This window comes from Drosophila novamexicana, unplaced genomic scaffold (assembly GCF_003285875.2).
Source record: "Drosophila novamexicana strain 15010-1031.04,08,12 unplaced genomic scaffold, DnovRS2.1 tig00000817-arrow-arrow-pilon, whole genome shotgun sequence".
NCBI classification, from domain to species: Eukaryota; Metazoa; Arthropoda; class Insecta; order Diptera; family Drosophilidae; genus Drosophila; species Drosophila novamexicana.
The window spans coordinates 2,338,062-2,482,240 of record NW_020824827.1 but is presented as its reverse complement, the minus strand read 5'-3'; the positions used below and the strand labels follow the sequence as shown (position 1 = coordinate 2,482,240).

General features: G+C 40.4%; 2 protein-coding genes and 1 long non-coding RNA gene across 4 annotated transcripts in view; 2 read left to right on the top strand and 1 right to left on the bottom strand.

Annotated features, from left to right (window-relative positions):
- Positions 1-1,378, bottom strand: part of LOC115764022 (probable cytochrome P450 6d5) — a 1,816-nt gene extending 438 nt beyond the window's left edge. The window contains 5 exon segments of the mRNA XM_030706854.1: positions 1-74; positions 133-563; positions 627-699; positions 702-772; positions 849-1,378. The exon segment at positions 1-74 is cut by the window's left edge and continues 175 nt beyond it. Of these exon segments, the coding sequence (XP_030562714.1) occupies positions 1-74; positions 133-563; positions 627-699; positions 702-772; positions 849-1,378 (1,179 nt within the window).
- A 66,557-nt stretch (positions 1,379-67,935) lies between these two features.
- Positions 67,936-69,029, top strand: LOC115764040. 2 transcript variants are annotated; one of them, XR_004017995.1, is made up of 2 exons: positions 67,936-68,092; positions 68,142-69,029. It is a non-coding gene; the product is annotated as an uncharacterized LOC115764040 (long non-coding RNA). The 2 variants fall into 2 exon arrangements; XR_004017996.1 differs by having other exon boundaries at positions 67,947-68,092; positions 68,163-69,029.
- Positions 69,030-72,648: 3,619 nt separating this feature from the next.
- Positions 72,649-143,805, top strand: LOC115764018 (protein lap4). Its single transcript, XM_030706847.1, has 28 exons — positions 72,649-72,827; positions 73,921-74,462; positions 85,570-85,687; positions 95,805-96,387; positions 96,453-96,871; positions 100,722-100,936; positions 101,518-101,793; positions 101,863-101,942; positions 102,006-102,283; positions 109,881-110,452; positions 110,526-110,732; positions 110,807-110,993; positions 111,086-111,444; positions 112,445-112,729; positions 115,502-115,612; positions 116,282-116,461; positions 117,573-117,731; positions 117,843-118,056; positions 118,124-118,212; positions 118,270-118,551; positions 118,637-118,921; positions 123,462-125,357; positions 128,521-128,653; positions 129,569-129,887; positions 137,198-137,656; positions 138,160-138,295; positions 141,153-142,965; positions 143,396-143,805. Exons 2-27 carry the CDS (start codon positions 74,301-74,303, stop codon positions 142,788-142,790), a joined length of 9,642 nt encoding a protein of 3,213 aa, XP_030562707.1. The 5' UTR covers positions 72,649-72,827; positions 73,921-74,300; the 3' UTR covers positions 142,791-142,965; positions 143,396-143,805.
- Positions 143,806-144,179: the final 374 nt, after the last annotated feature.

Here is a 144,179-nt window from a genome sequence, read left to right as displayed (position 1 = left end):
GCTATTCGGCAAAGGATAGTCTTGGTGGCACATGCGATTGAGTATCGGTAGCGCGGGATATTTGCGAGCAGTCTCTGCAAAGCGAACAATATTATCACAATATATCGGGCAAATCTTCGTGTTTAAGCCTACCCATAATGCACAATTCCAAATACTTCATGTCCTGTATAGCATCATAGTTGAGCACTCCGTTGTGTTTGGCCAGCGTCTGATTGATGTCGTCCAACAACTTGGCCAATACGTCCGGATTCTGCGCCAGCTCGTACAGAGTAAATGCGGCCGTCGATGCAGTTGTTTCATATCCAGCCACAAAGAACAAGAAAAGCTGGGCAGCAACGTTATCCTTGGATAGGGCCTTAAACGTATCCCCGGTTGCCTTTGCCGACCAAATGCTGTCGTCCTTGCTGACCTCTCCAGTGTTACGCAGCTGCAGTAGAAGTTGCATCAGGTCACGGCGTTCCGCGTTGCTCTGCTCCCTCATTGAAATGGTATGATGCACCAGATCTCGCATGTCTTCCACGCCATCCGGTTTCCAGCCCAGACGATTGAAGATTTTCTCCAAGCTAGCAGAAGATGGAAACCATATCTATTGTTGCACATGGAAATTAATTCAGCATTAGCCATACCCGGGATATAAAAAGGATGTAGTTCCACGCAGAATGTTTTTGGGGGTGTTCTGATTAACCGCTTTACTTATGCGACGTTGTCGGGTTGTGAAAAGCTGTCCACATCCAGGCCAAATATGGTCGAGGCAATAATGTCAATCGCAAAGCTAAAAGCACAATCGAAGAAGGGCACAAACTTGTCTAGACATGAAATCTCCTACTAGAACTGGACAGCAGACTTACCATGACATCAAATTCTTCATATCGATTTCCACAGTTCCAGACTGTTGTATTTTTACATTTAAATGGGCCAACATCTTGTCCGCAACATCCTCTGCAGTACCAAACATTCCCTTCAGTTTGCCAGATGTAAACGAGGGCGTCAGCTTGGTGCGCATTGTCTTCCAGCTCTTGCCCTCCATTGAGAAGAGACTTGCCGACAGGGGATCGTGTTTCTCGTCCACGTAAACACCGCGATCGTGGAAACTGGCAAAGTCCTTGACCATTATATCTTGGACCAACTGTGCATCGCGCACCAACAGCGCCGGCCTCAGCGTCAGATATATACCCAAAAATGGCTTTGTTGTCGACAGGTACATGTCATAGATGGCCAAGCCGAAGGAGCGCTTATTTCTGCGCACCGAGTCCAAAGCGCCAAAGGGTATGGTTCCAGCGGCTGAAGGGAAGCCCTTCCGCTGCCAAAAGCTGAAGGTCCATTTCAGATAGATATACAGGAGTGCGACCGCCCCCAGCAGAAATAATATTACAATCATTGCGACGTACGAGTGTACGACACGCGACTTCAAATGAAACTAACTGATGAAATATTTAGGCGTCTTTATAGTCGTGTGCGAAATGCTACCATCTTATCGCAATCGAGCCCCGAACGATTGCCGAACCCGCGCTGCCCCCTATTCTCATCGGAGGTGCTTCGTTGCCTTAATCGCCGCCGCTTGTGCCTCTTATCAGTACCTTAAGCATGCCCACATTTGTGAGGTATATTGTTGAGAATGTGTTGGTGCATAGCCACACCGTTTGCAGGGCGGTGTGGTAGGGCAAATGAATTTTTTTAAATTTCACAGTGACAAGGCACAAATGTGCATTTACTTGCTATGAACAATGACAAATGGAAACACAATAATTTCACAATGGGGAGTAAACGCCGATAAATAAATTTATTATTCTCTTAACTGCATTTAGCTTACAGTAAAAGTGCATAGCTGTTGGATTACTTCATATATATTACAAATATGATTCATTCTGTCTTAATTCTTTAAGTTATTTCAAATTTATATACCCTTTTTTTTAAATAAACAGGGTATACAACTGTTTGCTAGTAATCTAGACATTATAGAAAATACCTATTTGCCAGTAAAATTGTCAACATGAGTTTTAATAAAATTGTCATGGTAAGGTAGCGTATTTTTCTTCCTTTTTTGATAAGATGTTTCTCTACTGACACTTTTTCTCTAATAGGATTATGTGATTGTGATAATAAGCTTGTACTCATTGTGACTTTTCGCAACGCTAGTGGCTCCGATTGTGAACTATTAAATTTTATACTTTGTAATGCTAGCAATTCATATATGTACACAAGCAGTATCCCCACCTCAGACAAAATCGGTCGAGCAGGTTTGTGCTCACTATCAACAAATGACTTTGCAATTTGTGCAGGGGTTTGATGTTTTTGTTTAACCTAGGTCAGGAAAATGTTGAATTAGTCTTGTTCATGACCAAACACAATGTGTTGTGTTATAATTATTAAACTAGTTTCTTTATCAATATAACTATATTTACAGTCCCATCTTATCTTTGCTTACGTACCTAGCTGTAAGTGTTGCTGTTGCATTTATTAATATAAGGTAGTCCCATTTTAGTACCCTGGACCACTATGTTGTTTAGTAAGTGAACCCATTCATAATGGTTAAAGAGGGTGTAATTTATTTGTGGAAATGTCTATGACAGGCGAAAGAAAGCAACTCCCACCCCGTAAAGTATATAAAGCCGACCTAGCCATCCGTCCGTCCGTCCGTCATGGTCCGTCCGTATGCATGAACGCTTCGATCTCTGAACCTATAAGAGCTAGAAATAAATCATTGATTGTTGGTATTCCTTGTGCCCGCACAGTACGCGTTTATTTCCAATAGTCGATATCTTGCTCCGTTTCCAAGCAATCGATAAGAATCGATATCAAAATCCTGGTTTTCTGAGCAAATCTCTGATTTGATTAACTAGAATCATCAAACTAAATATGTTGCTTCAAGAACAGTACAACAAGTGTATGCATATACTAGAATCCCCGACCCAGCGAAGAAGGTTATGGGTATACACTAGCCTCCCGACTAGGCCACTCTTACATGTTATTCCAGTTTATTTTAGATACTTATATATAGACCAATTGTTAAATATTCCCAATTTAAGCCGCAATTTCGTGTGGCTTTACTAAAATTCGTTCATCATTCAATTGAATAAAAGCTATATATATGCTCGTATCCAATGAATGAATGTTGTTATCGTATTTACAGTTTAAAGATGGCGCAATTAAGCGCGGAAATACATATATTATGCGTGAAAATCAATTTTATTTCAGTATGAGAGAAAAACAATGCACACAACAGCTCGCTCGAAAAGCCTATGCAGGCGAATTTAAATTTAAATTTAAATGCAGAACGCCTCGTTGATATTTAATATCAATAACGTAATTTATTGACGTCAATGAAGTGGTGAGGTGGTGAGGCGGGCGGTAGAGCCAGCCGATATGGAGATGGCGCTAGTGTAGGAAAGTAGGTAACAGGTTCAAGTCCCATACATCAATTTGTGTGCTCAGTCATGGCTGGTTCGAAATGCAAATGCTTTTGCAATAAGCTTTCAATGTATGCATGTGTGTCTCTGTGTGTGTGTGTGTGCCAGCCAATAAATCAAAATATGAAACTCTAAAAGCATTTTTAGGTATTAGTCACAAGCTGCGCGAGCTAAACACATTTTGACGCCATGAAAACCTTTTGAAGCTGTCTTTGTACCGCACCCAGCTTCCATTCGCCCACCCCCGATCCCCGATCCCCCAGCTGCTAGCAGCCAGCGACAAATGCGCTTAGTGCTTAGCAGACCAAGAGAAAATGCCGCTGGCAGGCGAGCGGCGCTGAACCCGCGTCTCATTATAAATTTGCCAGTTTTGCACGTTTCCGCTGTACGCGCCAAAAAATGTCACAAAGTTTCAAATGGCTGCACACACACACACACACACTTACAGACTCACATTGATACAGTCACATACACACACATAGTCCTTCTACCCGTTGCTTGTAGTGCTGGGTTTGCTTGTGGCTGCCTTTGCAGCCGTCTCTGTTTCTCCTTGGGCTAAATGTCAGCTTTTGTCTTGGCTTGCACGCCAAAAAGTATGCTGAAACAATGTCAAGCATAATTTGCATACAGTTTTAGCTGTGCCCCGCGCACCGCGCACCGTGCCCCATGACTCATGCACCAAGCCTGCCCACCGCCTCGTACTACCTCCTGCCTGTTGTTGGCTGTTGCCTTTGCCGGTGGTCATTATGTTTGGCTGCCGTGGCAGGCACGCACAGACACTCGCTCACGCTCACAATGCTCTTTTGACACTAATTTAATTTACGTCACTTCATCTCTTTTAGACCAGACCAGACCAGTCAGTACAGCTGACCAAACAGCCAGCCAGCCTGGTTGCTCCAGATGTCATGGAATTGTGCTAAGCTTGTGCCTCTGTGCTAAACGAAATCAACTAACTGCCTCATGTCAACAACGGCAAACAAAATACGATTTCAATTTGAAATGCAGCCTCTGAACAGTCAATAGATTTGTCTCCCATAGCTCCTAATTGCTATAGCAGCTGTGCAGGTAACATACATTACCCATAATGCAGCACTTCTTTTCGAATTTGATGAGGTTCATCAAATGTGGATCGATTGATATTAGCATTTACCTACTGAGAGGTGCTGCTATTTTAGAAAATTGCCATATTTAATGAATTGATAAAAGAGATAGAAGTGAAAGAAAGTTTCTATCAATCTCGGAATTAATACGATTTAAAAATACCTAAATTGACTTTAAGTCAATATTCGTTCCGAACCCAGCTTTGATTTGAGAATGTTATACGCCCTTAATTATGTTTGATACTTCTAGCTACCTTAATTACATGTTATTGACTATTATTAAAGCTTTTAATAAATAGATTTTTAGTGAAATTGGCAAAGTTCCTCATGGGAAAAGTTTAAAAGTCTGAAACGTCAGTTTCGCCTTGCTGTGTAAAACTTATTTGGCGGTATACGGTCATGCAATGTGTAACACATTCAAGGACATATCCTCGACTCTATAAAGTGTATATAATATGTATCATTATCAACAGCCAACAGTGCAAGCAGATCTTCCAGTTTTAAGGATGTCCTCCTGAAACTTTGCATTGGTCGAAGCGGGCCGGATCGGGCCACTATATCAAGTAGCTGCCATGGGAACGATTGGTCGACCTTGTATGAAAAACTGTTTGACCAAATTCGGCATTTGAAACTTAGACTATGCTCCTTATTACCCGCCCATGTCGATCATCGAATAAAGAAGCAAGTCTTTCAGTCAGAACAAATAGTTTTGCACATAGAGATCTTCTGATTTTCAAGATACCTTCACCAAAATTTAGTGGCTTAAAAATGGAGAGCACATGGGCAGAATTCATTAAGTTAAACAATATTCTCGCCGCCCACTTCGATTTAACTCAAACGGCGGCAGGAAAGCCACATTGCTGGGGGGCTCACAACTTTGTTGCAATAACCCATAACCCAGTTTTTATGAATTCAGCCGTGAGTTCATAGTTTTAATTGCCTTATATATGTAAAACATATAAAAATCAAAGCTGCATATGTAACTTTGTAGCCATTTGTCACACAAAGTGCAGCACTTAACAGCTGGCTCATAAATTAAACGCTGGCGTTGAACATTTCTACGGAAAATTACACCTTCACATTTACAAATTAACACACCCGCTTTCCCGGCTAATTGTAATTAATAATGCAGTCCGGCAGGCGGCACACCTGACTGTGCCACGCCCACCTCATACACACACACACACACACTCACACATACCCGCATCAAACACTTACCTATACACTGCAATTAATTAACGTGACATATACAACTTGAAACATACAACGATGATGACCACTTCCGCTCATTAACCAGTTGAAAAATTAACATGCGGCTATAAATTATACATATGACAATAAAATCACAGAGAGTGTGCGGCTAGGCAAATATAATATGATAGAATAGCATGTGCCCCGGTCCATTTGAAATGGGTTAAGAGGGTAGTGCAATATTTAAATACCTCAATGCGTATGCATATTATTGATCAGGATAACAAGCAGAGTCGATTTTGCCATGTCCATATGACAGTTTGTTAGTAGTTCCTTGCAACTAGAAAGCCTAGAGACAGTAATTTGGAGCATATATTCTTCTATAACATACGCAAAATAAGTTTATCATTCCTATAAAATCGATAAGACTCGATTTTGAGACAACATGTTTAAAAAGAAAAACGGATACAGAAATCAGTTGAGTTACGTTCATCGGGAACGTAGAAAATCAAGCAAATCTATATCTATATCAAAGCTAGAGCTGGTTAATAGCCCACAGGAAGCAAGCCTGAATAGGTCATACATCTCAATAGATTTTTAGCTTTTTTTTTTTACTTGTTTCTCTAGAGCAGTGAAAATTAGTTTCATACGGATCTGAGGACACCTTCGAATGAACATTGAACCCCCATTTGCAACCTAGTGGATGGGATTTGAGTCTTAAATGAATTTTCACAACTATCTATCGATGATTTTCTAAAGTTATATGATGGAGAAATGTACTACTGTTAAAAAAATCAGTTTTGATTTGAGCCGTGTGCGTTAATCACCGAGCAATCAGTCAGTCAATAAATCAGGACGAGCAGTTTTGTATATATGAATACATATGTGATTGATGGTCGTAACAGGGCCGGAATCAACTTTTGAACTGTGCATTGTTTTGGGTGGCAGCATTTTAGATGGTCCCATGTTTATATTTGCATAAGCACTGCACTTCTCCATAAACCAAACTCGTTGTCATCAAAAATTTTTCATTTAATTTGCAGCTCAACTCAATTTGAAAAATCTTTAGCCAAATTGTTCGGCCAATGGCCGCCGGGAATATAAAGGAAAATGCTGTGGAAAAAACAAAAGCAAAACTAAGCCACACACATGCATGCACACGCACATATGCTCAAGCTAGAAAAGGCAAAAGAAAAAGTAATAACAAATGAAAAGAGACGGCAACTGCAGGCAGAGAAAAGCAAACAAGGCGAGAGCTGAAGGACTGAAGCACCAAGATCTGTTTGCATTATTGATGGCCTGGATTATCTTGAGCTGCGTCGGTGCTATTGACGAGTGCGTTGACAACTATATGTAGAGAGTATGTGGGAGTCTGTGTGTGAGTGTGCCTGAGTGTATTTGTGTGTGTGTGTGTGGTGGTGCAGCTAAAGCTTAACCAATGCTGCTGCAGCTGCTTCAAGCATATTTGCAATTTAATTAATTTAGAAGTGTTTGTTTTATCAAGTGTTGATTGTCTCACTTGTTTGTGGCACTTACGAGCGTGCCATTTCAAAGGCGTTACTCGAGCATCAAGACAATGCCTGGACCAAAATCGATAAGCCGCACGAATGGTCAAGCTGCTCCAGCAGGACGACCTGCAATCCAAAAGTCCCCTACCCCTCACTGCACTCCAGTGCAGCGCCACTTCCAATCACAATCCCAGGCGACTCGACTAGCGTCTGGCGGCGCCGAGCAATGCTTTTTATCTTAATCTGCTGCAAATAGACATTAAATGCTATTTCTTTAGATTTATTCAGACAACAACAACAGCAGCAGCAACAAAATGGCGAGGACCAACAGCAACAGCCAGCAACATAACGACAGATTGGCACGAGCGGGCAGCCAAGTGGCAATTTGTGGCTTTGCACGGCAAACCGACATCATCAGCATTGGATAAAACAAAGGCCAAACGAACAGCTAGCCAGACGGCCAGACAACCAGCTAGCCAGTCAGCCAGCCGGCCAGCCAGTCAGTAAAATGGAAACTGAAGGAGAGACCGAGTGGGAGGAAGTTGTCGGCATTTGTCCCACGGGCATTGCATGTTTGAAGCAAATTTATTACAAGCAACAGCCCGCAGTCGCAGTTGTCTAGGCCATCAGCACTTGGCTCCGAGGAGCTCGGTTTGGATCCGCTCTCTTGGCCTGGTACGTGTCGCTTTGTATTGAGTGCGAATCTGTTATGTGCTGGAGGGGGCAGGTGGGTGTTGCGCTGTCGCTGAGCTGACCCTAGGCCAACTATCGACAAGCATCTTGGACTTCGGCTGTTGACTGTGCTGTCTCTGCTGACTACTTTGCCACTTATAAATTCCAGCAGTACATGGCCCAAACACTTGTTACATCAATTAGACGGCCACAGAGTGGCAAAATCTGTGTGTATCTGCCTGTGTGTGTGTGCGAGTGTGTGTGTGTGACTGTGTTCCTTGGTCAGAATGCGAAAAGAGATTGTTGGTTTTGCCATCAAGGTGTCCAACTGAGCTGAGTTGCAATGTCAAACGCGCTTAGATGGGCGTGACAATGCCATGTGGCTTTAATTATTAGTGGTAAGGCCAAGCGTCAAAGGTTAGTTGGTTTACGGATGCCAAAGTTGGGACGGGCGATGGCACGAGATATGGGTCAAAAAGTTTATGCAAAAGCTGTGGGGATACCATCACAGCAACAACAGGGTGGAGTGGCCGGGCACTCTAGTTGATTACACGTCAATGCTCCCCAAGGGAATTGTAGCGCATCATTGGACGCATTAGGCAATCCAACTGCTTATCATTAATTATATTTTATCAATTATTAACTGTGAATTTATTACTGTGCTAGCATTTCTGTTGCCAGTTCATAAAACTTTTTATTTACTTGTGTACATTTCATATTTGTGTTTAAATTTTACACTATTAGTTTAAAAAGTGGCACGGTCACTCTGGCAGCAGATCTCACTTATGTTAGGCTTATGTTAAGCTTTATGTTAAGTGTTATGTTAACCCGTATATTAACCTTGAAAGACTAAACTCGAACAAATACTGAATGTACTGTATCACTTAATTGCTTAATTCAAATGTTTCTCTAAGTATAATAAAAAAATTTAATGTTTAATAAGACATATAAGCACATAAAGTTAAATTTATTTATAGTAGAAATGTTAAATGCACTCTGTGAACGTAAGTATTCAATTTAAAGCTTAATAAAATTCTCTTTTGTGTGCATTTAATTATTAGTATTTGTTGTATGGCAAATTAAAGTTTTCTAAACAATAATATATAATATCGGATATATTTCCAGAGTTATGCTTATACAGCTAGAATTTCAACACACTTTTATATGAATATGAGTAAAGTCCGAATTATTCCATAATAACAACCGTCTATTCGTAGCTGCAACCTAATTTTGAATTCTCCAATTACAATAAAAACTAGTTGCACTCGCAAAATAATTGGATACGAGCAATTTCATTTATATGGCGCATACATATAGAGACATCAATGCACATACTTAGCCACTGCCATGATGCCAAATTGGCTGTGGCTTAATTAAATCATACTCGAGTTGAAGTACGGTAGCCGAAAAGCCAATGCTGTCTGCCAGGCAACATATGTACTATATATACATATACACAGATATATAGATATGGACAGACACACAGCCTGGCACATGTGTAAGGGCCAAATTGCATTCTGTAAGCGCATCAGAAAATCTGTGCATAATTAAAATTATTTTAGCCAAATTATTTTGTATTTCAATTTGCGCGCCTGCGAGAGTGCGGGTAATTGTGGGCCATAATTTTCTAATTTGAGTGATGCTGCAGTTTTGGCCACTCAATGGTCATTTGACTGCAATGTCATAAATTATTATTGACATATTTGGGGTCTACAGCAAATGGTGAGCGTGAGGCGATGTGACAGTTTTGCAGTTCGCTTTTATTCATTTATGTTCAATAATTATTTTAGTCTGGCAAATTTGTAAAAATGAACATGCAAAATAAGTATAATTGCAATCAAGCGAAGACAATAAAAAATGAATGCTCCAAATAATTGAAATCAATTCAAATGTTGACAAACAAATAAAGCGCGTTAAATCGAAATTTAAAATTCAAACTCTTAAACATTCAAATACACTGCCATGCTTAAATTACAGCATAAGCAAATGTTTTTAATTAATACTGTTCTCTGTTTACCATATTTGTGAGTGTGGCATGCATATTATTTATGCACACGCATATTGATTTGCAACAGCTTCGCTCTGGGCAAAGTTCAGTGGCAATTGCCAATCAAAGCAAATAGATTCAGTTGAAAATTAACTAATTTCTAATTTATTTTTACCGGTCCAGTTAAACCGTTTACGACAATTACCAAAAACCAAATTCCTAAATAACGTTTGTCCAATCAGCCGTCTAAATTATGCTTAACCCATGTAATTTGTACGCTTTTTAAACACAGCTACTAAGCCCCCATGCGTGATTTATTTGAATTTTGTTAAAACTTTTGCTTCTATAAACGAATAATTTGTTTTGTTAAGCATACGACAAAAACCATTTCTCACCTAAAAATAAAGGTTTCATTAACTCTTATATATGAATATACCGTAAATACTTTGGCATGGAATTCAAACGTTGAGGAAGTGTTTCACACTTTTCGGAAAATCGAATCATCCTTGATATTAAAGGAGTCAACATATATATTATTTCATTTATTTGAAAGCCCCAATCTACTAAAAATTAATGCTGCAGCCTAATCGTTTGCTGGCCGTGTCTTAAATTTATTACTTGACAGATTGACAGCTTGACAGATTTTATCGCCGCGAATGTTGAAGTCCATCCAGGTGTTTGCCATGCCTGAAATTAAATTTGTTCATTTATATATGTTGAGCTTAGCACATTGTATAGTTGGTGAATTTGTATTAAAAACAAAAATCTCGCTTCTTTAATACCTTAGTTAAAAGAGCAGTCAATTAAATTAACAGTGTACTAATTTGTTATTGCGATTGGAAGCTGCTTGCATTCATCTACCACAGCTCCATTCACATCACTCGCTAATCCTTTCAATTAGCGGGCCAAAGTCGCACGGATCAATTTGCCATGCCACAAATTCAATTTCGCTGCCATTGAGTCTCGTTTGAAGTTAAACCAAACTGAAAATTGAGTACTGTGACCCACAACGAATTGCTGGCTCTGTCCACGCTCTGCTCTGCTCTGCTCTGCACCGATTGCTGGCTGTCCAGTTTCAGCTCAAGCTCCAGCTCTCAGCGCTCCGGATCGGGGTTTTGCTGGCGCAATGCTCGCTGATTGTCAGGAGCGACAGCTTGCAGCAAATGAATATTTAAGTCCAATGTATGCAAATGCGTTGCACGCTCCGCTATAAACAAAATCAAAATATTTTCGTTGACACAGCGTGGAACAATACCAAAAAGTCAAAACGAACAGCGCAAAATAAATACTCTAGCAGCTATGCGATAAATTGTAAATCTTTTACAAAATTAGTTAATAAAAATATTTAAAAACCTTTTTTATATGCAAAAAATAATAAAAATTGGAACCCGTTTATGAAAAAAAATTATTTAGAGCTTAGAGCTAAGCGGGTTTTTTAGTTGTACAAAAAAATATATATATATTTGTTGCATAGTGTAATATGATAAAATACACAACACATATATATGGAATAAAATGCATAGAATTTTCCAACCACTTTACGAGAATATTCAAATACATTCTACAAGACTATTACATGTTGCGAACGCTTGAAAAATACTTAAAAAAAGCAACAAATTAACAAATTGCGCGGCACAAGAAAGTGTAATAAATAAGCGCAACTGCCAAAAACTGCACAAATAGCTGTCATTAGGCGGAACAAAAAGCGGACTGGGTCTGATAGAGAGCAGGTGCGGCATAATTGCCAAACATTTCGCCCGTTAACCTAAGAAAATTGCCAAGCACACAAAAACAAGCGCACACACACATGAGAGGCGCCACGCGGAGCCCGCAGAGGAGCCTCCTGGAGCAACGAGTGGCAATAAGAACAACAAGCTTAGCAGCTTAAAATAATTTATTATGCTTAAAGTAAGTAAATGGCTATGGCAGGTCAGCAATCGAGCACCCGCCCCCCCTACCAATTGTAACATCTGGGCGCTCGGTCATATGTGCGACTGGGCCCAGGCATTGCTGGCACTAGTGACACGCACGGAAGTCAAGTAATGTTAATGTCTGGTCAACTGGAAAAACAAAGTAAATTAATTGTAGGTTCAAAGAACGCCAAGCAGCCGAGGCATGTCCGAGCAAGGCCAGGTCGCCCCATCATCAGAGCGCCAAGCTAAGCCTGACCAGGCTGGCGGCCATTCCTGATTATCGAGTGCGACGCGGTCACTGAAGACTTCCTGCTTGTCTTGAATGCCTGCCCGCTTGGCTGCCCGCCTGCTGGACTGTCTGCTTTCCTTGCCAGGCAGCATTTCTGTGTTAGTGTGCGTGCGTGTGTGTCTTGGTATTGAGTTTTTTAGCAGAGTGCAGCCAAGCGAAACCAATTTCCTATACACTGTAACCAGGCCAGGCCATCCCTTTTAAGTCTGCTGTGTGTGTGTGTGCGTGTGCATGTGTGCGCGTTTCCTGTTGCAGCTGCCTCGTTGGGTTGACAAAGCGCGTGTTGATGCGCGCGTCAAACTTGCACTGGCTGCCGGAAGTACTGCCAACAATGGACGCTCGCTCAGCTTCGCAGTGCATAACAAACGCGCGGCTTACTGACACGTAATATATCAATGCGCTTCGCTGGATCACCGGTGGACGTTTGGCTAGCTGAAATATGTGTTCATCTCTGGCGACAGCTTTCCTATGCAAATAGTAGTCGGGGCCAAGCTTAGGGCAAAACTTGTAAGCATTGGGCTATAATATTTGTTTACTTAGGTCATATGCCGTTAACTACGCTTAAGTATTTACAATATGCACACACACACGCATGCATATTTACAAACTTAATTCGCATAAGCGTGTGTCAATAGCCTTGCTTAAATTTATTTTACAGGGTCAAAGTCACATTTCAATTCAGTTGGTAATCTCTTCATTTTATATATTCAGCCAATGGTATTTTCCTACTCGAATATATTTAAAAAATATATTGTACAAGTTTTTTAATGCATTATATTTCCTCAGCTTTAATTTCAACTAAATATGATACGCTACATTTTCCAGATAAGATATGCAAAGCATGATTAAATATTATATATACTTACGTTTTTAACAAATTTTAAATTAAAAAGTTTTTAATTTATTTTTTAATTGCACGCTTAATACAGATTTGAATGATTTTTGTAGTTTATTTATACAAGTTAGTTAAAAATGTAAAACTATTATTTATTTCTAATTTTTTAGAAATAATAATGTTTTTGTTATCGCTTTAGGTCCACTGTAGGAGCTGTGATATTTCGACTTTGGACTTCAACTGCGATTCAATTTTCCAGTGTTTGCAAATGCCTGCGAGGCAGGGCAGCAGCTCGTGACATGTTGCTGTGTGTGTGTGTGTGTGTGGGTGTGGGGAACCCCCGCAAGATGCAAAAAATAAAATCATTTGTTGACAATTTGTTTAGCTGCTGTTGCCACTACAATATTTTTTCTCTCTGCTGGTAGCAGGACACCCGCTGCCGCTGCCGCTGCCGCCTTGCAAGTTGTTTTCACAAATTATTTGGTATGCAAAACACTTTCGGCAAATATTGATTTTGGAAATTTGTACAACAAAAAAAGTACGACAAAACGACAGTGTCTACGCGACATTGTAGCAGCATTTGGCGACGACGGCGACAGGCTAAAGAGACCAAAAGGCACTAAACTTCGTAGCATACTTTTTGGGGCGCACAGTCGCTGTAACGCGCAGCCTGCTCCAACAGCATCAAGAGTCTCGCGCACTGACGTCATAAAGGCTGCTTTCTTACTGCATTGGTATGCACGGACCTCAACTGCAATGTCTTTGCCGTCATGCCGCGCCACACCGCGCGGCACGTGATATGTGCCACATGCCAACGCAGAGACTGTAGGTTCGATGCTTGAGGTCGGCTGTGCACCACTTTAAATTAGCTTTAAAAGTGCCCCAACAACTGTATCATATTTTGTTCGGGATCGAGTAGAGCTTTCCATGGCTGCACTGGTGCAATTTGGGCTAGCATTTAATTAGCTCGCTGCGAGGCTCCGCAAGTGCAACAACCCAAAAATTTGCGCACATAAACGCAGCAGGCAGGCGGCTGAATGAATGCCATGAATGCGACGGACGTCTGTTTGAATGGGTCGCCGCCGCCTCAGTCTCGTTCGCTATTCGCGTTTGCGCCAGCACAGCCAAAACAGCACACATAGTGCCTATAGACAGCATGGTAGCCGCCTGTAAATGCAAAGTTTTTCGATTTAAGTTCATAATTAAAGTGCAAGCAAAGGCACACTAGCAGAGCGGGCGCAAAGTTAAATTGGGTTTAAATTTACCATGTACTCGCATTAATTTGCTAAGCCAGGCGGCGAAGGTCACATGCCTCTATGCTCCCCTTTAACCGGAAGCCCGAAGGCCAGATTTCTTAGTCACGCACACTCCCACACACACGCACACACACGCATGCCTCGCGCCAGCTGCAATTCGGTCGGTGCGTGTTTAAGGCAATAATTTGGGCAATTTCTGGCAGACTAACGAATTCACACAGCCGCAACTAACCTGGCAAGTCGAGTCGAGTGTCCTGGACGACATTTATTGAATAACTTGGCCGCGTTTTCAGCATTTGAGTTGTGCTAATGCGCGCCCAAAGTTGGGCACCAAGCTGTCAACGAATTGCGCTGCATTTCAAAAATACCAGCTAGCAGTTGCGCGAAAAGTTTGCTCAGTTTTTCGAGTTATCGGATTGTTTGCGACTGGCTTAAATTGTACTTGGGCCGGACTAAAGATGGCTACGCTGATGACGATGCGACGACAGCGAGCATGACACAAGTTAAACATTTTCGCGGCTGGCAGTTTATGAATGCTGAAAGCCTTTGCGACTTGCACTGCTTTTTCAAGCTATACCCTGTAAAAATCTTCAAAAAAGTATTTGCCTGGAGGTCAAATAACAATTAATGCATAAAATGAGTTTGTCCTGACTATCTGAACGCACAGCCTAAGCCGCAAGAGCTACCAAGGTGACATTTTTACTCAAGCTTCCTTCTGGGTCTAGCACTAAAAAATTCGACTTCCAAGTGTACGAAAAGGATGCTCAAAAGTTAGCACAGCATGAAAACCACCAAAAACAATGCAGTCCTGTATATTTATATATAAATACAAACGAGGTCATGCACCCATATAGCTTATGTGTCTAAGCGTCGGCCTAACAAGCGAGAGGTCGTCGGTTCAAGTCCAGTTGTCAATAAGGGTATTTGTATATCTAATTTGTTATTATTTTGAAAAGGGTTATAACTAAAAAGTAACACAGAAATGAAAATAAAAGTTTACAATAATAATACAATTTTTCTTTTGATTTGATCTTTTTGTCAACTGAACAGATATTATACTATGTAATTCTGTAATGGGTAATTTATTTCTTGGCCAGCGTTTCATTAGTATGTTAATTTGAGCACTATAAGGGCAATGGGGCCGTCGAACAACTGATGTGACAAACCGTGGTAAGCTCCCAATGGACATGACAGTATTGATGCTTGTTCGTTATACTTATATTGATAATGAATAGCATCGATGAGTATGATGAACGCGTGTTGGTGTTGGTTATTGGTTGTATATTTTAGAAGTTGGTGCGAATTACACAAACACTAACCTGCATATTCAACATTATTAATTTGACCATGGCGTCGGCGGCACATTGCTTTAATGTATGTAGGTAATTGGGTCGTTCATAATGTTTTATTATTACTTTGTTAAATGACAACATTGATAACTGGGTCGTTCATAATGTTTTATTATTACTTTGTTAAATGACAACATTGATAACCATGTGCGGAAGGGGAGAGGTGAGGAAGCTGGGAAACTGTTATAAGATACATGATTTGCATAAGTTTGCCTTCTATTTGAACAAGTTATTCTCAGAGATCTATAAGTCGTGTTTTTAAAATAAGTTAATAAAAAAAAAATGTATTTTCTTTTCGGTAAGGCCTAATGCCACTGACAAAGAATTTGGTTGGGTACTTGCTAGTCTGGCAGGCTTTTATAGAAAATGTTGCTATCTTTTTTTTTATATTTGGGCTAACGCGTTCTTCCTTTTGCCAATTAGGAAAAGTTTTTCGCGACTCAAATGAAAATGGATGCAGAATAAACGCAAGAAATTTGCATTAGTTCTACAGAGTGTGGCAAGGGGCCAGCCGCAGCACAAGCATAATTGCCAGACGTCTAAAAAAGTTTACATTCAAGTAAAATAGAAGTTCATTATTTAAGTCAAGGCAAGTGCTTTTTTATTAAACTAGTTAAATACATTATTTGATATAGAAGCAAATTTTTTGATCAACCAGGATCTTCTGATATAGTAAAATGTTATTCTTAAGTCCCGAACCCAAGGAAAATGGGTGAGAAGGGTAAATTGGTTTTATGAAATTCTAGCCAGCCGAAGGTATCTCTGAGCCAATGATGTGTATAAATTCTGTTGATGTTGAGTCGTCCTATAGCTAAAGACTTGAAATTCAGATAGTAGCTCTTCCAGCGAAGATCATGTTAGTTTCAAATCATCTTTAACTTTTGCCGTATCCTTGAAATCGGTACTTTAAGCAAATTGGGAGTATATATATTCGTGAGTAGCTGCATAAACATTCTGAAATTTATATTGGGCAATAATTTAAGGTTTGAAGCTCTTTAAACGTGGTGCAGAATACATTGATTGAGGGGGACAGGACATTTTAGAGACGAGGCACGCACGAAAGAGGATTTTCAAGGCACTTCCTAATCTTTCGAGTAGAGCTCTTTCAGATGTTTCTCTTTATTTTTATAAAAACTTTTATTCTCTGTTTATTGCAGTGCAAATCACAAGCTGAAAAAAATATTTGCTTTTAATTATGATTATTACGCAAAAGCCGCAGCAAACGCTTAACTGCTTTTAAATTTGATTGTTTTTGCCACAGGCCCTTGAATTCTACTTTAATTGGCTTACAAATGCGTGGTTGAGTCGAGATTTGCACAATGATTAATGGCCCGCCTGCTGGCAGTAACATTCTTGAGGTTTTTACCATGGCATTTGCCTAGTTCATTCCAGCATCAATTGGCATAGCTTTGTAAAAGGCAAAGGCCGCCAGAGCTGCATAAAATGTTATTGTGCATTAAAGTCAAATCAAAGTGCATTGCAGCAGGCAAACATTTGTCGCATTACTCGCCAGCTGTTTGCTTTGAGGCAAGCAGCAGCAACAGCAGCAGCAAGAGCAACAGTAGCCGAGCAGTCAGTAAAACAAAGTGAAATGTTTTATTTATGGGCGTTTCAGGGGCGTGGCTTTGAGTGTCATATGCGTTGTAGTAGCATGACAAACAATGAGGCAGTCACTTGCCTTCGTCAGAGTTCTCCTTGTCGTTGCCGTTCCTGTTGTTGTCGTTGTCTTTATACTTTGCCAACTGCTGGGCAAATGAAGAGCTTTAACAAATTCAAGGCGCTGCCTTTGCCGTAGATTGTCATGACATGAAAGATTTGCGCTCAAGTCAAACACACTAACAAAGTCGACAATGACAATGTGTCAGGGGGCAGGGGGATATATGCAAACATTTAAAAGAGAGTCAGAGAGTCTTGCACAACACACACACACACGCACAGATCTAAACTTTCTAATGTTATTTAAAGCACTTTAAGTGCCATATTTCCTGATGCCGCTGCGCTGCCTGCTTTATTTATTATGTGGTGCTGCTGTGCTTACTTTTGGCACTCCAGCAGGAAGAATCAAGTAGTTTTTTATGTTTTCCGGCTGAACTGCAATGCCAACAGCCAGCGGCGGCAGCTCATTGCTGCACTTGTGCAACGAAGATTCTGGCAGTAAGGCCAGCCTGCCCGACAGCAGCCTCACTGACAGCAGTCGGGCTGCTTTTATTCAAAAGTTTAGTGAGCCATTGAGCGCGCCAACGTCGACGTCGTCAGTCAAGATGCGCTGCGCTGCGCTGCGCTGCCTTGCTGCTGTGCGAGTATCTCGCCAATGTTTGTTTTATGTTGCAAAACTTTGCCAGCGACCAGAAGCTGCCGCAACGGATACAACAACAGCAACAACAACAACAACAGCAATGGCAATGGCAATGGCAACACCAACGAATAGCGAGCGGTGACAACGGCAACTTGAACTCTGTGTGTTGCCGGGTACCGCAATTTAATAGATTTTCTATGTAAGCCTCTCAAGGCTGTGCTTCTCCAGATTTGACACCGGCGACCACACACAGACACAAAAGAACACACCCACAGACATGCATATGAGTGTGTGTGTGTGTGCTTATACATGCCTACAGTTATTTTGCACATCACAAGGACACAACACAACTCGACGTTGTGTGAACACCTCAACAACTTAAAATGTAAATAACTTTTCAAGTGGTTTCACAAAGTTTTTGGCCCCGAAGTTTCCCCCCCTTTCCTTTCCCCCCGCTCCCCTTTCCAGTGGCTGCCTTGGTGTCAGTGTTTCTGTCTGTGTGAAGTGCTCTGGCACTCAAGTGTTTCGTTTCAATTTTCGCACGAGTTTTGTGGCCATCCCAATACAAATACATGCCAAATTTTGCAAATTAATTTTGTTTTGATGGACTTTCAAGCGTTAGTCAAATCAAAAACTAACAAAAAAAAAAGTAGAAAAAAACTACGCAAAATAAGAAAAAAATGGGAATCAACAAACGCACACACTGCAGATGCGTGATGTGGGAGCCATTTAAAACACAAAATTCGGTCGCTCGTTATCAATTAAAATACACGCAGCGCTTAGCATGTGCATTTCGGGGCAAAAAACAAAAATAGAAAAAGGGCAGATAAACACGAATAGTGTTTGTGAAAAATTCAATTTATATGCAACCACACAACAAGCACACAAACGAGTTGTTATTAGTACATATATATGCAAGGCGCAAACATATGCAGATTGATGTACAATGGCGAAATGGCGAGGCAGGGAAACAAAAACAATGTGTCGGGCATTTTCACGCACTGCTTCACAGCAATCAACGCTTCATTTCAACTAAATGGCATACAGTTCAGCGTTCAGCAGGTGAAAATGCCATGGATACTTGTTAAGTCTCTGCGACCGTTGCAATTGTCACCTGTGACCAACGCCAAGAGTCGGTTATCAACAAAATATGCGAATATCACAGTTACACGTCATCTGACACTGACAGCTCGCTTGAACTTGATATATTAACAATGCTTTCAAAAACAAAACAAAATGTATATCCAAACTGTGGTTGAAAAGTAGACAACAAATATTCTATATGTTCTTTATTATGATATAGACAATAGACCAATATTTCGCATAGAATCTGTTGTACTTAAAATATGTGGAATATTTGTTGTCTACTTTTTAAGCACAGTTTTGATAATCATAATTGATTTGTTAATATATATATATATACCAATGTTTTTTGCCAATCCACTTTATTAAATAAATTACTTATTTGAAGACTTAATTCATTACATGCTTAACATTTTAGGAACTAAAATATTAAAAACCATTCCATTAAAAGGGGTTAATTAACTTGTCATAGACATTCGGTTCTGTACGTTTTGTTTAGCTTTGCTCAGACAGGCATATCAATTTTAGGCATAGTTAAAAATGTGTTTCAGATTTCAGATTTGTTAAGCCTCACTTCCTTTCAATTACAAGACAATGCTCCGATTAGTTGTTGCGCCTTTTTATTAGAGCTGGCTTTCCGAATACTTGTTCTCGAGAGTTCCCGATTCGTGACTTTCGTACTTATTCAGAGAATTGTGTTGAACATAATTTTATGTCTAACATTTTTGGAGGCTTTAATGCCATGATTTGTAATATGGATAGAAAGAATGGAAAATGTGCTAAAGCGGAAAGTAAGCGCCGCTTAAATCCACTTAAATAAATTGATGCTATACACTCACTACTGGAAAAGTTTTGGCCCAGCGTCCCATTCATTACACTTACGAGTAGAATGCCGCGTGGCAGGAAAACGAAACCAAGCCAAGGGAAAAGCTGCAAAGCCGCCGCCTCAGGCGTCGACGTCGACGCCTACGTCGACGTCGTCTTCGTCTTCGTTGCCATCGTAGCAAACGCGCCACTTGCGTAAATTGGCAGCATTGTAGTTGAGGGATTAGTGAGGCATTAAACGCAGTTTTTGCACATTACACGCGTGTAAAGCGCAAATCCAGAGTTCGCCAAAGGCGATGCCACACAGCGGGTGTGCCTGAGCCTGAGCCTGGGTCTGTGCCTGGATCTGTGCCCATGTGACCTCCAGCCAACGCCCACATACGTCCTCATAGAACCCGGCTCTTGTTGTCTTGCCAGTTTCTAGTTGCCACTTGGGCCGTGCTTTAACTCTAAAAGGATTTAAACGTGGTGTGAAAATTTGCCGGCTGCTGTTTGTTGTGGTTCACTAGAAGCACAACGTTGTGTTTTACTTTAGAGATGCTTTTCGCAAATTGGGAGAAACTTAAAATAATGTCTGTGAAAAACGTTGTACCCTCTAGCAATTGCACGTAAACCAAATTTATCACAAGCCCCAAAAAGAATGACTTTTGTGCCTAAAAGTATGATTTAAAACGCGCGTTCTGTTCATTTTAATGGAAGCTCATCAGCAGAGAACAAAACGTGCTGGCTAAAACGCTTTGTCTTTTGCCTGCACAGAAAAATAATGTAGAAGGGGAATTAGTTGGGGTAAGCTTGCCAACAAATGGATTATCTAGTCAGCTATAGAGGAGGAGGAATTAGTCGGAATGTTTACCTTTAGATGCTCTAAAGCATATTTTCTTTATTTTTTCATGAAGCTCTCCGATCTCCTTTCCCTACATCTGCCAAATTTATTATTCTTGTGTCTTTCTCTTACTTAATTACACTTCTTAACCGAACGGTCGTTTCTCTTCAAATTCCAGCTAAAGACATTTTACTTATTTCACCTAGTTTTTATTATAATATATTTTAAAATAATATATGTTGGAGGATACTAACACTTGAAAGGTCTTACATATGTATACCTGAACCTTATGTGCTTGCACATTTTTGTATAATAATATATTATTTACTTTCGTCTGTATTCAAAGTAAATAAATACAATAATAACCCACCCAATAATTTCGTAATGGTTTAATAATTAAATATTATGAACTTAAACAGATTTACCAAGTCTGGCCAAAGTTAGTTAAAACGTGCTGCCTTTAAATATTGGCTTATTAGTTGGGGCCACTGGCAACATTATAATGTCGCTGGTTTAGTCAAATTATAATAAATCTGAAAGCATTTTAACAGCAATGGCTTAGACGGCTTAGGCGCAAATCAACAAGCATTCGTGTTGTTGCAAAGCCCAAAAATATTTTAATAAAATTACACGGATTTACACGGTGCGTGAGCCGGCGACAAACCTAATGCGGCCAACAATTTGTAACGCTTCGTCATCATAAACAACAAAAGCTGCCGCATTTTGTGGCATGGCCAACAATTTTGCATATGTACTGTACAATACGTTTAAAGTTTAGAGCCAGCAGCGGCTGTGGCAGGCAGATCGGCTTGGATACATGTGTAAATTCCCGAAATGAACAGTCATATGCCAGCGAAATACATCACACAACACACCAGCATGATTACTGCGACACGGGCCTTATTTTTGCGTCTCGTCTGCTTCCAGTTACTCGCTCGTTACATGTAGCTGGTTACCTGGCCGACTGGCTGACTGACTAACTGACAGACTACTGGAGTGGCTGGGTGCGTGGCATTTGGATGAGGGCTGCTGATATTGTTTGCTCGCCGCCGTTGCACAACAAGCGGGTGGCAGACACCTGACAGGCGGACAGACAGACAAACAGATAGACAGACGGACACATGAGCAGCGTGCAACATTTTTAAGCAGGCTATTGATATGAAATATATCAGAGAACGCCCGCCAGAATGAGTGTGCGCAAATATGTGCAGGGTTTTGTGGTGTGGCGCAATTTGGCGGCGCTCCGAGTGTCATAAATAATGCAAAGTGACTTTCGCGAGAATGAATCTCATAATTGCAGCCGAGGTTTCAAGTTGAATGGCAATATTACCGCACGATTCGATTACACATCGAAATATGCGCAAGCATTCCGAAATCGAACTGGGCCGAAATATATCATTTCAGACTTTTATTGTATAAAATCTACTTACACTATTTTTAATGGTCTTCTTTCTATGAAAATATATATAGGATATATCTATATATTAGCTATACTATCTATATATTGGTTCAAACAAAATTGCATTATCATTTTGTCTTGAATAAACAAACCTCGGACCTCGGGCCAGCTAAACCAACAATGTCTTAATGACAAACTACATACTCGCTTGTCACAAAGCCATTCTATATTTTAGCCCATGTGGTTCAGTGCATAAATATAGACATTTGATCAATATGAATTCATTGTTTGCCCAAAAAAGTTGGATTAATGGAAGCTGCCGTAAAACCACTAGCAAACTGTATTGAACTTAAATTAAAACATTATAATGAATAAAATGCGGTTTAACATGAACATTATTTACTTACCATTGACAGCAAATATAAAATAAAATATAAAAGCCGTGATTGTTTGCAAATCAGCCAAATGAACAAATTTTATTTTGCACATGAGCCAATTGAAAATAAAAAGTATTCCGCTAATGCAGCCAAAAACCGCAGCACACCCGCACCCGCACCACCACCCGCACTCAGATGCATTCATAAATAATTCATAACAGTTTTATTTGCATGCAAAATGAGTTAGAACAAAAAGCCAAATACGTAGTGAAGTGAGAGACGCCAAACAAAATGAATGCAGTCCCTGCACTTTTTATGGCATACTATTTTTTTGTTTGGGGAGAGTTTATACGAGCAAGGTAGCCCGTAACTATTCTCTATGCCAAGTCTGTAGCCCAGGCAACCTCGCTGGCCGGCCACACATTCGGTTTTATTGTTAGTGTTAGCCGTAGCCAGGACGTTGCCGCTGTTGCTGCGGTTGCGCGGACCCAAGCGGTGCCGCAGCCGGAGCCACACCTTGGCCGCAGCGACTGCAAAGCCGCAGACAAACGCGTAGGTGTGGCCAGATATCCCAGCTTCCTGCCCGGCCACGTGCCCTGCTGATGCTGATGCTAATGATGAGGCCACACTGTTACCGAGACAGCACCCGTGGGCCAGCGACTGGCAGCAGCTTCAGCTCCATGTTGACTCGGCAGTTTTATTTTTTGTTTTAGCTCGCAGTGCACAGGCTTAGTTAGCTACCTTGCCTTGCCTTGCCTTGCCTTGCCCGTGTGTCTTTATTATGAGCCCCGTGGCTGGCAGTCGTGTTCGTGTACTGTGGGCATTTGCGGCGCATAAGGCATAAACTTTCAAGTGGCCAACAGCGCACTGGGCCACTCGCCAGTGCTCGGTGCTGACATGCTGAAGGACAACTTTTAATTGAGATAAAATGGAAGAACCCTCCCTGCTGTCATGCTGCCAGCTTGGCAGCTAGTCAGCTCACCGGCTCAAAATCAGCATCAGAGTAACTTCTAATTTAGTGGCCGTGAGAGTCCAGTTCAGCCAACATGTAAATCAGCGCTCGCTTTTAGCACCTTTTGCATCGTTCCTGCTTCGGTGGGCAGCGGCATTTCTCGCTTGTTTGCAGGGCAAACTTTGTGTTATTCATGTTGTTGTTATTGTTGTTATTGTTGTTTTTGTTGTTACTGCTGGCTACTAGCTCTTGTAGTTGTAATTTGTGTTTGTGGCCATAAAGTTTGCCCGAAGCCTGGCCTCACAACAAAAACATTCAATTTTTTTTTGCTGTTTCCTTTCGACTTTTTTATATTTTGTTGTTGCTGGAAATATTTACATTTTAGTTATTTGTCACGCTTTTGTTGCCACATTTAGCAAACTTTGGCCAAGCGCTGCACACGTTTAAGCATTTTGACATGGTATCCCATGGCAGCAGCAAAGCAGCACACTTCATTAATACACACTCACGCATACAAGCAAATTCATGAGCTCCACTTACACACACCGAACATGGTAAGCGTTATAGACCAGTATGGTCGTGTAAGCCGCAAACTCGTGCAGAGCTGCTCATGCGTTTCGTGGTCAAGTGCTCCAGAGTCTAGCACCACATATACCAATCGCACACTTACAAGCACGCATACAGACACGCTTAAGAGGCAACGGCTAAGCACATTGTAATCGCAAATCCTGTTATAATTAACCAAATGAATCCACAATCCTCCAAGCAGGGTAGCTGGCACTTACAAGAACGCCCACGTGTAGGAGGCGAGCTCTATGTGCAAAATCTTTAAAGTCAATTTCAGAATACTTTATTCTCATTTAGAGAAATTTGAAAAATTTGATTGTTCAGCCAAGCAAAGCAAACAAAGGTTTATTTATGCCAAGAATTCTCATGAAATTTATTATAAATAGAGCAAATTCTGCTAACTGCCCAAATAATTCGCCTTCGCCAAGAATTTCATTTTGCTTAAAAACTTTTAGTTGCCTACTTTTCAGCGCCTGCTCAAAAGTCATCCGGCCAGCAAAAGTTGCTGCAGAAAATTTATTACAAAAAATATATTCAAAAAAAATGTATGTAAGGCCCATGCAAGTGCAGTGCAGCAGCCACTACTCATTTATTATCGCATTAAAATTGCTATACTACCCCGACCGACACCCGCATCATCGTACTCGAGCAGGCGTTGCGGAAATAACAAATTTCTTACTCGGAAATTAATATTTCCATTTTATAGAAAAACTTTCTGTTAAGTGTTGCAGCTACTATGTGTGTGTTCGAGGGCGTAAGTGCTTGTCCAAGGTTCATTCTCAGTGCTCGTTGTTTTTGCATGTAATAATAATTTAATCAAATTTAAATCTTGCTTCTTTGTTACAAGCACCAGGGATAAAAATGCTGCAGAAAGATATTTGATATAAATAACAATGACAAAAGGAAAGCTCTGAATAACGAAACTTTCAAGGAATGCTTAGATAAATTAAAAATTCCCAAAAAATAAACTAACATGAACTTATTTAAAACCAAGACTTCTGAAAATAGTGTTTATTGAAAGCAAATACTTTCCCATCAATTGAAGGCAGTATAATTATGAACTAAAAAATAAAAACAAAGCATCGCCTTAGTTCGCTTTGGTTGTGCGTATTGTGCAGATTGTCCACTATTTACGTGAGAACACGGAACGCAACGAGCTCAGGTAAATGGTATTGCACTTCTGTTAAAATGCTTGTCCTTTTCCATGTCTGTCCCGGGCTGGACAGCGCTTGAAATCAAAGTTCGAGAAGGTCAAATTTGTACCGGCATCAAGTTTCCACAATATATAGTCGACTCGACTGCTAGGCCAGCCAGCCCAGCTGAATTGGTTGGGCACGGCAAAAAAGCGCAACCAAAAGCCGGAAGCTGCAACGCAAAATTAAAATACACACACAAACATGCACATGCACATGCACACGCACACATATGCTGGCCTTTACGTGTTCACAGTTCGGTTAGGTCCGTTTGAAATGTGCAAAAGTGACCAAGGAGAAGAGTGGGGGCCGCAGGCACAGTTTGCGTCATAGATTGCACGGAAATTGCTTCCGTGGCACGTGTTTCATTTAACAGCAAAAATCGAGAAGCTGTTTGTGACGCATTGTTGGGCCATTTGATACACAAAAGCCGAACCAAAAAGGGCGCTACTGTAATCATTTTTACAAAGTCGGCAAAAGGATATCAAGCCCTCGTCCACGCCCACGCTCACAGCCGCAACGACAACTGCGACTACAACTACAACTATTTGATATGGCATGTAAGAGTTTTAAGCCGCTTGCTCATAATTTAGACGCTTTTATGGCACACGCACGCACAACCAAGCAGCCGAAAATGACAACGAAGTGAAGCAGAAGGCAATTATTTTTATTTACTGCCCAGACGCACACTATGGCGCCAGCATTATTATTGTTGTTGTCGCCGCCAATGTTGCCGCCACATAAGCCGCATCATTGTCAGTTGCTCCGCCTCGTCAAAGCACCAGCCGCTGCCCCGCTTCCGCTCCGATTGTCGATCCCTTCTCGTGCCATGCATAAGCAAATTACAGTCGAGAGTTAATTTTTCACTTGCTTAACGAGCGGAAGTTACCATTTTGCACTGATTTGAAAATATGTCGCTGTTTGTGGCATTAGCGTCGCCGCTGGCAATGCCAGAGGCTTCGCACTCAGCGCGCCCATTTTGCCGAGCAAGGCCCCCCGCCAAGGCTTTATATCCATTTGTTAATACGCGCATTCATATGTGTATTTGTGTGTGTTTTCCCATTTCAGCAGTGATTGTTTGTCTGCGGCAAATGAATGAATGAGTGAATTGCTCGTCGCTTCTCTATGGCAAATATGCCAATTTTGTGCGAATCCCCTTCAGATTTTCCATTCTCCTATTCCACGAATTCCCCTAGACTCGCGCTCTATAAAAATCTCAGTACCATTCATTGACATGTGCCGTCTATTGTGAGCAGCTCCTGCCACATGTATACATGCTGGATAGATATGTGTATGTGTGTGTGTGTGTGTGTGTGTGTGTGTGTGTGTGTGTGTGTGTGTGTGTGTGTGTGTTCGTGCGTGTGAGTTTATGCATGTGTGTTTTTGTGGAGTGCTCACTGTTCTGCGATATGCTCATCAAAATAATCAACTAAAGTTGGTATTTTTTTATTTTAAAAAATAAAAACAATTCACAACTGCACAATTTATGTGACTATAAAAATGAAGTGTCGACCCAAAAAACATGTTTTTTATATAAATAAGTACTACACTATGTACTACAAATGTGTCGGGTATATTAACAGATCCATGTTTTTGGTTACAGTAAGTGAAACTAAGATTAGACTGGGGTATCTTTGGGTAGAATTTTATACCTCAGACCTTTCAGAATACATTTCAGTTATAGTTAGAGGCCTAGATTATATATCAGAAATAGGCAACTCTCCTTCTTTGTTTCCTATAAAGTACTTGAGCTGTATAACCATTAAGAGCTAGGGACTTTGTTAGCTTATCTCAAATCTATTATATACTTTAGCACAGAAGATTCCATTATATCCGGACTATAGCCGGACCGAAGCTACTCTAGAATGCATTACCAATATTGTCGGACTAATGAAAGATAAACAGAAATACATGTCTGAGTGAAGAAAGGTACAATTAACGTACTTCATCTCACAAAGCACGGGTCGGTAGGTTGAAGAGCATTAGAAAGTCGAAAATATATCGCGTATTTTTGTTGTCTTTTCGCAATTGTTTGCGTACTTTATGTGTGTTACATAATTTCCCTGATATTAGCAAGCAAAAACTACAACTAAAATATTTTAGCTTTCATTAAATATCACTTCATGCCTAGCTGATGTTCTTATTGTCCTTCTCAGTATTGAATCTAGTTTATTAATTATTACAGTCAACAAACTTTGGTGATCGATTTCATAATTAAATGGCAGCAAGACATTATTCAATTAGAGAGCTTTTTTCATCTATTTCGGGAAGAGGTTGAAATACGCCTTCTTGCTTCCTAAGTATTTTTTGCCTTTAATTAAAATGTGCGATAGGAACGAGATTAAGAAAGCGGCTTCCTATTTCCCATGTGCTCGGTTTGATGCTCAAAGCTGCAACCTATAATACAAATTAATTAAAATAAAGCAAAACTTAATAATAATACAAAAAAAAAAAAAAATAATACAAATGAGAGCAAAAAAGAACTAAAACTTCAAGCCACTCGGCATGCCTATATAACAGACAGAAGGAAGCATCGGCAAGCCTATAAAGTATATATATTCTTGAGACAGATTTTTTTTACTCGAAAATAATAAGAGGGAAATGCACAATGGGTCAGAATATTACACTCTTAATTTCCCAACGCTACTCACAAAATTGAATAGAGCTCATTTTGTATAATAATTTTGCGCAAATGTATTTAACAGGCAGATGCATCTGAGATATATCTATCTATCTATCTATCTACTGGCAAGCCATCCGGCTGCAAGTGCAAAATGCAAGAACTTTTGTATACAAGTGGACACATACACACAAATATAATTGCAATTGCGATTCCTAACGCGTCGTTCGAGCTGTATTTGGTGATGTTAGAAAAAGGTTCAGGCAATCCCGAACGGAGCACTTACATGTTTTATTTTTAAATTTATTTAACAACGAATTTTTGAATTGTAATATAAGCTAATTTCAATAATAAACAAACCAATAAGCCCTAACAAGATGCCCATTTAGAGCTTTCTATTGTTTTTAAGAACATCCTAATTTAGGTCTATTGTTTACCATATTTAACAAACTATTGCTGTTGAGTTTCTAATTAAATTAATTTATGAGCTGAATAAAGTCAACTAGGCAAATTCACGTTATGTCTTTTGAACTTGACTGCAACAATCCATTGTTGTTGCGAATTATGACATTGTACGGTATTTAGAGCTGGCGGCCTATCATGAATAAATTAATTTTCTGCATTTCGAACATAAATGTAACAATCAATTGTTGCTTCATATCTGACATGGGAATGGTCAAGCGCTCAACTAATCTGCCAGTAAAACTATTGGTATTCCGCATATTGCATATTACAGCTGTACATATTCACAACATCACAGGGACAAACGTATGTAGGAGTCGGAGTTGGTTGCACTGCCGTAACAATAGCCGGGAGCAGAAGCAGCAACAGCAACATGCCCATGTGTGGATGATTGTCTATCGCCGGAGCGGCACGAAGGCTTGAAACTGACTCAACTCGGCATGGGGCATGAACCAGGACTGATTTATGTGCTCTACGTGTACAGCTGTGATCGAATTTCCAATCATGTTTACGAGTACACTCACACACACTTGTATGATTATCTCGCATAGAAAGAGGACGAGACAGAGTCTATATAGCGACGATAGACAGGCCGCCAACGTCGTCGATTCGTTGGCCAGCAAACGTCGGTGTTGTCCATTTCTGTTGCTGGCTGTGATAAAAGCGACAACAACAAAAACAACATCAACAGCAACAGGAACGGAAACACTAACAACAATACCATCAACAATACAAATGAACACGAATTGCACTGAACAGGTGCGCACATGACTTCATTTTCTGGGTTACATTTCCCTGTGTTGTTTATTGTGTGGATAGCCATTCTTTCCTCCCCCCACCAGCCTCTCAGCCGCCCACAGACGTGGCATATGCTTTCTGTTGCTACTATTTATGTTTTCTTTAGCAAATTGTGCGTACTATGCATTTGCACACTCACACAATCCACATCGAAAATGGAAAATCATCATGGCAACGTTGTTTTCCCTTTTTGTCAAGCTCATTTACAGCATTTTTCATATCCTGTATTCGCTGCAGTCTTCTTAAAGGGTATCATTAGAGACTTGTCATGACTGTTATCGCATGGTACTTGTTGATCTCTAGATATAAGGTATAGGTAGATCCACAATCGACATTTTCTAGATTTAATAAGAATTAAACATAATTATTTCTTACAAATTTTTCATATGTCCCCCTTTTTTACCTTAAGTATCATTACACGGAGCATATGACACTCCTCCATCTAAATTTACGCTCTTAATAAGACTTAATATTTAAAAATAAGTAAGTTATTTTTAATACTTAGTAAAGGGTATTTGCTAGTCCTTTTCCTGGTCAAGATATTTTGTTTGAGTTTTTTAGACGAAAAGCGCCTTTGCCTTTTTTTTTGTTTTCGGCTGACCGGAAAATTGAAAATTAACCAAGTTCTCAAAGGGAACAGCCACCCAGCAGAGACTTTCGACGTACAGTTGCTGGGGTGACCGCAAGCTCTGTTTTCCTCCATGGCGCACATTCAGTTTTTAGCCCCATTTTTGATGGCGCCAGCTCCCCGTGGACTTCTCAATGTCACTTGCAATTTCCAGCCCCTGTTGTAGTTCACAGCACTCACATTTTGTTTGTTTCTCTAAAGCTTGGATCTGTAAATATTGCAGGCGCATTGAAAATAACCAAAACCGAAACCTATTTATTTCCTGAGTTCTTTCGTTCTTCTTCGAGTTGAGGGCATTCGAGGTTATTTGTAATATAATAAACCTTCAGAAAGAGTATACAATATTTGGTAATGTTCCATCTTAGCATCCTACCACACTCTCGTTTGTTGTTATTTCCCCTATTTGTTGGCTTTGAAAAAAATGCGTAATGCTTTCATGGCAGTTAATCTTGGTGGGTCCAAACGAAGCGTTAAATGCCGCTAGCATTCCCTAAAGGTGCAAAAGTGTTGAGTGCTGCGAAAATTATGTTAATTATTAAATGTGTGCGGCTTCTATGTTTGGTAAATTTAAAGTTATATTGTGTGTGGCATTTTAATTAGCATGCGGAATAAATTTATATTTGGTAAATCACGGACCAGCTGCCAGCCAACAGCGAACAGAAGCTTAAACTTCAAAAGCGAACAGCGCTCGAGGGATAGAAAATCTATGGCAATGTGTTTTCCATTTTACCCCCTGCTGTTTTGTCTACAATTCTATTTCAACCTTTTTGTTCTGTCGGGCAAATCCTTTGACGCCAGCAAAGCACAAAAAAGCTTCAGCTCTTCTTCTATGTACAAAATGAAATTAGTGTCAAAATGTTTTTGCGCTGCCTGTGACTGAGTTTTCATGCTGTTTTACACCGGCACCACGCCCCAAAGCGTTTAGCGCGCCTCAGACACGAAAAAGAAAGCGAATGAACGAATGGGCGATAAAATGTGCACAAATGTTGACTACAAAAACATAAAAAAAAAAAAACTTGAGAGACAAAAAACAATAGACAGAAGACTGAAAAACTAGATGCAGCACGTCGAAGATTAAATATCCTTGTAGACATTTAGCATTGAACTGATGTTATACAACAAACAATTGTTGGGATAATATGTTAGAAGAATAGTCAAGCTTGAAATTTCTGGGCTTGGCTAAGATATATTGAGGGAAAGAGACTTTTGAATACAAATCCCAGACTCTTACTATAGAGCTACATCGACTTGGCTGTGAAGCTGGCCAAAAATCTATACACTTTATAGGCCGAGAGAAGCCTCCTTCTATGCGTTACACATTTAGTGGCAACATTTTTATACCATCTGGAAGAGTATCAAAATCGGGGACTTTCAGTCAACATTATTTTGAGTTAAAGCCAGAATAGGACCTGACACTCGCAGGAGAGGAAGACAGAGATGGAGAGAGATAGAGACGCCGGGTAGTTATTGAAAGTGAAATGCAATTTTTTTCACGCCTTAAATGCTTGTCCTCAATCTCCATGTCTATCTAGGAGTATGGGGGCTTCCAACATTTTTTGTAACCTCTTTTCCCTCCATATCTGCTCAGCAGGTATTCAGTAAAAGCCGACAAAGAGCTGCTTTAACTACTGCTAACAAGTGGAGAGCGTGTCCTCAGCTGGCCAGCGGAACCAAATGATTAACTCATCTGCCTAATTAAAGTTCATGCAATTGAACGAAAAATTACCACAACACAGCACAACACAACACAATTGCGCCTGCACTCGACGCTGGCCAAAGGTTCATTTGCATTATGCAAATGTTGCCAGCAAGACATCCGTTTTGTACGGCATATATAAACACGACATGTTAACCGCTATATAAATATGCTGTAGCTTTTCAACGTTTTTCAATGTGCCATTGCACACAGCACACGGCAATCTGTAAAGTGTGTGGCAACGGGGCGTATACGTATTAAGCACAAATTGCATAACAACGCTTTAAATCCACTTTGATGCATGCATAAAGCAATGTGTGTATGCGAGCACATAACTATGCCATGAAGAAAGTCAGTGCTGTCAGAAGAAAATTAAATGATATAAGACATAAAATAACAGCTTAAGATTGTTCTATAAGACCACTTTAAGCTCACGGAAACAGCGAGCACGTGACTTGCACTTTTTGCTAATTCGTTTGTTTTCTGATATAGTCAATATACTATACGACATAGGGAATTATGGAATTTAAGAAAAATTGGCTACAAAATTATGAGCTATATTAATTTTTTGTTGTGCATACCAGAACTTCATTTTCTAATAGATCAATGTTAAGCAGATATATGAGAAGTAGCTTCATATATATATGTGCAATGAGATAAAGATATATGATCATTTGTGAGACCGCAGCTGAGCTCTAATGGTTGGGCTGACCGACGTTACCAGAGCTCATTTAATTGATTGCACACATTATGAAAAAGTTATATGTAAATAATACTCCCTACGAGTATTTCCGCAGCAAAAAAGTATCGCATTTTTAGCCAGCAAAAACAATATATTTATTTGTAGCAACTTTTTTAAGAAGGCTTTTAATTTGATGCTATAAAAAAAAGTATTTACCTTGATGTTGCATATGGCTTTTTGTAATCTGTTAAATAAATGGAAAGGCATTTTTATTTTCAATTTTATAGTGTATCAACATTATTTTCTCAGACGGCTTATACATTTGCTCTTTAATTTTATTCTTTATTCTTTCCAACACAGTTCCACTTTTTCTGTGAAAAATATGCGAATCACGTTGGTATTTGTTCTGGCGCAAAACAAATAAAATAAACAACCAAAACGACAGCCATGTTTTATTTTTGCTGTACGCAAATATTTTTACAGCCTATTGATTTTTTGTGTCGCGTCGTTCCGAAAGCAATTGAAGCGCTTTTTTTCTTTGATAGATTCGTCCAAAAGAAATCGACGTCTTCAAGAACTAGAGACGCATGCAACTGGTTGCAAGTACATTCGCGCACAAAAGTATGCTATAGCTGTGGCACCAGCTGCGATAGAGGCTGTGGTACACTCTAATATGTGTACATTGTGAGTTTTATGTGTGCCGGTGTGAGGGTGTGTGTGTGTGTGTGTGTGGAATGTCTACTTTATTTGATGTTATGTTGCTTGATTTTTATTTCGGCGCTTTCTTCATTTGTTACGTAATATCAATAACTCACGCGCAGCTGACACATGTAATAATTCAATCGTGCGGACAACCATTAAACAAGATTGATGATCTCTTTAAAGCGTGCACAGAGCGAAGCAGATCCGACCCAGAGCTTCGTAGGGCTGCAGACCCATTGACGCCAATGGGCGAACGACAGGCGCCTGCCCTTTAAAGTTGTGCGCCGTGTGAAAAATGAATTTTGTGGAACAATTAAAAGGCCACAGGCAAACAAAGATTCAACAAAGATTCAGATACAAGTGTGCTTGTTTATTTATAGGCCACACATACTCGCACCCACACACACTCATACACTTCTGAGCGATAAGCATTTGTATGATTGATGAACTGCCAACGGCTAGCTGGCTGAATGTCTGTCATTCATTCATTCATTGTTCAAATATTTTGATATACAGCCGCAGCCGCAGCCGCAGCGGCAGCAGCAGCCGCAATTTTCTTAGTATGTTCACATTTTATGGCAACCGCAGATTAGTTGAGATTGCCCCCGCCTCCATTGAGCCAGCCAGCAGCCAGCACCCAGCCAAAGTAAGACAGGCTACAAATTCCGCAGCTGTTAAAAAGCTAACAACGTCACCTTTGGCTGTGTATTGTGCCGCATAAATATTTACGGCTGACATTCCAGTCGGGGCAACAGGCGTCGTCAGACAACAGTCAACAGACAACAGACAACTGACAACAGGCGGCAAGCGGGAAGCGGTAAGCGGCAGACAAAACGTCAAAGTGGCAACTGTTTGAGGAGCTAAATTGAAATATCCTCGGTCTTGGCATTGTTGCGGCAGGCCTTGCCGCTGGAAATTCATTATGAAAGGTGTAACAATGCCATGGCTAAGTAGCTAATAAAAGCTCGAATCCCCAGACCGTCAACTGGCTGTCAAAGACAAGAGCCCAGCCCATTGGTCGGACGCCTGGACCGCAAGGCCAGGCACGGCATGGCAAAGGATGCGAGACACGGTCGGCGGGGCACAGGGGTTGCCGCGTGGCTGACTTGTTTACTGTCATCATAATTATAAAAAGGGTTTTAACAGCCTTCGCACAAAAGTAGCAAACAGCATAAAGGGCAGGTGGATTGTCGCTAGGGATTTAAGGCGTTTGGGTTTTTATTGTCGCTCTGATACCGTCGCACCCATCGGGGTTATCATCATTACGACCTTGGGTCGACAAAAGGATTAAATGCGGATTATCTTAATATGTTGACAAGATTCTGATTAAAATTGTTTGTGTGATCCCTTTTTGTCTGCTGTCTAAAAATACAAACTCAAACTCAACAAAACTAACAAGTATAATAAAAAAAACATATTTATTGTTATTCAATAAATATATAAAATATTTTATATTATATGGAAATATCTTATACCAATTTTTTCTTAGTTGATATGATTTCTTTTAGCAGCCTTTGTGGTCCTTATGCTTAAAGCTGACTTAAATTTCGGACAACTTTAAAGGCGAGCAGCCCTCGAGCTTTTCTATGAGGCATGCCAAAAAATTAAGCCAAACATAAATATTGTTTACTGCTCTTTGAATGAGAGCTCTGAGCTCAAGGCAAAGCGCAGGCAGAAAAAACGCCATCCTTCCTAATTGACTTTTATACGAAAAAAGTCGAGAAAGGAAAAAAAAAAGTTCATTAAATCAAAATAGCTGGAAGCAAAAATTTCATATTTTTTTATAAAATAAGTAAAAAAAAAAATAAAGCTGTCCAGTTTTGTGTATTATTTTAAATTTGTATTTCTGTGGCAGATATACAGAATGTATAGTTATATTATTCAAATGTTTTCCTGCATCTGATGCTGATGTAAATCTTAAACGCTTTGTCTACAGCAAATAAGTGGCTCAATAAAGCCATAAACTATACAGAGATGAATATGAACAGATAAATATGCTACGAAGTTCATACACACATGCGCACATACACAGATATGTATGGGTAAAAGCACGCCATGGCATTTTTATATTTTCCTGTCGCCATATGGATGACATCACTGGGTGCAGTAAAGTAAGTGATGCACATGATTGACAATCTAGTGAGACGGACTGGCAGTCGAGCATAGTCAGTTACCGAGTCAGTTAGCGACGTTTCGAAATGTTTAAGTTCATTCAGGAAAATTAAACAAATATGATATATATACATATATGCATATATTCACAGCGAACGCGACGTTCTGTCTGCGTTGCCATTGAATATATATATAAAAAAAAAAAGAGAAAAACTGCAATAAACGCTTGAATTAATAAAAATGCATGAGAAAGTCTTGCTGTCTCACTCTCTCTCTCTTTCTTATACACATATATATATATAAGTATATATGTATATACATTTGCACATGTTTGTAGGTGCAGATGTGTGTGCTTAAGGTTGGCGCCGCGTCTGCGAGTCATCTTCTAGCTGCACTTTTGGTGCAAATGTAAATCGCTTAATTTGGACTCGATTTTTGGGTCAAAATGTGGCAGCTTCTGCACCGCCCGCACATTTGCCTCCCAGCGAACGTCTGTCAACGATGCGTTTGAAAGCTAAGGATTTTCAATTAAAACTACTTTGCCAATCAGCATTTGAAAGCAGTTAGCCAGACAGACAGACAGACCCACACACAGTGCGAGAGAGAGGGAAGGAGAGAAGAATCGGGCTTCTCTTGCCATCTCTGGCACTCTGCGCGTCATCTTGCCTTGGCTCAGTCGCTGCAACATTGCAACTGTAATTATGAACTTTAATCGAAAAACTTTTTACAACTCATTGCTCATTCCTATGCAATACACACACTCACACACGCACATACCCCCCGGCACACATGTACACGCATATATAGACAGCTGTCTATCAGGACTGATGCCGAAAATCGCTTTACGCGCCTGCACAGTTTACTCTCCCTTACCAGCATTTAAGTTAAATTATTTACTGCTGCTTAAATTGAGGCATCAGACAGTAGCAAGTGTCCTGGAGTGTCCAACTTGAAGATACCCTAAGCCCAGGGACGATCTGTCGTTAAACGTATTGTGGCTTTTTTCTTTACATACATTTATGCATTACATAATAATCCATAAACACACATTCCCCACAAGCACATGAAGACATATACCCATATACTTACTTCACTTGATATCCCTAGCTCTTATAGTTTTTGAATACATCAAAATATTTAAAACTTACATATATCGATATTATGGAAAAGAGATGAGATTTATAAAGAAATGCCTCAGCTGGGTTAAGTATTATTGTGCAGATTCTTTTTATTGAACTATCTAGTGTTGTAAAATGTACAGCACTTTATTCATTTATGAATATTATTATTATTATTATACTATTAGATAACACAGGGTGTGTGTGTCAATTGAGGTGGTGCAGCAGAAAACTTAACAATAGGAACTTCTTTAATTTACATACATTTCCATAAAAACATTATGCCCCCTTTCTAAAAATATTTATAAAGTTAGCAGGAAAAAATTAAAAAGAAATGAAATCGTAATGAAAGTTCTGAGAAGTAATCAGAGCACATCCTTCTCCTTAAGCAAAGTTCATAGTTGCTTAAACAATTAAAACATATATGTATATAATATAAGTATTTTTCTATTTACATCTATTTTTAACGGATTGGCTATGACAATTTTCAGCAATGCATACGCTTTTTATTTGTAGTTAGTTTTGCGAAGAGGTGGCAAGGTCTTGGCGCATGAACTTGTACATTTGAAAAATATACGTCGTTAAAGGCCCAAACATTATTGCCGCCTGCAGCTGTCGAGTGGTTGGTCGGCTATTCCAATATGTTGGCGCCTCTGGCTGGTCTAGATTCTGGGCAAAACTGCAAAACAAATACATGAGCTGGGGCTTTGGCAAATGCAATCCGAATAACATACAAACAAACACAAACCCCACCACACACCACATATAGGCAAATAGATGCAAGTGTTCGAGCCTGTCTGGGCGAAATTGCATTGAGAGTCACGGGCGCGTAACAAATAAAATTCCGCAATTCGTTTTTATTTATTTGTTTTCTTTTTTCTGGTATTGCTGGTTAACCTACTGAAACGGCGCGGCTTTGGTCAAACAGCCGGCCAAATAGAAAAATAGAACTGCATACGTTTACCTATTTGTGTATGTATATATGGTATATGTATTTGTATTTGTGTGCAGTAGGTGTCGCCCCGCGGTGCATGTCAATCAAGGGTTGCATAGGAATTTTCGCTGATCGCACACCTTCGCTTTCAGCTCGCTGGCTTCCTGCCGAAGTTTCTGTCCGCTGCGGGCAAAACTTTGCCCATCTATCAAAACTTTCGACAGCGTCTGCCGCTTATAGCGATTTCTTGCATGTCCCGCAGCAGTTATCTGCATTTTATTTGGTTAATAAATTGAAACTTGCTGCAAAGTTTCGGCTCTATGCCACAGCGTTTACGTTGAACTCGCCTCGTGTGTCCGGCTAGTGCTAAAAGCTGCTACAAATATGATTATGCAAGCCCGTATGCTCAAATGTTCAATTCGCCTGCCTCTAATAGACCTCTTGTCAACACTACCGAAAAGCCGTCAAGTGCTCTTAACTGCATTTAATGGACACTTTTTGGCACTGCTTTAAATCGACCACACATACATGCTCACGTACATACATAGTCAAACTACCCAAGCTATGTAGCTTGACAAATGCAAAAGTTTCAACTTGCGGTTTATCGCGCTGGATCTGAATAAGCCAGTTCTGTAGAACGTGCTACCTTTGCTTAATTACATTCTGTCGAGCAATTAAATGCTCAATAATTGTTTTGTTGCCCGCTTTAAAAGCAGTTATTCAAAGTGCCCAGCCACAGCATCGCCCAGATCAACATCTCCCTCTCAGCTACCCTGCAACTACTGAGTAGAGCATATTGAAATTAATTAGTAATATTTGATATATATGTAAAGAAGTTGTGATATATTTACATTTGCATACATAAGTACTTGATATTCATTTACGTTCATACTTTAAATATATATTCTAAGCAACACAGTTGATAATGCCGAGTGCTGGGTATTTTATAGTCGCTGACATACTATTTCGGCACTGTAGAATGTTTATGTTTACGAGTTGGAACTCGGCAAAGGTGCGTCGTGCCTGTGCCGTGTCCGTTTGTCTGCATTATTTATGGCTCTGTAATAATGATCAGGCATTTATCTTGTTGTTGCCCGTCATCTCACTGGCTGTTGTTGTCTTGTGTTCTTTTCAACAGAGGACCGCTTAACTTTCTGTCTGCCAGCACACGCGGCGCATGAGTAATGCCTTAAAGTTCGCTTACACTTAATTAATGCACACACCTTTGCATCGCTGTATATACAGCTGAAAATTGTTTTGTGTAAGATAATATGCTTGTGCATTATAGTGGCTTGTGTATTTATTTACCTTACCCAGCAGTTGGGCCCTTGGTTGATGCTCTGAGTTCTCATAGATGTGTCTGCTGCTGTCCTACTGCATGCTATTGACACTTGCATGTGTCGATAGACAGAGCAACAAAGCGGAAGCAGCCAGCGACAGGTGCTTGTATTCACATTATGCTCGCTGTTTCGTTTCAGTTGAACAAGTGCCTTTGTTAATATTTCCCTCTATGTCGCCTTGCTTGTCTAACTGCGTTGCACATCCTATTTTGCCTGCTGTGTTGTGAAATCCATAAGCCAATGCCTGAGCAAGCAGGTCACAAGCTGCTGATCCCACTGACTCCTACCACATTCAGGTGACGTATTGTCCACATTGTCAGCAGAGCCACACGCATGCGACATGGTAGAAGAATATTGAGATTTACGTAAAGTGATATAAAAAATCCCTCTTTGGGCACAAGGAAACGAAGATTTACTGAACAAATGTAGTATCACATATTCAAATAGAAAAACATGTAAATTGACAAATTCGCGTCGCAGCTCCAATAAAGTACATATATTTAACATTTCGAGAACTTTACGTACTTTCGAAATGGAGTACAAGAGTGCTCTAGTCGGGCGTATCCTATGGGAGAAACCCCGAACCCTGGCTCCGAGCTTCCTTTACACACTTTATAACATTCTCTTGTACAGAAATATATTTAAGCTACATACAATTAAAGGGACGTAAATGGAAATGCTTTTAATTTTAGGGGAGTGCATAGGGGAGTTAACGAAAAATTTTATTATACTGGATCTCTTAATTCTATATGCGGGTGTTGCAGCTTTTGAGTTATGCCTAAAGAACGAAGTCTTAAAATATATTTGTATTATTGAAATGGAACAAGATATAGATAAAAAAAATTATACACTCGTTCTGTGGAATACGAGAATATGGACGAAATCGACTCAGAGCGTCGACCTGATCGAGACCTATGCCTACAAAGGTTAGAACATGTTTCATGTTAGACCTATTTACACAAAAACATAATACTCTTTTTAGCCACTCTTAAAGAGTGCAGGGCATATAAGCCAAGCAGCTTTTAAAGCATATTTCGAAATATTTCTGGGGATTAATACCCTGTAAATATAGAGAAAATAAAGTGTAAGCCCAAACAGAGCTTTACGAAAAGAAGCATTCAACTACACTAAGTAATATTACTTTTTTTTATACCGAAAAGTATTTTATTGCTGTGTTTTAGCCTTTCAATGGCAATGAAAACATTTATTGAGTTTAATAAAATATAACAATCTGACAAGATGTGAAAAGTTTACAACCAATTCAATTGGCAAGTCTGTTTTCTTTGCTCAAAAGTAACCCACAGCAGGCAGTCCATTAGCATATTTGCTTTACCCACTGAATTCATTTAAGCATTGGCAACGTTTAGCATTGATTTGACAACCAAGTGCAGCACTTTCTGTTCTCTCTGTCCTTGGTTGATGCTCATCAGCTTATCTGCTGCATGTATCTTAAAAGTTTTGCAATAGCATTCCGAAAAATTCAGCGCACAGAAGTTTTCTTAAAAGAGCAGATCTTAGCTCTGGCTCGACGCATGGGCGGCGTCTGCCTGTCTGGCTGGCTGGCTGGCTGGTTGGCGGGCTATTCTGGCCAACCGCACGCTACAACAATTTCCCATAAGAAATTTGCAAACATTCAAGGCAATTAAAACTGTCAGATAGAAAGGGGTGGTGTGTGGCCCACTGATAACTTTTGCCATGGCACATGGCCAGCCATCGGGCCTTTCAGCTAGGCTGTAGCAGCAGCAGCTTCTGAAGCGGCCGTATCAGCGGGCCATGGCCAACATTGTGACCACCAATGCCGTCGCATTGTCCGTCAGTCTGTCAGTCCGTTAGTCTGTCGCCACTCAACAGTCAACAGAGTCAGCTGGTTCGGTCTATGGGCACGCAAAACTTTTCGGCCCACATTAGTTTGGGAATTGTGTTTGAGCTGGAATATTGCGCACTCTGGTTAGAGTCAGATTGGCGTTCTGTTTTTGTTTGTGTGGCAAAAAAAAATAGAAAAAAAAAAAACAAAGCGACAACTAACAACAACAACAACAACAACTAGAATAGCAGCAGCAGCAGCAACAAAGGCAAACAACAAGGATGGCACAAATTAAGTGCACACTTCCTTTGCATATTTAAATGCCCCTATATACTTCCGCTTTGAGTATGGCACGGCCAGCCAGTGTGTGCACATGTGTGACGTGTGTGCATTGAATACGTGTGTCTGTATGTGTGTGTGTGTGTGATTGTGTGGATAAACATTTTTTTGACCATTTGTTTGCATGTTGAACACGGCCACACCAACTGTAGCTGTAGCCGGGCAAATGTGTGGGCCCGGCTTGGGCAGGGCGTGTATTTGGAGGTTGCCCGTGTCCGCTGCCTGCTGCCATTGTTTTTTGATTTCTAATGCTGGTTTGTATTTGGTAAAGCAACTGGCAATAATTTTAGCTTTAATTTTGCAGCTACTGCGCGATATACTGCAATACACAGTCGTAGCCCAGATTCAATCGGTTGTCTGTCCACAGGCCTTGCATGAGTTTCATAAATATGTATGTAGGGATATATAGGTATTTATGATTCTGAGGTTGGCCGAGGTGTTGGCTATAAATGCTTCAGGATATTTTTAAAACCACCACACATACATACTTGATGCGGCAACAAAGCTGCTGATAAAATTTAAAGCTTAGAATTTAAATTGCAGAATATTACATTAAGTTGTTGTGCACCCAACCTGGATATGCCACAGATGCAGCTATATATCTATGTGCACGCCCAAAAAGGGGCAGACTGGCAACATCGAGTACGCACTGGCAATGCGATGACTTTGCCTTTTAGTGCCAGGCACTGAACCAAACAGACTATTCGATTTTGATTCTGAATACCACTGAATAGCAAGGCAAAGTGCCAGCTGCAAGCCGCTCAACAACCACAAGGCCGTGCATGTGTGCGTGTGTCCGTGTCTGTGTGTGTGTCTATGTGTGCATGTGTGTGGAATACCTCTGAAGGATGCTCATAAACTAGAAGCATGTGTGTTGCAACTTGGCAATTTGAAGCTGGCAAAGGGCACTGAAATGCCGACATTGTTTCCAGCAGTATTCAATTGCTGGAAAATTGTTAATCCATCGGTTAGTCGACAGCCCCTTGAACTCGCATACACGCACGCACACACACACACACACACACACGCCCCTTGAACGGCACACTTAGGTATGTTTAGCAGCATATGGGCGCAACGTGCTAAAATAATCTGATGTAATGAATACGACGGAAAAAAATTACGGATTTGAAGCTCACGACAGATTCAGTATGCATTTCGAGTTATATATAAAGAATATGAAATATTTAAATAGTAAACGAATTTGTTTAGGCAATTTTCAATTTGTTAAGCAACTTTTAAAGGTATGTCGGTTTTGGTAAGCTTATAATGGCCGTCTTGTATTTTGAGGATTACCAGGTTATAATATATATTCATTTATTTTAGCAAATAAAATGTTCCAACAAAAAAGCAAACCAAATACACAAAAGATCTAAATAAATCAAGTTATATATAGGTACAAACGTTTCAACTTAACACAGTCAAAGATTTTGAAGTAGTTTTAAAATCGATAATAATTGTTTAATTTGTATTTATTTAAAGGATAATAGACTCTTTTGTTGTCGTAAGCTTACCATGAAACGCATTTATTAGAATAGAAAGTGTATCCAATAATTCTCTCTGCTTGTAATTGTTTCAAGCAAATACTACCCTAAATTTGGCAGGCTTTGAATAATAGTCTCGACTCGGTGACTGTACTGTAGTTAATTACGAGAAACAATATGCGCTTGACCACATAATTAGCATTGTAATTGGGCGGCTCAAGCGTTGAGTGCCACCAAAGCCGACAGGCAACGCGTGACTTGGCAGCATTTTGGTGGCTGGCCCGTCAAGCGGCAAGTCTTGGGACTGATGTTTTCAACTGCTTTTAATTACAACGTTGACATATCTAAGCTGCTTTCGATACAAACACAGCGCGGCTAATAGGATTTCGCAGCGGCAGTGGCAGTGCAACTGTCAGAATGATGGCAAAGGTGCGGAAGGGCTGGGCGGTGAGTGCTTGGCACATCAGCAGAGCAGAAATTAAGTATACGTCGCGTTTTAGCAAGATTTATAGCATCAGTTTCATGGGAATCAAGTGTAAACGGCGCACAGTGTATTTAAAAATAAAATGCAGACGCGATTGGGAAATCTAAACACCCGCCACATGGCATGCATACTTATGCAGGCGACTGTATTTAATGGCCACTATGCGCTGCGTGCAGAGAAAAAGGCGTAAATTTTGCTAATGGCCTGAAAATTGGGCAATTTTATAGCCTCATGAATAAAAGATTTTCATTTTGCTTCAATTACAGTCAAACACACACACACACACACACACACACACACACACGCTCAGAGTCAGAAAGCACATGGCAAAGGGCTATTGCCAGCGCCAGTCATGGATGATGCCAAGATAGGAACCACACACACACACACACACACACACACACACACACACACACACACACACACACACACACACACACACACACACACACACACACACACACACACACACACACACACACACACACACACACACACAGTTGGCCACTTGCACACATATGCGACAAGTTGGAGGCCACAATCTTGGATTTATACGGCTTTGAGTGGCAACGTTGTCGAGTCGCCGACTGCTTCTAGTTGGCGCTGGCTGCGCTGCCTATTTAAAAATTAAGAATATATTAAATTTTAATGCCACCCAAGCATCCATAAAACCCGAAAGTTATTAGCTAGCTTGGCACGCACCACCTGAGCGCCAGGCTTTCAGCATGCGGCAATTTGGGGCACAGTCTTTGCAGCCGCCAATCGAGCGCCGCGATGATTACAAAATTTCCACTTGAGCGCATATTTTTGTGATTAATTTTGCTCTGCTATGATCCCACCGAAAATATGCATTGTGTGAAAAAACTCGTTAATATTTGATATCCCAACGAGCCGTGGCCGTGGCCCAAAGTGGAGCCATAATACAGCCAGTTCCCCAAAAATTGTGAAATAAAATAAAAACCAGCATTTGCCAACCGCACTCAAAGTGAATTTTATTTCTGTTTGTGGCCACAAACGTGTCAGTTCGGACACATGAATGATGAATTATGTTCGGTTGTCAACACATCGCCACAATTTCACATACATATATAATTTAGCAATATGAAAACCGCAGAAGCCGCTAATAAAACGTTGCCAATAGGCAAATTTGAGCAAAAGTTTTACTAACTCGATGTTTTCGATGTTCGAATACACTACGCTATATAAAATAAACTCAAGTAGCTCTCGATTAATTAACTTATTAATATGAAGTAAACTTCAACATATTCAGTTTACATTAATACAAAAAAATTAATTCCGTATTTATATATTATTATTAGCATCATTATTATTATGATTATGATTATTATTATTATTATTATTATTATTATTATTATTATTATTATTATTATTATTATTATATTATTATTTTTATTATTATTATTATTATTATTATTATTATTATTATTATTATTACTATTATTATTATTATTATTATTATTATTATTATATTATTATTATTATTATTATTATAATTATTATTATTTTTATTATTATTATTATTACTATTATTATTTTTATTATTATTATTATTATTACTATTATTCTTATTAGTATTACAGAAAAATTTTGAACATTAGATTATTATCATTAAAAAACTACAAATTTTTTGTTTGATAAAATAAAGCAATTTTTACGTTTAGCAAAAATTAAATTATTTCGTTATAGAGACTCCCACACTTCGCTTATAATAGTTTTGTCAACGTGCATATTTGCATGAATTTTGTTTAAATTAAACAAATATATTGCAATACATTTTGTTCGCCTTTTTTTATAAGGTTTTAGGTTCACGGTTTACCACAAGAATAACGACTAATAACGATGCCGTATGAATAGATATGCTACATATATCTAACTAAAAATATGTATCAAATATCTGGTACAAAAAAGACATTTTCATGTTGAATGATAATCTATTGTTGGGTTAAAAAATGTAAAAGCTTATTAAGCGTTTTTATACCATGAACACATTGCAAATAGGTAAAAATTTGTATGAAAATGTATGTAAACGGCAGTAGAAAGCATCTCCATGTATTTCTACAAGTGCATTTTAGCCGTTCTTGATAGTTTTAAGTTAGGATAAAAGAATTCCAAAAACTGTTTAACTCTAATTGATGACAGCTGAATTGCTGATTATTAGTACACATACTCATAGTCACTGAACGTGCCCAGCTGGCTAGGCTAACGTTTCAGCTCTTGTAAAACCGGCCTAAACACAATTTCAATGCCAAATTTTCTGTCTTACTTTGAGGATGAGGACTATATCTGCTCCCATTCGCTTTTGTTGCAGCGACTGACTGTGCCCGACCAAGCGGCGGTCAAACTGAGCGCTTAATTGAAAAACGTAATTAACTTGCATTTTCTGCTTTCGGCGTTTATTGCCGCTCATTTGCAACGGGCGAAACAAATGGTTAGGCGCCGCAGCCCCCCTTGACGCAGCTGCAGCTGTGTATTTATTTGCGTTACACGGCAAATATGGTCATGGAATTGGATTGGGAGTGTAAATGGGGTGGCGCATGATGGGTTTGCCTGATGGACGCTTGTTAATTTTGACCGCAATACGTGCGCCGGCCACTGACTGGCTGCAATCGAAATCAGTGGCTAACAATTGTCGTTGCCCATAGATATGCCTAGGGCAATGGATGTTGCCCTGAATTCAGAAAATTAAATGGAAATAATAGCCCACAAATTGTTGTGTTCTTTATTCAACAGTTTCACAAGAATTTCATTTAGACGCTTACAGAATAACGTATATATAACGTATTCTATGAGTCTTAAAGAAAATATTCTAAATTAGTTCTATTAGGAAATAAAATGAAGGGAGACATATAGAGTATTTTTGTAGCCCGCTGAATAAACAGACAGGATTATATTTTGTACGAAATATTTTGTCCCAAAGCAAAGTTTTCAAACTTAAATTTATCCAAAACTAAGTACGTTTGCAATGCTGTCAATGTCAATGTTGCTTTGAGTTCACGAGCCCTATTGATCTCCCTTCGACAAGGGCGACAAGGACCAACGGTGCCACACTCAAGCATCTCGCCTTTTGAAGTGCGTTCGCGACTCAAGCGACTTCAGACAAGGGCTTGGGTAAAATGTCCAAGACGGGAGGCAGTCTTGTTTGTGGTGTCCACTGCGATTCTCCTTTTATATTAATATGTCCAATCCTGACAGTTCCGCGCAGCACTGTCCTTAGAACTCTGGCAACTGTGTTTCTGCTTTGCTTCCTGCTGCGCTAATGGATAGAAAGCAACAACACCTTGCCTATTACAAATATGATATTTATTATATATATATAGCCTAGCCAGGTCTTCCTGACTATATACCTCTGAGTTCTTAATGCTGATGCAAGGAACACAACAACCATCTTAGCCTTACAACAGAGTAATATCACAAATTTTGCCACGTCTAAGAATATATTAAGTCCATGAATACCCGTCCGCTTAAAGATTCTCTATTTTTGTAGTATTAGTCAAATTCGTCCAAATTTGTTTCTCAAACAGGTCTGGGCTTCCTGACCTACCTCTTCGTCAAACAATTAATTCATATTAATAAATGTTCGTCATTTAATGAAAATAAATAAAATTTCATGCAGTTATTTTGCGCGGCTTGCAGTCTAATAAAGCTGCCAACACTTCCTTCTGGACGTCAGCTAATTATTTGGCCAAAAATACACAGGAGCTCAGAAGCTAAAATGGAGAATGCTACCTGAAATTCCATTAATTACTAATTTAAAATGCTGCACGTGCATGGAATGGCGAGCTAGCTGTACAGCTATAAAACTGTATTACATTGATTGAGCGCTTAAGCTCGCTTGTGTAGGGCAAACACGTTTAATTTAATTGTTGATATGGCGACGCTACAAATGAATCACAGAGTGAGACCAACAGACAGTTGGGCGGCCAGGCGGGCAGATTGAGCGCCATCGATTCAGCTTTCCGCTATTTGCCAAGGGAATCGGCTAAGAAAATCCAAGTTGACTCTGGCCTGCTGTGCGGCATTGCCGCATGCTGCGTTCAAATAAGTAAACATGACAGCCCCAACCAGCCAACAAGCAGTCTCCCAAAGTTGCTGACTTTACAGCAGAACCGCCAACAATCAACAGCCACAACTACAACAACAACAAGAACAACAACAACAACAGCATATAGAAAATAATCAAGAGCAAGTAATCTGAGATAATTAACTAAATAAGCAAGCGTCGCCAAATTTGCTGCGACAAAGCATAAAAGCGGCATGTGATGGCTTACAATATTGCGGCGAGCCAGGGGCTGAAAGCAGGGGCGTGCGTCATGCTGCGCTCTTAGTAGCATACTTTTGTGGGCTGGTCAACGGTGCGTATACTTAATGCAATACTTATTTAAGAAAATCCATTTAAATCGCAATGGAAATACACAGACATTTTATTTTAATAACATTTTATTTTTAGTCAATAACTAATTAATTAATTCAATGAATCTATATACTTATATATAATATGAAGAACCAAGTATTTATGGGAATATAGTTATAAGCTAAGGCACATCTAATTAACGTCAACCCTCCAATTACCAACTATTGGTTCAATTAAAAAAGAATCATACGCCTAGTAGTCCTTAATGACTTTCAATTGTTGAAACTAAATTAATTAGCAAGCGTAATGCTAACTGTTTTAAATACTTTTGTGGTATGCAAAATTAAAAATTAATTAACTACCTTCCTCGCACGGACACACGGCTAAAGCAGGACGCAGCGAGGAGAGCTGAGTTAATTTGCACATTTTTCAATGTATAATTAAGTGGCAAAAAATTATTTAATCGTATATAAAGCATGCGAATAACAACGCCGCCTGGCACCGGCTTGATGGATGAAATGAAATAAAAACAATAATAACGAAGGGTAAGCAGCCGACACATCAGCAACAGAGGGACGTGTGGGTGGGTCATGGTCGTGTCCAGGTCGATTGGATTGAAAGTATTTGAGCCGGCTAATAAGAGAGAAATTATTTGCTAATTTGTTTTTGTATACCCATTCTGTGGGCAGCAGGCTAATCAGCTTAAAAAAGATTGTTTTAACAAGCATAAAAACAATGCGTGGGTGAGCCCAAAAAACAAAAAAAAGCTTAAAAAGCAAAAGAAAACAGATAAAAAGCTAAATACACTCAGAGAAAATACGAGGAATTTTCTGCTAAACTAAATTTTAATTTATTATCTAGATAAGGAGTCTCTCTTGTTCGATCCGAAAATCCTAAATACAAGACTTCATTCATGCTTTTTATACCCTGTACCCATTCAAAGTAAAATTCACCCAAGGTGAAATAAAACTAATTTGTTGAGGTATAGAGTTGGTTTATGCATATTTTATATACAGACCGGTATATTCCATATTTAAGCCCTAACAACTTTCTAATGATGAGACTTATACAAAAGAGTTATTCTGAAATTTAGGTCCCATATAATGGGGCTAAGGGTAGAAAAAACGTAAATACACATTTGTAACTTCGAATATCCCGATTAAAGGATACTTACAGTCGGACACTCTCGACTAGAGATACCTGTGTATTTTACAACAAAGTTTTTCCTTGTGTATGTAAATAACATGGGTGAGTCAAAGAATATGCTACGCAATCAAATAATAAATAGATAAATAATAAGGAATAGATTTTCAAGTTTTTATTAACTTAGCAGATTTATATTCAAAGTATCAATATCAACTCGAAATATTGTTAACTTTATCTGTATTATATTATGTTTTTCGATTACAAAATTGTGCAATTATTAATATAACCTAAGAGTGTTAAAAAGGAGTCCACTTTAGAAATAACTAATCTATGACCATGACCCCTAATGATTATAACGTAGAGCTTTGAAAGGCAGCCAAGTCAAGTTGGCAAAGCTCAAAGTCGCCCCTTGGATTTTTTTATACCCTTCTAGAGGATATTCTAATTATGTCATGAAATGTGCAAAGCATTAGAGAAGACATTTTTGAACCCAGAAAGCATATATTTTCTTGATTAGTAGCAAGAGTCGATATAGCTATGGGGCCTTGTTAGACTGTTTCACAAAGTTATCAACATCGGACTACCATACCGTACATAACTCATTAGGAAGAATCGATCCACAAATTAGTTTTTATGTGTTACCATTTTCTGCTATTTGAGCTGCGAAGTTCTCCTCACATATGTATCTGCATTATCATAAGGCAATAGGGTATTTAAGCTTCGGCGCGCCGAAGTTAGACATCTTTTCTTGTTTTATTGCAGCGCTACTTTACATTAACATTTTCTATATTTTTTTTGCGTGGGGTATCCGGGCAATTTTCTGTTTAATAAAAATTAAAAAAGGGTTCTGTGCTCAGTGAAAAGTTTTTCATTAAGCTGCAAAGCAGCAGCGACGAGGATGCTGAAGCTGACGACGGCTACGCGGCTGAAAATTACAACAAAATAGCAGCTCAGCTCCGCTGGATTATCCAGGAGGAGGTCCACGGTCGGGACAAAGAGGCAAGTGAAGCGAACTGCCGCAAATTGTATAATGAAGATAAATGTTTATCGCTTCTCAACGGGTTGGGGGCGGCGTTTGTTATTTGTAAGGCGTGGCAGGCTGCCAAAAGTTGGAAACGCAAATTTCCACGTTGATTATGCCAATAAAATCGATGATAAGCGGACCAAGTCCAAGCAACAAGCACATTTTTTTCGGCAATCAGGTTTAATTTGAGTTGGGTCAAAAATGCATTGACTGCCAACAAAGTTTTTGAATGCGCATAATGCTGATAAACAAATAAATAGGCTAATGCATTGAACAAAATTTAAATGTTCGATAGGATAACCGAAAAAGGTATACAGGAAAACATAGAGATAGGCACAGCTAGAGAGAGACATAGAGAGAGAGAGACAGAGAGAGAGAGAGAGAGAGAGAGAGAGAGAGGGAGACAGAGAATAAAATAAACTACGAGATTAGTCAGTGTGGCAAAATGTGTACATGTTTGGCTTTCCAATGTCATTAGAGAAATATATTTTCACATTTTGGGCACTAATTAAATTTCATTCGACTTTCTGTGTATTGCGGCCAGGACCTTTCACATGCCTGCATTTTGTCTAATTTCAATTGTTTTATTGCATCGCAATATATCGTAAATTAGTTTACAGCTGTGTTTGTTGCGCACAGTTTGTCAATTTTGGTGAAATTGTATTTACTCGCAGCACCTTGGCCTTATACATATATGATGCATACATATATATATTACAGTTTTCATTCAATTTGCAACCAGTTTTCGTCAAGTCTTCTAGCCATCTATCTATGCCATTTGTGTCAGTGGGTCGCTGGTCAATGCACTTGGACAGCATGCGGGAAAGCTGCAGTAGTCCGAAACACAGCTTCGAATGACAGCTAATGAAAAAGAAAAGAAAATGGGGAAAACATGTGGCGCCCGCAGCTAGTTACATGCGGCAGACAATGCAAAGGTATAAGTAACAGACGCTTGAAAAGAATATGAAGAAGTTGCAAAAATATCAACAGTATCCACACAAAAGGCAGGGGGGGATAAGGTCGTGGGGCATGCCGAAGGGAGACAGGATGATAACCGACAGAGATAAAATAGTTGTACGCGGAAGCAGATTGTCAATGGCAGCACATGGATGCTTATTTCTAGTCGGATTCAGTGTCGCCAGGTGGCCAACTGGCCTTACCTGTAAACAGCCCGCGGGCGCAGGTCCTTGATGAATGGCCATGTGCCACACGGAAGTGGAAGCCTGCTTTTTAACTAAGCTGCTTTGAATACGTGTTAAAATTACTGAAAGCACTTGCCTTGTCTACGTTTTAATTTGTTTAATTTCCTTCATTTATTGCAAGTCACATGTGCAACACTTTTGATTTACCCTTTTATTTTACAATGCACGCTTATAATAACAACAAATTTAAACTGCCTTTGTGATTGGGTATGGGTATAGGGGGAAAAGTTCTGAACTGCGATGGGGGCCTGCCCCCTTGCCGAAGTTGTAGCAAAAGCACTTAAACGATTTCATGTACATTTTTTTTTTTTGTAGTTTTGCATTTTTATATTCATTCGCGCTCAGGTGTGCATTATGGCAACATCACTTTGGCAGCCACTGCGGCAAAAAACTACAAAGCACAACGCTGCGGGGCAGTGAAAAAAAATGACTGGTTGCAGTCAGAACAAAAAAGGAAAAGAGTCGCCACAGTAAAAGAAATGGAAAAACAAGCAAAAGTTGCTCGTGCACTTTTATTAAAATTAACGTAGCAGAATTAAGAGGGCTAATATAATTTAAACAAATTAATAATTTAAAGTCTGCTTATATATTTTTAAAACTAAAATTACGATTTTTAAAAGAGGAGCTCATTAAACTATAGTAAGTTGTACTTAAATATTTAATGTCAACCTTTTGTAAAAAACGGAGTGTTTATTTTAGCAGTAAAAATATAACTACCGTTTACGCAGGTAACTTCAGGTTTATTTTTACAATTCACTATAATGTTAACATAAAATGAATTTTACTTCTTGTGATTATTAGTTATTGCAAATGCTGGAATTATGGCAATTATTGGAAACTGAGACGTTTGAAAAAAAAATAAGTTAGGAAAGCTTCAACACGCCGAAGATATTAATAGCCTTGATTGACATTTGATGAGAACATCTTGGCAAACGGAATATTTTGCCATACATATTTTTTCTCTCCCGATAGATTCTTCCTATATAGCTATATAATATAGTAGTGCGATCTTGGTTAGATACGATACATCTATAAGCAGCATACCTTCAATGGTTAATGCTGGGGTTGGTCAAGATATCGTGTTAAACAAATAAATTGTTTTTAGACCAATCTTTGCATGACAGCTATATGATATAAGGAGCCTAGAGAAACCAACAAATGCCGAGCTTAGTCAAGATATATTTATGGACAATAAACTTTTTCATACGAGCAACAACGTTTCTACTGCTCGTTTCCATGGTAGCAATATAATCTAATTGTCCGATCTCGGTTTCGTCGTATAAGACGGACCCATGTAAAGTTTCAAGAATATAGCTCCAGAACTGAGAGACTAGTTTGTATAGATGCAGGCGGCGGATATGGCTACTCAGCTGTTGATGCTGATCTGGATTATATTTACTTTATGGTGAGAGATGTCTCCTTATCGGGACTCTCCCACTAGGAAATGGCCTCATCCTAGCGCTAAGCTGCAATTGCATAATTAGAAATATATTCAAAATAGAATCTTACATATCATAACCGACATATGTCTACTGAGAACCTACCACGGTTCTTAATATCCGTCCTAACACATTCAACCCCATCGTCCCTCGTTGTGCTCGATGCTCATACTAATTTTCCTTCATATAAATTGCCTCGCATCAGTTGCACAAAGCAAGCCACTTCTGTTTGAATTTATAAAAAACACATGTTTGTTTATTTAAACGTTCAACCTCGCCTTTCAATCGACTGATTGGGTACTGCAAAAAAATACATGTGCGAGCATCGTAGTTGAAAAAACAATCAAAACAGAAGAAAATTTGAAATTATTAATTGTCGCACCCATTCATTTTCCACTTCATTGTTTATTTTATACTCTTATACCCTTTTTATACCCTTATAGATTTTATTTATTCTTGGTCAGTATTAAAAGTCGAGTCGATATAGGCACGTGCACACTATATAAAATTAAGTTCTTGTATAAACAATTTTCTGGCTTTCAAGATACCTTGAAGAAAATGCGACATCTATAAGTTTATCAACATCAGACTGGCTTAATTGGCAAAATAGGTCGAAAATTAAGTTTTTGTTTTCGAAACTCAGCAATAAAGAGATTTCAAGTTCTCACAAATCTATCTGCATAGCCATATGTAACTCATATGCAACTCAAGGGCATTTTATCTTCGGCGTCCTCTTCCATCAAACTGTTATAAAAAACAAGTAAGCGTTAGTTGAATGTGATCGACTATAAAATCCCCTGTACTATGCAGCACCATGCTTCGCATTCTTCAAATCAGAAAATGTTGCCAAATATGAATTCCGCAGCTTTTATGCAACTAATATATTTATATATTTATGCAGGCACCACAATTTTGGAAATTTGAATTGAATTCCAAAAGGTGAATTCTTTATTTTTGTATACCTATCGAAAGCCGACCTACCAAATTTGGTATATCTAGCTTTTATCCAAGTTGTAAAATAGATTCTTATGGATATTTTAAAAATAGCTTAATATCTTGAGAATAGATTACAAATTCTTGACGCATTTGTACAGAAGGACAGACAGATGGAGATGGCTAAATCAACTCAGATCGTTTTCCTGCTTAAGAATATATATGCCTTATAAGGTGGCATATGATGCCTTCTGCATGTTGCACACTTTTGCACCCAACCAAAACATCTTATTCCCATTTTCAAGGGGTACAGGTTATAATAAAAATATGTGAAAAGTATCCGGTCTTTGCATTGTTGACCTGGGCTAGTTTCTTGTTTCTCATAAAACTGTCATGAAATATTAAACAATGTGTACATATTTCATTATCTTCTATGCAGAATTGTAAAGTAAGCTGCTTCAATCAAAACTGTAGCAGGAATTTGTATTTGTTGCGAATACCCGCATTTCTATGAAATTCTTGGCCACTGAAAGGTGAGTTGTTTGGCTGCAGGACCAAATATCGTTTTGAATATTTTAAAAATAATGCCGGTGGCATCAAAACGCAATGCCTTGGCTACAAGTGCAAAATGCTATTTGATTTTTGATGGCCAGCATAAAAAATACACATCATAAGGCAAATGCCCAATAAGAGCGTAATGCAAAAAAAATAAAGTTCTTTGGCTATAAAAATTACTTGCGACATAAACTTTGCCACATAAATTAGAAGTGCGTGAAACGTTGGCATATAAATTTAATATGCCGACGCCAACAACAGCAACAGCAACAACAACAAATCAAAAGCATTTTTAGATGCGCACGTCGCTGCAGTAAAAAAGTCAACACATTTTACATATACCTACAAATTTATGTAATTTAGCGTTTTATTTATTGAATGTTTAGCGGGAAGCTAAGGCGACTCCACGGCGGCGCCGCAGCAAATGGCAATCAACGTATATTGTTGTACTTCTGTTAAGGCTGTTGCTGTTGTTGTCGTTGTTGTTGTTGTTGTTGTAACAAAAATAAGCCACACATACGGGAACATATGTACATAAATCACAAATCAAAGGCAAAGTCCTTGTGACAAATTGTAATTTGGTGTAAGGAAGTAAAAATCAAGTCCTGTTTTCCCGCAAAATATACAAAATACAGAATTCAATTCACAGAATACTAAAATATGTGAACAAGTTGCAAAATATGTAAAATCGAATAAAAAATTTGTATATTCTTTGCAAATCTAACTTAAGGAATGAGTAAAAGTTATGATTTTAGGCTGATGCTTGATCAATTTGCGGTCTATTAGCATAGATTCGTTTCGTTCTTGACTTTAGCTGATTTCATCTGGGCCTTAAATGAATGCTTTATTTTTCGATCAACATCTTCTAATCTCTACCAAGCGAAAGAAGGGCATAGTTATATTGTTTTATTTTTTTTTTTTATTTTTATTTATTTGATATTTACAATTGATTGAAGACATAGCCTATTCATGTAAGGGATTGCCTTGGCTAAATGTATCCTCGAGCTGTTCACAGCACTTACTGCAAATATATTTCATAAATTAATAATATTAGCAAATTTATGTTCTTGCTTTAAAATTTCACCATTATTCATGTACCATTTCCCAATGCAAAAGCTGTAATGGTTTTGGAAAATGCTCACAGCATAAAAGCTAAATCCTTATTTTGGAAATTTGAATTTTGTATACCCTGAAAAAGGGTATAATCTATTTGTGCAAGTGTATGTAACCGGCAAAAGGAAGCATTTCCGATCCCATAAAGTATATATATTCTTGATCAGCATTAACAGTCTATCTAGCCATGTCCATCTAACAGTCAGTCTGTCTGTTCGTATGAACGCAAGGATATCAGAACCTATAAGAGCTAGAGACTTGAAATTTTAGATGTAGGTCCTCCTATTGTCCGCGCAGATCGAGTTTGTTTCCGATAATCGATAACTTGCCCCGGTTACAAGTAATCGATCAAAATTGATATCGAAGTGTTTTTTAGCAAACCTCTTAGGCTTTTAGAGCTAGATTCATCAAAACGGACATGTAGCTTCTGGAATTGTATATATATCAAATATCTTTCATATAAAAGCTTTATATAGTACAGGGTATCCCCTAGTCGGCAACTCCCGACTAGAGCCTCTTACTTGTTTTAAATAACATTTTATGAATGTTAAAAGCAAATGTATTTGCTTCACCACGAACTCTTCTTATGATAGAACTTTACTATTCGAATCAGCATTTTGCGTTTGTATTTCGTAGCTTCATTTCCTGCAATAACTATCACTTAGCTGTTGCCAATTTCCTTGTCGGCTGCTCTCTAGTGGCTGATGCAGTTGCTGATACTGATGCAGAGTAGTGCCGAGCAAAGCATTATTTGGCAGATAAGACAAATAGAGAAAGTTGCAGGTTTGGCATTGGAACAAATGCAAAGCCGACAGCAACGACTGTTGGTAGCTTTGAGTGCACTTCATGTTGTCGCTGTTGCTGTTGCTGTTGTTCGAGTTGCCGTTGCCGTTGCCGTTGCCGTTGTCATTGTCGTTGCCGTGTTGCATGTTGCATTTGCATGCCACTCACAGCTCACATGTTCTGCATTTTGCAGTCATTTCGACTTTTGTGCTTACGCACTCTTGTTTGACTCTTTGCTCTGCCGTTTTGCTGTTCTGCTTTGCTGCTGTGCTGCTTGAGTTTTCTTTCCCATTGTTTCACTCTAATTGAAAATTTTTTGTTTGCACTTCATTAAACTTAAATGGCACACAGCAAAGCCAAAATGGCGAGTGGCAGATAGTTGCATTTAAGAAAAACTGCAAAGCTGTATGCGTATATTTTAATAAAAATTTATTTCAAAGCTCAACATCGTTGTTGGTTATAAAGTTTCTGATGTTGTTGTCGCTGTGCTTGTTGCTGTTATTTTAATCCAAAATGCAATCATTGAAATGCATTTTATTTAAGCTGCACTCGGTTATTGCATTTTTGCATACAAATTTGGTAGCTTTTGTATGTAGCTCAAAACCTCCAGCGACCTCATTCTATATGCCTGCAACTATTGTGCTTCTTACTCGCCGACCAGATTCTGGTGCTGTATCTCGCCCCGCTTTTTGCGCAAAAATTCAATGGCATTTTATGCTTTTTGGAACTTTCAGCTGATTCTTTATTGTCAATCGAACAATAACGAAATCATCGTGCAAGTTACGTCAAACGCCGCAGACGCAGCACGGCGCAAACTTTAAGGTAGGCAGCAGCAGCAGCAGCAGCAGCAGCAGCAGCAGCAAGTCAGACAGCCCGAATGACACGCCCCAGCAGTGAGATTTATATGCCCAGGCGATGTGACTCAATCAATGGCATTTGTGTTGTGCGACAACAACAACAACAACAACAACAATGATAACAAAAAGACGAGTGAGAGGAACTGAAGATGCAGCAGAGCATCAGACAGTCAGACGGAGTAAAAGACATGCACAGCATTTTGTATAAAGAAATCAAAAATTTATACAAACTTTGCACAATGAATGAGCAACAACAAAGAGTGCGCACCGTGCCATAGCCTTGCCATGGCGCAGTGTCCAGGAGGCCAAGCTATAGCTAGGAGCTGTGCGCCACATCGTCCTCGTTTCATAGCAGTTGCCGAAAATTGTTGCTCTTTGACAGCAACAACAGCAACAACAGCAGCAACAAAATGGACACAGGAACTGACCTGCAACTTGCAGGCAGCAGGCAGCAGGCAAGTGGGCAACAAAAGGACAAGGCTCAGTCGCCGTAGTTCTCAGGATGTGTACGGGAATGCATGTATGTGTATGTATATGTGCACTATGGTTAGCACTGCATGTGCCTGTGCATGAGAATTAATTAAAAATTCCGAAAATATCCGGTTAGCTCTTTATAACAATTTCTCATGCTATGTGAACTTTTGCTTCATCTAGGCCAGAAAAATCTAGCAGCATTGTGTGCGTATTGTGCTTTAATATACATTGGCTTTTCAACCGAACATCACACAATTTCCAGGCTATATCCCACTTCAAGACGCCAGTGTCGTTTATTCAAATTACATTTCGGCTTGGCTACTTGCCCAGTTAAATACATAAATTAAATTATTTGGCACATGTGGCCTGCATCGTATACGTAATATGTGCTGTTACCATTTTAATTGAGCAATTCCAGGCGACAATAGAAAAATGCAAAGAGCAAAGAGAGAATTCAATTCGCATATACATATTCATGGTATATTTTAAGCATGTCAATGTATTTCCCAAGCTATAAAACGTTGCATTACGATCTTCATAGGATTTGGCAAAGGCGGCCAAGTAAAAGTTTCCATTTTGGTCAAGTTATGAGTGTTCGACCTGTCGCTCTATATAATAAACTGCTTGAGACAGAAAGATTGAAAGAATGATCAAAAAAGTATTTCCTTTATGGAGTTTTATGACAATTTTATAATAACCTCTGCAAGGGTATAATTAATGAGCAGCCCGCACATTGCCTTTCTGCTTGAGCATATTGTAAGGGACCGAAAAATAAATCAGAGTAAATATTATAAAGGCCGCGCATTGGCCGGAAGTGCTTTGACCGAGCATGACGGGGCAATTTTTCAACAAAAATGAACGGCACGCTCGTTAAAACCAAAACAATTGACCACATAAATTAGCGACATTAAAATGGCGAGGCTAGATGGCAGGATGGCAGGATGGCAGGATGTGCAAGCGATTGATTCAATTAATTGCCAAATTAAAAAGGGAATTTATCCGCAAAAGGCCACAAGAAAGAGGGCCAAATGACAGAGGACGATATTATGACAAAGTTAGAAAAGCAAACAATAAACGATTTGTGGCCCACTGGCTCTCAATTGGGCCAAATGCGCGCTTGGCCGGATCTGGGCTAACACACAATAGTGACAGCAGGCGCGCCCGGGGGGCCTCACTCAGACACAATTGAATTTATTATGGCATTTCAACTCGACAAGCATCAATTGAATATAATTTTATCAACGCCCGCCCACACACACACACACACACACATAACTTAGCCAAAGAGTAAGCGTGGGAGAGAGAGACAGGATATTTCGAGGGCGGCTCAGTTGCAATAGCATCATTATTGAACTAAGCCGAAGCTATTGGCCCTCAATGGGCCACAACACGACACATTTGTAAACACACACACACACACACACACACACACACACACACACACACACACACCCGCACACACACCAGCAGACAAAGGCAGGGGGTCCAATGCCCTCGGGGTGTATTTTTCGCCACTTTCGCCAGTCGCCAAGTGTGTTGTGTGTTGACTGTCTTTGATTCTGTTTGTCTGCATCTTTTGCGGCTAAACTTGCCCGCAACTAGCGTATCACACACACACACACACAAACACTTGTCTCAGTGTGTGTAAACATGTTGTCTAACGCGCTGGAACTTCGTCATAGATTGCGATGGCTGTCGCGATTTCCTGTGCAGTTCTCTTCGGTAATTTCGGTCTTTTGGCATATTTTCGCAGACCATTAGCGAGGGGCTTTTGGAAATCAGTAAATATTTATTTACTATTTATTTGGCCAACAGCAAGTTACGTGATATAAAACGGGACGCCGAAAAAAATGTAAAGGTAGTTGAATCTTGCCAACAAATCAATATTAAACCAATGTATATAAAACAATCCAAGCCCAGGAGTTACGTTATTTACCCAAAAATGCAACTACGTTCGATTATCTGATTGCCGTCTAATAGTAGAAGGTCGAGGGAGCCAATACATAAAATGATAGTCGTTTTTGATATTCTATTTATTTGCAAAGATAGGGGTTACATACACACACAAATAGTTGATAGGCTTGCAGCTTAATGTCTCGATCATATGTAGAAAACATTTCTGAGAGAGAGTTTTTCAGATGAAAGGTTAACTTAAACTCACCACCAGAGAGTGATCGACTAGGCGATACCCCGTACATAAGCTTCAGGAAAACATATTTTATTTTTGTTTCTATTGCGCAATTAAATGTTGGTAACCTTTGCCATGTGAAGGCAATCATATGCCAAATACACACACAGTCCATGACAGGAATAAAATGGCAAACGGTCCTTTTGAGCATGCCACACTTTAATGCATAATCGTTGGCTGCACGCGAAATAAACTGCAATGTTGTGTGGGAAAAACAACTATTACGCATACGTGCATGTAATGACCACGAGGCAAAAAGGACATATATGTATATTATACCCATGGTCGTTGGCTGGACAACAATTGCCAATAATGCAAGAGGCATTAACAGGCGCGCCGCTGATTTTTGCGAATCGGACGTGTAATCTGCCTATAGTTATTAACATGGCTTTATTAGCAAGTGGCTTAAACCGCAGCAGCTTATAGCGCCATTTGCAACAACTGACTGAATGTAAACAAGTAAGAAACGATGGCAACGAAAGCAGATGACATTTTAACTGTTTCCATTAGAATTTATTTTAAATAATCTTTAGTCACAAATACTAAGTATCGATGTTAGCGATTCAAGGCATATAAGTATCTGAAAGATACTTGTTATGTACACTGGGAATTTAACTCGTTTTCAGACAAATAATAGTAGAGACTAACGGAGTTAGCTCACTCTATTTTTAAAATTTTTTAAATATATGAAAAATATTAGATTATTTTGTATTGTAGAGTAAGACTTTAAAAGTATGCGGATAGATATGCTTTAAGAGCCAAGATGAGCTAATGCAGAGGATCTCATAGCAGGTGCCATCGTAGCTGGCCAAAGCGAGCTGTTGACAGTAAAGGAAGAACGTGAAGACGGCGTAGAAGAGAACTTCTGGCTGTGTCAGATTTGCTGACAACTGACAGCTCCCAACTCACAGATGCAGTGAAGCTTCAAGGAACTAAATATTGATTAGCGGTCGATGGGGACGACACATGTCCTGGCTCTTTTGGTAGATGAGAGCAACATGTTGATGAAATTCATGCGTACACGTTGTAGGCCAGCGAATAGAAGTGTAGAAGCGTAGAAGCAAGCAGGAAGCCCAAATGGCGGAAACATTCCACACATACGACACCAAATAGTTCAGTGCAATCCGATTATCCCACGAATAGCTGCAACGGGCCGTGCAAGTCTGCAATGCAATCGAACATTCCTTTAAAGCAGTACTGAGCGTACTGAGCTCGGCAATGGCAACTTTGGCTGAACTGGGCTAGTGCTGGGTCACAGAAAAGAGTTCAGCATGTAGCAGCAGACATGCCGACGCAGTGGTTGGAATCAATTTCTGTATAATCCGCTAATTAGCTGCCCTTTTTTTCAGCATTACACGCCTCGACAAGTTCAAAAATGAGACTCAATCTACCCTCTATTCCTCTGATAAGAGGGTATCTATACCTTAAACAGATTCACGCCTCGACAAGTTCAAAAATGAGACTCAATCTACCCTCTATTCCTCTGATAAGAGGGTATCTATACCTCAAACAGCTTCACGCCTCGACAAGTTCAAAAATGAGACTCAATCTACCCTCTATTCCTCTGATAAGAGGGTATCTATACCTTAAACAGCTTCACCTAGGTTCGCTTAATGTGCTGAGAACTTGTTAAGTAATGCATTGCAAGTCCTTATGCGGCCATAGAGTTTAGTCCGGCCTTAAACAGTGCCAAAAGGTCAAGCAGCACCGAGCAGAGGCCACATTTTCCATATGACACACACAGAACAGAACGTCACAGTCAATGGCAGAATATGTGAGCACTGACATAATGCTGCTGTATTGAAGCCCATCAGGCGAATGTATGTTAGATGTCCTGCAACTTGAGAAACTTGTCCGTCAGCCACTTGCAACTTGAATTGCGGCTGTTGCTTTAATAGAGAGCACATGCCTCACGAATCAGGTGTCTAATTGCAATATAATTGGCAGCCACCTACGCAGACAGACAGGCACAAATTTTGCGCTCATTAAACTTAAGGTCTGAATTATGGATAGCTCGAAGTGCTCGAGCATTAACCAAAGGGTATTTCAAGCATATTGATGGCATTTGCACTTAAATTAAAATTAATTCAATTATGTTCGTATATCATTAAATGTGCATGCATTTCTATTAAATTCGCCCAAAGTGATAGTAAACTGAAATCAGATCTTAAGAGATATATATTTTAAATATATACTTGTAAATTTTGGTAAAATTTACCAAGAAGTTAGAGTATGTTACATAAACATTTGTTTTGGCTTAAAGAAATTGTGAGTCTAAAAAAACAACTTATTAAAACAATTATAAATATCGAATGATACTCTATATTATATACCAGCAACGATTTTCTATCCCATGGCAGACTTACAAGAGTAAGAAAGATTGCGTCCATTTCTAACTAGCGCAGGGTATTTGCTTTAGAATATATTACTTTAAGCCAGGATAATTAGTCGACCTTTCCTCAAAGTAGTTCTTGGCCATATATATTTGTAAATCTAACTGCATCTTATTGAGATGTAGGCCTATGGCATATGGATTTACACGGAAGTGGGGCAAAAGCCCAAGCCCAAAGTGTTTTAAAAACAAACAAAGCTCGTGATAACATGTTGATTTCATCAAAATGCAAATTCAGCTTGTTTTCAGTGTGCATAGTCCTTTGAATCCTTAAGGCCCGGCATTGTAAACAAAAACAGCAAAATGCAGAAAATTGCGTATTGTGAGCTGCTTATTGTTGTTTGCGCTATAAATTATACTTAATTAAAAACAATTAAAAGCAAATCCAATTCTATTTTGCATAACGGCAAAACATAAAGGCTACGACTCAACCATCTTCCGGTAGAGTCGAGAACACATTTGTACACTGCTGCAAGCTTGTGAATTCCATAGCAAATATTTGGCAACATTTTCTACTGCTACAAAAACTAAACAAATCTGTTACATTTCAAATGTAACATGCATGCGTTCGCCCCGTCTCTCAAGCCACCCAAGCTTAGCCTTGACTCCGATGGGCAACTTCTTGAACATTGCTTTGAACGCAACCATTGATAATCTCAGCTTTTTGTCAGGCATTCGAGTTGATTTTGAAAATATTTTAATTATTCCATGCCCCAGACAAGTTTAGCACAAGCATGCAGGCCATACAAAGGTCAGCTGCAAAACTGAAGCTCAACAGTTGGCCAAACAATTTGGCAAACATGCAATCAGTGGGCAACAAAATCATGCAATTACTCTGCAACATGCAACCACTTACGTAAATGGGCCACTGGTTGAGCTTCTGGGCAGGGGGCGTGGCACACAGACATACAGACACACACGCACATACGCAGAAACACACAAGTTTGTGCAGCATAAATTCAAATTAATATCAGAGAGTCAAAGTGAGAAGATTTGACAAATATTGACAGCATAATTAATTTCTGTGCGCACTTACCCTGTGTTTGTTATTGCCTATTTAATTATTAACAATAACATGTTAATTATGCAACTTTTGCGTTTGACGATTGTAATTAATTAAAATTTTGACAACACACCCAGCACAGGTTCATTCCCACCAAAAGAGTGCGGCCCCCGGAAGGGGGAGGGAGGAGAATGGACACAAAGTTTTGTAGCTAGCCTGCGCCTAGGCACATAAAGCAAACATTGACACACTGCCACGCCCACTGGCAACTAAAGGATTTCAGTTTATATAGTATTTTGTAGCACAAAACTTGCTCGAAACTCAGCTGGCAACTGGCAGAAGCTTTTCCGACCGTCGAACTGGGCAGTGGCCAGTGGGCAGCGGGCAGGGCAGGGCAGGGCAGGGAAGGAAGGGTGCGCCTAAAACTCCCAAGAACTTTTTGCTCTACGTGGTATTGTTATTGCTATGCTGATGTTGTATTATTGTTGCGACCATACACTTTAGAGTATTGCACACTATATCATTAAGTTGGACACTTCAAGCAGAAGCTGTAAAATGAATCCTTAGCTTGAGTATCCCTAAAACATATTTATAAAGCAAACTGTAATCAATGGTAATTGGTTGGTTTTAATAACTAAATGATTTTATTTAGCTTAATTTGACATTTAAGAATTTTGATTTAGACTAAATATCCGTTAATTTGCATATATTGATATAAAACTTTATGATTGTGAAATAAATATGAATAAATATTATTTTATTATTAATATTTAATTTATATTTATTTAATATTAGTATGCTTTGCCTAAGATCATTTATAATTGCCAAGATGTGGGATAGAGATAGATGCAGATCCCTCCAGAAAAAAACAAGGATTTCTTATTTCATGAGCTTTGTTTTAATGGAGTCAGGGATTTCAAATTGTTGTCCCTTTTTTATGGTACCATAACAGACAAGCTCTCAAAGCTTTTAGTACTCATTACAGACAACTTTAATGACATTCAAGATTGACAGCAATATTGAATGAATTATGCACGGAAAATAGAGAAAATATGAAATAAGTATTTATAACTTATTGTTGCAGAATATCGATTTAGTTTTTACAAGTAAGTGATTCGAGTTAGGAAATACTTATTATTTTAAGTACAAAAAGGGGAGCAAAAAATATCTAAAAATATAAAACAAATTGAACAATACCCAAGCTAAGCTACGAGGACTAAGCTACAAGGACAATCTCGAATCTAAACAAAAATTACATTTCTAAGTTTAATATTTTATACTTGGTTTGAAGAACTCGAGCTTACCCAACTATTGAGGCCACGTTTTCGGTACGGAATACTTGATTTTTTTCAGTGTATACACTTGAAAAAAAATCCAGAAAAGCGCCGTAGTTGCGTAATCCCCATGATGAAAGTGCAGGTCAGCTGCATATAAAGGAACACTTCCTTTCCTGGTTCAAAGCATTTCCTGTCGGCAGTTTCTCCGGATTTTTCCGCGAAAAACAGCTGTGCAATCTGTTGCTAATGTTAGTGTATCTCGAGCTTCGTTCATTCAATTGTACTTAGTTTAATTTGCCATTTTGTAGCTGCTGCTGCTGCTTCTGGAGCTGTTTGGGGCTGTTGGTGGTGGCGGCGTTGCAATGCTCGGACAGCAGTTGAATCCAAAATGAAATACTTGATTTCAGTCTCCATGGAATTTGCCGAGCAAGTGCAGCGGCAAGAACAGAAGTTGGAACAGCGGCAGGAGTGCCAGAAACTTTGCCGCTTGCACAGGAAGTCAACTTGGCATCCCAGCGCCTGCCGACGCCGACACCAACGCAGAGAAGGAAGATGAAGATGAGGATGAAGACGAAGACGAAGATGGAGATGGAGATGAAGACGTTGACTGTGGAGCAGTTTACTTAAAATGTTTAGTGGAAAGTGTTTTAAAATACATTAAAAAGTTCACGGCTGCCATGGCACGCATAGAATTTATGCGAATTTGGTGAACTCTAGAGTGGAAACTTTTTACATTTGCGCCCGCCCAATCAACTTAAATATTTGTTTAGCTCAAGCAGCTGAGCTCTTAAATGGCTAAAACATACAAACCCCATATACACGGATAAACATAATACAAATATATGTAACAGCTGTAATTAATGCCTCACCAAAGAGCACGAGTCGCTACCGAGAAATCTATATGCAGATATGCGTGTATATCCATAGATCTAATGTGGTTCTGTCATGAGCACCTTTAGCTATTTGTGCTAGTCATTTAATGAGCTACTTTCATTACCCAGCTTATATATATGATATGCCCTGCCCGAGGCTCGGGCGGCCAAATATAATTCAGTGTGGGTTGTCTATGAATTCGCTCACGTATTTCCGTTTACGCCTTGATTTGATACGCTTCGCAGAAAACTGCCAAATTTGCAAATGACAAATGAGCACGAAAACAGCAAATAAGCAAAATAAAAAAAAATATAAAAAAGCAACAAATAAACATGCGTAAGTAATTTGGATATTATTTTTCCTCTTATTATTTGTAAGGAGTACGAAGTAAGAGTCATCGGCAGGTAACTGAAATTTTGATGCCCTTCAAACACCTTAGGAACGGCATGATATTGTGCTTAATTATTCTTAAACAATTCACAAATACAATCAATTTTCTATAATAAGAAACCCAAAGCAAATAGTATAAATAGTATAAAATAAATTCAATTAATATGCAGCTGGATAAAAGTTTGATAAATTTTGTAAAATATTATTACCTTAACACGATCTATCAGACATTAAGTAAAAATGAAGCAAACTATTTAATGCAAGCTGATTTAATATTAAGAATATATTATTTATGTGAAAAAAAAAGAATATATATATATATTTATAACTATTACTATATTTTAATAAATATACTTTACTTCATTATATTATATAACTATATTAATAATAATTATGTCTCGAATATTTTATAGCAAAGTTTCGGTACCCGCTGCTAGAGTATAATAATGCCATGCGAGTTGTTATTTATTGTAATTTTATATTTTTTCGCATTTCGCAGCTGCAGTACGCAATTTGCTGAAATGAACAGCTCTTATCAGCGCATCTGTTTGCTGGTTTTCAGTTCTTGATGCGACAGTTGTGGCAAAACATTAAAAAAATTTAAATATATAAACAATATTAAAGTCAGACGCAAGAGCACAATCGAGCACAACAAGCGAGGGAAATAAAAAAAAAATAAAAACGAAATAAAGAAAAATGGAAAAGCCAACCGATGTTTCCACAATTGTTGGCTTGATGTATGCAATAAATGTATTTAATTAAATAACCTATTTAAATTTGAATGCATCGGAAAAAAAAAATGAAACAAGCGAGTGTTAAAAAAGAAAAGAAACTATATATTGAATTGATTCAACAAATGGAAATAATTGGCAACAACAAAAAAATGAAAATTAATTTAACTCGCGTCAATTCAAAAATGCACAAAACGAATTATGCTGAGCAATTGACATTTTAAATTGCATTATACACAAGAATATGCATAAAATAATATGCACAGCCAATGTCCTTATCTCTGTGCAGGATAATGTACTAAAAGAAAATGCAAATGCAAATTAAATGGCTAAAGTGATTGCATACAAGCTAAAATTGCTTCAATTTATAGCAAATGTTTATTCCAATTAATTATTCAATATTTGAATAAACATTTCAATCAACAGCGCTTAAGCTGTTTATACCCTAAGCTCATTGAGGATGCGTCAAACGGGTATGATGGCTTTTTTGCAAATTTATGTAACTGGCAGAGGAAAGCATCTTCAACCCAGTTAAGTATTTATATGCTTAGATATCATCTATAGCCGACTCGATATAGCACCTCTGTCCGTCCATCCCCTTTCTGCCCATACATATGATACGATCTCTTTAGTTTGTTCGGTTCATAGATACAATTTCTCAAATATTGCTAGTCGTATCGATCTACCCATTAAATAGATAAAACGAGCTTTTTCTTGTTTGTGTTTATGTGGATGTATCTATGCATGTTTTTATACCCAGAGTGTATTATTAACACAAATTTTAAATTAGATCAACTAAATGCACATTTATAGGAAAACAACATTAGACGATGGTTCGGGGTATCTCCTAGTCGGATACTAGCGCCTATAGCTTGTTTTGCTTAAACTTAGTTTTTGGCCAGTTAATCAAACAAATAAATAAATTTAAATATCAATAAATATATATTTGTTCGCATAAATTTTAGTTAGATAACATTTTCACCACGCACCTCTACAATCGCGTGCTCCCAATTTCCACCCTTTATTTTGAAAGCCCTACAAATAAGTCAGAATAAAGTTATAGACAATAAGCTTCTTTCCTTCATTTTTGATTCTTTTAAACTTGGGTGATTTCTTTCAAACTTGGATGCATTTATTGTTGATTTGGAGACCGTGGGTTGAGGTCCCATAAGTCATATATTATGAATCTGTCTTTCCATACGAAGACTACATACAAAATTGGGTGTCTCTAGCCTTTATTGACTTCGAGATATACTCAAAAAGCAGAATTTTCATAACCATTTTTCGTATAGTTTCTGAGATCAATGCCTTCACATATTGCGACGGACAGTCAGAAGGAACATAGCTAGATAGAATCGACTATTAATGCTGACCAAGTATATATATACTTCATTCTCCCAGTTACATACATTTGCACAAAACATAGCACCTCCTTTATTAATCTTTAATGGATTCTGGCTATAGTACCTGTGCTCTTACTGGTGCACACAAATCATAAGAGAAACAAGTAAGAACGCTGCAGTTGAGTGTGCTCCACTACGAACCACTACTACCTCTTAGTCAATATAATATTTCGGTTTTCAGCAGCACGCTTTGAACTCTTGAAATCATAAAATATAACCCAATATGAATTCCGAAGTGCTTTTGCAGATACTAACTCATACATTTATTCACAACCAACAAACGCATGTGCGCAACTTACGCAGCAGGAGAGCTGCTTCTTCCCCATTTACCACACTATTGGACATTTAATTTTGAATAGGTCTTATGTTCGATATTTAGGTGCATAAATATGGCATTCAAATATGTGTATATATCAAAAAAGGAGGCTCCAATAGAGATAGAGATAGCGATAGAGATAGAGATAGAGATAGAGATAGAGATAGAGATAGAGATAGAGATAGAGATAGAGATAGAGATAGAGATAGAGATAGAGATAGAGATAGAGATAGAGATAGAGATAGAGATAGAGATAGAGATAGAGATAGAGATAGAGATAGAGATAGAGATAGAGATAGAGATAGAGATAGAGATAGAGATAGAGATAGAGATAGAGATAGAGATAGAGATAGAGATAGAGATAGAGATAGAGATAGAGAAGAGATAGAGATAGAGATAGAGATAGAGATAGAGATAGAGATAGAGATAGAGATAGAGATAGAGATAGAGATAGAGATAGAGATAGAGATAGAGATAGGATAGAGATAGAGATAGAGATAGAGATAGAGATAGAGATAGAGATAGAGATAGAGATAGAGATAGAGATAGAGATAGAGATAGAGATAGAGATAGAGATAGAGATAGAGATAGAGATAGAGATAGATAGATAGAGATAGAGATAGAGATAGAGATAGAGATAGATAGAGATAGAGATAGAGATAGAGATAGAGATAGAGATAGAGATAGAGATAGAGATAGAGATTAAATCTGTTTACCTATTTCTACAAAAGAAAAACTTGTGAGGCTCACAGAAACTATTGGGATTTTAATTGATTTTAATTTATAGATTCAGCAATTTCTTTAGACCCATAGAAGCAATATATTTCTATAGCATTTATATTTTAAAAATGAATTTCCCATGCATAAATCTGAAAGGTTGCAGCGTGTATGATTGTGTTTGAGTATGTCTATATGTAAAAAATTATAATAATTTAATAAATATAGAATTTCGAAGCTTTACAATGGCAGTTGGGTGCTGTGTTTAGGCTATCTCCTAGTGTGGCGCTTCCGACTCGAGCAGCTTTATTTGCATTGCGTCATTCATATTTCCTTGCTTAAAGCCCTTTAAGACCCATTGAAGAAACTACAGGTGCGTCAAGTAAACGAATGCAATGGTTCTTTGAAGGAAATTCAGTATTTATCTGATTGAACAACACAGAGTAAATTTGTTAACGCTCTGTGAAATGTGAAACTGATGAATTTGTTTATATAAATGTTCACGGTAAATGAACTGAAAAGTAAAAGCATATTGTTAACTTGGCTTAAAGCTGTCATTGTCAAGTTGTTTTAGTTATGAAACGCTTTTGTGTTCGTCTAGAGTAGAAACTTGTGAAAAAAAAGTCTTAAAGTTTTCTACATGATGTTAGAAGCAAAGTACATCGATTGGCGCCAAAGGCAAGTGTGTAATTAGCTATTAATTGAAATACTAAAAAAAAACCGACTTCTAGTTTGTTTTTGCACTCTTTCAGTTGTGGGCAACCTTAGAGGAATGTCAAAGTTCGTGTATGATTTGCGGACTCCAAAGTCAACTCCTGCCGAACGGCAGCAAAGCTGGCCAACAACTGAGCTGCAGCGACAACAAAATGAAAATCGAAACGCAAACGGAAACGGAAACGAAACAAAAACAAGAGAGAGAGAGAGACAGAGCGAGAGAGAGAGAGAGGAAGTGGCAGCAATGTTTCAATGCCGCAACGTTTGCTCTTAAAAAAAGCTTAAGAGAACTCTGCGCCGGGCTCTTGCAATGCCGCGCCGGCTGCATGGCCAAGTTTTCGCACACTTTTGTCAACAATTGGCCCTTCTTAAGCATATTTACACGCTTCGAGCATCAAGAGACGACAATAAACAAGCGGCGACCACTCCACACATTGGCCGCTGTCAGCTCGCCAAATTGAATTAATTGCTGCGTGTTGTCTGTGTTGGATGCTGGCATTAAAAACGCGAACGCGAAGGTGGGCGCAATTTTGACGACCATAATGACAACAATTAAATATAAATCACCGACCAGCTACATCTACATCTGCGCATCTTTTCGGCTTTCCGGCTCAGACTCAGACTCAGACTCAGACTCCGCCGCGACACACGCATACAATTAGCTTTAATGGCCATGGCCATGGCCCCGGCGCACTTGGCGTATGGTAATTTGAAAATATGGTAATTATGAGGCGGCTGTATATCTGTAGATATTAATTTTGTATTTATGTTTTGAGAAGGAGCATGAAATGGGCAGCGCTGTCTGCTCTAATTAGGCGCTCATAAATCGCGCGCCACAAGAAAGCAACAAATCCTAAATAACAATTAAAACAATTTGCAAGATTAAAAAAAAGAAAACAAAAAAACACCTTACGGTCGAGGCTTTAATATTTTAATTAAAAATTCCTTAGCCACAATATTGCCAGCGGGCAGCCCTAGTACAAGGTGTGCCAGACCCTCGTGCTGGCCGTGTCGGCCATAGCCGGCGGTCGAGTGCTCTCAATGGTCTCCGGAGGCCTATGACTTTGAATTATTGCTGGCCGAGTCATAAATTAAGTGCGCGGCTCACAGGGGGCGGCTGGGCGTGCCAGGGGGGCGTGGTGCGGGGGGCGGGGGTATGGTCGGTTCAAGCTTCTCGAGTACCGTTTAGCGCCAGCTAATAATCTGAAATGGGCGTGAGATGCGATCGTAAGACCCAGACCAAGCTAAATTAATAGGTAGATGATCCATTTTCCACGTCGGAAAAGCCCATTAAAATAAATAAATAATTAAATCGAAATGGGCGCAAATAAATTCGGAGCCATTCGCATTATGTTTCGCCTGAAAAAACATATGCCTGCATTAAGAATTTTGCTTGCAAAATATTGGCTAGATGGCTCTTGGCTGGAGACTGCACGACTAGCAGATACCCTGCAACTTCTTTCTATACACATAGAATATCCACACTCTATAGAATACATGCTTTTAATAGCTTCGATTATTTCTTGTACAGAATTTATGAGGCCATACAATATTTATAAATATCATATACCCTACGAACATGGCGAAGCACAATTGACTCGACTGCCAATAAATGCTTTATAGGGTCGAAGATGCATCGCTTTGCTTGCATTTAACATTTAGACAAAAGCAATATACCCCGCATGCTTAGGTTTAAAGGGTACAGGGTAGAGCATGTATAAAAATCAATTTCATATTTTATTGTTAAAACATAAATCTGAAAGTAAGCTTTAAATAGCGCATAATTTAGAAAAGTTTGTTAGTTTCGTTATTTATATTATAATTTTGATAAAATATTTTTGACAAAATGAATTTAATTGAGTGCAATTTTTTTTTCACACTCGCAACAAATACGTCTAAAATTACAAAATATTTCAATAAAATCATTTTCTTTTCATGTGAAATGATAAATCATCACATTACTGTGATATAATTCCTGTAGAAACGCAACTTTTATATCATAAGAAAAATAAAACCAATTACTTTTATAACATATCAGAAATGCAACCAGTTGAAGGAAGTGCCTGGAAGAATTATAGCTGCGAATATAAGTAGTATATAATTTGTGATTTTTTCTTGATATCAGCGAGTTGCATCTTTTGCACATAATTTGCCACTTTTGTCATTTACACGTGAAAATAACAATAAATTTGCGTGAAAGGGAAAGCTGCTGTCCCGTTGATGCCGAGCCCAACTGCACCAAGGACTTCTTCGAGCCGTTCACAAATAAACATCTGAGGGGCGAGAACTTGTTGCATAAACCCATTCCGGCTGCTCTTTGGGCCTGGCCAAGTGGATGCGCCGCGTTGTAGGCAAAGCAATTTGAACACAATAAAGCTGAACAGTCTGAGTCGGAGCGTGCATATTAAATGTGCAAGTGCTTGGGCCACGCCTCAAACCCACATAAATAAAAGGCCAAAAGCAGAGAAGGAGTTAGCCAGGGCCAGACACAGACGTTGCGGCCGCGCAATCAAATTCAGATACTTGGTGACTCTCACTTAAGTGCCGTAAAGTCCTTCTGCTCGCAACAACAACAACAACAACAACAACAACAACATCATCGGCAGGGACTTTTATGATTTATGCAACTATCGCCTGCAGCAGCCAGTCCAAATATAGCCGCAGCGTCAGGAGCAAGCCCCATTGCCGAAATCCTTGAGGCGCTTACCATTTTTTTTTACGTTTCTCGTTTTTGGCCAAATGTCTCCCTCCCCCTCTCCGTCTCCCTCTCCCTCTCCCTCTCCGTCTCCGTCTCCGTCTCTGTCGTGCTGTGCGATGGCTCTTCAAATTGTGCAATTTTTATGGTCTGGCGGGCGGGGCGCGGCATTCATGAATAAAAGATTTCCAAGTGCGAGCCGTTTTCTCTCAATTTATTATGCTTCTGGCCTTGCCGAGTGCAAATAATAAGCAGCAAGTGCACAGGCACGCCCATGCCCGGACCCTGTCACCTTGTTGTTTCTCTCTCTCTCTCTCTCTCCATCTCTCTCTCTCCATCTCTCTCTCTCCATCTCTCTCTCTCTCTCTCTGTCTGTTTCTCAACACGCCCACACAATTGTCGAGGCGTCGCCGTAAAATTAGCAAAGCAAAGAGTTGCAGTTTACTTTCTATTTAAGCGCCGCACTCGACAGCTGTGTTTGTCGCTGGCAGCAGCAGCAACAACAACAACAACAACAAGAACACAAACAACATTGTCTGCGCTGAGGTTGCATTTGCTTTGTTTGCGGTCGCCGCTTGTTTTCCTTATTTGTTGTCTCCCAAGATCGTTTGCCCGTGCCCAAATTTGCACCTGGCTGTTGGGGCTCGCACGCCCCAAAAAGCAGGCAACACTTTTGCAAAGTTCGCATTGCGAACAGCTCTTGAAAATCTTTCGGCAAACAAGCGTCCGCAGCATTATGCAATCTATTTATGCCGAGTGCGCATTAGAAAAGATTCTCAGCACAATAAAGGCTGCAAGGCGATTTTGAGCCTAACCAGCTTGCATTCTTTTTTCAAATATTTTATTTAGCAAGAAGGGAATCTTAGCTTAGTTTAATTGGATACGGAACAGACGGCTTTAAACCTAAGCTGAACCATATATCTATTTGATAAATCGGAACAATTTATAGAGCTTTTAAGCCTTGGTCATTGCGCTTACGATAGTTCCAATATATATCAAAATGGATTCGTCTTTCTGTTACAGGCAGTCGGAACCGGCTGGATCGCAATACTATATCATATATCTAAAACGTGGTTATTGTGTGGAACACTTTTTTGTTTGTTTCTCATGATATTTTGAGCATACTCGGCAGTTTTAAGCTCCTTGCATATTTGCAAAATCTTAAGAATATCGGACTTATATATCATATAATTTCCATATAAACTATATCATATATATACTTATATATAAGCCAAAAATTTAAATGTATAGGAATAGAAATATGAATCGGTAAATAAAATAATATTATGTATGGCAAACAGATTTTATATTAGTATTTTAATCAAATGCATTTTATAAAGAAGACCTTTAAAATATCCGCAATTTTATGTATTTGTCGGATTATAATTTTTTTTTTGATCTAGACTCCAAACCATGAACAAAGAGCCAAGCCTCGTGAAAATCGAATGAGATTTTACCGATTTATGAGGTCACATAGCACAAAATAATTTTGTTTAAATTTTAACGGCTTTTGAATTCAAACGCCCGCGCATTTCTGGTTATGTTTGGCAGCACTGCAACGAAATTGTGGCCAACTTCACACTGCTGCGCTGTAATTGAACAGTACCTTTTTGAGTTTAACAGTCTGTGATTCTGTATAGCTAACATCGACAACACAAAATGTTAATTAACAGTTCATGTATCGATAACATTTATGTGATAGTTAACATAGCCTATCGAATAGCTCGTTTTCACGACGCAGCCACACTGTTTTTTGTGGATTAAGCTATTTTTTGTGATTTTTCACATTGGTCACACCGAACAGTTGCCGAATTGTTTTTGTCGCGAGCGGTTGATGTGAACAGGCGCTGCGCTTCGTAAATTTCGTATACGTTGATTTGTGTAAACGCCATTTGTGTGCGCGCGTGTGTGTATGTATTTGCATGCCAGCGAGTTGTTTTTTCCGCCTCTGTACAGTTAATATTCATAATTTTCTGTTAAGCGCAGTGCACTCGCAGCCGCAGCAAACGTAAGTGGCAAAATGAAGCGTGCGAAAAAAAAATAACTTGTGCAAACAGGCGCCTTGCTCAGCGGCGACGCCGCTTTTGCCTCGTTTTGTATTGTAGTCGTCGTCGTTGTGTATAGCCGCCTATGACCAGCACTTTGTTGTTGCGCAGCGCGCATTGTGTGTGAGAGCGTGCCAGTGTGTGTGTAAATTCCAAAACATACGCTGCACAGTGGCACCAAAAGCGAGCTCACAATTGTTTCAATTCCCATGCCCGGTTTTGGACGCTTACGTGCGTGTGTGTGTGTGTATGTGTGTGCGTGCTTGTGTTTGGGTGTGTCGTCGTTGTTGGCCGTGTTTATTATAATTTTCCACTTTTATTTTGTTGAAATTTTCGACCCAAGTGGAGTTTCTGTGTGTGTGTGTGCGTGTGTGTGTGTGTGTGTGTGCTTGGTGCGTCGCTACTGCTTTTGCTTTTGCTTTGCATCATCTACGCTTTGGGCCCTCTTTCACGATTCTCTCATTCTAAGCCCGTTCGCAAGCGGCTGCCGCGCACCAGTCAAGTGTCATTGTGAGTTGTTTTTGCTTGGCTTTTTCTCGTTTTTGTGTGCGTGCGTGTGTGTGTGTGTGTGTAGTGGTGAAAGAAGCAACAAATGTTGCTATTGCTTCGTATCAGAACTTGTGATACGTGATAAAATGTGGCCAAAGTGCGCGAGTAAAAGCCGGACGTTAACAGCAGCAGAAACAACAACAGACAGACACAAGTGCCAATTAGAATTTATTATTATTCATTATATTTCCTATTACTCTTATTTAACTCATACGGGCACACTCAAACACATACAAGAGGATAGCGCTACGCAAGCAAAACTTCGTTAGGCCTAGAGTCGGTTTGCGCGCTCGCACACGCTCATGCTCTCTCGCTCTCTCTCGCTCTGTCGCTCTCTGGAGTTACAAAAACAACAATAAGTGTTGGGCAAGGACAGGCGGAGGCAAGGCATTTTTTGACACGTGTGCTGCTGCCTGCTCTTCTTCTTGCCTTTAGCTACCTTTTCGTAACGCGAATAAAAATATAAATGCGAATGCAAAGTGTAATGTATTAAAATCTTAATTGCAGTAAATTAGCGCAAAATGTTGCCAAAACGTGTGCGATAAAAGTGAAAGAAAAGTAAAACTCACAAAAAGTACAACAACAACAACAGCAACAACAACAAACGAAGAAAATAAAAGAAACGTAGCGCAGGGCCAGGCCAGGCAACCAAAAACTGCGCGTGCCTGTCTCTGTCTCTTTCTTTCTGTGTGTCCGTGTCCGTGTCCGTGTGTGTGTAATTGTAATTGTGTGTGCGTTTGCAACAGATGCTGCAAACGTTACGCTCTGTGTTTGTGTTGTTGTTGTGCAAAGACACCAACAGCAACAACGACGCCTAAAACGACAACCACGAAATACGTCATCAACAGCAAGCAACAACAACAGCAACAGCAACAACAACAACAACCATGTTCAAGTGCATTCCAATATTCAAAGGCTGCAACAGGCAGGTGGAATTCGTGGACAAACGCCACTGTTCGCTGCCCCAGGTGCCGGAGGAAATTTTACGCTACTCGCGAACCCTCGAGGAACTCTTTTTGGATGCGAATCACATTCGTGATCTGCCAAAGGTCAGTATAAATATGTGCATGGCAATTACATGCATGTATGTACGTGTACGTGTGTGTGTATGTATGTGTACGTGTACATGCATGTGTGTGCGTATGTAAGAGTGTGGAGCAAACAGCTGTTAAAAATTGACATTTTCAATGCCTAAAATGTTAAAAGTGCAATTCTTAATGCTATTATATTGGTTATTTATATAATATATAATAATAATTATTATAATTATTATTTATACATTTAGAATACATAGATAATAATTATTTTGACGACAATATTGTGAAAGTAGTGCTGGTATGGCAACGTTGGTAAAGTAGTGTTGCTAAAGCAGTGTTGGTAAATTAGAAAGAACCCTTGCACTGGATAAATTAAAACAAATACTATTTAAACGAAATTCGCAAAGGGAAAATGAAACCAGGCTAGATTGATCAAATTCGGCTTTTGGTGCTTTGCTTAGTTTTATTTTTTTTTTTCAATTTCAATAAGGGAAGAAGGTATAGTTAGAAGTATGTATCTTATATGTTTTCAATTTCAATGAGGGAAGAAGGTATAGTTAGAAGTATGTATCTTATATGATATTAGAATAGAGGGAAATTTACAATAAAGGGGAAGGAGGTATTTAAATGATTCGCCTCGTAGATAACCGGGCTTAGGTCTTTGGAGGCGCCTATCTCTCAGGTCTTAGTTAAGAGGATTTCGACCTTCTGGTTGTTAAATTGGTTCATTGAACTCTGCTCAAAAGCTTCGTTTGTGCCTTTGACTTGTCTGCAGCATCCCTTTACTTCTAAATCAAAAGCTGAGACTTCGCTAGCTACCTAGATCCCATCGAAACCCGTAGCAACCCCCTTTCGGGTCGTTGTCCAGCACTGGCCAATGCAGCGCCCCTTTCAAGACAATGATTGCAACAAAAGACGTCCGTTCGCGCCAGCTCGGGCGGAAGTCTTTAATTAATATGGAGGCGCAAAAGGGGCATGGTTCTTTTTTACAATTTCTGCTCGTCCGCGGCATGCATACAAAATTGAATCTCCATTTACGCAACATGCAGACACATATACACAGACATGTGCATCGACAAGCTGCAGATAACGTTGCAGCTAAAGAATGTGCATACATATAAATTTCCATGAAAGCCAATTATGTTGGTGCTTAAACATCAAAAGACGGCAGCGCACGCGGATACTATTAATAATCGTGTAGAAGTGCTTTTAATTAGCTGAAAAACTTCTGAAAATTGTTTGGCCATGCACCAAGTCAAAAGCTAACGATAGCAGCATTAACTATTTCCAATTTAATGATAAACTCTATGATCTCAAAGAGAAGAAGATTAAGCAATTTGGCATTAATGAATGCGATGGGGCCTGCAATTGTGAATCATTTTGAATGTAAATGTACTCAGATTATTTATTTGTTCTGCTGGCTTCCGTTTTATATGCAGCTGACGAAAAACAAACAAATAACAATAACAACAAATGCAGGCAGCGGTCGCTTTATACAGAAAACAAAGCGTTGACATAGCAACAAGTGGCCAGCTTTTGGGAGAAAGGGTGGAAGGGGGGAGGGACTTTACTTAAATACATTCATACAGTACGCCCTCGCTCAAAGCAATCCTCCATACACACGATTTCGCGGGGTTCTCTTCACTGCGCAGCAATGAAACTGAGCCACATAAAAGTTTTCCCAATTGACATGGGTTGTGCTGAGCGAGGGCGTACTGTACTTACAAAAAATGTTCATCTTGACTGATTGACTGACTAACTTACTGATTAAAAACTATGTGTTACTTTATGTAAGTCGCGCACGCTAAGACGTGCTTTTTCCCATCCAAAAGTGGGGAAAAAGAGCGAAAAAGATATCTCAAAAAAGTTTCTTCAAATGCATTTAAAAACAATTTACCACTTTTCGGAAAATGTTGAAAATGTGAATGGAATTCGAGTTCAAATTCATATGCTGGAATCTTTAGACAAATTCATGTGTATTGTGTTTCACACATTTTACTAAATCCACCCATTTCGAGGGAAGATGAGAGTGGAAGGTTGCATGAACGAAAAATAGATTTTTCGGCTTCAAAAGTCTCACGACGAGACTATTAGCCTGATTCCACTATGCTCAACATTTCTTACATATATAGTCTGATTCCACCATGCTCAACATTTGTCACATATAAAGCCTGATTCCACTATTAGCAACATTCGTTACATATATGCCTGATTCCACTATGCGCAACATTTGTAACATTTATGCCTGATTCCACTATGCTCAACATTTGCTACATTTACATACATCACATCCGCGCAAAAAACACGAATTACTTTGGGCAAATACCAAAATTGTTTCAAAATGTGAAAAATGTGGTTTCGTGTGGGAAACACTACGGGCAACATACTTCACATTCGCAAAAAATGCGAGAAAGGCTGACAGTTGAATTAGGCTGTAAAATGGAAAGTATTGGTTCTTTATTAGAACGTCAAACTCATTTTCAAATATCTATGTAAAATTTTAACTTAAGTCGTGCATTTCACGAGTAAGTGAAAAATGTATGTCTAAAATTTGAAGCAAAACTTTTGACCGCACAGCTCCGGGAAACATGAGCTACATTATTTATATATGTATGCATCTCTCTATCCCCTTTCCACATAACGTTGCATTACCTTTGCCTTTTGCAATTCATTTGCGGTTAGTTAACTTTCTTTCTTTCTCCGCCAAATGGGGGCAAACGTATTTGGTTCAATCCAACAATTCAGAACGCATCGCAAAAAGTATTAATAGTCTTCTCATATGGCTCAGTTTTTAGCTTATCTTTATGAAACGCTCCAATATTACATCTTAAGGCCTTAATAAAAGGCTTTTGTATTCAAAAAATCTCAACCAACCTCAGCAATTACGAACATTTTAGTATTATATCACACATAGTCCCGATCGGGGAGAGATTGAGCTTGGCATTTATTCTTCGGCGTATCGAATAACTATTCCATTTCGCTTAAAAAATCTTTATCGAATGAATCAATTACGCAAACTGCAAACATTTCAATTATGTATGATGCCGATGCGTTGCAAGGGTATTTTAACTTCGGCAGCCTTTGCTTGACTGTTTCCTTCCACATTTTTTTTTTTTGCCGCATGTCTTGAAGTTGAGAATTTTTTGCCAGTTTGTAGAGCTTCCTTCGCGGTTAGCCGCACTCGCTAATGAACTTCTAATGCAAATTTTTGTTGTTCGCTTACATCAATAAAGTGCACAATAAGAACAACAACAACAGCAACAACAACATTTACTGGAGCAATGGACCCTAGTTGCAAGCAGCAGCAGCAGAAGCAGAAGCAACAACATGTTGCTGACCGATGCCAACAACCACAAGAAAGTAAGGCTATCTTCGGTATGCCGAAGATTTAATACCCTTTCAGTCATTTGCCTTACGGTTTTGTAGATATCTGGGAAAAGAGAAGCTTATAAAGGCTGATTGATAAAAAAATATCTGAAAAAGCAGAACATACAAAAACTTAATATATAGCAGCTATATGATATAGTAATCTGATGTTAAAAGGAATAAGCATATATATGGGGAGCATAGTAAAATTAATAAATGCCGAGTTTGGAAAAGATATCTTGATAAACAAAACAGTTCATACAAGAACCTACTTTTCGACCGATCTTTCCTATGGCAGCTATATGATATAGTCGTACGATCCAGCTGGTTTCTACACATGCAGACTAGACACCCAGAGATTAGTTCGCATAGAAACAGACAGACGGACCTAGCTTTATTGACTCGGCTGTTGATACTGATCAAGAATATATATATATATATATACATATACTGTGTGGGATCGGAGATGTCTCCCTTGCGTTACACATTGCAAGACAAACTTATGATACCCTTTATAAGGGTATATAAACTGAAAGAGCAACAACGACAATGGACAGCCATAATGATGATGTTCTTGCTACGCTGGAAGTTCGTTTGAATTTCAAACTGACAGCGTCGGATGTGCTGCTGCTGCTGCTACTGCTTCTTCTTGTTCTTCTTGTTGTTGTTCTGGTTGTTGTTTTTGTTCTGGATGTTGTACTTGTTGTTTTTGTTGTTCTAGAAACTCTTTGAGCGTCAACCCTTTAACTCTTTGAGAGCTGCAAACAATTTCCGCGTTGTCATAGCTACGACATCAACGACAGCAATCCGTGCTTCAATTGTATTGCTCTTAACTCGACGACAATCTGCCTCAAAATCTCTCTCTCTCTCTCTCTCGGTCTATTTATGTTGTTTGTCGATTGACAGACAGCTCCGTGCTTTGAGCTCTGAGTCACATAGCAGATAATTTAGATTTTTACCAACAATCCATTGAAATATAAAGGTTACGTTGGCAATGGCATCGAGCCTTCAGTTAAAGGATTGATTTATTTCCGATCTCTATCAAGCGAAAGAAAGGCTTCTTCGTATGCTTTACGAGCAAATATTCTCAGATTCTCATTGATATCGCTTATCTATGCATTTTTGTATCTTTCAACGGGCTTTCAGTAACAAATGCAATAACTTAATCAAAAACTTGCAGCTAAAATAGGAATCAAGCTTTATATCAAGTTAGTTTAGTTTACATTTGGAAGCTTGAATCGCTTGAATCAAGAACCGATCGTTCCTACGGCAGCTATCTTATATAGTGCTCCGATCTAGCAGAATGAGGGACTTCTGATTCTGATTTCCGTTTAGCTTCGATTTGAGAGCTTGAATCGTCTTTGTATTTCCGTGCTCTCGTGCTTTACTGTAGATGATTTATTTCTACAAAAAGTTCATTTAAATGAACTTAAATGCTTTGTGGTTTTAGCAATATGCAATCGCTGGCTTTTTTTTTGTGCAGCTCACGGAACCTACCTCAAGTGAATTTCGTTGAAATTTCAATTTTTCACTCGAGTATGAAATTGGGTTATACACCCTTCCGCCCCTCCGCCCGCCGGTCCACCCGTTCGCCCAATTCAATTCTCGTTTTTTTTTTTTGCTGCCAATTAGTCACGCCCAGAGATAAGATATCAGGTAATCGGCTCTTATCGCCTGCCGCTGCCTTGAGGTCTGGGTTCCAGCTACAACAACCTGAGCGCCTTCCCGGTTTGGCTGCTTGTCTTTCGCAATTCGAACCGTCATCGCGCTGTTGTTATTGCAGGTGCGTTTGTCGAGAACTTAACCGTCGGCTGTTTGTTGTTTGTTGTCTGGCTATTGGAACACAATACCAAAGCGACGGCAATGACATCATTTAGCGGCAGCGCAGCTATAAAAACAACAACTAAATACCTTTTAAAATGGCGTCGCTGTGTTGGCCCCTCTCTCTCTCCGCTCCCCCTTTTTAGACATAGCCTAAGAGCCCAAAAGCAACAGCAACTATAGCTTTTAAGCTGGCCCAAATGATAGCGACTTACAGTGCCAGATACAGATAGTTTTGTCCAAAATTCAGAATTGCTTTCGTATTTTACTTTTTATTTTATTTTTCTATGGGGCGCACTCAACGCCTCGCTTATATAAGTTCAATGGAGTCGCCGAGTTACTCAAAACCGGTTTCCATAAATAGACATATAATAAATGTTCTCGAGTTATTTCAATTAGTTTTATACCCTGTACACAAACAAAATACTATAAAGGGCATAATCAATTTGGCGAGCACCCTTGTGACTAGAGATTAATTTACAAACATAGTTTGGTTTCTCATAGAATCTGAGAAACGTCAAAATACAACGCTTCCAATTGCAAGCATATAAAAATAATAAATCGATAATAGAAATATATTTGCACTGATAAAAATATTTAGGTTTTTAATTGTCAGAAATGATTTATTTTCACTTTTCTAATCTATGTTTATTCCTTTGATTTTATTTGTCTTTTTTTATACCCTGAACCCATTAAAAATGGGTATAAGGGTATATTGAATTTGTGAAAAATCCAAATGTATGTAACAGGCAGAAGGAAACAACTCCGACCCCATAAAGTATATATATTCTTGATCAGCATCAATAGCCGAGTCGATCTAGCCATGTGCGTCTGTCTGTCCGTCCGTCCGTCCGTCCGTATGTATGAACGCAAGGATCTCAGAACCTATAAGAGCTAGAGACTAGAGAGAAATTTTAGATGTAGGTGCTCCTAGCTCCCGCGCAGATCGAGTTTGTTTCCGATAATCGATAACTTACTCCGTTTCCAAGCAATCGATAAAAATCGATATCGATATCCTGTTTTTTAGGCAATTTTGGTAAATAATAAAGCTAGAGTCACCAAACTTGACATATAGCTTCTAAAATAGAATATATATATGCATTTGATGTTGGAAGAAGAGGGTTCAGGGTATCCCCTAGTCGGGAGCTCCCGACTAGAACCTCTTACCTGTTTTTTTTGTAATATTCTTAGATTGTTTTCAGCGTGAAATTATATTCAATAACAACGTTTATTTTCTACTTTCTAGGTATCTTTTCTATCTCGTTAGCTTATTTTAAACATATCTTAGATCCTTCTAAATTAAATTTAATACGCATTTATATTCAGGCCTCAAATAACTTATATATGTTTTGCTGTATATAGAAATCTCCTTAGTTTCCCAATCTCTACCTTAATGTCCGAGTCCCATTCTACTAAACTCATTTCATTCTTGATCCCTTTGAGAACTTAATTGTTGAAATGAAGGGTATATGTTAGTCAGTCGCATGCAGCACAACTAGCTTAAGCTATTTTTATTTGTTAGCTGGCTTAAAACAATAACCCACTAACTGACGTCAAGGCAGCAGTTGGGAATTTTAACGATTTTGCACTCGGCGAGCGCACGCAGCGCAAAATGAATTGCGTTAAGAGCTGCAGCTGCAGCGAAATTTATCAATATGTTTTATCTAAATTGCAGGACTAACAAGCAGATGCACAAGATAATAGACAAATTACTTGCAGCTAACAGTTTCTGCTTGCAACCTAAGTGATGCCCCAGCTGCCGCCGAGGCCGCTGCCGCAAAGAAAGTTGTCGCTGCGTGTGACTTGCAACTTGTGGCTGCAACTGCAACAACAATAGATGTATCTATCTACAGCATGTGTGTAGCGAGGCCGCTTCTGTGTGCGTCGCTAGAAAAATGAAGATGTACAGATTCGAGCAGGCGCACAGATTCGGCCAGCAGGCGGCTGGCCTAGACTGGGATGGCACAGAGAGTCGCATCTGCACACATACTTGCATACATGTGTTCCCTTGCATGTATCTGCATCTGCGAAATGTTGCAACTGCTGCCGGTTTGCGAAGCATGCAGCATGTTAACTATACATATGCACAGATATATAGATACATATGTGTGTGTGTGTGTGTGCTTGAAGTGCGGCTCGTCGCGCTGCTCTGCTCGCTGTTCTAGCTCAGCTGGTTTTCGCATTTAGTAGATGCGCTCCGCAAGATATGTGCGAAATGTATCTAGAACTCGTTTTCGTCAGTATCTTGAGAGAGCTGCGCTTTGCCATGTGCTGTTCGCCCAGCCATTTGCAACATGCACACCACCAACCTTGGCTGTGTGTACGCATGTGTTTGTGTGTGTTCCTGTGTGTATTACCAACGAGATACATTTAGCTGATTACACTTGCAGATACATTATAAAATTACTCAAAATCAGCGAAGCGGACTGCCGTCCGTCCGGCTGAGTGAGTTTGTGTGTGGGTTGCATGTATTTACATTCATGTCATGGTTCAGCGCAGTTAACACACACACACACACAAACACACATGATATTCTTATTGCTCGGAAACAAGTAAGAGTGCTCTAGTCGAGAGTGCTCAAACCAAATATACCCTGTAAAAAGCTTCTACATAACACATGCGAGCACATGCATATGTCCTGAGCAACATCCTGTGCAAAATGGACTGTTTAACAACTTCTGTGATTATTTTCTTTTATAACCAAAAAGCGTAATATCAAATAAACGCTTGCCAAATTTGTTGTATCTTTTCCGAGATATGCTCGAAAAATGGGGTTGACAATCGAAATTTATCAACATATTGAATTTCGTGGATATGCGCAGAAAGTAAGCTTTTATATTGACTTTATAGATTTTGCACATGAAATAGTTTTTCGCATTTAAAGAAATCGAGAACATGTAAAGCTCGCTGCCCTACTTGTGTGTGTGTGTGTGTTTGTTTTTTATTGCGACAGGGTATCACATGATATTATAAAATGTATCTCGAGCCTGCAGCTGTACGCAAAGCTTTTATATTTGCCTATTAGGTTGCGCAAAGTGGTTTTGAAAATTTGATTTTAACCAAACTAATTGCTTTAGCCGGCTCGCTCGGACAGCTCGACAGCTCGAGCCCTTTGTTGGCCAATCGAATTATGTGGCCTGGTTTTGCACTTAGCCAGCATCAGCATGAGGCCTCAGTTTGTGGCCGCAACGTCATTGAACAACGTCACATGCGTGACATGCGTTCTGTTGTCGAGCTGCAACCCATGCGAACTGCCGTAACTTGTTGGCCTGGCCAATACACAACCATTTCAACTAGTTGCTGCCCGTCGCCTGCTGCCGCTTGCTGGGCGCCTGCTCCGACTAGATACAATAGTAAAAGTGTGCTCGCTGACTGAGTGAATGCTCGAGTGAGTGAATGAGTGTGTGTGTGTGTGTGTGTGTGTGTGAGCGAGTGTGCGAGTGAGTGCCTTGGCAAAACTGGTAGTATTCGTGCAGTGTACGTGGGGCACGTTGCAATGCCGGCCGGCCGGCAGCTCGGCCTGTAATTTATGGTCATGCAAAAGAGCGACTCGCCTAGATACGACAGCGTGGGCTCGGGCTATTCGGGTGGCAGCACTTCGCTAAAAGTTTACAATTCGCATTCGTTTTTATTGTCATCACGTCTTGTCCTCCTTTGGTGCATTTTGCTTTTATTTTTTTTGTTGATATTTTTTGCATTGTCGGCCATTGCACCGCTCGGCCGCCTCCAGGCCACAGGGCCTGCATTCTGATGCCTTTTTCATATGCAATTTGCATGACTGTATTTTTGTTTTCACGTTTTGTCTTCCTGCATGGCTTTGTCCCTGACAGTTACAACTTTCTGACGCATGATTTGTTGAAAGGCCTTTCGTTTTTTTATAAATAGCAGACGGAATCTGGGACATTGTAGGTGCTCGCTCACAAAAAGCAAAAAAAAAAACAGAAAAGCTGACAAAAAAGCGGAAAAGCCATGCACATAAAGCCTAAGTACTTTGCTTTTTAACAAAACTCTGACCAAGACAAAACTGAAGTGTTTTTTTGGGCGGCCCGTTTGAGTAAATTTGTAATTAAGCGAAAAGTCAAATCGTTTACAAAGGCCACACAAATATTCATTAAAGCTTGAATAGATGTGTTCATTAATTGTGAAAATTACTCAAAATTACACACAGTATATATATAGTACGTACTTTTCATTACATTCTTTTATTCTTCCCGTTCTCCAAACTTTTGACTCGTTCCATTTCGTATACCGTATATCGTATATAGATCGTCTTTCCTTGTGATATCTATGAACTCAAGCATAGCTTATCGATTTTAATGCTTATTTTGTTAAATATATTTTTGTCGAGTTGATATTGCAACGGTTTTGCTTTAGTATTATTCTTCCTTTTACAAATTGAAAAGTAGATACGATTGTGTGTTAGGGAAAATCAGACCTGGGCTGTGGGAAATACCATAGTCAAACAGTCATATTTGCAGCATTCACATCTTATCCATCATTTGTAAGATAACCAAAATATTAATAAGTTATTAATTTAAATGGACTTTCAGCTACGAAGCTGAAGTTTTCACTGGAGTTACCTTTTGTGATTAAGGTGCACGCTAAGACGGGGTTACGGCGAATTCCACCCGCATGTGTAGAAAAATCGTGAAAAATATTTGTATGTAACTTTTTTGTTAACCCTCCGATCGATCTCAAACTCATTTTCAAATATATTTATAAGGAATTATTTGACTGGTTCTTGGGTAGCAAATGCGGGTCAAAGGTTTAGTAAACCAAAGCTAATTCCTCAGCATCAAGATTCTCACCGCAAGACCAACATGGGCAGAAGTGCGGTTCCTTAAGGCATACATTGTTAAATAGTGGATATCAAGATGGGTAGATATCAATTTTCCCAGGGTCGTGTACTTAGTGGAAAGGTAATATCTAACATTTTTAGCACAAAACATTCCGCGAGCAAGGCCGGGCAATAAACGGGCTTCTATATTTATAAATATTTCGAATACATTTACACATATCTAATGCATGTGGGCAACTTTCGAGCTAGGTTTTTGTATACCTTTTCTGGCTTGCAGAACTGGGTCATCAACATTATCGAGTCACGGCCCAAAAGTGGCACTCACACAGAACTTTACACTTATACAAGTCTTTTGAGACAAGCGAAAAAAATTTAATCATCTTTACGACCACAACTACGAATTATTTTCATTATTATTATCGTCGCGACTGCTGCTGCTGCTGCTGCTGTGTGGTAGATGGTTTTGGGTGGTTGCAGGGGCAGGGGCAGGGGGAGTGACCCAACAATGGCCGATAAAAATCGCTGGCACAATGAAAGCAGCGACGCTGACGACGACGACGCCGCCGCCGCCCGGTGCGGGGCTGTTAACCTTGAGGTCTATGACTCACTGAGTCAGCCGCTAGGGGGCGCTGCTTTCTTTTCCAAGTGCCAAAAGATGATTGTGTGCTCCACATTGCGGGCAGGAAGGTCAGCGGAATGCTTGCGGCTCTGATCGGGCGCGACCTTTCACTTTGGGAAAGTACAAGGCGCGCCAAAATAATTTATTGTAAATCGAACATCGGAACGTTTTGGGGAATTGATGGGGCGGCCCAGGAAAACAAAAATCGTGATTTTCATAAATGAATTGTTGGCGACATGTCTGTCTGACGAAAAGAAAGCAACATCCCATTGGCATCTTCTAACAGCTTGGGAGATGCTGGACCCGTCGAATGGGTCACGGCGTTTACAAATGACAAACTCTTTGAAATTTATGACCACGAAAACGAACTCGAAGATGAACAGCAACACGTCCTAACGATTGTGGCTCCTTTGTTTGCCAAAGACTAGAGAAAGGCTCTGCCTCTATATTGTGTCGTGCCAAAGACTAAACCAGCTTTTCATCTTCCGTCTCTCTCTCTCTCTACTCTCTTGCAGAATTTCTTCAGATTGCATCGCCTGAGAAAACTGGGCCTGAGTGACAATGAAATTGGACGCCTGCCGCCGGACATACAAAACTTTGAAAATCTCGTGGAGCTCGATGTTTCACGTAACGGTAAGTCGAAACACAACAAAACATAGAAAACATGCAACAAGTGCCGGATAATTATTATTGACATTGATGGGTTGCCGTTTTTGCCATGTGAAAGCTAAGGATGCGATGGCACGCGCCTATCCATTTAGTTGACTGACAGACAGACAGACAGCAGGGGGATTTTGTCATACAAATTGAGTCACTTAATGCCTGACATAAGACAATTGCACATCAGGTCTAACTGTGTCTGAAGGAGCACGCTCTCTGTCTGTCTATTGACTGCAAGTGAGTCAACGTCTTGTGGCTTGGCTTTCACCTACCAACATATATATGGTTATTGTTGTTGTCAGGCAACAGTCACAATAATTCTCGGTAACCCACTCGAACTTTGACCCATTATACGCTCCGAGCATTGCCATTGTCCTGCATTAGATCTCTTGTACTTAACTGGAAATTGGCTTGACTGTCAGTTACGATTTGTTGTTACTTTTGTACGACTTGCATCAGCAAAGCAGAGACTTGTTTAGCCAGAAAAACTTATGTTTTCCGTTCTGGCAACTCTTCGGTGCAATATTGCACGCACAAGCGCGGACTGTCAGACAGGCGAGTCGCGTACTCGAAAAACCGTATACCCCGCACATATTTGTTTTCTGCTTAAGCAAGCATAAATCCGTAAACACCAATCAGTAATTGGAGTCAAGTGCAGTGCGCACAGCAGCGCGTATTAAAAATAAAACAAATATGTATTCTCTTATATACACAGAACTGTGTACGTCGAAGTTTTGACAAACGAGCAGGTTGCAGTATGATTTTCAAATACCCTGTAACATTACTTTTGAGCAAAGTGAAACCAATTTCAACAACTCAAATATTATTTATGAGTAGGCTTTATTGAATAGCATAGAAAAGTAGCTAATGAAATTCATGATACGATATATTCATTGTAATTTACATATCATCACACCCCTTTCTGGGATACAGGGTATTTAGAAAATGAAAGCAGAGCTTGTTACCATTGAAGACTCGTTCATTCATTCATGTAATTTGAGCAGTCAGGGCCGGACTTGACTCTTTTTTTGAACTTTTAAGCAATTAATTACTGAAATGATCAATCAGACAAATTTTCATATTTTGAAGTGTTATACTTTAAACAGTTTCTGTCAAAGGAAGCTATTTTCTAGTTTTCAAAAGCATATTTTAAACGATTTTCAGGGTGCACCGCTTTTAATCTAGTCCGCTCCTGAGCTCGGTCAACCAAGACCGAAGCATTTTTGATGATGTTGGCTTACAACTTTGTGCGGCTTCCTATTTCCGTTTTGTCCACAAAAAGGGGCTTAAATTGGGTAGAAGTGTTGCACTGCCGACTTGCCAGCTTGAATGCTTTTGCTGACCATGCAACATGCCGTGGTTGTTGTTTATGCATATGACCCACAAATGTTCGGCAAACACACCCCAAGCAATTCAAGTGAATGTGCTTTTAAAGCTCTCGTCCGTTGTCGTCGCCTGGTGCTGGAAATCTGAGCTGCGGAATCTAAGTGAAAGGCCCTCAGCGATAGAGATGACTTTTCACTAGACATGATCGCAGCGATTCGATCAGAAATATATGTACCTCTTTTAGCATTTTAAATCTACATTCAGTCGAGCGGCTGTTGGTAAAACCCTTTCACATTCAATTATCAATGCTCAAATTCAGTTAATATAATTATTATGGCCAAAGCATTGTCGCCGAATGGCTTTAAACTTGCCTGGTAATAGGAAAAAGCGCAATTGGCAGGTGCGGCCGCACCTTGCTATATGCAGCACCCACACGTGGCAGCAGGTATTTTTATACCCTCCGAATTGGTCGAAGCCAAACGAAATATTTCAGTTCGTAACTGTGGCGCATTTTTGTTAAAATTAGTGCGCTTGATTTGTGTTGCTTTTGTGGCCATAACAATGGCTATGGCAGCAGCAGCAGCAGCAGGGAAACGAGCTGCCAGGCGCAGTACGCAAAAACACAGTATATTACGTATACGCCCGCTTGCACTTGACAAAAGAATTGGTCGACAGCGAAAACAAAAACGTGCAGTGCATTTGTAAGTGCGCCGCACAATGGACGTAAACATAATTAAAGCAAACAAATTGCAAAAAGCCCAAAGCTTTTGTTAAATGCAATCTATATAATAAAATTAAAAGCTATTAAATAAAATCAAAGATTTTAATTGAGCGATGTAAAACGACATTTAAAAATGATTGAATTTGTATCAATTTTTATTCGTAATTATACTTGAATTAAACTCGACGTAAACTTTTTGAAATGTTTGCTTTGCTTTTCATAAAAAAGACAAGCACGTTGATGAAAAATATTGTTATTGGATAATAGTTCCAGTTCGATAACATTAAAAGATTGCAATTTTAATTAATTTAATAATGTCACATCATTTATTTATTCGTCAGGTGGGTTTTCACACACGCCTTGACTTTGAATATTTATTAAAATTTATGTTTGATATATATCTTTATTTTATACTTTCTTTCAATGAATTCTTGAGTCCGAGATCGAGAATTCCTATCTTCTATCTCCATCATCATGACTAAATTTACAATTTTATAAACCCATTTCTATTTAGATTTCTATATTCTCTCAAGTTGTTCCACTGTGCACCGCAATGGTTATAACAAAAATACCAGTAAAAACATTAATTTGTATAGCTGTTGCGGTACACACGTGTCTTAGTGAGTGTTAGTGTGTGTGCATGCGGGTGTGTTTGCCATTTGCAGGTGCTGCGGACGCAGTCGTCGTCGTCGTTAGCAGCCGCGAGTTTGTACGAAACGTTAATCATTATGACAAGTTGACCTGTTTGCGAAACGTGCGCGAGAGGGCGCTTTTGTTGGCTGCTACTCATTGCATTGCATTATGCCCTTGCAGAGGGTATTATAGTTTTTCCATGAAATGTGTAACGCTTAGAAGAAGACATCTTCGCAAAAAGTATGTGCATTCTCGATGCATATCAAGCGCCAAAATTTAATGTGTGCTTACATGTTTATATTCATAATATTCTCTCGCTTTTAAATTTATCTTTCTGAAACTCTATCAATATCTATATATAACTTTATCATTATCTATATAAAACTATATCATGTAGATGCCAAAAAAAAAAAGCATTTGTTTGTTTTTCAATGCAGGCTCTACAATGCTCCTAAAATGTGAGACAAATCGGATCAATATCGGACTTATATGTTATATAGGAAGAATCAGTCGAAAAGTTAGGTTTTGTAGGGAAAAATGTTCTTATTGCAAGAGAAGTCTCCATTAAAGACCCTAACAAATACGAGTTCTCCTCATATATCTGCACAGATTTAAGCCATAGCGTTCCGAAGGGTATTTAATCTTTGGCGTGTTAAAGATATTCATACTCTCGCGTTTTGTTTTTGTTTTTTCTGTTTTCCCAACGCCGCTAATTGTTTGTTTATTTGCGCGTTGTGTTTTCTATTTCTTAAATTTCGCAATTTGTTTTTGCTGCAGTTTTGCGCTGTGTGAAGTTAGCTTGTGGCTTGTTTATTAATACATACTAATTTGTGCATTTACATATTTAAAAGACGCTGCAGTCCCTCGACAAACAGACTCTAGTTGCGGGAAGTGAGAAAATCCGAGTTCAAATCCGAATCCGCAGCTAGATTATGAGGGAATGAGCAGAATACTGTGGGAATTGGTTGTGAAATTCTCTGGGAACAACTTGACAACCGATTTCAGAATAGAAAAAAAAAAAAAAAAAAAAAAACTGCATCTTACAAAAAGACCAATTAAATGCCATTTGAAAGTCATGTACGAAGCCAGCGACGACGACATCCTCAACGGCCAAGCACGAAAAGCCAACGGAATCTGTGTCATCTTTTATTCTTGTTGCTGTTGCAATTGAGGCGTCAACTGGGTCAAAGTTAAGCTGTGCGCCGAGTGCACCGAAAGTCGTCGCGTCGCCTCATTCAAGTGGCTTTTGCAAGATTCTTGTTGTTGTTGTTGTTTTTTTTGCGCTGACAACAGACACAAGTATTGTTAAAGTTGCTGTCTGCTTGAGTTTGAGGGCAAACAACAGGCAGGCACTAAGCTGCAGAAGGCCCTCGACTATAGATCAAAAGAGCTCGTTGGCGGTAGATGGAACGAGAAAGAGGCAGCTTTTCGCCAGCACAATGCAAAATCAGGGCTAAGTTGTGGCTTGACTGGACCTAGGCCACACGTTATTACCGGCCATGACTTTGTTAAATGTCCACATATACAATATGCTCTACTCTCAACAGGTATTATTTTCGCGCAGTCCGACAGAAAAGACAGCTAACACAAACACATGCACACATGCCCATGGCGTGTGAGAAAAGAAAAGCAAAAATTGTTTAATTAATAGCATTAAACAAAAACTATATCAAGAAATCAGAAAATTGAAAAATCATTTCTACTCACACTGTACTTAGCCATAATAATAATATGTACATACATATTTCAAATGCCTGGCTCGCTATTGACGTCACCGGGCGAGGGCAATTAAAAATAAAAACTAATCGACAGCCGAACAATAATTTTGTATGCGGGAGGGAAACAAATCAAAAGCCAAAAGTACGACATGAACTGCCTACACCAACACATACACAAAATGGCAAAAATGTGTCGGAAAAAGTAAACTGAACAAGCTGTTGGGAAAAATAGTAAACCGGACTAGTAAGATACCCTCGTTTTCACAGCTAAACCAATGCTTGATGTTAAAGTTAAAATGTGGTTTAAGACGCCAAGTCGATGTTTTCTGCCAATCTGCCTGCTAAACATTTAACAGGAGGATAAAAGTGCCAGCATCAAATACAATTGACATGAATAAGAAACTGCCGTGCAATGTAGCTAACCATTTTGCTAAGCTACAAGCTAACTTGGCTAATTACTCACTTTAAGGCATAAAAATCAAAACATAGTTCAACTTACTATCAAAATGCAACTGTACGTCAACCAGCTTCTACTTGGAACATGTAAAAAGGAACCTTTGAGGCTTACAAATCCTTTTCTCTTGTCGCATGAATAGCCAGCTTCCTGGTACATAAATGTTATCCGCAGTTCGCCCTTTTCGCAAAAAAGGTAACCAAGTGAACGTGCAGCTGGAAAATCATATTGAAAAACCGTTGCGGTCGGCTGGCTGGCGATGGCTTTTCCAAAGAGAATGAAACAGGAAAAACGTGGAAATTAAGCGAGTCGCGAGCTAAGCTTGATAAGCTCGCGCCAGCTGTTACAGGAATGCTGGGCGCGATTTCGCGGATTTGTATTAATTGAAAAACATTTTAATTGATTGACAGCAAGACTTAACTGTTGTCAAGTCTGAAGATTGACAAAGTGTTGGACTATACACCTCACATGTTGTACTTTATGTGAGACTTCCTTTCGTCTCCGTCAGAGCCAAGAATATTAGGATATGTATTCAAACATGTATGTGGTCTTAAAAGTTACAGCACACTGAAATATTTTAATAGAAACCAACATTGTTTTCCCTTCAAATGTGTGTCTAGTAAAACAGCATAGATTACTTACCACAATTCTCGTGAATGCTGGAGTTAGATTGAATGTATCTCAAACTTGCAAATTGCAAAATGCAATTAAACTCGTAACTAGCTCATTTCTGGATAACTTTGTTAGCCTGCGGCTCTCTAATCGCATGATGTATGTAACGCACGGCTGCATTTCTGTCCGTACTTTTACAGAATGGAAGTGGAAATCATTTCTGCAAACATTCAAATATGATTTTTGCGAGCAGGAGCTGACACCACGAAGTGCATGGAACATGTTATGCAACATTCAACTAGTTAGAATATATGTTATGTGTGTGCATAGATAAAAGTAAATGTATTTACATACATATTTCAAAGTGGGAAAATAAAATACCTGTTGATTCATGTGTGTCAAGCCGTTTGATATTGGTTACAACAGGTCCTGCCATGGCTCAAAGCTTAAGTTACAAAGCTATAATATAGATATTTTTACATATAGCGGTTACTTTTAATTAACATTTAATTCAAACACAATTAAAGCCGATTCAAAGTGTGTGAATGCCTCTAACAGGCAGAAGAAAACGACGTCTCCGTCCCTGTAAAGTATATTCAATTCTAAACCAACATTAACCCGCATTAATCTGAATCGTATATATGAACGCGTTGATTGGCGAAACTATGAGAATTAGAGACTTGAAATTTGGGTCCTATTGTGATACTTTGTTTTGATGAAATCAAGCAAAATTTACATCTATATCTTATTTTTCACCAAATCTTGGATCAACATCTAGACTTTCGTATACTAAATGCCTTCCCGTCCCCCCCAAAACTTGAAAAGAACTAATTTTTTGTGGTTAAGCGTTGGACTTCAGTATAAACATTCGTTTGGATGTCATATTTACGCCCTGGTAATTTAAGAATCGTAGTGTGTATGTATCATACTATGTATTAAGAAAAGTCCTTTTTGATAATTTGTTTATTTCATAATAGTCTCAACAAATCTATTAACTTTATGTCTGTCCGCTTGTTATGTATTAATTTTTTTTTTGCTTATTGAAAGCGTTTTATTCTCGCTTGTTAAACACTTTAATTGCGTTAAATAGCACCTGTTGCAGCATGTCCTCTGCATTGTCGCGATGCGGCAGCGAGCTCTACAATTAAGGGCCATTTACTTAGCGCACTCCCTGAACGGCTTAGCTCGACTTTGGGTTGGTGACGTGCAGTCAGCCACAAGTAGACGCTGCTGCTCTCTATTATGAGCCGGGCCATAAAGCATCCAGAGGCAGCGGAAAGCTATTTCTATTTGCACGCTGCCGTTGAGGGATTTGCTGGATGTGGATGCGAATGATGATGCTGATGCTTTCAACAGAAACAGAAAGCAAATTGCATGCAGACGAAGCGGATGACGCCGTTGCCATTGATGGGGATGTGGGTAAGGACGAGAACGAGGTCGACTCCATTCATTCAATAAAGTAAATGGCAGCGTGCCATAAAAGTAGTCATATATGGTGTTCTCTAAGTGAAGATTAGTCCAACTTAACCTGGCTGTGTGAAATTGAAAAGTCTGATGAAAGCTTTTCATTTGCAAGCAGCCATCAGCTTTATCATTAAGTGCAATGTGCAAGTCATATTGAAAAGTGGGGCCAGCCCCACATTCCGCCGGCCCATAGTCTTCTGTTTGCCTTGATAAGTGACAAATCATTTCATTTCTCTCATGTGCCGGCAATACACACAAAACAATGCCGACGACAATATGCTCTTAAAATATTTGCTCGTTCAATGACATTGAAATGAATTTTCATCTACAATGTTGACGTCGTCAACGTTGACGTTTCGCCTGGCCGAATTTTTGGCAAAGCCCAACAGCAACCTCTTCGATCTCTTTTCCGCTTTTGTTTGTCTCATTTCATTGAAATTTATATGCTTTATAAATTCATGGGCTTGTCAGCCTTGTTCCTGGTCGTTCTGTGTTTGCTATTGTGCTATTTTAAGCTGTATGCATTGTCTTTTTTTTTGCTCGTGCTCTATAAAAATGATAAAATATTTCATATTTTTGGCTCTCGATCCAGAACTCGTGTGCTGCTATGTGTGTTCCGCTTGTTGCTATTCTCATTGCATAATTGCACAAATTGATTACATTTGGGACACCGGCTCAAGCATTTTCTTTCATTTCCGTTCCCACTGAATGAGTTCCCTTCCCCACTCTGCTGCGGAAAGGTCAGTGAAACGCGCGCCGCTGGGCGACTGTCGCCCATCTAATGACCGCCAACTGTGCCGCACAGTTGAGCACAATTTGGCTGCAGCCCTGCGGCCAAAATACAATCGAGGGAATATAGAACAGCCGCATCCCATATAAGAGGCACATATGCTGCCAATAGCACAAAATGTGTGTGAGAGCTTGTTTGTGTTTATGAGAAGCGTCTCGCTGCGTCCATTTGTCTACAGCAGTTGGAATCATTTTGAGTGTTTGCTGTGTGGCTCTGTTGCTGCCCTCTTGTTGATGGATCGACTGCTGTTTGATGCTGTTGGGCCCCGATTGGTCTTCACTGTTTGCCTGATGGCTGATAGCTTCTGGCTGTTGCTATCCAGAAATACACAAATATCTCAATAGTTAATTATAGCAAAACGTACTGGAACAAATTGTCATTGGTTACTCGAGAGCTGGTCTAAATTTCCAAGTATTCAAAATTATCCTTAACTAGTTTATCTAAGGCAACGAATTACATATGTTCATGCTCTACGAGCACGCATATTCCTAATTTTCATCCCTAAGAACTAGACTGTCATAATTTAAATTGACTTTGTCATGAATAGTTATTCAAATTTTTCAAAATTTGTAAAGAGAAGTTGGTAAAGGGCAAATACGATTTGTGACAATTGAAAAAAACGATAAAAACCTAGTAAGAGAAATATTTTCTAAAGATATGCATAATTTAATTTATTTTAGATATTTTCGTGCTCAATGTTATATCTCATAAACATGCAAAGCACCAGAAACATTTAGTAATTTTTTGCTTTTTAAACATTGAATGTTTAAAGTGCATGCAAATCGCAGCAAAGTCAATAATATTTATAAAAAAAAAAAACGTTTTATTTACAAATGTGCTTTTACACACACAGTTGTGTGTGTTCCTGAATATATTTTTAATTAAATTGCAGTCGGTAAACATTTAATCCGAAGCCAGCCCCGCAGCTGGATTGGCAAGGGGGCGTGGCAACAATTGTATACAATGCATCAGGCACTTTGAGTCCACACGTCATTCAATGCACATTTGCACAATTTTTTTTTATTCAATGGAGTATTGGGGCTCGCTCACTCACAAGGACTGGCCATTTCCGCCAAATGCCACTCGAAATGGCAGGGCAAAAAACCAGGTTCATTGTTGCCCGGCAATTCAAACATGTCCTGCTCGACAGGCAACAGCTATTGTGTGCTCTGTGGCGTTGAAGTTGTCGCCGTGCAGAGGTCCCACGAGTCGTATTAGTTACATCAAGTTATTATTCCCAGTCTGCTGCATATATGTATATTGATGTGAGTGTCTGTGTGTGTGTGTGTGTGTGTGTGTGTGTGTGTGTGTGTGTGTGTGTGTGTGTGTGTGTGTGTGCGTGTGTTGTCTCCTGCCTTGTTGTGTGCAACTGGGTCAACGTAAACGTCGCGTCGCGTCGCATCGTCAAAGGATTGCGCGCCCACCTGCCTGTTTACACTGCGGTGACCTTTTGTGCGAGGCTCCTGTGGCTTTCTGTGGGTGTGTTTCGGATAGACAAACAGCCACATAACACACACAAGCACTCACCATTGTTTGTGTATGTAAATGCTGACACCTACATATACTCACACATATATATATATATACATGTGTGTATATGGAAACTCCAGCTTTTGCGTGCGCATTTCCGCCTGGCAGTTGAAAATGTATTCGATCAACAAGTTTCTTTTGTCATTTTACGCTTCGTCTCGCTTTATCGATGTGGCCTGGCCACACAACAATAACAAAAGGGCAGAGCGAATAAGCCTATGTTAAATGAATTGAATAGAATCTGAACATACCATATACATACCTTAACCCATGATTAAGCTGTGAATCCATTTATAAGCCCTGGTGCTGTATGTGTCGATTGTAGTTATAATACAGAAGAACATTGCAAATTTCAAAGTCTTTTGTTTAATTCCTGCATATGCAAAAAGTCAGTTAAAAAGAGTATAACAATAGAAAGGGGATAGTATCGTAGAGTCTGACAACTGATTTTTGGATAGGTACATTTTATATATACATATATATGGGCGTAAAGCTAAATACATTTTCTCAAAATACTTAAAAACGTATCGAAAGAGTAGAGAAAAGGAAGTGCGGTGTACAGGGTAACTCCTAGTCGAGCATGCTGGGCCACTCAAACCCTTATCTGTACAGTTTTTTGCGCAGCATTCGCCGCTTTCATTAAATATTTATAGATATTTTATAAATAATCATATATGGATATTAGGGGACGTCCTTAAACGCAATTCATGCGTAAGCGCAATGCTTGACAGGGGGGAGGATCAAAACAGAACTTGAATAATCGATGAAGCTGCTCTGAGTAATAAACAACGATAAGAGAAGATAACAATTGTTAAATATATTGCTTTATATTTGTATTGCAGATATACCCGACATTCCCGATGACATTAAGCATCTGCAGAGCCTGCAGGTGGCCGACTTTAGCTCGAATCCGATACCGAAACTGCCGTCGGGCTTTTCGCAGCTGAAGAACTTGACCGTGCTGGGCTTAAATGATATGTCGCTTACCACATTGCCCGCCGATTTTGGCAGTTTGACGCAGCTCGAATCGTTGGAGCTGCGCGAGAATCTGCTCAAGCATTTACCCGAAACGATAAGTCAGCTCACCAAGCTGAAGCGCCTGGATCTGGGCGACAACGAAATTGAGGATTTGCCACCATATCTGGGCTATTTGCCGGGCCTGCACGAGCTCTGGCTGGATCACAATCAGTTGCAGCGTCTACCGCCAGAGCTGGGCCTCTTAACCAAGCTAACGTATCTGGATGTGTCCGAAAATCGCCTGGAGGAGCTGCCCAATGAGATTGGCGGCCTGGTGAGCCTCACTGATCTGGATCTGGCACAGAATCTGCTCGAGACACTGCCCGATGGCATTGCCAAACTGAGTCGACTGACCATACTGAAACTGGACCAGAATCGCTTGCAGCGTCTAAACGATACGCTCGGCAAGTAAGTATAGCAAACGCATTTGGCAACGGTCTACGGGATTAATCGACTAATCGAAACTTTTGCAGCTGCGACAACATGCAGGAGCTGATATTGACGGAGAACTTTCTGTCCGAGCTGCCCGCCTCGATTGGAAACATGAGCAAGCTGAGCAATCTGAATGTGGATCGCAATGCTTTGGAGTATTTGCCCATAGAGATTGGCCAGTGCAGCAATTTGGGCGTGCTCAGTCTGCGCGACAACAAGCTAAAGAAGCTGCCGCCCGAGCTGGGCAACTGCACGGTGCTGCATGTGCTCGATGTGAGCGGCAACCAGCTGCTCTATTTGCCCTATTCGCTGGTCAACCTGCAGCTGAAGGCGGTCTGGCTGTCGGAGAATCAATCACAGCCACTGCTCACCTTCCAGCCGGACACGGACGCTGAGACGGGCGAGCAGGTGCTCTCCTGCTACCTGTTGCCCCAGCAGGAGTATCAGCCCATTGCGCCAGGTAAGTCTCTTGAAACTGCTATTGTAACGGGTAACTGGTGACTGATGACTTTTGACTGGTGCTAAAGATCGTGTTTTGGCTGGCTGCTCATTGCTTTAGTCACGGCTCGCACATTTCAACATTGGCCAATAAATATAAAGGGTTGCTTATCTGTAGCTGACATTCTTTCCGCGGGCCATATCATGGTGCAATATCTGCAATCTATGCTCGCGATAAGATAAGAACACCCAACACTTGTTTAATTGTACCAGCAAGAGCAATGAGCAACACTTGAGTCAAGCGCTCTGAATATCCAGTAGTACAGGCTTTTCCAAATTCTAAACTTTTATCAATTATTTTTTGTTTTTGTGCTTTTTTTTTTTTTTGTAACTAAAAGTCTTTAACGTTATTTGGCCTTAAATTTCTTCATGCACTAAGCACTTTTTCCTCGATGTATCTCAAATATCTATATACCTATTTGTTTTTCTTCGATTTTGTTTATTTTTTTTCCGCATTCACACCATGCGCTCTCTATACTATATACTGCACCTTCACTCAAATATCATAAAACAATAAAAACGAAAAAACATCCACAAAACACCAAAAGATTATCCACCCCAGACGCTTTATAGATCAAGCGAAAAGTTCGATTCGATGGATTTCTTCAGTTATCAACAGAAAGGTTTGCGTTGTCTGTTAATAATACTACAATAACAAAACGCTATTCATATAAACAAAACCCCTATAGATATAGTTGTCCCTTAGAGCTATAATATAGAGTTGTGTTTCTTGCATGGGTCTAGGTTTACATTTTTCGGCTTCTAATAACAAACGCTAACAAGTTTTTCGTAAACAAAAATTTGTTTACAATGTTTTTTTTTACAATTTGGACTAGATGTTGACATCATAAGTAATTTTTCCATATATCCATAGATCCATAGACGCAATAGCTAAACCTATGCGAATCAAATGTGTATAAAAGTATCACGTAGTAATCCGTCTAGCGGATTTTCATTTAATTCCTGAATTTTGAAAATCCAAAATGTAAAAAAATGTCAAATTTGTCCACATTTATCTTGTAACTAAATAATTATTTCCTTAACTATTCACCCAAAAAACTTTTTTCAAATATTTAAAGATTCTTTTTTTTTTTAAAGAAACCTTGCTTACCAAAAATTTTTAAAAGTCTATAAAGCTATTAGGGCTTACATAAATATATTAAATAAAAATATCGGTTTATTGAATGCAAGAAATTTGTTTGGAATTTTTTGTAATAAACCTTCACAAATTGGACATATACGAGCTAAGAAGAATGTTTGCAGTGTTCTTTATACATATATTCAAAACTTGAAGCCGAAACAAATTGTTATTCTGCCCAGTTATACATGGCTTGAACACAACTCTACTAAATAGTGCGCTTCTTATAATCCATAAGCTATGCATGCTCCTCTCACCTTATGCCTATTACCTTGAAAACTTTAGACTGTGGCTTTGAGAACGCATTCCTCGAAGCTGTTGCCTGAACTGCTGAGACCAGGTCTTTGGTCAATGTTGTTTTGGTTAGAATGTTTGTATTTCCAAGTCTTTTGTTGTTTAAAGAAAACCAGTTTAGTGGCATTAAATGACGTCATATAAATCGGATAACACAAGTCGGGCCGGGCCGGGCGTTGGCCATGCCAAGAAGAGACTGGGCGCTGTAGCGCAGTGTATTATGGGTGTGCACACCCAACGGCATACTCGGAATGTGCGTGTGTTTGATTTGTTGTTTGATTTGATAATGTTATTATTTGCTGTTTATGTTCCATTCATTTGACAGCCAGTCCGGAATCTGTTTGCCTTGTGTGCGTGTTTCCCATCACACAGCCCGTCGCTCAACACTTGAGACTTGAGCGTTAGGTGCCTGGTTAATGCTACCGATACTCGGCTCTGCGTTCAGATTCGGATTCCGATTCTGTTATTAAACAGCTGCCTGCTGTCAGTGGCAGCAGGCCAGATCAAAGCGTATGCCCTGCTGCACAGGCGTCTTCTTTGTTCCGACACTCATCAATTTGGGGGTGTGCTTCTCCGAGTGATGTCAACGCTAATGACGTCATGATCTGGCCTGAATGTAGACCAAGATCGACGGGCAGTCGTAAATGTATTCACGAGCAATCGTATGTATAACGCCGATACTTAATAATATTAATCGTCTTCTAAGAGTGCGCGCGACTCTAGACATTGTGTACGCCATTGATTAATGGCCTGTCAGAGAGCTAGGCGAATAGTACAGTGAAGCGTGCTGTTTGACGAACGCACTGCCCGAAATCTTCGGTTTATGCATTACAACTAGAACCGTATACCAGGCTTCGATAATGTGTCATTCCAAGCATCGCTTGCATTTCCCGTTGCTGCCAGGTTTATATATATAAATATATTTTTAAATTTGAAGCCTTAGTTTTTACCTACTTTTCGCAGGTATATTCTGTGTGTTGTATTATTGATTATTATACTAGTTAGTTAACTATATTATTTTTATAAACTGAAGCTCAAACCTAAAATAGATATTAAAATTTTAAAATTTGGACACTTCTGAGAATAGTTTTGAAAGCTTTAATGTTAAGATTGAAATTGTCGTCCTATCCAATTGATTTTAGTTTCAGTCAATAAATTATGGCTTCACATGAATGCATGTATGTGTTGAGTCTTGTTTTGCGTGGTTTCACTGTAGCATTCACTAGTGTTAACTGGTATTATTCAACTTGTTGTTAATGTGGTTTCCGCTTTGTTGCGTAGTTTTTTTGTCAGAGTTCTCCTCACGTTAGTTTGACATTCGATATAATAATATTTCGTAACTGTTTTGAATCGGAAACCAGTTTTGCTAAAAATACATCGATAATATCATCATCAGTTTTTTGTTTTTCTATTTCCATCTTGACAATGTTGAGCCAAATCATTTTCGTGAGTGCATCAAGCATTTTTCATGCAATTAACACACTTGCGTTAAAAAATGCCCAAGACCAGGCGGCGGCGGCTCATCAATCGAGCGCCCATATGTGGGTTACGCTTTTGGGGTCTCGAGGTGCCATGTGCTGGCACTTAAACGTTGCTCAAATTATCCAATTAGAGCTGTGACGGTCAAGACACGCAGTGACAATGGCGGCGCCCCTCGGCCTTATTATTGCTATTACAAGTTTCTGTTTTATTTACATAAATCTTCATATGAGAAAAGTTGCTCGAAGATCCGGCAAATTTACTCGGCTTACTCGGCAGACACACGCAGCACATCCCGCTGCGTGTTGTTCATTTTGAAAAGATATTATTCCGCGCTGAAAATCCGTAAAAATTGTAAGTTACGAGCTGACATTGGATGCAGCTACTTAAGCCGGGGCCAACTACTTCCGTCATAAACAACGATTTAAATTTGTTTATTGGTCAGCAGCAAACCGACCCCACCCCTGACCCCGCCTCTACCACCCGGGGGGCTATGGCATGCAATTGCCGCGCGGGTTGCCCACATCTTGCAATTTTTATATTGTTTACGCTGAGTGGAAATTTATGGCACATATTCACACACAATCGCTTGATGGATTAGAGAGTGCCTGTGGCAGCGGGGCTGGAGCAATGTTTATGCCGCCACGGCCTCAAAAAAAATATAGTTGCCTTATTGTTTTAGTTGCTTTTCTTTTGTTGCTGTTGCTGTTGCCGTATTTATTGTTCTTACATAGCCCGAGCTACAGGTCGTTAAGCGGCCCGAATGTAAATATTTATAAACTATATCGACAGCTACTAACTGTAAGTGCATGCGCATGCCGTTTGCTAATCTCTCAATTAGTAAAATCACAATTAAATCAAATTGTTCATGAACAATCCAATCTTCTCCCCTTTGCCGCAGCGCGCGATTTGGAATCTGACTCTGAGCCCTATGAGGAGCGCGAACCGTCACGCACCGTTGTCAAATTCTCGGAGGATGCCAGCCAGGAAAAGGATACGCCATTTGTGCGCCAGAACACGCCGCATCCCAAGGACTTGAAGGCCAAGGCACAGAAACTCAAAGTGGAGCGCAGCCGACACGAAGAGAACGCCAATTTGGTGGCACTGCCCGAGGAGGTAAATGATACAAGAAGATCAAGTGAACGGGTTCAAGGGTCAAGCTTATGTGTCTACTTCAAATGCCCTTAATTGTTATAGAAACAAATTGTACAATTTCGGGGTTCAGCGGAGGCAGCTGGCTCTTGAACTCATTTCAAAACTTCCGACCTCTTTTTATGGTAGTTGAATCAAATTTATTCTATTGATATTTTATTATTATTAATGTATCTACTTAGCTTCACTATTATATTTTTCTTAAATAGTTTATTGCTTTAAATAGTTTGAACTATAAATATTCTTAATGCATTTATATTCTGATTACAATAGAATATAGATCCATATTAACAGTATTATTGGTATTATTGGTTGCACAATTCAATTATGCTTTGAATATCTCAAAAAACTTAACTTAGTTATAAAATACAAATAGTAACCAAAGTACTATAGCTATAAGTACGTTATAATCTCTTAGTTACTTTATATGATTTATTTTCTGCATTCTATTAAACTTGCACGCAATTCTATAATTTTTCTATGCTTTTTTTCATATGCTCTTTCTTATCATAAATTTATTTTATGTAATTTTATATTTTTAACAGAACGGCACCAAGTCAGTCGTGACAGAAACCCCCGCCGAGGCACGCACCGTGGTCAATAGTCACCAACAGATAGTCGTGACAGCCACCAATAGCGCGACCGCTGCGCAGCCAGTACACAAACCTGTAACGATTGGTGCAATTACACCAACACCAACTGCAGCAGCGCCACAAACCGCACAGGGTGCCCCAGCAGCAGCCACGGCTAGAACCAACAGCGACAATACAACAGCAACAGTTGCCCAGGCGGCTGACGCTGCGGAACAGGAAGACGAATATGTAAGTAAATTTGAAATGAATTATTAATAAAAATCAGTTTTGAATGAACAATTTTGACTGATGTTGCAGGAGACCGATCGCCGCGTGGGCTTCCAAGTGGAGGGTGAGGACGATGACTTTTACAAGCGACCGCCCAAGCTGCACAGACGGTAAGTTCAATTAGCTAATGCATTGCGAAAACGTGCTCCCAATCCAGTTATTTGCACCCTTAGCGATACGCCCCATCACTTGAAGAACAAACGTGTGCAGCATTTGACCGATAAGCAGGCCAATGAAATCTTGGCCAATGCTCTGGCCTCACAGGAGCGCGACTCGCCAGAGCCGCAGCAGTCGATGGCCAAGGTGCAGTCCCCCATTGAGGAGAATGCCGATGCCGAGCTGCTTGAACAGCAGCAGGAACAACAGGAGCAGCAACAACAGCAACCATTTGACGCCTCGCTCTCCCCAATCCCAGCTCCAAAGGCTGAGGCAGCAGCCGCCACCGTAGCAGGTAATTTATGCAAAATCAGCTCTTCGGAGCCTTAACTATTTCAAAACATTCTCTTAACTGCTCACAATACGAAAGAGGGATGCGTTTCAGGGGACCTGCCCCTACGACCCACACATAATCAATAACCAATCGATAAGATTTTCTTGCTAAATATTGCACCCCGTCTTACATTATGAATATGTGAAAGCCACCGTTGGCAGACACACAGCGTCGCATTGTCCGTTTATGGGAGATGTCTGGTTAGGGGAATGCATTTTGAATTACAAAATGGAAAGCTTACAAGATTTGTCAGTTAAAGTGCGTTCACTTTAGAAGTGGGTATATGTGCAAACCTGACTGGCCGTTAGGAAATTTATGCACAAAGTAACAAGTCTTTTTTTAAGTGCATGCAAAACTTTCAAAAAAGATAGTTTATCAATCAAATATAACGATCATAATTCCATTCATTAATCATATTTACATTTAAACCGAATGCGTGATTTTAATAAGGAAACTTTTAACGAAATTCAATATTTATATTAAATATATATTATTCATATTTAAAATATATATTAAATAGAAAAAATTTAGACAGTATTAAACATGTACAGTGAAAATTCCCCTAACGTACATTCGGCAGACTTCCCTCTTGGACGGACACATTCGTTCATTCTCCCACTGTCGCTGTCCGCTCAAGCGAGTTTTCACTGTATATGTGCTGTCATATCCATAAAAAGCTTAAATGTCTATCAATACATTAAGTGTCTTAAGGGTCTTTCACTGTAAGTTGATAAATATTATCTTTGTAACTTGCATCTAAGAAATGAAGTAGAAGGATATTATAACATTGAATATGAAACACGAAAGGGATAATGTTCGATTCAGCACAGAGAATTAATATATATTCTCCCTTTTATTCATTTAAATTAATCTTATAGATGACAAGAGTTAAACACACCAAATTTAGTTATGTCAGTTATGGATTTAGTCATAAATGATACCTGAGGCAGTTCGATTGTAAATACTATATCCATTCATGTTCAACCATGGCTGACATGTCCTGCAACAACTTAGGTCAGGTCTGTCTTCCAATATTTAATGAAGCGCGCTGATATCATCAGTTGAAGACTTGTTCGAGTAGCAATTCGACTTAATTGAAGCAACGAAAATTTAATTGTAGTGCGTGCTTATTAAAAGCGCGTTACGAACAAAATATAAGAGTTGGTGAGGAAGAAAACAAGTGCGCAACAGGTAAACAAGCGCTAGAAATTTGGCCTAAAAATACCATATATACACGCAACGCCAATAATTACGGGGTCTGTACGGCACGTAAAGCCTATATATAGGGCCCGGGGCCTATCAGTGTGCGCTATCTATTTGGCCTGGCCTGCAAAAGCTGATAAGCAAACAAGGGGAGAGGTAGGGGGGAGGGTGGGCGGTTAAGGGGGGTTAACCAAAGGGAACTGAGCAAAACTGAAGAGCGACAGCTCTAAAGAGCGCAACAAGTTGAGAAAGTTGAAAATAAAATAAAATTAAATGAAACTGAAATCAGCCGCCTGCTCATTATGGCAGCAGACGAGTGGCTACCTGAGCAGGTGTGTGTGTGTGCTTGCTCTAGAGAGAGAGGGCGAAAGAGAGAGAGAGAGGTGGAGAGTGAGAAGAGAGTGAGCGAGCGAGCGAGCGAGTGTGTGCAATTGCTGGCAGTCTGCCTCTGGGTCTGGGTCTCGACACTTTGCCCATTTGCCGCTGACTTTAGTCATTTTTTAGTAACGCTTGCGTTTTGTCAACATCGCGAGAGCGCGCGCTACGTTTGACGCGTTTGTCTTGAGTTTTCTACAAATACCATTTACTACTATTATTTGTTTATTATTATTAACGCCTGCTGACTAGACACACACACACACACACACACACACACACACACACACACACACACACACACACACACACACACACACACACACACACACGCACGCACTTGAGAGCCCGCAACAATAGCAATAATAACATTGAATACAAACTGTTCACATGCCTTGACTTAGTCAGAGGCCCGAAAAAAAAGCAAAAGCAACTGCAAAAGCGACGCAGTTTTATGTTAAATATGTACTTATATTCATTTTTATTTTGTGCGAATTGTTGCTGCCATTTCGAGGCGCCAGGCAACCCAACTGTCTGCCCGGCTAGTCTCGCATTACGCATACGCAGCGTTCGCCATTGTGTTGGCCCAAATTGAATTTCAAGTGCAAATATGCTCGAATAGGGCGCTGCAGCAGCTCTCTTGCAAGGTCGCAATAGCTAGCTGCTCAAGGTTATGCCGTGCCACATCAGCTGCTGCTGCTGCTGCTGCTGCTGCCTTGGAGCGCAACCAGCTTCCGCTATTTGCATTTTGGTTGCATTACCCAAAAAACTAAAAAACGAGCTGCTTGAAAGGAAATTTTGCATGTTGTTTGCGTAGTCACAGAGTGTCTTTCCCTATACATATATTTGCACATGACAAATACGCCATGTTTATCTGCTTTTGCCAGTGTATCTGTGTGTGAGTGTGCATATCCGGTTGCCACTTCCTATTTTTTCGGTTAGCTGCTCCACAAGAATCATCAACATTTGCACAGTACCTTTTTGCATGGCTTGGGCAAACATTACGCTGCATTTGCCATCAGCTTGCATTGTGTGGTGTTTCTTAAAGCGGGGCCCCAGCTCAAACCCAACCCCAACTAATATATAGCCATGCTGTATATATAGTATGTTGGCCAATAAATAAACCGATGCCATTGATAAGCCCAAGGCAATGCAATTGATTTTATGTATTGTATTGCTGATTGCACGCTCTGTGCGCGCCCTTATTGAATTTCTACACAGTGCGTGTTTGTTCTGTGCTGTTCGCTTGTGTTTGTTTGTTTTTGTTTTGTTTGTTTGTTTGTTTGTTTGATTGTTTGTTGTGTGCCCTTTTGGTATATACCACCAACGCAGTCTTGTTGAATTATTGCTGCGGGCATTCTGCCTTACATTTGAACTATTCGCATTCTAATGGATTTTTCTACATTAGGCAAACAAACATATTTCAGTTATGCACTTTTGTTTTCGACTTGTTTTTCGTGCAGTTTAACGTTTGCATGCGAATTTCATCAGCCCAGCCCCCCCGTCTCTGCCGTCCAGCTGCCTGTTAACTGATACAAAAATCACACACACTCAAACAATGCGATAAATGCCAGTTAAGGAAAATATGGCTGAAAAGCTGTTTGAATTACGTAGAGAGAAGGGAAGGGGGTGGGGGGGGGGATGCGGTGGCAGTCAGTCGGAACTGGAGATGGTTATGTCAAACAATTTTGCATTACATTTCACAGCGAGAAAATGCTGCAAATACGCGAACTTATTGATAAGGGAGACTGGAGATGGGGTTGAGCGAGGGTTTCTTTTTTTGGTTTAACGCCCGAATAGACAACATGTCAGCGAACATGTGTTGTTGTGTGTTAAATGCGATCATTCCTTTGATTCATTCCCTATAAATCTTCAATATTGAAGCTTTATTCAAGCTTTAACAACTTAAATCGTTTTATCATAAGCGACACTTGCTGTGACACTTGCTGCTAGATACCAACTCCTCAAACTTGCTGTATGTCCGAATTTAAACCCATTTCCGTTCTTATCTCTGAGATATAGAGCACATGAATTGCACAACCTGTAGATTCTTTGCTTCACTTATAGAATTTGATGAATCATGCAACATTTCCGTTGGGCTGCCCTTTCATTAGAGTATTTTCTTTATACGCCACAAACATCTGTGAGGCTAGCGAATTATGCGCAAAATTAAACCTAAAATGAATGGACCCATGATGTCATCGGCTTTCTTATCCAGCCAACACTCACCTGTACACACTCACACCTGGCTGTAATTGTGTGCGTGTGTGTGTGTGTGTGCATGTCAGCTTTTCATAGCGTAATATCAATTTCTGTTGGAATCATTGATAAGCCAGTGGGGCGTATGGCTACTCGAAATTACGCATACGACAGGTGGACCAAGGTCATTAACTAACGCTTGACTTTGGCTTCGTGTAATGTTGCTGCCGTAGGCCGTCGAAAAAAAATATGTCGTAATGATTCAGTTTTCCAATCGTTGCTGTCTTATCGCAGTCGCGGGTTTTGTTTCTGTTTTTATTTTTGTAATTTTCAGCCTCAGTCGCTTTTGCTGCGCTTATCAAATTGGCTTTAGGCATTCCAAAGTTGTTGTTCTCATACCTGATTAGATATGAACGCGAGCGCGCACCCCTTTTTCGTGGAGAGGGGGAGCGTTCATTATTGCAAAATGCGTGGAGTTCTACACAAAAGTATTTATTGTTTATTTTTTGTTATTTAATTGTTGCCTGTGCTCTGCTCTGTTACAATAATAATTCAACGTTTTTATGCTGCCGCAAAAATGATGATTCATTAATTTCTGTCACCACATTTAAAAACTTCGCTCGCTGGATTTTGATAGCTTTACGCTTGCAATTTGTCAAGAGCTTGCCCAACCAGACCGGCAATTTATCACAGCGGCTGCCTGTTGAGCCCGCCCCCAACCCTGCCCGATCCAACGTGCCACATGGTATTCCACGGAGCAGAACCCGCTCACGTGCTCATCGATTGCTATTTAAATGCAATTAGGCACTTGATCTTTTGATATTAGCTGGGGATACAAAAAGTACGAATGTAATTAAAGGCGATTACATACACACATACACACGAGTACTTGGATCAATTGGCAGTAGCCAGAGCATAAATGAATGAAAATTCAATTGTGGCGGAGAGGAGAATGTGTGTGTGTGTGTGTGTGTGTGTGTGTGTGTGTGTGTGTGTGTGTCTAGTTGAGTAGAGTGTGTGACATGCGTCCAGTAAATTTGCATAACGAAAATGTTTTGCCAAGTTTTCTCAAGTTCGACTTTTGTGTCACAAAGAGAATATGTCAATGCACCAGCAGAGCAGGGGGTACAAAGGGGAGTGGAGCACGTGTGCTCGGACTCGGACTCTGGCCAAGTCAAAGACGGAGACGCATATCAGGCTGTCAATGGCCGGCCACAGGACATGGCATGACATGGCCGGACCCAACAAAAGCCTGTGCTGTATGTGAAATATGGGTTTTGCTCTCTCTGCCATATTTCTTGGCGTCCAGACTCCCGACCAGATCATTTACATATAAATAACCAAAACGAGTCGTAGCCATCGCAGGCGCATTGATTTGGCATTTGCCAGCTGTATTTCACACAATTCCAAATTCGAGTGCGTTCAGGGAAATCGCCTGGTGTTGCTTGAGTTTTCCCAGCAGCGCTTTTTTAATGAGTTTCCCCAGCACATTTTATGGGCTTTGCCTCATTTTCGGCGTATTTAAATTTTATATATGTTCATTCACATTGCCTGCCGCACATATCTTCTACGCACTTCATCGAAGGCGACGTTCGCGGGGCATCTTTAAAATACTTATACTTAAATGCATACTTAAGTATATATGTACAGAGTCGTAAAATTTTCAAATGTTTATTTGAGTGCGTGGAAATGGCAGCTTCCAGACGCGCGCGCGTGTACGTTGAACTCTTGATTATGAGCCCGATTGAGACGTTTTACTCTGAACTCTTACTCTTTAAACTGAGGCGCATTTTGGGGAAAGGCAAATTAAAATTGAAGTGCATAATTTCACACATCATGTCAAGTTTTCCCATGATGCGAAACTTTTCACTTTATTGCAATTTCTGTTTTGCCATTCGAATTAGAAACTGTCTTAAGCTGACATATATATGGCCTATAGCTATAAATGGAATATGAAATCACGTTTAACTCGTTTGTATTAATGGATTCTCAAAAACTTAAACGAATTATAGAATTGGATAATACAGCTATTCGAATGTTTTGCGCGATATATATTTAAATACCATGTCTCAGCATCTTGCCTGAAATATATTTCTTGCTTATTAAATGAGCTGCACTTTAGTCTTGGCTTTATATTACCTGTATTTACCTGTATTTATAGTTTGCCTACTCTTATATGTATATGTGCGGATAACTCTTGCATTCGGTGCCTACTTCTAGGAGCTTGCTGCAGCTCACACACACACACACAGCCGTAGCTAACACATGTATACATTTGTCTGTCTCTTTGTTTTCTTTTTGGCTGCTTTTGTTGGCGACTCTAAACAAAAGTGCGACAGATTCTTCATGTGGCTTTGCTCACAGCGTGCACACACCTGTGCGTGTGTGCGTGTGGGTGTGTGTTGATAACCCATAAAAATGTTTTCACCTGGCGCAGCTTCAGTGAAATTGCCAAGCATTTTACACATTTGCTCGGCGAGAACAAGAAGTAATGAAAATCTTTTCGTTTTTATTGCCACATTATTTGTCAGTCGTCGCTTTGCGATTTAAATGAAACGCCTTTTCTGATAATTCAAGTGGAGCGCAAAACAAATAATTGCCATTTTATCATAATAAAAATGAAAATAAGGAACGCAATTACGAAAAGTGGAATTTCATAATTTATATCCATATCGATTACAGCAGGGATAAATGTTCATTATTGTTTTGGCAAGCTTTATGTTTTGCATTCAATTCATCGCAAATTCAGGCTTCAATTAATATGCGGGCAACGGTAGCAATTATAAACTGGCGGCTTGGATCATGCCATTAGCCTTGACAGTCATTAAAAACAAAATAACTTTGGCAAAGTGCCGACGGATTTATTGAGTGCAAATCAGCCAAGTTGGCGGCGTGGGCAATTTGGAGCACAGGTAGAGCCCGGCTGCAGTGTGGGTGGCCGCTGCCCGTTGCCCGTTGCCTCTCGCTCTTTATTTATTTAATTATTATACAAAGTTGCTCTAGGGCCGTTCGCTGAGGATGGTTTTTGCCCCAAGGTCGTTGGCTTTGTGGCCCAAAATGGCTTTGTCTTTGTCTCGTCCCAGTCGTTGATTGGCCCTGCGCAATCTCCGTTTTGGCCAAACAATTTTTGGGCCATTTAATTTGCACAGGAATTTTTCATGTCATTAAAACGTGTAATTTATGCAATGCATAAATTCAATTCCGTCTGTTGAATCGAATAAAAATTTAAATTTGATAATTTCAACAATATGCCTATATATATTAATATTATGCGATTTTCCAATCAAGTGAACACAAGTCGGGTACAGGGTGCGCTAGAGTTTGGCGCATATCAATAAAAAGAACTTTTGTAACATACAGGGTGCTTCTTCTTCTATTGCAAAAGTGAACTTATCAATATGCCAAGCAGCAGCACATATTGAAAGTGCATTCAAGTAGAAACTCATAAGCTGCAACATGTTCAATGTCAAAATCAAAGTCAAAGAGGGCAACAATACGCTGCCCCGAAGCGCACAGCGCAGCAATGGCGGCTCCTTGATGGCCGCCGGCGGCAGCGGACGCAACAGTCCCGCCACGGGCAGCCTGCGCAGCTCGTTGGCCTCCTCGAATGGCGGCTCGTTGCGGCGCAAGGGCAAGCATGTGCGCATTGTGACCAGCTACGATCCCTTGGAGCGCGACTACGAGCGAAACAGACAGCAGTTTGGTAAACATTTGTGCAGCAGTCGAGGGCTCTGAAATCTCTGAGAATAGCTGCTAATCCGGTTCTTCATTTCATTTGCAGACAACATTGATGGCGTGACGGAGCTGCGTCTGGAGCAGTACGAGATACACATTGAGCGCACCTCGGCTGGCCTCGGCCTGAGCATAGCCGGTGGCAAGGGCTCGACGCCCTTTAAGGGCGACGATGACGGCATTTTCATATCGCGCGTCACCGAAGCGGGACCCGCCGATCTGGCCGGCCTTAAAGTGGGCGACAAGGTGCTCAAGGTGAATGGCATTGTTGTCGTGGATGCCGATCATTACCAGGCCGTTCAGGTGCTCAAGGCCTGCGGCGCCGTGCTGGTGCTCGTAGTGCAGCGCGAGGTGACGCGCCTGATTGGCCATCCCGTCTTCAGCGAGGACGGCAGCGTCTCACAGATCTCCGTAGAGACGCGTCCACTGGTTGCCGAGGTACCAGCTGTCACACAGGAACGCTACATTCCGCCGCCCATTCAAATAGTTCCAGAACAGCTGCAGCAGCAGCCCGTCCAGCAGCTGCAGCAGCTGGCGCCTGCCCAGGCACATGGCTATGCGGGCAATGTGTTTGCCACGCCCACGCCAGCAACAAATGGCATGTTGCTGGAGAACGGCAAGGTAGGAGCGCATACTCATACTCTTGCTCTTGCTTGATATTGATTAATTTATGTTGTCCTTTGTGGTTTTATAGCTGGATTTGGCGCCGTTAAGCTTTATACAATTGCACACAACGCTCATACGCGATCAAATTGGCCAGGGATTGGGTTTCAGCATTGCCGGCGGCAAGGGCTCACCGCCGTTCAAGGATGATTGCGACGGCATTTTCATATCGCGCATTACCGAGGGTGGGCTGGCGCATCGCGACGGCAAAATCATGGTCGGTGACCGTGTTATGGCGGTGAGTGAACTGACAGACGCTAATGGCATTTCATTGTATAATCCAAAACCCAACCAACCACCTACTCGTTGCAGATTAACGGCAACGACATGACGCAGGCACATCACGACGCGGCTGTCGCCTGCCTCACCGAGCCGCAGCGGTTTGTGCGCCTCGTGCTGCAGCGCGAATATCGCGGCCCCCTTGAGCCGCCGACGAGTCCGCGCAGTCCGGCCGTGCTCAACTCGTTGAGCCCCTCCGGCTATCTGGCCAATCGACCAGGTTAGAAATTCATAACGCCTCACTGCGTCCTTCTCTTAACGCTGTTAACTGTTTTTCTGTTTCTGTTTCTGTCTCCGCCTTGCTCTCTGTAGCTAACTTTGGACGCTCTGTGGGCGATGAGCAGCCCTACAAGTACAACACACTGGCCACCACGCCCACGGCAACTGTGACGACAGGCGTTGTGCACAACAACAACAATAATAATACGCTGCCCAGCAACAAGACTAACGGATTTGCAACAGCTGCTGCTGTCAATAATGCTCCTTATACTGCTGCTGCTGCTGCCCCAGCTGCTGTCCCAGCAGCTACTCCCGCTTCACACATTGACAAATCCACAGGTCAACCGGTGCCAGCACCACGTCGCACCAACTCGGTGCCTCTGGGCGATGGCGACGCTGCCGTAAATGGCGCCGCGTCCACCACCAGCAGCGGCGACTCTGGCGAGGCTCAGGTAAGATGCCAAACGTTTACTTTGTAGTAGCTCAGCTAGTCTCCTAGCTTTAGTTAACTGTTTAGTTGTGTGCACGTCATTTTAATGTTGCTCATAAGCTCGTTTGTTCGTTCCCTAATCATGCCCAGGCTAGTCTTAAGTAACCTTTAGGCCAACACTAAAAACCACAACAACTTGCGCGCCAGTTGGCCCAACACACGTCACAGGTAAGTTCCTCAACTGTTGTTGGCCAAATGACGCGCAAGCTGGCACCCCAGAAGAGATTCATGCAAATTGTTGTTGATAAACACATAAACAAACTTTCCATATAAATTTATTTATATATATACAATAAAATAAATATATATCTAATTGTGCTAATACATACTCGTATCTGCCAGATTATCAACCCATAACCCTAGCTCTTAGCCAACACATACATATATGCTACAATATTAGTACACACACCTATCTATATATATATATATATATATATATATAGATATATATATTTATATAAAATTTGTTTGTGTTTGTTTTGCATGTGCCCTGTGCGCGTTCCTTTACGTGTTTTATCTTGTTACCTTTTACATTTTTGGTCTCATATTTTATATCCTCCCTAAACATATCTAGTATATAAGTGTGCACAAGCGATTTGTGTGTTGTTTCTTGTCCTCGGCTTTTAGCGTACTTATGCACTGAGATTGAAGAGCCCAGTTAAGGTCTGGACAGGAATTGTATATAAATATAATGCTACACATATATACCATCTACAGTTATTTAGGAAGTTTAGCTTAGCTTTTAGACCCAAAATCAAAAGAAAATATGTAACGAAATTTACAAAAACCAACATATTTTTGTTTCTTTTTCTATAAACCCAAATGTTGCTTTAAACCTGAACTTTCCAAAAAAAAAAAAAAAACCAAACCAAAAAAAAAAATCCAAAATCAATAACTTGTCCAAATCGAATAAAACAAATACAAAAACCAATCAACAAACTGCGTCCACAATCAACGAGCAGCCCTCATCCCTACGGCCATTGACCAGCGATGATTTTCAGGCGATGATACCGGCACATTTTCTCAGCGGCGGCAGTCAGCATCAGGTGCATGTGGCACGGCCCAATGAGGTGGGCGTCAGCGCTGTCACTGTAAACGTGAACAAGCCGCAGCCCGATTTGCCCATGTTCCCAGCCGCGCCCACCGAGCTGGGCCGCGTCACCGAGACCATCACCAAGTCCACATTCACGGAAACGGTAATGACGCGCATCACCGACAATCAGCTGGCGGAGCCATTGATCAGTGAGGTGACTATCACAACATCACGCATACACTAAACAAAAAAACGCAAAAAAACAAATACTAGAAACTTAGCAAAGCTTTACAAAGCGACGCCACGCTCTGCCGAGTGCAGCAAATTTTGAGACATGTTCCTGTTATACCCAGCCGAGTGGCGGCGCCCCATGGGGCATTATTTTGCTGCTCATTGCTCGGGCAATCAACCACAAGGATGAGAGCTTCTTTTCACCTACTTATGCACACCATACACACACACACACACACACACACACACATATACAAACACACACATACACATACACCCACATACAACCACGAAAAAAACACCTTTTAAATTGTTGTATTCAAATGTAATTGGCTCTTTCTATTGTTGGCCCTCATCTTATGTTTGTATAGCCCTTAAGCACCTACACATATAAAACTTATTTGGATATACATTGTAAATAAAAAAATTTTTGTGCGTTTTTGCAAGCGATTTGACTTGAACGAAACTCAGCTCCTTGCTTCTGGCACGCCGCTCCTAACGCTCCAGCACAGATCCAATAGATGGACAATTTCCTTCAATTTAAATGTTGAAGCGTTTGAACTATGCGTGACCAATGCACATAATTAAACAATTATAATTGAAATGTTAAGCATTATGCAAAACACGCACATCGAAACTAATTTAAAAACAAAAAAAAAAAGAAGTAGTAGTTATTTATAGTTTAGTAGCTGTAGTTGGTTTATGGTCTTGCATAACAATCCGTTAATATTGTATTCAATAAGCAATTCAAAGTATTTGCATTTGGTAAATGGTGCATGCAGGAATTTTAATTTTACACACGTAACGTTTAATAATTACTTAATTAAAATTGATTGTTTTAAATGAGAACTAAATGATTTAATCAACCCACTAACGAATTAACTAGGAACATTAACTATTTTACGCATTTACGAATAATTATTATTTTAATTGGTTTTTTAACGCGAACCTAATAAAACAGCTATATTCTAATTTTGGTATATATTTTTGTGACGAAAGCGTTTAATGCATATTTATAAATTTAATTCCAACCCTTATGTGTGTGTTTGTAATTATTTATATCCCTATTATCAGAAGTTACGACTGTATCTGTCTGTTTCTCAAAATATCTTAACTCACAATTGAAAAGCTGCAAATGTTGAAACTTTATAGGTTTCCCGAATCCAAGCCCAGAAGTGACCTATCCTATACCTCCTATTGGAACAATCAGGAATTTTAGTTCTGAAATGCGTTTTGTAATATTTAGGTTTATTTACCTTTTCACATTCCATTTTGTCAGAGATAAGATAGCTGATTGAAAAGAATATGTCTGCAAGGGCATTCGGTATTCGTCGCGTCAGAGATAACAGCTCTTACTACTGCTAATAGTTACTAATAGCAGTTGATTTAAGCGAAATTGTTTGCAGTTAAGAGCAGCAATTCAACTAAATTATATCTCGAGTCTCTCTCTCTTTGAGGTTTCCCAAAGCAAATACTTGTGATTATAAGAACTGTAAGTTAGCTCCGTTCGAGTTGCAACTAAAGCCGGCTTTGCACACACATTAGCCACTCGAGTGTCATCGTCTAAAGCCCTGTTGAAAATCTACAAATCTGTGCAACTCTTAACCGCCTGCCACATGAATAAATAATTGGCAAACTATGTTGTGCTTGGCGTGCACATACACACACAGAGCCGCACATGAATACAGAATCCTTTTAATAATGCATTTTGTCTGGAAAGTACACGAAAAAAGCGTTTGTTGCAAGAGTTAATAAAATACTACAAATGGGCCACGCCCACATTGCAATGGGTTGTGTCAACGACAGTCGTTGAACAAACTTATGAATTTTACGTTTTATTCTCGCCTGTCAACTGGCTGTGTGTAAACACCGACAGCAAGGCAAACTTGCATTCGAATGACAAATAAAATATTTAATTGTTTTTAATTTCACTTGTTGGCAGTCGATTGGCCAACGCCGTCGATTGCGCCACTTTGTTGCCAGCAAGCAAAGAAAGCAATTTGCTTTAGTGAATTGACAAAAGTTATATAGTCGTAATTATATAGTTTATATCTGCAGCAGAAAGACTCTTCGGGCGAATGCCTGTCAACTGCTCGGCTAATGAATGTAAAACTTGAAATATATTTTGACATTTTATGAAAAGGCTTACATCGTGTGTGTGCGTGTGTCTTGTTGTTGAGTTGTGCAAAGCCGCAGGCAGCTTTTTACAAACTTGCAACTTGCAGCTTGTGTCTGGCATATGCATACACCTGTTTGTTCTGCTAATTAAGATTAAAGTACAGTGGCAAATTCTCAGGACTTTTGCGGCAAGCCATATAACTATTTCAACTTATTATATTTTATTTAATATGCAATCAAGTTATGCTAAATGCATAAAGCATAAATAACAATTTACTATTATCTTTGGGCTCTTAACTGTCTGGTTTTGTAATATCTGCTTTGTTGGGACTTTTAGATTAATTTGCATGTCTCTTGTTTGGTTTTAAAACTTGGTGTCTTTGTGTATGTCCTTTTTTTCCTTTAGTTAAACATGAGACTCGAAATTTGTTCATGTAAATATCACCAACAATTTTGCACACACTCACACTCATTTATGAGGCTACCCACCACCCACCCACATCAGCACTTTTCATAACGTGCTCTTCAAATTTCAGCTAGAACACAGCAATATTTTATAATACTATGATTTTTGTTTAGTTTTATCTTTAACCACACGCACAACACCCACTTATATCGCATTTTGTTGTCTCTGTAGGAAGTGGTGCTGCCCAAGAATCAAGGCTCACTCGGCTTCAGCATCATCGGCGGCACGGATCACTCCTGTGTGCCATTCGGTACACGCGAACCGGGCATTTTCATTTCACATGTAAGTAAAGCGAACAGAAAATTGCTGAGATCGGGGTGAGGTAGGGGGGAGATGGCTCTTAAAACTGGGGACAAACTTTTCAAACTAATGCAGTTTTCGCTGCCACAGCTTGCGGTTGCAAATGAGCTGCACAATTAGCTCACAGTATACTCAGCGTCTTTACAAACAATTAAATTAGCCATGGGGTCTAGCGAACTCACAACGTTTGACATCTGTGTGTTAGACAAAGTTAAATAAACTTAATAGCGGCTTATGCCCGTCTTTGCCTGGACCAAGTTTTCTTTCTTTGAATTCTAGACATTATCTCCAACTTTTGTCTCCGATTTCCACCTAAAAATGATGTAACGTGTTAAACGTGTTTCCAATAAATGTTCACAAATGTCTTGGCAAAGGAGTTTAATCCCAAAACCTCATCAATTTTTCAACCAACAGAAATGATAATTAGATTTTCCGAAAAGTGTGCAACACGTCCCGAATAAATGCTCACAAAGATCTGTGAAATCATGTTTAAAGCCGATCGGATGGTGAACAAAGAATCCCTATACAGGTCTTTACACCAATTTTTCGTAGTTCCAGAATTATTTATTTGTAAGAGTGCGTCGATTATCAGTCAGTAGAAACTCTTTCTTATATATTTTATGTATCATAATACTTTCTTTCCATTCATAGATTGTGCCCGGTGGCATTGCATCCAAATGTGGCAAGCTGCGCATGGGCGATCGCATATTGAAAGTCAACGAGACGGACGTCTCGAAGGCCACACATCAAGATGCTGTAATGGAGCTGCTGAAGCCTGGCGATGAGATCAAGCTGACCATACAACATGATCCGTTGCCGCCTGGTTTTCAGGTAAGCCAAAATATTGTCAATCGTATTATTGTGCGCCCCTTTTGTATTTAGTTTGCTTTTGTGCCACTTATTATTTATGCTGTATATAAATGGTATTTGTATTAATGTAAAAATCAAAAATTTAACGCTGTAAGTCAAACACCAATTTATACTTCTCTCTCACCTATGCTCTATGAATGCTTAAACAAACATTTACGATGCAAAGCACATAGAAGTAGTTTATGTAAAGACGCAGGTAAGATTTTTCAATACTCCGCAAACTACACTCCGCAAACTATTGGAAACGCTAAAGATACCTACGTAACTAATCGCACCCAATAAAAACCGGCCCATAAATGTAGATTATTTAAGCTTTAATACAACTTGATAGCAATTTTGTGTACTCAATGTACTTGGATCCTATAAAATGTCCATAGCAAAATTTTGATTGTTATTTATATGTTAGAATACCTTTAGGACAAACTAGCACATTTTATGTAAATTTTTAACCTTATTTTGAAATATTTCTTATGATTTCGATAAACTCATAAATACCACAGTTCAGCACAAAGTTAATTTATCACAATTTTATAGAAAGAGATCACAATTTTATAGATGTTTCACAGATTAAAGAGTATATTGCAGTTAAGATATTTGCAAAGCTCTATAAAAAGTAAATCGATGGTAAAACAATCCAATGCCCAACTCGAAAAGCTTCAAATAGATACTTTAATTTGAACAAAATGAAATATTAGCTCTCTCTTAATGCCGGGTAATATAGATAAACGATGCTCATTCAGTTTAATCTAATTGAGAACTATTGTTAATGAGACTCGGATTTATTTAATTCATTTAATTGTCGGTGGAAAATAAGAGTGTTTCGCATAAACGCCATTGTTACCTGTTAGTCGTTGGCCAACTTGTAAAATATAAGACAGCCAAGATATTTAATTTTTTTGATTGCTTTGTCTACGGCTTATATCTACCGCAATATCTTGGAAAACTTTATCGTCATAATCAAGTGAATTGCTTTACCTTAGTTTCTGCTCTGTTTTATAATTGTCAAGCACTTAAGCAAAGCCAATGCTAATTTTTATGCTATTGTTATTGTTGTCGTTGTTGAAAATCGCAGGAAATTTTACTTGCCAAGGCCGAAGGCGAGCGCCTGGGCATGCACATTAAGGGGGGCTTGAATGGACAGCGCGGTAATCCTACGGATCCATCTGACGAGGGCGTCTTCGTGTCTAAAATTAACTCCGTGGGAGCGGCACGACGCGACGGAAGGCTTAAGGTAACGAGTGGGTTCCTTGACAGTTGGGCGCAAAAGTTCGTTGCCCAACTGTGGCGGGACACATGAAATTGAATTGAATTGAAGTGAGCTAAACTTTTCTCTCGACCCCAGGTGGGCATGCGTCTGCTGGAGGTCAATGGTCATTCGCTTCTGGGCGCCTCGCATCAAGATGCGGTCAACGTTCTGCGCACTGCCGGCAATGAAATTCAATTGGTAGTCTGCAAGGGCTACGACAAATCCAGTTTAATGCATTCCATTGGCCAAGCAGGTGGCATGAGCACCGGCTTTAACTCGTCTACATCCTGCAGCGGTGGCAGTCGCCAAGGTGAGTAAAACCCGAAGTCGCAACGATTTTCCCAAGTTAACTGAACTTAAAAAATGTTTCCTCGCAGGCTCTCGTGCTTCTGAAACAGGCTCGGAGCTTAGCCAAAGTCAGAGCGTCTCCAGCTTGGATCACGACGAGGACGAGCGTCTACGACAGGTAAGTCCCAGTCATATTGCCCACTGGCGAAACCCTATAAGTCTCCACCACTTGCAGGACTTTGATGTATTTGCGGGACAACAGCCAGATATTGTTGCCATGCCGGAGCCCACTAGCCAAACAGGCCTGGCAGCTGCGGCTGCTCTGGTGCACGGGGCACCTTCACCCACACCCACCACACCGACGCCGCCCGCTGGGTCTGCGGCACACGCCGACTCGACACAGCCTGACACAGTGGCCGCGCAGACCGTGGCGCTTATACACGCCGAACAAACGCAGCAGCCGCCGCAGACGCAGCAAGTGGCAACAATTGGGCAGGAGAAGAGCACCCAGGAGAAGGTAAGTCAACGTCCTTGGCCTTTGGCGGACTGGTCAGTAGCCTACCTACCTGCCTTACCTACCTGTCGTGTTTAAACCAAATTAGGTGCTGGAAATTGTGCGCGCTGCGGATGCCTTCACCACCGTGCCACCGAAGTCACCATCAGAGCATCATGAACAGGATAAAATACAAAAGACAACAACGGTTGTTATATCGAAGCACACGCTCGATACGAATCCTACGACACCCACCACACCCGTCGCCCCTCTGCCGCTGTTGCCCGCGGAGTCAGCGACCGCGGCCGCGGCCGCGACCACGACCACGGCACCAGTTGCTGTTGCACAGACCCAGACACAGACCAATTCCAGTCAGCAGCAGCAACAACAACAGGTATGTATCCAGATGCACGTCTTTTGCTAACTTACTTCAACATTTCTGTGTCTCAATATTTAAGTGTGTACGTGTAGTGTGTGTTTGTGCGCCTGTGTGTGTGCGTTTTACCTTTGTTTAACGTCTCGATGTCCTTTTCATTTTTCTGTGCTACACTTTTAACATACACGAGCGCAAGTGTCTGCTCTGCTGCGCGTTCAACAAACCCAAACATAAACCCCTAAAAAGTCAAAAACCCTTCGCCTGTTTTATTTACTCATTTTTATTTATTTATTTATTTATTTTTTTTTTTTGCCTGTTATCTTCAATAACTTCACTAACGTCTGACCTTTCGAGTCGCGTGTCTGGGTGTATGCGTGTGCTTGTATCTGTGCCTGTTCGTATCGCACATTTTATAAAATTTGTACATTTCATATAACTCGTATGCGCTAACATTTGACATATCTCGCAAATCTTACTACATGAAAAGAACACTCCATCTACTTAAAATGCACATCACATAATCGTTCGTTCGTTCGTTCCTCAGTGCCTGCAGCTCATGGAGAATGTCAGCCTCCGTGTTTTTTGTTAATGCAAATTTTAATTTGAAAATCGAAAAAATATATAAATATATTGTACGTTTTTAATTGTGTCAGAAACCCCAAACCCAAATCGTCATAAACGTCAATTCGCATATGTTTATGTGCCTGGGCTTTCAGCCCAAAATTCGGCAAAGCTGAAAACTTGGTTTTTTAGAAGAAACAAAATAATTGTTGTATTAAAAGCTTTTTCTTTTTGGTTTTCTTGAAATATTTCACAACTTGTTCATAAATGGCCAGTAATAAGCCACATATTCTACGGCCTGATACATTATTACATCAGATACATTAAATACGCTTAGAGCAAGGCATTTCTTGTTAAAATCTACGAATCACCAAATGAAACTAATATATCATAAAAATGATTTTAATACAAGAACTTAGTTTTTGACCGATCCTATCTATATTGTGGTGGTTCGTTGATTATAGTTATACAAATAGCTATAAAAGCTACACTTAAAAGATTGAAAATAATTTAAAAAATTTGAACTTTTACAACTTGGATATAATGTTGAGCCACTTTAAATGAGTATCGAGAATCATATATCTTAATATTGTATTGGGACAAAAGTTAGAATCTGCGTCCACAATCTGATTGTGATATTCACATAATATAACTTTAGAAAACTAAGTTTTTCATATAGGTTTATTAAAATGTTTAGAAATGTTTTAAATGTCAAGAAGTAAATTTGATCGATTACCTTAAATACCCCAAGAAATACCCATATAGTATATCAATATTACCGTCTCAACAAATGGAACACAACATCAATCACAAGCTACTCATGAGTATTCATTATAAATCGTGTTGTATGTTTGTTTGTCGTTTGTTGCATTTTGATTTAATAGTATATAGTACTATACAATCATACTTAGCAATGCCTTGGGAATCGCGCGTTGGCTGTGGGGGTTGGGTTGGGCAGGGTATGAGTTGGTATGGTTAGGTATGAGTTATTGTACAGTAGAGTGCATGCGGAAGGGTGCTGTGCTAAGCCCCTATATATATGTATATATATATCGCTGTAGTAGCTGTTGGCTCCCCTGTGGATAGCAGGGCCTGGGAATCACAGCTGGGACCACGTGTCCCACATTTATTGAAATGGCAGCGGGCAATTTATTATTTATTAGCATATTCCGAAGACCACATTTCTTTCGTTTTGCCTGCTCAATATTGTTGTTGAAGTTGTTGCCGTTGTCGCTGTTGTTGTTGTTGTTGTTGCTGTTGCTGTTGTTATCTTATTTATGCTACTTACATTTTATATCAATTTCTGTTTGCGCCTTTATTGTTACCTTTTGGGCTGGCTGCTGCCGCTGCTTGGGCTTGTGCGGCATGCTATTGTGTATGATTGTTGTGCCTGTTGCCTTACCTTAAATCCGGTAGCATTTGGATTTGCATTGGCAGCAGCAGGAAAAGAGAAAAGAAATACCTAATATGCATAGATGGCACGTATAATAAATGTATATACAAATATATATATATATATATATATATATATGGTTTATTTTATATATCTACATAAGTATTCAAAAGCTGCGGAAAGGAATTTCCATTAAAATTTCTCTTATCTTCTTCTCATTCCTTCTTTTTATTGCTCTCAATGACGTGCGCGCCGTACCCTGCTTTTCAACATATTGTCTTTTCTCTTTTATATTCATTTTTCTTTTTAATATAATATTTTCTCCTTGTTCTTTTTTTTTTTTTTTTTTTTTTTTTTTTTTTTTTTTTTTTTTTTTTTTGATTTGCGTTTCGATTCGCAATTGTCATTTTCCTTCGCGCTTTGCGCAGATCTCAATTCAGCGTATTTCTTAACCGTCAGATGTTTCCCACTATAAGACTGAGTACTTAGTTTAAAATACAGACAAATATTTAAATTAAAAGAAAGGTTAAACAACAACAAACTTATAATGCAGACAGACAGACAGCAGCATGCCAAAGTCAATCTGTTTAAGATGTTGTTAACATATGAAGCCTCGTCGTGTTCAAAGGGCAAAGAGTTACTAAATACTGGCTGAAAGAAACTCACAACACAGAGGCTATAACTATTCGTAGGACAACAAATTCACTCGATCTAGCATCTTAAGAATACTGAACGCACCTGTCTAAGCAAATGGTTTCAATGTCCCTCACCGACCAGCTGTCTTTTGGGCTAACTAACTAATGTAAATGTTGAAAGGACATGATACAAATTGTAAAGAAAATCAAAAAAGTAAAGTCAACTTCGGGCTGCCGAAGATTAAATACCCTTGCAGACATTTAAATTGTTGTGAATGTGTTGTAATTGATTTTTCAAAAAATAATATATACATATATGTATTTTAATTGAATGTAGGTATCTTGAAAATTAAAATATCTGTTGTTCTTATGCGAGCTGTGGTCCGATTTTCACGAAATGTGGTTGAAACGCTTAAGATTTAATAAAAGCAAAGTATTTGGCTCTAGTTGGATCATTCAATTTCCTAAAATATGGTATACAACTGATGGCTCAGACTAAAACCGAGTTAAGTTGACTTTTGGCCAAGACATGAAATACATTATGTATGGCAAATCGTTGGGGTAGCTCTGAATTATGCACCTTCTGCTCTAAAAAAAGTAGCTGTACCAAGGCTTACTTCCTTATTGGATTTGTACTTCATAATATTGGGTAAATATCTGCAGGGATATATATTAATATGAAAACATCTTTAATACACACTCAAAGTCCCTCCCGGTATTTTATAAAGCAAAAACAAAATGCATATGTATTTGAACATTCCTGTGCCGCCATTTTACGGTGCCAGTATTCACATACTGTATAAGTATTGTTGTCTTTCGATGTTTACAAGGTCGTATCTATGTATATGTTATATGTATATGTATCTGAGGCGGTGTCTATTATTGTAAATTATTGTTATAGTTATATCTAACACTGTGCGGCAGGCACACGAAATGGTCCAAACACGCAACTAAATAGTACTCACAGATAAATATCTTACTACTTGGAGTCTCACAAGGTACAAAAAAGCCAACAAAAAAAGTTAATGTCTGGCCAACTATTATATAACTAGTGAATGTTGAACATACTTTCACTACAACTAGGATTTTAAGTATGTGTTATGTTACATCTATTGGAAATCAATTTGTTAATAGTTAATTGAATGGGAGATTAGCTGCTTTTGAGGAGTTTGCATTTTGATTTGATCGATTGGTTTTGTTTCTTGGTCGTTAGTTACTGTTAGTCAATATATAATATATATTGATATATATACGGCTAGATAAATGGAATAATGGAGTATGCATTTTTGATGTCAATAAATGAAATCTAAATGTTCTAAACGTAACTACGTGGACTTATTTCGGGTATACTCCAAGGAGCGGGAATATGAAGATAATTATAGACAGAACATAATAGACAGGCTTTTATTTGTATTACACGTGGGCTCAAACGTTTACATTGATTACTCGGGTTGCAACTTTTATGTTTTGTCCATTTTGTTTTTCATTGTAAGTTCTGTCATTGTTTCCTTTCATTCTTGTTAAACGTCCTTGTCTCTGTTTCTCCACGCCGTACACTCGTTTTTAAGTACGCCGTAACCGTTGTGTGCAGCTCATTCCATCCATCAAGCAAATTGGCCAGAGCAACGCAATTGCACCTCATCATCAGACAGCGACATTGCTAATTGGCTAACAAAGTGCTGGCGGGCCTGTACCTGTACCTGTACGTGTACGTAACGTTAAGAAAAAAAATAAAAAAAACTGGTTGCCGTAGCACCAAACATGTCATCATGTGCACAACCAACATTCAACAGCATATCAACATCCACAACAGACCACACACTCAAACTCAAATTCAAACGCAAACTCAAACGCACTCAATTAACGTCGCACATTGCAAATTTGTGTTTCATGCTTGTGTGTGAAGCTGTTCCCACCAACAACAAAACTGAAAACTTAATGAAAAACCCAAAAATCCAAAATCCAATAGCAGCGCGGCACACAGACACCGGAACGTGTGGCGCCCGGAGCACGTTATTCCTATCAGCAAATGCTGGAGAGCCAGGAGGAGAGCCGGGTGCAAGAGCCCACAACAACGCCCAAGAAGGCCGAGCCAGTGTATATCATAGACGATGAGGATGACGATGAGGACGAAATTGATGCCATTGCGGAGGAGGACGAATCCTCGCCGCCCGTCGACATACAGTCGCCGCCTTCGTACGCCGACACCGACTCCGATTGCTTTGAGCGTCCGCGGGGACGCTACACCAGCGACTCGGAGAGCGATTGCCGGCCCTACAAGCCGTCACGTTCCGGGCGCAGCACGCCGGAGTATGCGGGCGGCCATCGCAAGTCCGTGAGCTTCGATCTGAGTGGGGACGAGCGCTCCAAGTCGGATTATGAGCGCTCGCGTTCCCGCACGCCGGATCGCTTCACGCGCGCCTATGACTCGGAGCAGGATACGCGCACAAAGGCCATGGGTCGCATGCCGCGCAAGGGAATCCTGCGCGCCACCAGTCCTAGCTCCTCGGCGAGCTCCACTCTGGAACGTCGTCCCGAAAAGCCGCCGCCCATCGTTCCGACCGTAGCGCGCATACGCGAGGTAGAATCACCTCAGCTGCAGCGTGTCTCCCGCGCAACATCGCCTGAGCGACCGGGTGAGCTGGAGCGCGAGAATCCCTTCCGTCAGGTGGAGCCCCATGAAGATGACGAATACACGCAAATAGCCAAGGCAATCAGCATGTCGCCGCGCTCGCCGCGTGATCAGTTCTTTTTTGGTGCCTCACGCTCCAACGAGGATCTGATAGAGCAGTCGCATTCCAGCGGCCGCAGCACGCCCAGCACGGTCATATCGAAGTCGACGGAGAGCTTGACGGGCGCACGGCCCAAAGTGCCGCCGCCTACGCTGCCCAAGCCGCAGCTCAAGAAGGCCGATCTGGTGCGCAACGTGGCGCTCGAGACCTTCCAGGCCACCGATGTGGGCCAGGGTGACTTTGCGGTGTTCGAGCACGACGCCAGCACCAATACCATACACCAGGTAGCCAAACTGCCCGTTCGCCTGGCCAGCAAGTCGTCCTCCAGGCCTCGTGAGAGTCCGCCGCCGCCGCCCGTCAACTACTCGACGCTGCCCAAATCGCCGCTGCCCAAGCTGGCGGCTTCGCTGTTGGAGGAATCCGCCTATATGGAGGCACTGCCGCCAGCACAGCGGCGTCCAAATGATTTCGTTCACGAGAACTCGCCGGACAACATATTGGTAACGCCGGAGCAGCATCGGGATTTCCTGTTGCGCGAGAACGAGATGAGGAATCAGCTGCGCGCTCCCTACGAGCCGGCGCCGCCCATACCCATAGCAGCCGGTAGCGGCGGGGGTGACAACAGCAACTATGCGGTAAACAACCCTTTTCTAGATTGTTGCGACACTGACATTGACAGCCTGCCACTGCCTCCACCACCCCCAATACCAATGCCACCAACACCGACAAACGCCGAAACACCCGCACCGCCCGCCCAGCATTCATCAGCACGTCATTTGCATGAGCCGCCACTAACCGCTGTCGCCACTAACGCAACAACATCTTATTCTCCCATTGCCAATGCTAACAACTATCTGATGGATGCCGCGCCGCTGCCGCAGCCGCAGCAGCTGCTGTTGGGGCCCGCAACGCCCGCACAAATCTTTCCCGCGGCCCAAATACTGCCCGTGCAATATGCCAGCCTGCCGCAGCCGCAGCAGCCCAATAAACTTCGGCTGGGCGGTGCGGGTTCGCCGCCGCAGCCCGTGTTCAACGTGCTGCTGCTGCCCGGCGATCAGCGCCAGGTGGCGGCTGCCCCCGGTGGCAGCTCTTCCACAGTCGGGTCGCTTTATCTGCAGGCGTCACAGTTACCGGTGAGTGAAACGCGTGTTGCTGTCTCATCGTCCACGCCCGTTGCCACGCCCAAGTCGCCCTCCTATGCCACCATGAAGTTCCCAACGTTCTCGGAAATACTGGTCAGCCCAGACTCAAATAGCAATTACCAGAACATGACCACAGCTCGCGTTGACATATCGAACTCGTCGCTGGGCACCAGCAGCTCCTTCTCCATTAACTCGTCCAACTCGTCGCTGCTGACAAAGACCGCATCTGCGGTCGCTGCGCCCTACAGCAGCTACTATGAGACAGCTGAGGAAATCTATTCGACCATCGAGGAGGAGGCCATTTACAGTAATACCGCGTTCTTTGATTCCCGTCGCAGCAGCGACACCTCCCTAAATTGTCGCGCCTCCGCCTCGCCCACTCCGCCGCCCTTGCCACCGAAGCGACCGCTAAAGCCCAGCAAGCTGCGCACAGCGCCGCCGCCTCCGGTGGCCCAGAAGCCGCACGGTCTGCGTGGCATGGCCAACTTCAAGCTGCGTTCGCAGTCACAGCCACAGCTTTTAACAACAGCTACAGCACCCACCACGTCCCGAACGCCCCAAACGCCCACAACGCCAAGTGGCAAGGAGACGACCGTGTAGCCCACTTTCGAGATGTCCACTTGAGCTAGCTCTGGCTCTGCCTGGCGTCTGTGCCTGTTGCTTTCTGGGTCAAGCTGGCGACGCTTCTTAAGTGCTCCCTAGTTAACTGCCGCAATTGCATTACCACAAACCAACTCCCCCTCCCCCGCCCCCCTCGACCAGCGCCTCGTGCATTTTAATTAAAATCCAACACCTTTTTAGCCATCAATTAAAAGTGCAACAGCAAATTGAGCAGCGCCGTACAGACGCTGCTGTAGCTTTCAATATTTTTATTTGATTGATTGCTTGCCGGCAACGAACGGAGGTGTGGTTGGAGCGGGGCGGGGGAACAACCACTGCAACCTGCCGCAAATCACCTGCAACCTGCAACCCGCCGCATCAGTCTTCCTAATTAGATGCGACTTTTTGTTGACTTTGGCGCCAGCCACCACACCTGCCAAATTCCTGCTGACACACAGCACAGACAGTCCGTGAACAGTTCAAGCTAAATGTGCGCACCCAACCGCCGCCCCTAAGCACCTCAATCAACATTCTGCTTATTCTCTTTCTCTATTTCTTTTGTTTATCGCTCCCTTCCTCTCGCTCGCTCTCTCTCTCTCTCTTTCTCTCTGCTTTTGGTCGAGTTTAATTTGACGTTGATTGAAACGTTCGTTGCTTAAAGCGCTGCAGTTACCTCGCCCGCTCGATTCCTTTCTCTTTTATTTCACAACTTGGCGAACACGAATAAAAACCAACGAGAAAATTGAAGTAAAATCCACACACACACACACACACACACACATATTCACAAGGCAGACACACAACTTACAAAAAATACAAATGCAATTTACAATTTATATAGTTAATTTCTGCGTAGAGCTCTTAAGTTGATTTTAATGCTAATTTATTTTGACTAACCAAGCAAGTTGAATATTTTTTTAAATACCTATCTTAAATAAACGATTCTGTGTAATTCGACATGTTGGCTTTCTCTCTTTCATTTTGTGTTGTCCCTACCCAGTTGATATGAGCTTATCCAAAAGATAAGTTATGCTCTGCGTGACCTTGATTAATTCACCTGAGCTGAACTGGTTCGCAACTTGGCTAACTGAACATGCCACGCCCCACGCCCATGCTGCACGCTACGTGCCGCACGCTTTGGCGCCTGGCGCTGCACTGATTTGTCGCTTTGGGCAATGCGACACAGTTGGCCTCAGCTTTCAGCCAACTCGCAGACTCGCAGTCTTATCTTATCAGTTGACACTGTTAATTGCGATACGCGATAAGCGCTGCCAATGTCTGTGTATTGATAACACACTAACAAAAAACTCAAACACAGACACTTGAGTGGCGAAGGGGGGAATTATTCAATAGCTTATTGGCTTTTAATGCGTTGACCAGAACTGCTTGACCCGTCCGCACATGCTGCTGCTGCTGCTGCAGTTGGTTGGGCTTGTGGCCATTTTCTCAACACTTTCATGGCTCAATAAATTTCTATTAGCTCGTCCGCCGTTCGTCCTGGCAGGGTGCATAGCATAGGATATAAAGGAGCCGGTCGCCGCTGCTGTTGCTTCAATCTAAGTACGAGTATCGAGTTTAATTGAAAATCGAAAAATCCGATACGAAATTAATTTCTTTGCTAAAAATACAGCTGACCGGATCCTTGGCTGCCAGCTCCTGGCTGTTGCCTGATGGCTTTTGTACATGTAGCTGCGTACTTGACTTGTCCTCAGGGGGAGTTGGGAATTGGGTGGATTAGCTGCTGATATCGCTTTTCCATGCACTTGTCGTTAGTCGGTCGCTTGCTGCTCTCCTTTATTTATGAGCCTGGCCTTGTGTGTTGGCCATTGTAGCGCGTTCGAGTGTGCGTGTGTGTTTGTGTGTGTGTGTGTTATCCATGCAAGCCAAAGGATAAGGTTGCAATTTGTGCAGTTTAACGCTGGCTTTTGCTCTTGCTCTTTCTACTGCCGTTTAATGACTTTGTCGTCGTTACAGCAGCCGCCCACACACACTCGCGCCCCTCCACCTTTCTTACCCTGCAGGCACTGGCCTTCTCATATTGCCTAAACCGAAGAAATTGCTTGAAAGCATAAAACCGACAGTACATGACTTTGGATGATAAATTGCCAGACCCAGTCCAGTTCTGCCCTCTGTGTTGCCCTGTGCTCATCCCAGCCGCCACAGTTGTAATTTGCGTCCCCGCGTCCGTAAATGATATGCCTTGGGGCAAAAACAATGCGTTGATTCCCTCCTTTTGTTGGTCATTTCATGAGCTGCTCCTAACATCCTGCTGTTGCTGTTTTTGCCCTGCTCCCGCGCCCGCGCCCTTGTTGCTGGCGTGTCAGACTAACAAATGCTCCACCATCGTTCCATGTGCTTTTTAATAAACTTGTGCAGTGCCATCAATTTGGTTTATGGTCGTTTCGGATTTCTTTGACTTTCATTTTGAAAACTGCAGTTTTTCCAGTCGTTTAATTGAAAATAGACAACGCGAGTCAAAGTTTTTGACTATTGACTTTTTGTTTGTTTTTTTATTTTTTATGACTCGCTAACAAAAGGTTTTGCATTTTTCCAGCCATCACCTGCGGCCGAGAATGCGCCGGCCATGGCCACACCAACACCCACAAAAGTGCCTAAATCGGTATCCGATAAAAAACGATTCTTTGAGTCTGCCATGGAGGATCAACACAAGCCCACACAAAAGACAGGTGAGTTGGTGTCTAACTGCAAAGAGAAAACAACACAACAAACACATCAAACAAATAAGACTAGTCCAGTTGGCAGTGACCGACTAGGAGATGCCCTGCACCCAGCGGCGAGCTGCCGTCACCAAATATTCTAGCTTCCTGCTACACAAGAGGGCCAAATTTAGGGCAAAATCATCAATTCGCATATGCAAAATGAACTAAAAATTTCTATCGTTCTTTAAAGGAGTTCATTCGTTATTTGATGTGATTTCAAATGTAGATGTAGATTTATCCATATGTTCACTAACCCAGAGTTTATAAACCTAACACATATCTCAGTATACATCAAGTCTCTAGCTTCCACAGAGGGTGGCGTGCATATCAATATACTCTTTTCAGTTTTTTGAACTAGTATAAAAACTCTGTTGCGCATAAGATACACAATAATAAGATAAAAATGAAGCCAGCTCTCAGTGGTTGGCTGTCGGGCCGCGAATCCATTGCTTCTTGTGTCTTGTGCTGGCAATTCTTATCAGGTTTTTGCTCAGTGGCTTGTGTAATTAGAAAAGGAGGCGTGCGACTGTACGTAGCGCCTGCCTCGGTGGAATTTGCATGACAAAGAAACGTCAAAGGAGGTAAAAGAGAGACAGAGAGAGAGGGAGAAAGAAAGAGAGACTTCACAAGGATATAGTTGGCGTGCGCAAATGCAGTCAGGGATTAATGCTAACCACGGAGGCGTTGGCTAGTGCAGCAGCACGGGTTTTTTACATTTAACTAATTTATATATTTTTTTGACTAGCTTTAAGTAAAGGCGATTTGATGGACGAGGCGGGTGTGGGCGGGGGGCTGTCCGCAGTTTCAGCGCAATAAAATGTTGGTGGTTTTAAGTGAAGGGTGGTTAACTAAAGTGGTTTTGCTTCTTCCTACAAATTGCAGATAAAGTTTTTTCGTTCCTGTCAAAGGACGAAGTCGAAAAGTTACGGCAGGAAGAGGAAAAGAAAATTGCAACACTGCGTCGTGATAAGAAATCCCGATTATTAGATGCTGCCAATGACAACATTGACAAGGACGACGATGCCAGGCATCCTGATAACAGGCAACAGAATACCGCTGACAACAGCAGCAGCGGCAGCAGCGAGTACAACAGCGACGACGACAACGGCGACGAGGACCACAACGAACTGCTGGCAAGCGGCCGCCAGGATGTCGTTGACAATGTCGTGCGGGCACAGTTCGATGATGCGGAGGACATGAGGTAAGTGCGCTTCAGAGCCAAAGTCTTACTGGATCATTGGTGCTTGCGCTCTTTTTGCATTTTATGTTACATTTCAATGCACAGACACGTCCACAATTGGTCACTCCACAACACAATTATGATAATGACACACATACACACACACACCCGCACACTTCCACACATATTAGCTATAATACAAGGTGTTTGTGCATTTGTCTTATCTATTTGCTTGATGTTAAGTTTTAGGTATTGGTAAAGTTTTCGACTGCTGCCTTTTGGTTTGGTGCTGGTGCCGGTGCTAAGAAAAAAAGCTTTGATTTATGTTGCTCTTAAATTAAATTAAATTATCCATAAGCATCTGTCTATCTCTTTCTCTGACACACACACACAGACACAAACATATATCGTAGTTCATATTTTTCACTCCACATGCCGCACATCCAGCCAATTGACGGAGCTGATCATCATTATCGAAACGTAGTGTGTATGTTATAAGCATCTATAAGCAAGTTAAATAAGTAGCCCTTACATGTAGTTATATACCATATATCTATATTAAGTACCCACACTTGCGCATATATACACCCAAAGCGGTTTAAGTTTTAAGTAGCACTTAGGCGATGTCTGGACTCGTAAATCGCAGAGGAGCCTCTGAGGCGTTTTGCCACTTAAAAACATGTTATGCCTCTTATGCGTGGTGCCTCATATTTCTACAGCCATCAGGCAGAGATAGAAAGAGAGCGAGAAGGAGAAGGGGAAGGGGAAGGAGAGCGAGTTCTATATTAATATATCCATCCAGTGGCGCATAACTCGACATTATCTATAAAAGGCTCTGGCATAGAGCTTCGACTGGTAGCAGCCAAATTTATTCTCGCATTACGGCGCTTTGTGTGTTTATTTTGCAGCACATCGCGTATAAGCAATGTTCTCTCATGCCCGCGAGCTGCTCGATTGGCAGAGTTTTGCTTTTGTGCACTGGCTGAAAATTCAATTCCCGCCGGCCCAATGCCAGCTGTTTTCGCAATTGGTTAACTTCATTTTTCAAGCAAGCCGCAAATTGCGTTCGAAGCGCCTCCCACGCAGCCAGCATTAATGGCAAACGGGCAACTGAAAAGGTCGCCTCGTGGGCGGATACAACACGCGCTCAGCTCGAGCTAGGCATAATTTAGGCAGTGCGTGGATTTCAATTTATGCGCAAACATCCTCTGATCTTTTTGGAGTACAACGCGAGAACTGTATTTTAATAAACAATATTCGTTGGCTGCGACTTAATTTGTTAACCCACAAAATCGCTGTCAGTGTCATTCGAAGTTGCATGCAACATGTAGCAAACTTTTGCCAACTCCATCAAGCTGTTGCTGGCTTAAATATAAGTATCTCTATGTGTGTACCTCTCATGTATGTCAGAAGGCAACTGGGAGCCACTGCTGATGTCATTCCCATTCCCGTTGGCCTCCAGCACCCTTCAAGCAGTTGTTATTTTTTTGTTGCCCGACTGTCGTCTGTCCATGCTGCTGGCTGGCGTACCTTTACATGTTTATCAGGTAACGTATGTCTGGCGTGTAGCGCCGTCGCCCATGGCGCGTTTGGTTCTAGTTGTTGACTCTGGCAGCATTATGTAATGAGCAACAACAATGTAATTTAATACAATTTTATCCACACTCCAGAGTGTTGAAGGACAACAAAATGGAAACAAACAAACTGAAATAAAGGCATGAAATTCTACCTCTAAGCGTACAAAAAACCAAATACCCTGGCGATTCCCAACTTCCATTAATCGGATATATTACAATATGGGTATTGTTCAATAAAAACGTATTAAATGAATGTCACTTAATTATAAACACTTGATTTTAAAAATATTTCATTTCACGTCGTTGAAATCAATGTCAGAGTTCAGGCTGCGCCAGGTGTCTAATTACCCAACGAGTTCGAGCCAGGCTAGGGTATCGTAGATATTGGGACTGGAGTTAATTGCATAACCCTGTTATTGAAATGGTCAATCAATAATATAAAGGAACAACAATTTATTGAAATATTGAGAAATTAATCGCAAAGAGTATATCTGAAAAGTTGCATAATGACCTGTGAAAAGATTTAAGTACATTTTCTTTTGGCTCTTGCTAAATTTGGTTCTGTGTGCTTCTGGCATGTGTTGCAAACAGTCTGACAAAGCTGCATAACCCCTGAAAGTGGCACACAAACAACAAGTCGTGGCATGCACATGAAAGGTAGACAACACGAGATATCATTTAGCGGCACAAAATAACAAGTCGCAAGACATCGGAAGCAACCCGCAACCCACAAAGCGCTGTCTGTCCTCAACGCTGTCCGTCGTGTGTTTGCGAATTAAATGTATGAGAAGTAGAGCGGGCGGCGAGAAGGCAGCTATGAAAATATTTCACAAACAAAGAGCCATTATGTACTTTTCATTACGCAAGCGTCTGTAACGTAGCATTAATGGCCTTAGACGTGAAAGTAAAGACGGACGGCTAAGCTGATTTGCCAGTAAGAAGGCGAAGACTCTTGCGCTCTATTTGAGCCTTTCCTAACTTCAGTTTAAATCGCGCTTGTTATGATTTTAATTAATTCTCCGAAAGACTTTTAGCTTAGCTCTTTTTTAGAAACAAGATGTTCTTTATATTACATGACGCACAACAAAACTGGTCTACAAATCAATGACAACCTTGGAGTCAAATTTGCGCAGCTTCCTAAGCCCAAGCCGCGCCGACTGACCAAATGGCTTACAGCCCGAAATTTGCATAAATTTAAATGTGTGCTATTATGTTGGCGTCGTTCGGCCTTGGTGTTCATATCATAAGAAAAGGAGACAAACATGTTAATAACCTATTTACAAATTTCCCAGCAAGAATTTCTACTAGTCTTGTTTCTATGTTTATTTATTTTTTTGTTTTGCGCATAAATTTAAGTTGCGCCGCTGCCGTAAAACAGACAAAAGAACTATGTCCGATAAAAAACGAAGAAGATATTTTGATATGCTTATATGGCCACAGCAAATTAGTCGGCAGAGCAATGTTCTCAATGATCTTTTTGTATTTATATTCAAATTAAACTCGTTTAAATCTATAAAAATGGTGTGTAGCACAAAGGCTCGCTCAGATCCGTGTTTATAAATTCTTTGCCAGCTTCCGTGGCGACAAACTTAACGTTAACGTCAACGTCAGCGTCAACGTCGACGTCGGCTTCGTTGTCGGCAAAACGCAATCGAATGATTATTTGTGCATTAATCGGCTAATTTATAGTTTGATAATTTATGAACTATTTCTAGTTGCCAGACGCTTAAACGCTTTGGCTAACCGCTTTGCCAGCGGCTGACTGACTCGACTGACTCCCTCGCTCTCGCTTTCAATTGGCTTTGGCCGTTTGGCGCAGCGGTTGCCCTTGAATTAATCGCGACGTCAAGACAATTGGTCAGCTTTGGATTTTGTTTTCTTTGTCTTTTTTGTGGTTTTCTTGTTTTTTTTGTTTTTTTCTTCTTTTTTTTTTTTGGTATTTACATTTATGTACGACCACAGCTTCTTGGGCCGCTTTTGTGATTTTATGCAGATGAAAATATTTATGTTTTGTTGATTGCGCATAAATTAATTTATATTTTATGGCGTTGGCGCTACGTTCGGTCCACAAATGGACCGCAGCGCACCGTAGCGCATATGCAAATCCGTGTGTTTTATTTTTGTGTTTTCTGATATAAAAGCATAATTTGACCTTAAGCCAAAATGAGGGCGTTAATGGTGCTCTTTAGATATATGTGTGCGTGTCCAGCTATTTCTGTTGCGCTTCTTCGCATACAATTATTGTTTTTTTATTTTTCAGTTGTATTTCGATTGTTTTTTGTACAGTTTATTTGTTGCTGTTGGCGCATAAATATTAATTAAAGTTGGAAAAACCACGACAACATTAAGTGGAAAAGTATGAGCGAGAGCAACTTAGCCGCAGCAGCAGCACCACCACCAAAACAAAACCTAAAGGCAGTTGAACATTTACTTAGCCCCCCACAATGAGATTTCCTTCCTTTATTTAATTATTATTTATCTAATTGCTTTTGTTATCCGTACCTGTGTACCTGCAAGCCCGGCAACAATGCACCTGTTTAATTGTACATCACAAAAACTTTCTGTTTCTGCTTCTCACCAACTTTTTTCAGGAATCCACTTGACGAAATTGAAGCAGTATTTAGAAGCTAATACTAAACTAAGTTCTGACACCAATACACACTCACACACACACACTAATGAAGATGTGACACGTTTATTGACTAAGTTCCGATATCTAGCCAAATAGATACGTAGCCTATATAAATATACTTATTAACAATTTCAAAGCGAGAGAATTTGACTAAGCTTAGTTACTGCCTCACACGAAAAACTAACTAACTGCATTCTACATTTACTATGAACACCCATTTTTATATGCAGCAAAGTTTTATATTGTTAGCGACTACGCAACTCAAGATACTTTAATATACTATATACTGCAGCAAGAGGAGATCGCACGCCCACATAATAAGCATAGTGTTAATGTTGACCTTTTTTTTCAACTTATACGATATGTTATTTCTCTTTTCAATTCGCTGCAAACTTTTACAAAAAACGAAAGAAAAAAAGAGCTGCAGCGTTGTTCACTTCACCAGCACTTGAAATGCTTTTACACACCTCTGCCACACTCATACACCTGCAGCGGCTTTAAAGTACTCACTCACACACACACACACACACACACACACACAGTTATACACGCCCACTTACTGACTCACTTGCCGCCCTTAGCGCCAGGGGCCAAGTTATTAGCATATACTACCACACGCGTTTAGTATTTGAAAAAAAAGTGGAGAAAATATAAAATTAAAAATAATGATTTTTAGAGCAGGACAAGGAGTCTAATTAAAATGCTCTAGGCACGTTTAGCTGTGCATACAAAAACGGAAGAGGAGAGCGAAAGAGAGGGGAAGGAGTTATAATGCCTAGTTATATATATGAGTAATTCCTGACTATAGAGTTACATTTGTTCAGTCCTAGAAGCCGTCGTTTGTCATTGTTTTAATTTTAAAGACAACTCGACCAATTTCCATAAACTAACTAAACAAATAATACAAACTTGTTGGGTGAAATCTAGTTGAAACAGTTTTATTCATGAGTTTAACCGCAGTATTTAGTTTTATCTGCGACGATTCCATGCGCAGCTCCTGAAAAGATATTCCCGCAAACGCATGCATGTTAAGTTTATGAAATCGAGTACGTTGTTGTAGTCAGCGTTAAAATTTTTAATTATATTTTTTATAAATATTTATATGATTGTATATGTATTAATATAATTACAAACACACACACACACGAATTAAGTGTTCTATATATGTACTACGTTTACGAAATCCATGCATCATCATCTTCAACAACATCCACAACTATTTATGCTCACACATTGCCAATGCATTTCCTGAATAACATGTGCCATATATCTTATATATGAATGTATGTATTTTTTGTTACTTCGCATCATAATGGAAAAATGTCTATGAATAAATGAAAAACAAAATCAATTTCAATTTATTGCAGTTTGTCATACATTCTACATATTAACTAACAAACAAATATATCTCGGTTATGGTTATTTATTCATTTGATTTACTTAATCTCGTCAAAATTATTGAAAACCAAGAACTAGGAGCAAAACGAATTCCAAGTAAAAGAGTACATTGTAAAAAGTTATAAGGACACTCTATACATAAATCTGTCAATTGCAAAAGTTCAACGCGTTTAAATACTATATATATATATAAAATGGCCGGATTGTCCCGCTGGGTCGGAATGCCAGCATGTCTGGTGGTGCCCTCTGGAGTGCCTGCGCAAAGTTCATTTAAAAGTCGAAAGGACAAATGAATGAATAAAGCGAGCCGAGCAAATGGCAGCGCCAAATTGTTAAAAAAAGAGAGAGGAAAAATGGTATAACAAGTGCAGCTTGGCCGGGTCAAGCCTGGCCGCACTTAGCCAACACTGCAGCTGCGCCTTACTATGCGCTTCTCAGCCGTGACAGCTGCTGCTCACTCGTAGGTGGCTGAGCTTCTCGCCGCCAACGGCGGCGTGTGAACTGGAATACATAAATCACTCAAGCTGAAGTTGCAGCCACCCTGATTCAGCTGCAATAATTTCGCATTAAGCTTGAACCGAAAGTGTGTAGCAATTTGTTTAAGACAAAAGCCACTTGCAGCGAGTTCTTAAAAAAACAAGAAAGCGTGCTCTAGTCAAAAGTGTTCGACTAGCAGATATCCTAAAATCACTCAGACCATTGGAAATGAGCTTGTAATTAACCACGCTGTTTATTGTCCGATCTTTATAAAATATATGGCCTCCGAATGTTTATTAATACCAAAGTCTTTTCTTCAGTTTCGAGTGCAGCACTCTACAACTGCGCATTCATCCCAAATTGGTGGATCTACCTCTTATGCCTCCTCCAGGCACAGGAGAACCTTCTACCTTATAGATGCACTTTCAACATTATACCCTTTTGTGTCCAATATCAATGGGTTAGGGTATAAAAATCGGTCCACAAAGTTCGTCAGTGGCAGACTTAGGCAACCGTGCACAGCCAGAGGAGGAGCAATTGGAGGAAGTGCGTGGAATACCACTGGCGGATGAAACCTTATTGCAAATAGTTTTGTGTGCTCACTTTTAAAATTAATTTTGCATACATACGTATATATTTATATAGTGCTATATATATATATGGATATGTAAAGCAGAATGGCAACGCAAGTTTTAAGACTTAGCCGACTTGCAAGTACTCGTGGCTTATGCCATGCCTGAGCCAGATTGTCTCGAGCCTTGGGTCTGGCTGTGACTCTGTACTCCTGTTCTTCATTCTCCATTTTCCGTTCCCTGTTCCTGCGTCTGTGCATCGCCTCAGTGCCTTGGTTGTCTGCCTTAACACGCTAATCTCCAGATGCCATGTTATTGCACTTGTTGGCAAAGTTGTTCAAAAAGTGATTTTGTCAGTGACGGGGATTTGGGCTAGGCGTGGGCAAAAGTTTTCAATGTGTTTCTTGGTTTTTAATTACAACAAATTTGACTTGCTGTGCCAAAGTTTGTTGCATGCAGCCGCAGGCACGTACACATCTGACTAAAATGAATTAACGTCATTGTTTTTGTAAGCGTTCCCATATCATGTGCTAACCGCATTACACATTCACAAGTTTGTTTGGCCAAAACCAAAACTCTTTTTGTTTTGCATATTATCTGTATATTCTTAAATGTGTTTTACTTTGCACAATTGAAACACCAAACAAATCTTAAACCCACAACAAAAAATGACAGAACCGCACAAGCTCAAGCGCAGACAACGCACGCGCCTAGCAAAATACCCAAGCAGCTGCGGCAGCAGCGCGCCAAGGCCACGCCCACGCCCACTGCGGCGCCTGGCAGTGATACGCCCAAGCCTTCACTGCTGCCCAAGCCAAAGGTCAAAGTTGTGATGCCGCCCGCGCTGCAGCAACGTCTGTGGCAGCACCAGCAACAACAAGAGCAACAGCAGCAACAATCTCAGCCCGAGGAGCCAACCATACACGAAGAGGAGCAGCCGGCCACGCCCAGCGGCTCTGGCAGCCGCATACCCGTGCGCACACTGAAGGCAGAACGCCGCGCCCTGGCAGCAGCTGCACGCCAGGCAGGCCTCACTGTGGACGACTACGTCCGACAGCTGGAGGAGGAGCAGCCGCAGCTGGAGCAGGGCGCCTCGCCCACAACGCCAGCGGTCAAGAGCCGCGCCATGATGAAGTAAGTTGAATGCGTGGCGGTCAAAGAGTTGACAAGCATGTGAGCAGAAGTCCACAAGAAGTCGCCGCAAAAGTCACAGGTCAAATGTGATGGCAAATCAACAGCTCGTAGGCGTAGCCATTTAGTTTAAGTACCCGTTTGCTATTTAGCTTCCGATGGCGAACACACACACACACACACACAAACAAACAAACACATACAAACGAGCAAAAACACATGCACACGCACATGCGAGAGGCAACTATTAGTTTCAATGTGATACTCCAGCCTATATCTTTATATCTATGTATATAAATCTCTGTCTGTAAATCTAGGGAAACACTTTCAACTTTCTTTTAGTTAGTATTTTTTTGTATTACTTTTTTGGTGTGTGTTTTAGTTACTTTACTTTGGTATATCTTATCGACACATACTTTTCTCTTGTAATTAGCCTTTACGAAGGAATTGTCTTCTGCAGCACCTTTTACCTATTACTTACTAATATTGTGTTTATTTTCACGCAGCGCTGAGAAGCGCGCCTCTTGGCGTGCCGCACGCCTACGCTCCTTGGAACAGGGCGCGGTCGAGGCGCAGGATGTGATCAAGAACATGCGCAAGATGACCGACGATTTGATCACACACGAGTCCAGAGCCAGCGAGGTAAGTTCTTGGTTACCCCGACTACTCTAATCCAGCCCACTTTCAAGCGAAACCCCAAACTATAAAGAACAAAACATCCCAAAATTCGAATGCAGCCATTAACATGCGTGTTTTGCCCGAGGAATTCGGCTGAGCCACTCCTAACCAGCTAAAGATTACAACCCATAGAGCTACATGGTTTGCTTTACTAACCACAACAACAATATACTAAAATTAATTAAAACAAGCATCCAAATGATTCTGTTTCATTTTGAAATGTAAATAATGCGAAGATAGTTCACTCGAAACGTAGCTAGGGACTTGAATAGGGCACAATATTTGAAATCTCTTTATCAATTTTAAAATGATATTCATTTCATATATATATACCAAAATTTTTCTCTCTCTGTAACGCAGCCGAAAATAGTCTTTCCAAAAATTGCCATAAAGTCTAGCGATGGCCCGGTCATCGTGCGCGAACGCGAGAAAATACTCGATGAGAAAATTGTGCGGCGCACTGAGGAGGTGCCCTGCCCCATAACGGGGCAACCTCAATTGCGCACCGTTGAGTACATTGAGAAAATCATCGAGACGGAGGTTAGCTAAACCAACTAAAATTGATTGTATACATTTAATTGGCACCAATTTTGAGTTTCGTTAGCAATGCAAAAGCGTTTTACATATTTTTTTGGTTGAAAGCTGCTTCTGTTCTGTACTTGTAAGCGTCAACGTTGTGAGCTCTCTCGTCTCGCTCCAGCTCTCGATTTTGTAGTATCTTCACGTATTTTGCACATCCTAAAAAACAATTTAATGCACTGCACACAGAGCACCCAACACTTGTATCACTGTAAATAGCATATAGTACATTTCATCAAGATTCGCCCGTCTCGCCGCAGACTTAATTATTTTATAGAGCTCATGATTTTTATGTTCCAAGTGCACAAAACTTGCTGCCTTCTGAGAAGTATCTTTAGATCTTGTAAGTGCCATACCACAAATGTTTACCAGTTGTCTTTCTGTTCTTGTTGTTTTAAGCTTTCAGTTGCGCAGTGGCTTTGTTGACATTGCGCCAGACCCCCGGCCGCCCACCTGAAGCTGTGGGCCGCTCCTGTTCTGGCTGAAGTGCAGCGCATAAAAAGGACAATAAGCTACTTTTGTGAGGCACCTACGCGAAAAGGTCTTGTGATGAAGCTCGACGGCAACAACAAAAACCATTTTCCCGGTTATTGTTGTCTTAAGTGTCGTGGTTTTTAGGACCCCATTCACCCGTCCCAACCGCACCATTTGGCGCGTATCCGTTTTGGGGGCTCAACCTTCAAAGAGTTTCATTGTTTGTTTTGGGCTTGTTGTTGTCACGTGTCCATAAAGCAGAGACGACCGCGAATTTTACGCGTTTGGGGCCTGATTCTTGATTCATTTTGAGTATGCAAACGCATTATAATGACGTGCACCATTTTATGGCAAAGTCCATTAAAATTAAAGCAAAAGTTTTGTCTCATTTTGCTGCGGCGTCGTTTTAATGATTCTGATCGAAATAAAACCAACAACATAACATTTTATGGCCTCGGCTATTTTTGGCCACAAATCTGTGTTTAAAAATTGCCTCTGTCGCTTTGCTGTGATTTTCAATTTATAAGCGGAAGGAAGCGCAACGAACGAGAACCGGCTAAAATGTCAACGGCATACAAGTTTATGCCCGACTTCCACAAGCTGCCAACTCTGGTAATTTGAGAGCAAAAACTTTGCTCGAGCCAAGCAGCCCCCAGAGCTGACCCAAATGCTCTGAATGCACTGCGGGACGGCTGCATCCAGTTTCTTAGTTAGCTCAGTGCGAGGCGGCCTGTCAGCGGGCAGCCTCAGCTTATCGTCTTTCTGCAATAGAATCCTTTTACTTTGTCAGCGAGCAAACGCTGGCAATTTTCTCTGCAGTCGGCCTTGTTGTCATCAGTTTTCCAGCAGTTGCTGCTGCTCGAGATTCATGCCTCATTTATCCTTGGGGTCCATTTACACAACTTTCATATTCACGCTTTTATTACACATTTCATAAATTTCGTTTCTCGTTGGAAATATATATTTAAAACCCTTGAAAGCAATTAATTTTTCTCTTTCTCTGAAAAGTTATAAGAGTGCTTGAAGTTCTCAACTTATTTTTACATGTTGCATATTGAATGTTAAATAATAATCTACTCGAATAGCTTGTTTAATACAACTTTTTTTTCTTATTCATGTGTATATAAAGACAATAGAGATACACGATATATGACAATCCAATACACGAACTTGATAATCGTTAAATACTTGAAGCTGTTAATATAAATATGGTTTTCTTTTACTTAAATTCATTCTAAGACTATGATAAAGGACAAACAAATCAACACATAAAGAATTTATGAATAGAAACAGCTACTTGTTGACCCTTTGAAAGACCCCTCATGACTTTAGGAATGTTAGTTCAATACAATAAAACAATACTTTAAAATAAACAAAATGTTCCGATTATCATATATGTATAAAAAATCATCGATCATCAACTGATTAATTTACTAAAACTGTGCTTTTAAGGGTTTCAGAAACGGGTAGAATTACAATAATTGTTTATTATCCATCTTTTGTATTGCGTGTTGGCATGTCTTTTAACTCATCTATAATTTTCTAATAATCTCTATATTAATCATGGTAATGGAAACCACATCATATAAGCCTTACACCAGTTCTTGTTCCTTTGCCCACACTTCTAAAAACATGTATATTTATAAATGATTAGCTATGGTTTTGGTCCCGCTGCTTGGTGCTGATTTCTGTTGCCTTCATTAGTAGTTAGTAGTATGCCAGCAAACCAAATGCACAACGTATCGCATTCCGATTCCAATGTATTTAGGTGGAGACCTGCAAGGAGCGCATCATTTCATTGGAGCTGCAGGTGCCTGAGGCGGAAGAAGGTACACTTGATGATACACAGCCGCCGCTGGAACTGCAGGCAGATGATGATTTCGACAACGATGATTACGATGATGATGACGACGATGAAGAGGACGAGGAGGAGGAAGAGGAAGAGGACACTGCCTCCATTGTTACGGTGCAAGCAAACAACGAGAAATTGTTTCTGCGCCACGATGCAGATGCCTATGGCCCATCCTCCATTGACAGCGTCTCGTCGGGCAAGGTACGCATTAAGGCAACGCCGCTGACACTACACCAGACGCTGGCCAAAGAGACGACCATTGTGGAGGTGCTGAATCCTGTCATTGGTGGCGACGGCAGTGCGCGTACTATACAAGTGAGTGGCGTGCCCTTCGACATGGATGAGTTGGAGGAGGGCGCGACCTCGCTGCTGCGCAGCGAAACTTTTGTGATGCCCACTGGCGGCAAGTCGGAGCTGTCATTAAATGCAAAAATGAAGAATGTGCTCGAGGAGCTGCTAGAGAATGAGCGCGTTAAATTGAATTTGCAAAAGAGCCTCGAGGAGCACAGTGACAATGACAACGACGACGAGGGCGAAACCGAGAACGTCTATGTGGATGCACGCGACGACGATGAGAGCGCCTATGGTGACGCTATAGATGATGTTGTTGACTTTGGCGTAACAGTCGTGCCGACGGGCAAAACTAAAGGCCAGGACGATGCCAAGAACGGCAATCAGCAGCTGCTGGAAGCGTTGATCAGGGACAGTAATCGCAATACCATAATGGGTAAATTGGCCAGTCAATTGGCCACGAACAAAGACGAGGACGACGACGACGATGACGAGCAGGACGACGACGAGGAGGAAGACGAAAGTAGCGATTCCTCGGACGATGATAGCGATGACTCCGATGAGGAGGACAATGCCGAGGAGCAATTAAACATTGCCTACGTGCAGGGCGCGCAGGTAATCGAGAATCTCAACACTGTGGCTGCGGGCAACAAGCTGCAAAAGTCACAGACCTACAACACCATGAAGCAAGCTGAACAGGAGGAGAAGGAAGCGGAGGAGCTAGCAAGCGGCAATACCCTGGCCCAGCTGCAGGCCGAGCAGCGTGCACTGGCCGAGATCTCAAAACAGCTGCGCAAGTCTGTCGAGGATTTGCTTAGCGCCGATGGCGGCTCGGTAGTGGAAACGCAGCGCACCTACACGCTGCCAGCCTCCAGCGACAGCAAAGCCGTCGTCACCGTCACCGAGGTGGTAAAGAAGCAAAAGAAAACGGCACGGCAATCGGGCGCCGGCGAATCTGGCGAGGCTATATTCAATCGCCTGCTCAGCGCCGGCGAATCCGAGCGCCAGATCTTCGACCAGCAGCAGGGTGAAACCATCACAACCACCACCACAACCACTGAGGCCCTGCCCGCCGCGGCAGCCGCCGCAGCTGCCGGCGAGCCCAGCACCAGTGTGGTGACCACAACGCGCACAGTCTCCAACATTGTCACCAGCGGCATACCGAGGCTCGAGGCGAGCAAGCAAACCAGTCGCAACAGCAACAGCAGCAACAACAACAATAACAATCGCAGCAAAAACAAGCGCAAAGGCAAAAAGAAATAGGCAATAAAGGACGACAAATTGCGCATACGACACGAGGTCTGTATGAGATTTAACTAGGCATATACACAAATATTCTCATGAGCAGCCCTTCACCAGCAGCAGCCCCTCCCACACATAGACATAGTCACATATCAGCGCATTAAGGAGCATTTAACAATGTGCCGTTATACATAATGTATGTACGTTTTATATACGCCTGCATATGTGTGTGTACCATATATAATACATGTGTGTATATAATTTTAACTAATTGTGCAAATAACTTGTCGTTGCATTTAAAAAACACATTTGTAACTAATCATAAAAACGATCGCAAACAAAAAAAAAAGCATAATTGTGTAAAATGAAAACAATTTCATAATTATTAAAAAAATAAAAACCCTGCAAGCTTTTAACAATATTTAATTCAGTAACAACAAATGGCAATTAAAATTACCTAAAGCCCAAGGAACTGCGTACACATAATTGCAGTAAACAAAAATCTTATTTAATTGATTTAAATAATTTCACTTTGTTTTGCATTTAATTTACTCGCATTGCTTTTTTGTCATCACGTCCTTTGCGTTTTAATTGAATTAAATTTTGCGTTTTTTTTTTTGTTTTAGCATTATAAATAAAGCCGGTCAAAAGTTATTTCGACGGTCCCTCATACAAAATTAATAACCCCGAGCATTCCGACTGTCCATTTTATGCTGGACAATATTGTTAAGGTCTAGCTCTAATCAATACAACAAGTTTATTAATACATAATATTCGAAGTATGTATTTATTGGTGTTGCATTATTCTAGTTACTGCAATCTTGTGGTCAGTGTACAACAACTTACGAGATAGTCAGTCTAAAAATGCATTAACTAAACTGTAATTGTAAAAAAAAATCAATCCGAGCAAATGATTAAATATTTACCTATTTGATATGTATTTAGCGTGTAAGCAAACAAACTTTTTATAAACCGACAAAACAAACAAACATTGTTGCAATGTAATAAACAATTCAATTTATTTTTTATTTTTAAATCAATCTTTCACTGTCACTCCGACAACTTTCTATTTAAAATAAGCTCCCACGCAGAAAATAGCTCGACTGTCATTTATTATTTGCAGTTAAATATAGCAGCACGCTATTTTTATACGACTTTTTAAGTCGCGGATTATACCTTGGCTGACAACAAAAGTCTAGCACGTGTCATAAGATTTATATTTGGCTAGTTACCTGATGAGTGGCAAAACCGCTGTAAGGTTTATTCTGGTTGTTACTGAATACTAAAGTTTAAATAAACAGCTAATCGTCATACGAGTAAGTGCTTGCCTCTTTAGTTAAAAATGCATTACAGGAACGATGGGTTAAGCGATTTCAGACTACCTGATTATTAGAGGTATGTATTATTTAT

What these genes read in the sequence shown, in the direction of transcription:
- LOC115764018 (XM_030706847.1), top strand. Translation starts at nt 74,301, where the DNA reads ATGTTCAAGTGCATTCCAATATTCAAAGGCTGCAACAGGCAGGTGGAA. An exon ending in GTATCAGCCCATTGCGCCAG is followed by an intron (nt 96,872 to 100,721) that starts GTAAGTCTCTTG and finishes CCTTTGCCGCAG; the next exon opens with CGCGCGATTTGGAATCTGAC. An exon ending in TGGTGGCACTGCCCGAGGAG is followed by an intron (nt 100,937 to 101,517) that starts GTAAATGATACA and finishes TATTTTTAACAG; the next exon opens with AACGGCACCAAGTCAGTCGT.